Source organism: Misgurnus anguillicaudatus, chromosome 9 (genome assembly GCF_027580225.2).
Source record: "Misgurnus anguillicaudatus chromosome 9, ASM2758022v2, whole genome shotgun sequence".
NCBI classification, from domain to species: Eukaryota; Metazoa; Chordata; class Actinopteri; order Cypriniformes; family Cobitidae; genus Misgurnus; species Misgurnus anguillicaudatus.
The window spans coordinates 16,057,026-16,191,652 of record NC_073345.2 but is presented as its reverse complement, the minus strand read 5'-3'; the positions used below and the strand labels follow the sequence as shown (position 1 = coordinate 16,191,652).

Sequence of the window (134,627 nt, the reverse complement as noted above, 5' to 3'; positions counted from 1 at the left end):
ATTTTAGTGCATAATTTTTCAGCAGTGGTGCTGCATTGCATTTCCTTCTGATATCAGCTTTAAAGCAAAAGATGATCAGCTTTCTGACAAAGCAGGAATTGTTTGTTCTTTTATAGCTTTTTATTTTGTAGGAATCTTAAAATGAAAAAGCAACGCAGGTTTTGTGCATCTTTTGTAGTATCTAGTCTTATTATTTTTATTCTTGCAGAGCAGTTTTTAGGCGTAATCGGGTGCATGATGGTTGCAGAAAATAAAATCTGAACTCCTGCTTTGATGCTATCTAACCATTCCTCTTTCCATTGAAATTTATAAACATAAACATAGCCAGATAAAATGGCATTCAAATAAAGACATGACCGTATGATTGACTTAAATATGTAATGAAAAATGCTTTTAAAGAACTTTATTATTGTTCAACAATGTAATAGTAAAAGACTAGACTGAATTTAATGACAGTATCTTTTTAGTAATCATTTAGTAAGATCTACATTTTGTTGTTGTAAGGGTATTCTTGTATGTTAAACCAGAGATTTTGGTTTAATTTGAAGAAACTGGTTACAACCTGATCTTGTACTTTTTAAACTTATTGTGTTTGTCTTTTCTCATTCTGTCTACCTCAGGTTTGGACCTTATGGAATTCCTATAACAGTGTTCCCTAAGAGGGAGTACAAGGATAAACCAGAATCTATGCAGCTAAAGACTGAAGCATTCCAGTCAGAAACAGATAAAGGTGTCTCTCAAGGACCTACTGATGCCCCAATTAAGGATCCTGCGGATGCTTCTAATGTCCCTCTGAAGGACCCTGCCGAGGCTCCTGCTGCACCTCAGCCCTGTCCCAACCCTCAGCCCAACCCATGGACCTCAAAACCACCTCCCTTGTTTCAGGAGGGTGCTCCTTATCCACCCCCTTTGTTCATCAGGGACACTTACAACCAGTCATTACCTCAGCCACTACCCCGCAAAATCAAGCGGCCCAAGCGTAGGCTGTACAGAGAGGAGCCCACTTCTATAATGAATGCCATCAAGCTCCGACCCAGACAAGTTCTGTGTGATAAATGCAAAGGGGCTGTAGTGCAAGGGGACAAGCGTGAGACACGCAGAGGTCCTATCTCAGACTGCCGTAGTGACGATGCCAAAAGACGGCGAAATGACAACACGACGGCAGCTGCCGCTAAGCGGCCACGTAATGAGCTGCGTTCTGAGGACAAGGGCCGTGGTACTGAAGGGCCCAAGCGGCAGGCCTCAGCCATACGAGTGTCATCGTCCACCTCCTCTCTGGGCCACAGTCAGATTAAAGGGGCAGCTGCTGGTAACAAAGTGGTGAAGGGGGTGTCTGCTCCGACACCATCTTCGGCCAATGCCAAGAAAGTCCTTCAGAGCAAAAACGTTGACCACTCCAAAGCACGAGAGGTGCTTAAGATGGCCAAGGTTCAGAGAGGACAAAGAGAGACAGTCACAGGTAGCAGCGGGAATTCCAAGGCCATAACCAGGGCTGCTGCTCTCCAGGAAGCCCACCAGAAGGTCCACTTCACTCGGAGACTGCAGCAGATCAGTGGAGGAAGCCCAGGTTCCAACCCTTTGCCACCCAGGATGCGCATCAAGCCCCAAAGGTACCGTAATGAAGAGAACGATTCTTCTTCATGTAAGCCGCCTTGCTTGGAAAAAGTGCCGGGAGGGGGCCGTTTGGTGCTGCCTAAACCAGCCGCGCCTCGCTGCAACTCCACGCGCTCCTCCTCTTCCTCCTCCTCCTGCTCTGCAAGCCAAGCCGTCAATGCTGTAGAGCCCCAGAGGCCCGAAAGAGCGCTTGAGTCCCTAGTGAGCCCGGCCCAACCCGATCCCCAAATGCTCTCAGCCCCGGAATGCAGGGAACCCCAGGCTGAGCGAGAGGAACAGGAGGGGCGGGAGGAAAAGCGGGAGACGCGTGGGGGTAAGGCTGGCAACTTAGTGGTTTACATGAGCCTTAACCCCAGCCAGCCTGACTCCTCTAGTACCTCCATGTGCAGCGTCGATAGTGGTGATGACCTAAAGTCATCAAACTCTGAGTGTAGCTCTACCGAAACATTTGAGTTTCCCCCTCCCGGTGACTTGCGATCGGCCCCTGCCCCTGGCACGTCCTCCGCTTTTGCCTCTGCCTCTCCCTCTGCTCCTAAGGACAACAAAAAATGCAGTAAATCCCACAAAGCTACTGTTTTTTCCAAAAACGTTACAAAGTGCGTTGCTCTGGATGGTAGGACAATTTGTGTAGGGGACATTGTTTGGGCCAAAATCCTCGGCTTCCCTTGGTGGCCCGCACGCATCCTAGCCATCACAGTGAGTCGCAAAGATAATGGGCTCTTAGTCAGGCAGGAGGCCAGAGTGTCTTGGTTCGGGTCGCCTACCACTTCCTTCTTGGCAATTACTCAACTTGCCCCTTTTCTAGAAAGCTTCCAGTCTCGCTTTGACAAGAAGAGAAAGGGTCTGTATCGTAAAGCCATCACTGAGGCTGCCAAGGCTGCCAAGCAGCTCACACCCGAGGTTCGCGCCTTGCTAACTCAGTTTGAGACGTGAGGTTACGTATCTTGGTAAGATAGGAAAGCCAGGCACCCGAATTGGCCCCCGTAACCCTTCTGAAACCTTTCGAACTTTGCTCTACCCAGTCTCAGGGTCCAGAGTGAATCCCAGCCAACATCAGCCAGACAACCAGAACTAATTTATTGTCACTAAACAGGCAAATAAAGGGGATTGATCCGATTAACTGAAAATGAAACGGTTGATATTTCGATTTTCGTCCGTACATGTTCGTCTTTTGAGTTTGCCATGTCTTACAATTATTATACTGAAAACAGATGACGGAGAGATCGAGACAAAGATTTTATGAGCTTGTGAGTGCCCACAATATTTAGGCTTTGAACTTAGTTGTTCAGCTAAGTAGTATCAGTATCTGAAGTTGGGGAAAAATCAGTGTCTGCTGTTGCAAAATAAATGGCAAAACGGTTAGCAAGTAACCCTGCGTGGGATTGAGCTTACTAGCATTCATTTGAAGAATTCGATGTCTACATGTAGCTATTTATACTTGATATCAACTAAACAAGTCGACTGCTACCTTAAGACACAGAAAACACGGAAAGGAATTTCTTTTTGTCCAAATCCCAATCCTAGCACAGTAAATGCTTCCTTTCGGATGATCAAAGGCGGGTTATATGTTTACAGTGTCAGTTCGGTGTGTTTTATACAAGTTGGAGCCTCTCAGTCCAATCTTTTTAAGATGAACTACAGTCTTTTAATTTCATTTAGGACACTATTTTAAATATCCTTTTAACATGGAAGTTAGTGGAAATGTGAAAACTTGTCCCTATTGGATACAGAGTGTCTTGCTCAGGTAGTAAGAAGGACTTGGATCGGTGCTGATTTTTCTTAGATGTTCTGACACGACTAATCCAAGTCCAGCGATACGTGCAGATGGCTGTCGATCTGGGTGTGGCTTTTGGCCAGCCATGGCTTTGCGGGCAGTTGAGCTGCTGTTATTTGGGGAGGTGCCTGTAAGCCAAAGTCACCTCAAGTGCCACTGTGAGTAGAGCACAGCAACTCTGTAAATACAGAGAGTACAAACTCAGACGTGAAGAAACCCGCCAGCCTATTTGCGTGCCCGCCTCCCTCGCCCCTCACAGCTACAACATCTGCTCCCCGAGCTCATTTCTCCCTAATCTTCTTGCCCTGTTCACAGCTTCTTTTTTCTTTTCCTCCACTTGTTTTGCTCCCTCCTGCCGTTGTCATATGTTCATGTCTCAGACTATTTTTTATATACGTCTGATTTTCACAAAAGTGTTCCTGTTGTTCAGCCAACCCCCCTTTTTTGCATGGATTTGGGCGTGCATATGTGTTTAATGGAATATTAAGCTTTTTGATGCCACCATATGTTTATTCAATTTAGGCATATTTCATCAAGAAGCAAACTGTAAGTTTTGATGTAGCTGCAATGGAATACCAAAATCGTTCCATTAAAAGGAAAACACTTGACGGCCGCGGTGTCCTGCTAAAAAGCGGCAGCAGTTCTCACGTGTATGTTTGTTATAATTATGGGCCAATGGCTGGTTTGTTTGTTTAGTGATTATTCTGATTTCAGTATTCATTGTCACAGCTGAAATGTTTTGGATTATTGTGTTTTAAATTTATTTGTTGTGCTTGAACTTTATTTGCTGTCATTTCACTATTCGCATAATGCGGCCGAAGGTGTGGAGTACACGTTTATATGTAAAGTGTTAAAAACTATTTGTTTTCACTGCTTAAATGAAAGAAGAATAGACTGGATCTTGTTTTAATTGTGAGAACAAACAATTTTACTTGTGTGTGGATGAGCATTAACTCTTGTTTTTCTTGTCTGTAATCATGGTTATGTCTTTGCATTGCATATCCATTAGCACCTGTCGAAGGGACATACTGTATGATAGCTTGGTCTTTCCATATGTGAGCAGGTAGAGATCAATGGCTTGAGAAAAAACAAAACGATGCTTGGTAGACCACACTGACTGACTGACTGGCGGATGTTTGTCTAAAGAATAAACACAGTATTTATTTGGGTGGTTGGCTTTGTTTCGTTTCAGCATCTTATTTTTTACTTTGCTATTTCTATCTGTTTGCAGGTCAGAGAATGCTGTAAAACCATTGAAAAAACGAAACGGTTGAAAATATTGTGTACATGTTTTCTGATGTTTGAAGAGTATATAAATAAACTGTGAACTTCAAGAATTTGATCTAGTTGTCATTATTTTCATATTTTATCTTCAGCTTCTATTCATCACTACAAAGTTATCAAATGCAATGCCCACCATTGAACTGCATTTATGTGAGGTGTAGCCTCTAATGCACAACCCTGCTGTGGGAAGATGTTTTTTTTTGTGAGTTTAAATCCCACTGTCAAAAACCATATATTCATTCTCAAATTTTTACGAATTTCAAAATTTAACTAGTGATTTTTTTCATAATAAATACATTACAAGACAGATTTTCATACCTGCAAACAGATGAGAAAACATTATGGGAGCCTAGATCCAAAAATTTTTGACTATACAAAATGCAAGCCTGCACAGGGTTGTCATGAATATCGTGTACACATGACCATGTTTGCATAGTTTAAACCAGGGGTCTCCAACCTTTTTGTGAGCAAGGGCTACCACAATGGATAAAACAATCTGGAGGGCTACATTTATACACAAAACTTTTGTTTTACTTGATTTTGTTTTATTTGTTGATGTTTTATCATTGTTTAAAATGTTAACATACATAAAAGAAGCCAAGCAAATATAAAAAAACATGTAATAAATAAATATTACGAGGCTATTTATAGAATGTGCTTTGGTGGGCAACGTGGTGCCTGTGGGTACCATGTTGGAGACCACTGTTTTAGACAAATGTGACCCTGCCAGTAAATACCCAGCTAGTATTTTTTTTGTGATTTCCTGTATTCTAAATAAAACCATCCTACATATTGTAAAGAACATTCTGAAAATATAAACTTAATCTCTTTAATATTAAATTCATGTCAAAAATTTGAAAATAGTCAAATTAGTGTGTGAAATTAAACTTGATGCATTGATCTTATTAATCGAATGTAAGACTTTAGCCTGGATTTCATAAATGTGCATAACATCTCCACCATAAACAAAGGCAGCCAAAGTAGTTTAAAAATCTATTAGATTACATGAAATTAAGAAATATAAATTAACATTTTTTGCAATTACATGTTGGTGCATTGAATCTTGTTGAAACACATTACACGATTACAATTGGTGGTAAAGCACTGCAAGATTTTTTTTATTTCACCGGAGAAGCGAATTTAAACTTCTATCTAATATTTTTTATCAAATGAGAAACCAGTGGTTGATAAGACAAACTATAAGTGAAATGCTTGTATGGTAGTTTTACCCAGACTAAAAAAAATATTTTTGCACTTTATAAGTCATTTAACTATATTGACTAGTGATGAGTTGCTGTAACTTATAAAATAAAAGTTGACATAACTAATGCAAATTCAACTTGATTTGTTAAGTTACAGCAACTCATCACTTATCGAGTAAATCATTCAACTTAAAAACATAAGTGCAAAAATATGTGTTTTTTACAGTGATTATTTATTGATCGTGTTTTGGATAAAACATTTTGTATTTCCATACTGGTTAATAAATATAGTCCTGTTTGAGGAGAAATATTCTTATCATGTATCCTTTCTTTCCAGCGCTGCAACGCTGAAGGGCTGCTGATAAGTCTCTTGCCTGGAGCACTGCCATTGGTCAAGAGCCAGGAAGATGGGACGGGCCGTCCACAGTTGGAGACACGCGCGTAATGGAGAAATTATTTTTATTTAAGAAAAGAATTATATATATTTATAATGAATTGCAGACTGTACACTTTTATCCCAATCAATCATGCTGAGATGAATTTTTCAAAACCGATGTATCTTTAAGCGGGCATTCATGTTTAAATCATGCTTAAAAAGGACAAATACTGAAGAGCACAGGGACGTTCTGTTTTTTTATGGATCAGGAACACATTTCAGGGGTTTTAAGTGTTTGTTTTGAAATCAAAGAGAAATGATCATTTAAAATATGTTGAAATGCAATAAATATTGCATGTGCTATGCTTCACAGTACAAATACAGAGGACTTGTGCTTATGATGAAACCAGTGTTCCCAGTTTTGCCCATGCTTTTATTTATGTGTTGAGAAATCCTGAGCCTTAATGCAGGGGGGTGCACTTAATCCTCATTCTTGAAGTCTCATTACAGCGTGAAGTTTTCCACTCGGTTATGGTTGTGGTACACCATAGTTGAACACATGATACGCTCACTTCAAACCACTATTCAGATGGCTTTTATCTTATTTAATAAACACAATCGTAAGAACCTAATACATGTTTTCCATAAACTTTCCATCTGTCATACCATACATCGCTTTATCAGTTTCAAGGTTTGGCTCAAGGTTTTTTTGTGTTTGGCCAGCAGCCTCTTGGTACAGGCTGAATCTGAGGCTTGTAAAAGGGAATTGAACCCTCCTGATACATATGAAGATGGTGGTTAAATTTGTTTTATTATTGTATAACTCTTGAAATGAACATTAAACATCTGTTTTTGTCTTCTAACAAGATGTGTGCTTTATTTTTTAACAACGTATACATTCGGATAAGTGTGAGCATTTTGTCACCAAATATAAATAGATGTTAGACAAAAAAAGCAACAGCAAGTATATTAAAGAAGGTGTGGTTTAATGTGAATGGAAGTAGTACAGTTCCAGTAAATAATACAGGCATGACTGGGCTTTTTGGTTAAGATCGCCTCATTGATCAGTACTGGCGAACGGTCTGGTTTTCACTGACAGCAAACAACACTTTTAACATGCCAAAAACAACTTAATACACACTCTTAAGCGCATTAGGGATCTGTAACAAAGTTGCCTTAAGATTTTAAACTTCACCAGCTTGTGTTTATTTTAATTTAATTGAGCAAATCAAATGAAAACATCTAAAAAAAATCATCAATGACACGTGATTCTCCAAAAAGGCATCAGAATGACTTGGTGTAGCCAGAAAATGTGACTCAATAATCCTTAGGGTTAATAGTTTATTAGTTGTTACGACTGTAGACTCTAAATTGCTATCTGTTGTTGTTATTGGGATTCTGAACGAAATTAATTGAGTAGGATCCTGTGTTGGCATCCTGGTTGAGCTGGAAGTTGTTAGTGGAAAGACCAAAGGGTCGTAAAACCATGTTACCCAAGTCCTTCAGCTTACCTGTGAAAACAAAAACACATGAAGAGTTTCGTTGCAAAACGAGATAAATCCATTTTTTAACATTTTTGTCAAAACATGTTTATTATTATGTTATCATGTTATTATTTTGTTTTATGATGCTACTTAAAACAAACCAACTGAAGTTGCATTGAAAATAATTGGAATGCACAAACAAAAAAAGCGATTTCTGAACAATTAACAAAACGGTGGTTATCTCGTTTTGCAACGAAACTCATAAAACAAGCTCTGTTTACAGTCACTAAATTACAAAAAAATATTTGACAGTATAAGAGCTATGGGTAACACTTTACAATAAGATTCCTTAGTTAACATTAGTTAACATAAACTAATAATGAACTGCACTTATACAGCATTTTTTAATCTTTGTTCATATTAATTTCAACAACTAATAATACTTTATTAAAATCTTGTTAACGTTAGTTAATGCACTCTGAACTAACATGAACAAACAATCAAAAGCTTTATTACTATTAACTAACATTAACAAAGATAAATAAATACTGTAACAAATGTATTGCTCATGGTTTGTTCATGTTAGTTAATACATTAACTAAAGTTAACTAATGAACCTTATCGTAAAGTGTTACCAAGCTATGTGTCTGTTTGACTGCAGCTCTGAGGCTATGACTGCAGTAAGATCAATATGAAGTGTTTGAGAAGCCACACCCCAGCTGACCGCTCAATTGTGAGCTGCAGTAAATCACTTATCTACCCTTCTAGACAACAACAACAGTCTTTACATGTACATATAAATCTGATCTCTAGATAATGAATACAGTATGTGTGATATTTATTTTTATACCATGAAAGGACAGAAAGTGTTGTAAGAAAGAAATCCAAAATATGAAAAAAGACTGCACGACAAATGTAAGAACAAAGCTTTTCCCCCATTTTTTTAAAGACTTGATGTACTCATTGCTTTTTACTGGAACTTTAATACAGTTATGAGCATCTGTGTTTCTTTTATCCAGGCAACCTTCACTTTTTTCGCAACCTTCAGAATTTATTGTGCTTGAACTAATCACTCCGCTCAAGTAGCAGTGCTTCGCCTTCTGAGAATATAGTTCCCAATATGTATGATTCAACGCATAATCAGCCAAAGTCCACATATTTATGCGGGGACCGCATTTTTTCAAGAAAGTTGAAAAATGTTGCATTTACTTCACACAAGCGCAGCCATGTCCCCTGTTGCCATAGGAACGTTATGAAGTGATGTGATTATGTGACATGAACATCATTGAAAAGCTGCAAACAGTTTTTGCAAGTAGTTCCCGTAATTTCTGCAATTTCATTGCATAAATATCCCGCATATTCCATCGCATTTTTTAAGAAAACGTGGCGCAAGATCAAGGATTTTTGCCTGCAACAATCACAAAAAAAATTATTGGGAGCAGTATGCTAGCTGGAGCCATTTACTTCCAGTCTTTGTGCTAAGCTAGGCATTAAAGGCGGAGTCCATGATGTTTGAAAGCCAATGTTGATATTTGAAATCACCTAAACAAACACGCCCCTACCCCAATAGAATCTGGACCTTCTGTTGATAGACCCGCCCCACACATACGCAAACCGGCATTTGATTTGATTTGATTGGCTATAAGCGTGTTTTGGTAGTCGGCCCGTCTCCTTTTCCAACGCGTTTTTCAAACATCGTGGACTCCGCCTTTAAAGGACGCACGCAGATGAAAAAGGTATGTAAGGACTTATCTAACTCTGGGGAATACGGTGAATAAGCTAAAGTCCCAAAAAATCGGCGTGTTAAGGGCTCGTTATAGTTCTGCGTAGGTCCTACGGCGTAGTTTCCGTGTCGGTTTTCATTTATACTTTTGCGTCGTCGTCCGTGTCGACGGGCAAACACACGCGCATACCGCTGGTAGGCAGTATCCATGCGTGTAACCACAGTAGCAGCACGACCGTCAGAGAAGAAGAAGCTTGGCAGGTTAACCCACAAATGAAGAAGAAACAGCAACTTGTTGTGTATGATTTGGATGACCAGCAATGATGGAAGTAAATAAACAGCGACTTTTGTTGCAGTTTGAGTTAAATCACTCCTCAACTTGACCATTCTTTGTTTTCACCGTCACAAACGGAAATACCTATGACGCAGTTTTTTACCTGACGGGAGGAGTTCTGGTGGACCAATCACAGCGCTTGCGGTCCGCGTAGAACTGACGCGCTGTTAAAATTTTTGCACGTCAGGCTACGCACAGGCTACGGATAGCTACGGCATAGAACTTACCCACGACTATGAATCGGGCTTTAGGGTTAGTTGTGGGTGTAAAAGTGTATTTTTTCACTTAGATTTTCATTAATATTTACATAGCAATTAAATTAACTTTAAAACGCTTCTTACCTTTTTTTGTCTGTGTTTGAGAATATGGCATATAAAAAGGTTTTTAATGCATTCTATTAATAGACGTTAATAATTATGATTACAGCATGAAGTGTGCACACTGTGCCCAATTAAAAAAATTTGGTGCATGACGCCCCTGCCTTGAATACACAGTAAATCACTTTTGGTCAAATCTGCTAAATGCAAAATTGTAATGCAATATTTCTGCAGAGATAACAGATTATAATGAATCTTGTCCAGACTTTAATTCTGACCTTTAAAGTGAAAGTTAAAAAGAAAACCATTCTTACTCATCATCTCTTCTTTAAGCTTCTCGTTGCGCTCTTCGATTTGCCGCGGCAACCTCTGTCCAATATAGGAGAATAAGAAATTAACATTTAGTAATTCAGAAAGTACTCTCATGTACACACCTCAGTCCAAACCTATGTGATTTTCCATTGTCTTACAAAATGAAAGTGCACATTAATGCTCCATAAAACGCTGGTTCATGTGGCTTGCTATACTTCAATTCAGTATATGCTTTGCATGAGCAACAGACTGAATTTAAGTCATTATTTACAAAAAGTCTAAGGGGCGGTTTCCTGGACAGGGCTTATCCTAGTCCCCAACTAAAATGCATGTTTGAGCTACCTTAGTTTAAAAAAAAATCTTGCTCTGGCACATCTTAAAGGAATATTCCATTTTCTTAAAAGAAAAATCCAGATAATTTACTCACCACCATGTCATCCAATTCATCCAAAATGTTGATGTCTTTCTTTGTTCAGTCAAGAAGAAATTATGTTTTTTGAGGAAAACATTGCAGGATTTTTCTCATTTTAATGGACTTTAATGGACACCAACAATTAACACTTAACTCAACACGTAACAGTTTTTTTCAACTGTGTTTCAAAGGACTATAAACAATCCCAAACGAGGCATAGTATAGTATATATTTTATTGTCCCCTTTGGGAAATTCTTTTTCACATTTCCATAACAAGCGCTTTTTTGTCACATAAAGCATACATGTCCACAGCACATATAGCACAAATATACATTTAAAAACATAGACATATATAATTTTAAGGTTTATGTAGGGGGGGCGAGGGGGGGACATCCTTTCAGGCGGCATTTCACAGCATACAGATGAAGATGATTTATCTATGTGTCTTATTAATTGTTTGTATGGCTAATGGAATTAGGCTTCTGCTGAAACGTGCTTTATTGCACCTCATGCTTCTAAACCTCCTGCCAGAGGGTAGAAGTGAGAAATACCTGCTGAGTGGGTGGGTATTGTCCAGGGATATTGCATAAGCGATACGTGTGATGGCTTTGGTATTAAGTTCTTGTAAGTTTTGAGTTGGCAGACCTATTATTTTGGAAGCAATATTTGTTATTTGAGTGAGTTTTTTACGTTTTTTTACAGTCAGCATGTTGAAGAAACAGGTGGAACAGTATAACATGATTGGTTGAACAATGCTTGTATATAGTAGAAGTAATAGGCGGGGGGCAAAATGGAGTCCTCTTAGTTTGCGCACAGCTGATAGTCTTTGGTTTCCTTTTTTCTGTATTTCCGTTGTATGGTGCTCAAAGGTGAAGTTATTGTCAATGTAAGTCCAAGATATTTAAAGTGATCTACTGTCTCTACTGTTTCATTATTGATGGAAATAGGGTGCTGAAGTTGTGCCAGTCCGAAAGCCATTTCTTTTGTTTTACTGATGTTAAGTTTGAGAAAATTATTTCTGCACCATTGTGTGAAGTGAGAAACTGTGTTAAGATATTCTTGGGTTGAATGAATATCTGTAAGGAGTCCTATGATTGCAGTGTCATCAGCATATTTAAGGAATATGGTGTTAGATGAAGGGCTAGTGCAATCATTTGTGTAGAGTGTATAGAGAAAGGGGCTTAGGACACATCCCTGCGGGGCTCCTGTATTAGAAGTGAGTATAGTTGTGGTTGTTGTGCTTACCCTGACGGCCTGTTGTCTGTTGGTAAGGAAGTCGTGGATGAGATGGATCAGGCGAGAGGGGACGTTAAGATGAAGAAGTTTCTGGATTAGCAGGTGTCTCTGAATGGTGTTAAATGCTGAAGTGAAGTCTGCAAACAAAATCCTGGCAGTTGTGCCTGGAGAATCCAGGTGATGTAAGACTAAGTGTAGCAGGCATGCCACAGCATCCTCTGTGCCTCTTTTGGCCTTATATGCAAATTGGAAGGGATCCAAAAGTGGACGGACGTGTGGCAGGATGGTTTGAAGCAGCAGATACTCCAGGCATTTCATCAGGATAGGTGTGAGGGCAATGGGACGAAAGTCATTTAATTCTTTAGGGCGTGGTTTTTTGGGTACTGGAATTATTGTGGCTGTTTTCCAGAGGGTGGGGATTTTGCATTGTTGATAGACTTCACAGAAGAGATTGTGGATTATTTCAGAGAGTTCAGAGGCACAGGTCTTGAGCACCCTTGCTGGAATTCCATCAGGCCCTGAGGCCTTGCCTGGCTTGCATCTTCTAAGTTGCCGCCTAACATCCTCCTTTGAGAAGGGGGCAGTGTCGTTTGGGTCCAGCAGGGGGAGTGCATCCAGCTGACTGCGACACTTCTCTGAGTAGTCAACCGAGTCAAACCGGTTGAAAAAGATGTTTAGTTGATGTCCTTGTTCTGGTGAGATGGGGGTTCTGGGTCTGGGTGCATTTCCAGTCAGTGTTTTGGTCATCTGAAAAGCTTGTTTTGCGTTCATAGAACTGAATTTTTGTTCTAATTTATTTTTGTATTGCTGTTTGGCTTTAAAAACCTCATTTTTTACTGCTCTGTTTGCTGCATTAAGTGCTGCCATGTCCTTAAGCTTGAAGGCTCTGTGTTTTTCCTTCAGGCTTTTTCTTAGTTGATGTGTAATCCAGGGTTTAGAATTTGGGAATTTTTTTATTTTCTTAATTGATATGGTGGTCTGTATACAGAAGTTAATGTAATCAGAAATGACAGAGACCCTTTCATCTAATTCCCCATCAAAAACTTCCCAGTCAGTGCATGCCAGAGAGCCTTGGAGTTGCGCAATGGCGTCTTCCGTCCATTTGGGGACGCTGTATATCTCTGGCTCGTGCGTTTTGAGTTCCTGTTTGTATGCCGGAAGTAAACAAATCATATTGTGATCCGCGAGTCCGAGTGGTGGATAGGAGCGCGTACGGTATGCATCAATGATGTTACCATAGCATAGATCCAAAATATTATCCCTTCTGGTTGGTGTACTAACATACTGATGAAATGATGGCAAAACAGTGTCTAGTCTGCAGCTGTTATAATCCCCCATGATAAGCACTGGAGCCCCCGGATACTTAGCGAGCATCAAGTTAGCGTCTTCAGCTACCAGCTCGGATGCTATCTTGATGTTAACGTTTGGGGTAATGTAAACACAGCTAGCCACAACAGTTGGGAATTCACGGGGGAGATAGTAGGGACGTAATGATACAGTCACCATTTCCAGATTCGGTGTACATATCTTTTGATGGATTTTGATATTAGTACACCATCTGTCGTTGATGTAAAAACAGACCCCTCCCCCTCGCGTCTTCCCCGATTGAGCCGTTCTGTCCGACCTGATGATGGTGAAGCCGTCCAGGGCTACCTCGTTATCGGAGATCGCCCCGTCCAGCCAGGTTTCGGTCAGGGCGATAATGCAGATGTCTCTGAAGGCCCTTTCCAGACGGCATCGAGCATGTAGCATGTCCATTTTATTACGGAGGGACCGGACATTTGCTAGGATGATGGAGGGGAGCGGTGGTTTAAAGGGACGTCTTCTTATCCTGCTTCTAATTCCTCCTCGTTTGCCCCTTTTTCTTGGTCGGAGCTCTGGGAGTACAGCCGCCACGGGCTTGATGTTACTTTGTGGGGAGTCCCGTAATGCTAGCAGGTCTTCTCGGCTGTAGGTGAGTAAACTTCCATCTATCACCGGTCTCCCTGTAGTGCCATCGCAGGTCAGCAGTAAACTTGTAAACACCAGCAAAATCAAAAATGTAGAGGTTTTTGCCATAATTTAAGAAATTGGAGAAGCGAAACAGGACAAACAAAACTTTAGACAGAACTTAGACAAGCCGTGGAACTCAGACGAGACGTGACGAGACTTGTATGGAAAATGTGTTGTCGCAGCAGAGCATGCGCCATCCATCCATTCAGCAGCTCTTATCTAGGGTCTTATCTAGCGAAACGACTGTCACCTTTGACAAGAAAAACAAAAAATATGCTTTTTCAAACCACAACTCCTCATCCAGGTCCGGTCCAGCGCGACCTCACGCAAATGCGTGAGGTGACGTAGGGAGGTCACGTGTTACATATATAAAACGCACATTTGCAGACCATTGTAAACAATAAACTGACACAAAGACATTAATTAGTATCATTTTACATACAACAACGTCGGAACGGACCTCTTTCTCAACACTTGTAAACACTGGGGCAGAGTTTCGCGTTCGTCCTCTGTGACCTCTTGACGAAATGACGTATTGCGTGGGGTCACGCTGGCGCATCACGACCGGATCTAGACGAGAAGTTGTGCTTTAAAAGTGTATATTTGTTATTTTTATTGTCAAAAATGACAATCGTTTCGCCAGACAAGACCCTTATGCCTCATTTGGGATCATTTGTAGTCCTTTGAAACTCCGTTGTGTTGAGTTAAGTATTAATTGTTGGTGTCCATTAAAGTCCATTAAAATGAGAAAAATCCCGCAACGTCCTCCCCAAAAAACACAACCTCTTCTCGACTGAACAAAGAAAGACATCAACATCCTGGATGACATGGTGGTGAGTAAATTATCTGGATTTTTCTTTTAAGAAAATGGACTATTCCTTTAACATATATCAGTGCCAATGTTTTGTCACTAGATGCACACAAGAAAAGTTTTTTGTAAAGTTTGTAAAAACTACTTAAATGTTCAAATATAACTAAAGCCTCATCGTGGATTAATCTAAACCCTGTTCGGGAAACCGCCCCTAAACGTATATACGTGAGAGCTATGTATATCAGTGGCTATAATAGAAAGGCTTGAAATATAGCAAGGATGGACTAGTTTTTCGGCAGTAAATAAATCACTGGCAAATGTTTGTCTTACAGACCATAATGACATGGACATTCTGTAAACAATCTTAAAGGAATAGTCTAATCATTTTCAATATTAAAATATGTTATTACCTTAACTAAGAATTGTTGATACATCCCTCTATCATCTGTGTGCGTGCACGTAAGCACTGGAGCGCGCTGCGACGCTTCGATAGCATTTAGCTTAGCCCCATTCATTCAATGGTACCATTTAGAGATAAAGTTAGAAGTGACCAAACAAATCAACGTTTTTCCTATTTAAGACGAGTAGTTATACGAGCAAGTTTGGTGGTACAAAATAAAACGTAGCGCTTTTCTAAGCGGATTTAAAAGAGGAGCTATATTTTATGGCGTAATAGCACTTTTGGGAGTACTTCGACTCGGCGCAGTAACACCCTCCCTCTCCCATTATGAGAGTGAGAAGGGGAGCGGACTTTTCAGGCGAATCGAAGTACTCCCAAAATGTGTTTGGTCACTTCTAACTTTATCTCTAAATGGTACAATTGAATGAATGGGGCTAAGCTAAATGCTATCGAAGCATTGCAGCGTGCTCTGGCGCTTACGTGCACGCACACAGATGATAGAGGGATGTATCAACAATTCTTAGTTAAGGTAATAACATATTTTAATATTGAAAATGAGTAGACTATTCCTTTAAATGAAAGCAAGAAAGGCAGTCATATGGGTTTTGAGAAAGATGACATTTTGGGTAAACCTTATTATTACTAACCAATAACCTAACCGCCAGATTTATGGAACATAAATGATCCAGATTGGATTTCAACAAAGCCTAATAGGAATCCCATATAGTAGTAGACACTTACCATACATGCTTCTCTAGCTGCAGGTATCCCGGGGTCTTTCTCTAAGACAGTTTTGTAGTCTTCTAGGGCTTCATCAAGCTTCTCTGTCTTCTCATAGAGCTCTGCTCTCCGCAGAATGGCACGAACGTAATTTGGATTTAGTTCTATGGCTTTAGGAGACATGGCAGATTAGACACCGTCTCTGCCTTCATTTTATAACAAACATGACTGTTCAAATGTCAACCTGAATTTTCACAAGAAAAGCAAATGAAGATATACATGTGTGACACAGCACATAAAAATACATGGATATATGCTTTGTATAATCTCACCTTTAGAACAGTCACTGATTGCGTCTTCTTTTTTATCCTGTCAGATAAAAATGAAAACTATAAATAAAGCATGCTTGGATTATCACATACAGGGTACAATGAGCACACAAAGTAAGGGATGCATCAAGACGTGATTACATTAAACTGGTTCCAGGGCTAAAAATCCTATTTCATTTATTTTAAGATGAAAAGAATACAACTGTAAATTTATTAACCAACCACTGACCCATGGTAAGGCAAAATAAAAGAACAAGCAAAGTGGGAATTTTTACCTAATGTGCAAACTCAATATGACAAGAATGCACAGATGCAATGCAGTACAGTAACCAAACACTGTGTGCCCTCAAAGGACACATTTTTTAAACAAACCAGAAGCTGTAGTTTCTAGAAAAAATGATAGAAATATAGAAAAAAATCCAGATTAGTATAAAAACAACTAAACAATCATTAGAGAAAGTTGACCTGATGCAAGCGTGCAGCAGCTCGATTAGAGAAGAGTATGGATCTCTCTTTACTGTAGGAGACAGGACACAGTCGTAGAGCAGCTGTGTAGGACTCTTCAGCTTCTACGTGTTCTGTAAACAGATTGAAATGTCATCAAGCTCATCCATACACACCTCTTTAAAATATAAGAAACCTTCCTGCAACAGCATTTAAAATAAAGTTCACCCCACAATAAATATTTGCCCATATTTTAACACCCTCAAGCCATTATGGGTTTATAGGACTTTTTTCTTTTAGGCAAACACAGTCAGTTATTTCTATTATGCAAAATTCACGTTTGGACATAAATGTGTGTTGGCACTGTGTGAAATGGACCCACTTTTTAAATCCCCTTTAAACCAAAGGAGACTCATTAGATTTGCTGTTTTGATTCTCTTGTTAATGTGACATCACACTGGTAAAGCCCGCCCACGGCCACTTACTGACAGTCCTGTATTACCATAGATTCTGCATTCAGCAAGTTGTATGCTGTATTTTGAGCTAAAACTTAACACACACATACTGGGCACACCTGAGACATATATAAAATCTTGTAAAAATAGGCTTAATAGATGCCCTTTAGATAATATTCTGTCTCTTTTTAACTTAGTAATAGGATTGTAATTTGCGACATTTTAAAGCTTCTAAAAGCAGATCCACCCATCCAAAACTAATCCATTTGGTTATTAAAGCTCACATAACACACGCTGTTTCTGCATTACTGATGTTAATCTGGAGTACCTATAGAGTAGTATTACATCCTTTATATCTCTGAAGAGTCTTTAGTTTAATCAGATTTATAAAAGACAGATTAGCTTTACCGAATCTTTCCGATAACGTATGAAAAAATGAAGAAGGAGGAATTACTACCGCGAGAGGAGCGAGTGCGATTCATGCAACACTGTTTAACTTATGATTCACTACATGTTTGTGTCATTTATGTTATATGCACGCGCCTATTTCCAACATATACAGAAGTCTTACTTATCGCATGCAACTCAGGACCCGGTTGGGAAAATCCAGCGCATCAAACACACACACGCAAAACTATCCATTGTTTTCATAAGGCTGGCTTTCTTCTCCTTACATCCAAAAACACACTTCTTCTTTCGTGCTATTGTTGAGTTTTGAAATTAAACAAAGCTGTGTCGCGTGATGTGATGTTTGTAAGTTCTAGCGTCTCCAGCTGATTGACGTGTGGGCGGGGTTTTCCAGGACAAGTGCCCATATAAATAAGTGATACGTATAGAAACCCCTGAAACGTCAGCTGGACATGTAATCGAAAGAAACTTTCTGAAACTTGTACAAAACCCTTACGAAGTGCATTCGGCACAGAAATACTCTGTAACACGCCCAACTGCTTTTTTGACACTTTGCCTACGTTTAGCATGAGGAAACAACCCTAAAACTGTGTTAATAAGTCAGAATGCTTGAAATACCATTGAACCACCCCTTTAAGGCCCTGTTTACACTTACATGGTTATTTTGAAAAAGGCAAAGGGATGCGTTTTTGTACCATTGGGCTGAAATAAGTCATATACACCCACAAAAGGTATGGCTTGAGGATGAGCAAAATATGGGCTAATTTTCACTTTGAGGGGAACTATTCGAGTTATCGGTTCACCCAAAAATTGAAAAGGGCCCTCTTACCTCCACTTTTAAATTGGGCGTTTCCCTTCTCTTTCAGCTCTAAGCTCTCCTTTTTTCTGCTCTGTGATTGGAACGAACAAATCATAAATAAAACAATGGAACAATAAGAAGCATCATGCACAACGTTGATAATATGCTATAGGCAGACACAGAGTTTTTAATGGATGTGAAATCTAATACAAAGAGGACAATACTCGCCTCCTTTTCTTCCTCCGTCAGGTCTTTCTCAAGCTCACGCAGGTATTCTTCATCGTATTCTCTCACCTTGACCGTACTTGCTGCTTCTTTAAACTCTGAATCAGAGTCACTGTCTCTCGTCCCATCATCCTCTGCAAACCTCTCAAAATTCTCCTGGTCTTTGTTACTTTTCTCCTCAAGCCCCGGGTCTCTAGCCAATGAGTCAAGTGTCTTTTCAGCTGATCTGTGCTCAGGCTCCGGCGGTGTGGTATTCAAACATGACTTGTCATTGACATCCGTATTTCCCAGCGTCTCTGTTTCTGAATCGTCTTTTATGAGTTCGCTCTGCACATCAGCTTGTCTCACAGGTGATGTATCTTCTACATGTAATGTGTCATCACAATCATAAAAACAGTCTTCCTGGTCTGCAGTGGTTTCGCTGGTCTCTGACACCTTTAATGTGTTTGCCATGCTGGCTGTGAGTGTCTCAGTCTCCCTCTCCATCTGATGCTGTCCTGTCAGTTCAACCTGGGCGTGAAAGAGACTTAAATGACCACAGACTTTGACATCCAACACAGCAAAACTCAAATTTGTACATTCCGCTTCTCTTCAAATTCAGGCTGCAACATCAAATGAGCTTTTTTAAGTCTTAGTTTCATACATATTTATATATGTTTAGCTAAATGTATATCAATATTTCAGCAGATGAATGTGTCTTAACAGGTTTTGCTCACTCGCAACATAAGTGTACTACTTGGGCTAAATCCTAGTTAAGATAGTATCACAGTTTGTTTAGATAAAGAAGAGGAACAACAATATTCGCCAACGAAATATAAATATTAACGTTCATTAAATATTATACACTAATACATGATATTAGCACATATGACAGTGGTGGTTTCATATTGTTCGCTACGTGGGACTTTCGCTACTACGAAAGTGTTTAATAAAAGCTTTTAATTGTACCATAAATACTGGCACTTTTTACTAGACAATAACATTCAAACGGATAATTTTTAACAAAAACAATCACCCGGTACTTCTTTCTTACCTTCTAGAAATGAGCCATAACGTCTTTTCCGGTTTGTCTTGACGTTGGATGACGTTTAGACGCAGAGGATTCTGGGATATGTAGTGCGGGTTTCGTGTCGTTTCTGGAGGACTGGGTGGACATTAACGACGATCGACCAAAAAAATAAAATAAAATATATAGATTATTACTAGTGAATATTGATAAAAAAAACCTTGCTTTAATAAACGACTGTGGCGTTTTACACAGAAAAAATAATAAAAATGTACGAAGGTTACCATAGCTAGTAATTTTTTTAAATACTCTGAACAAATTTAATTTCTATATACTTTTTCAACTAATGTTTTTCACTTAATAATAATAATAATAATTTAGGTGTTACCAACTAAAGTATTTTTTAAGTTAATCAAACTTTTGCTTTCTTTTCGGTGTAGACTATATTTTAGCAGAATCTGCAGTTACCATTTCAATTTTTTTGTATTTTGTGATTTTTTTGTCTAAAGCAGGCCAGCAATACATGAATATTCCTGTGAAACTATCCAGAGTTTTGGCATTTTTCCTTCCCTACTTCCGAGTTCTCACTTGGAGAGTGTGATGTGTTGAGAAGCTGTGGGAATGACATAATAGACAGTTTTGGCTCATATTGCTTCCAGCTCTGTGATCGTGTCTGGCTTGCCTTTGGGCCACCTGGTGAATCTGGCAGTGAAAAAAATATAGAACTCAGAAAGTATAAATCTGACAGTATATAATTTTACATACGAGTTGTTTACTAAGAGACCTCTCTATGACTTCATGTTTTCCATTAAAAACACATGACTGACCATCAGTAAAAAAAATCAAAGGACAAACAAGGATCAAAATAGTAACAGAAGTCTGGTGCTCACACAGTTCAATGATACTGTACATGTGCATTTAAATATAGAGAAAGTGATTTCCAGAATAAAATAAGCAATGCAGAAGCATATCCTTATGTTAAAGGGATAGTTCACCCAAAAATGAAAATCCTGTCATCATTTACTCACTCTCATGTTGTTACAAACTCGTATAAATTTCTTTGTTCTGATGAACACGAAGAAGATATTTTGAAGAATTTTTGTAACCAAACTGTTTGTGGACCCCATTGACTTACACAAATGGTTTAAAACATTCTTCAAAATATCTTCTTTGTGTTCATCAGAACAAATAAATTTATACGAGTTTGTAACAACATGAGATGAATGAGTAAATGACAGAATTTTCATTTTTGGGTATATTAGCTATAAGCAGCTGTGGGTTAGGCATTAATCTATAAATACTTTTTAATAAATCTATTATGTGTAGATTAATGTATTATTCATTTAGTAGAAAATGTATTATGTGATGGTATTGTTTTGCCATCTGTTATTACATTATATTGTACTTACCAATAAAAACATACACATATCATTGAAAGTAGATGTGCAGCTTTTTAGATAAAAAGCTTATTTTACTTTCTGCACAAGAGTGTGTAATTATAAAGCATTGTTTTGAATTATTCTTTCCTCATTCAGTCTTAGTTTCGACTTTCTTTGAATAATTTTTTTTATTTGTATAGGCTGTAAGCATCACAGATACACCTCAGGTTAAATATTACAAACGACCCAAACATCTGTAGTTATACAAGCCGTTAAATCTATACGCATAATGCATCGCCTTTTTAATCTTTTATGTGGAATGGACATTTTCAAACACTGGCCAATGCATGGTGACATTTCATGATTAAAAAAAAACTTTGGCAAGAGACTCATTACAAATAAAATTTATTATTTTCATGATGCCCTGTTATGTCTTAAATAAAAGAAATGTATTTTTGTATTATAGCACACAACTTAACACAACCAATATGGTCCACAATAAAATTTACAGATGAAGGATAAAAATGTATTCAAGAAGGGCACACTTGGCAGATAAAAAATTCAATAACTATTAATGAAATTTCCTTGGGGAAATATTGTACTTTATGCAATACAATGAATAGTTGGATGGTAAATGTAGAACCAAAAAGCATATTTTATAATAAAGCACAAAGAGCGTGTACAGTACTCATACACCTTACTGGGAATAACAATTTTTGCTGGTTCATTTCTTCAAAGACAAAAAATTCTGTATTCATATACCTTTTCATGCCATCCTTTTCATGTAAGGTGTTTAGCAGTGTCCCAGAAAATAAATCTAAATCAGTTAAGACAACAGAAAAACATCCTTAACTATTGAATTGAAGACCACAAGATGCCATGGGTTCATCTTAAACTATGAATCAAGGTCTCTTAACCAGGCTAATAGGGATTATTATAAAACTAGCACAACCTGGAGATGATGGCAAAGGTAACATGAAGATCAAAAAGAGATATTAAGAGTGAGTTTCATGCTCACAGCTGTGTGCGGCTTGTCCAGATGCAAAACTGTTCTCCAACCTGAAAACATCTACACTTCCTAATCTACAAACTTACAACAGTATGTACATATAACTTTACAGGGGTGAAAAATGGTTCCTGTAGCTCAATTGGTAAAGCATTGCGTTATCAGTATGGATTTTTACATACTGAAAAAATGTAAACCTTGAAAGCACTGTAAGTCGTTTTGGATAAACGCGTCCACCAAATGTTTTAATGTAAATGTCCTATTTAATATTAAAAGCAACTATCAAATTCACAATGCAGACATGCATGACAAGATGCACAATGTGTTTCACATTTACAATAAGTCAATGCTTAAGTCATTTTAAGCATTTAAGTCACTATTGATACCAAGCTACATTGAAGTCTCTGGTGTGGCTCTAGATTTCGGCACCTGCTCCGCCCCTCCATTAGCATTTTGTCCATTAGCGTGCTGAGGTCCTTTGGAACGGGACCAATTAGGAAACAGCAAAGTCATTTCACTAGTTTTGCAGGGACTCTGGGTGGACCTCTTCATACTCAGGAAGGGACTCCCAGATAAAGAGGGAGGGGAGTTGCAGGACCCCCAGCCTGGAAGATGGGCCGATGGCTGACGAGAGCCCATGCCTCTACTTAAACTCGGGCTGGGCTGCATCAGTGCCAGGGTCTGCTGACTGCTAGTCATTGAAATGGAGCTGGTGTCTGTGAAGCCCTGGCTCGCACAGCCCATCTGGACGCGATAGTTGTACGCTTTCCACCCATGTTGTTTCCTCTGCCGACACTGACAGTGCAGGATCCGAATGAAGGCCTGTTTGAACTCACGGCTATAGCAGGGGTAAATGATTGGGTTTAGGCAGCTGTTGAAGTAACCCAGCCAGAAGATGACTCTAAAGAATGTCTCAGGAACACGTAAGCTTTCGTTGAAGGATCCTGAAAAACAGGGAAAATAAAAGTTCATCTTTATGTGAAATGCTGTATTTTTTACCAGCAGGTGGCAGACTTTATCAACAAAGTTTTTCTGGAAACAGCTACACAGAGATGAATTTCTAACTGTTCAGAGTTATTTTTTAGCCATACAAGAATACAAAAAACAGAATCTCTCATCACACCAAATCAGTCATCACATTTAACATCAGAATTGCTTCTGAATTCTTGTATGACTCAGTGGTGGAGTATTGGGTTAGCAGTGCAAAATGGGTTAAAACTGCAAGTCACTTTGCAAGTCACTCTGCAATATATAAAATCAAAACTGTAAACTAGAATAAATTATGTAAAATGACATCTGTAACACTAGCATATGTATATAATATAACTTGTAACGAATAATTGACGACAGGCCGGTGAATTATTAAAAAATAATGCACACCTAAGGTGGTAATGTGGCCACGGCCAGTCGCAAAGCGAAGTTACATCGGGGTGTGCATTATTTTTTTAAATTTTTCGTCAATTATTCTGCTTATATCACGATTACCACAGACATTGCTCTGGTGGTAATTTTAAGACATTTGACCGGTCAGGTGTGCGTTTATCGAAAAATAATGCATACCCATGACACACTCAACCAATCATATTAAAGCATTCAACAGCCCCGTGGTATACCATAATACAGTTTAAATGATATATGCTGTGTTTGGATTAAAATTTTTAATCTTTTCCATCTTCCCAAGGTTTTGCATCTATTTTTAAGCCTCTAATTCCAGTTAAGCCTGTCTCTGTCATAAAATGTCATAAATATTAAAATAATCCATAAAGAGCTTAATTTGAATATTTTGTTCCTTTTTCCTGTGCACTTTGAAAGATTTATTAAAACGGTGTATGCTCAAGTCCTCACATTTAAAAGAATTACATCTCAAGAAAACTTTTAAAGTCCTTTTACTATTCTACTCCAAGCAATTCTACTTAAAGCTGCTCTACTTAAATGAATACAATTAAATTAATAAAACTACTTTAATCAGTGACACCTAATTTTATTATTATTTACATTTTTTCACTTAACCTCCTAAATCCTGGTGTGTCCACATACGTGAACATCACATTTTTTGTTGTTCGCATCATAAAATTTAATTCTGTGTAACTGGAACCTGTTATACCCAAACAAATGGACAATTACACTGCTTCATGTTAAAAAAATGTTTATTATATTTATTAGTTTTTCCTAACCCCAAATAGCTGAAAGAAATCTGAAAAACAACAAACCAACGCTCGGGTCTTAGGAGGTTAAGGTGAGAAAAACTTAAAGGGATCCTCCACTTTTTTAAAAAATATGCTCATTTTCCAGCTAACATAAAGTTTAACATTATGCTGCCTTTACACCAGCCATGGTAGAGGCGGCAAGCGCAGGTGATTTACATGTTAAGTCGATGCAAAGATGCGATTAGGCATCCTGCAGCGCGGTAGGCGCAGCGCGAATTGACATTGCCGCGGGAAACGCAAGAGTTAAAATCTGAACTTTGTCGGATTTCCGCGCAGCATTAACAAATCAGGACCTTGCTGTAGTAGTGATGTGATTACTGGAAGCAAGCGGAGTCACAGAAGCCCCTCCCATGACGTGAATTTCTGCGTGAATGTCTGGAATGACTAGAATTCCACGCGCGGCTTTCACGCGCGAATGAAGCGAGTAAACTCATATGTTCAAGCGTCCAACAACGCGTGAATTACGCGATTTTGCCGCCTCTATCGCGGCAGGTGTAAACGCAGCATTAGATTTTTACCGTTTTGGAATCCATTCAGCTGATCTCCGGGTCTGGCACTAACACTTTTAGCATAGCTTAGCACAATCCATTGAATCTGATTAGACCATTAGCATCGCGCTCAAAAATAACCAAATACTTTCGATATTTTTCCTATTTTAAACTTGACTCTTAAGAAGTTACATTGTGTACTAAGACCAACGGAAAATAAAAGTTGTGATTTTCTAGGACGGTATGGCTAGGTATGGCTCTCATTCTGGAGTAATAATCAAGGACTTTACTGCCATAACATAGCTGCAGCAGGCGTAGTGATATTACGCAGTGCCCGAAAATAGTCCCCTTGGTAACTTTCAATAGCAGGGTACTATTTTCTAGGGAAGGTGGGAAATGAGCATATTTTTAAAAAAGTGGAGTGTCCCTTTAAGTAATGACCAATTGAAGTAATTTTAAGTTGAACCAATTTTACTGTTTACAGTGAATCTATTTGAAGCAATATGCCATAAAAGCAATGAATGTTCCAACTGTACCATTTATAATTCTCAACTCATTCTTAGGTTCATATTCCCTCGGGTTTTCAGAACATTAAAAAAGGTCACAAAGATCTATCATACTTTTCAAAGTCTGGCTTGTAGCTCATCTCAGCTTATGAGTTTACCAACTCAGTCTTCCCTGAGGAATAGATCATTTATCACTCACTTCATAAACTTTTTTGGCGCTTGTTTCTTCTACTCTATATCTTTTAAGTCTCGTAACTTAAGTGATATTTAACTTAAAAGTCGTACATGTTCATTGTCTTAGTTTTGCATGTATATGGTAGTTGAATGATGTTCTTTACTTGAAGGAATAGAATGGATTACTGATGCGGGAGATGATTTAAGTGTGTGTCAGTTGACAGCCGAATGAGTCTTGGGTTCATTAACACACTTCAAGAAAAGCCACGGGTGTGAGGTCTCAAATCAGCTTTTCTCCCTGCCAGTAAGTCAATTGATTCATTCATTAAATTAAGACTGTTCCTTCCATTTCTACATCAAATGTCTCTCAGCCATTTCTCAGCCAGGGAACGGCTATAATTTAAGACAACCTTCCCTCTTCAGGAACAACTGAATCAACAAATCATGTCTTCTGCAGGCACATTCAATGTCTGGAGGAAACGTATTTGTTTCCTTAAATTAATGCCTTCAATTCTGTTTTTGACATATGACATTTTGAGAACCCGTATCTGAAATTACCTTGCAATATCTTGTTGAACATGAGTGCTTTATGTTGTTTAGTTATTTAGATTACTGGTAAATAAATAACCAGTGAAGTGCACAGTAAGAACACACTGTTTGATGGATACACACTTGCATGGCCTGGTAGCACAGTGGTCATTGATTTTTCAATGATCGGTATCACAAACTCTATTTGGCCAAGCATGTTGCCTTACAGAAAAGTAGTGATCAATGTTACAGTGCAAAGGTAATAAATTGTTGTTTGCATGCCTTGTGAACCACAGCATGGATTAGATATTAACTGACTGTCCACAACCAACACGTATTTGATGTTGATGGTGTTCCTGTAGATCCAGAGCATTGCATCAGCAGAGTAAAAGGTTGTGTTTGATTTGTAAAAACATGCATATTGATAAAAACGTATAGCTTAAATGCACGGTTAGTCACTTTGATTAATACCACCTGCCAAATTAATGTAATGTAAATCTGAGTTTCTGAGAAAAACTCAATCTTACTTAAATAAGAAGTAATGCTGAGTTTAAACTCAGTGTACTTATCCTAAACTAATGAAGAGTCATCATTAACATGACTCATGACTCAACACATGAATTCATTGTTAATTATTACATTAACTTACATCATGTCATGTTGTACTTAATGATGACTCTTTATTAGTTTATGCTTTAACTCTGAATCTTGTTTAGGTACTGTAAAAAGAAGTATATGTCTTAGTTTATTATGGACCCTTATTATTAAGTGTAACCGAAAAATTTAACATTTGCCTGGGAACACTGACCATAATGACCAAAACGTTGATGGATTGTAAACAACAATGGCTTAATAATTTCTTTCAGATGTTCCCTTCAAAATTCAAAGAAAGCTAAATTAAATTACCCTGGCATAAGAAAACAGGCTATTTGGAGGAGGGAAATGAACTCCTCAAAAGTCAAACACATGGGATATATTTTTCTTCCAAATATCACTAATTTGCAGGAAAAACATATCTGGCCATGTCATAATGTGACCTTTAAGAAGGCTATTCAAAGCATGAAATGAATATAGGATTAAGTTTTTTGACCAGATTGGGGGTATTTGTGCTGGGAATTGTACCTCATCTATATTCCCACACCTCATCAGAAATCTCAGTGTTCAGATACAAAGTGAGCCTGGGAATGGGAGAACATTGAAGACTTTGGCATCTCCAGTGCATTCCACCAGAAGACCTCAGTATGTTACAGGGATCTGATTCAAATCACCATCTTTATAGTGACACATCCATTACTGAAGGAAATGTCCACACAATGTCCAAATCTCACATGTACATTATAAAAATCCCAGCATGTTGAAGTAACAATGATAACCGTCCAAAGTCAAAGCTATTAGATTCAAGTATAATACAAAATAAAAATTGAAAGGGAACATATGAAGAGCTCAGATGCAAAGTGCTTGACTGACATGTTTTCTTGTAAATGTGCATTTTTGATCAAACTCTTAATGGATTCTGCCAACAACAAACTGATATTTCTGAATGCGCTGAAGCTGGGATTAAGCAAATTTAACGTGAAAGTATTTGATCAGCGTATAATATGTGCCGAGAGCATTCTGTAAATATCATTATAACAGAGGTGGTTTTTAGAGGCTTTTGCATCTGAGCTCATCATATACTCTTTCTTGCTCATCTGTGTGTGTGTATATACACATATATACAGTACTGTGCAAAAGTTTTAGGTCACCATGCTCCCATTAGATTTGTTGTTTTTGCAATCATATATAATTATTTCTCAGTCTCTTTATTAGAATACAACCAGAAAATACAGGAAATGTGTATAAAGTATTAAAAACTGTATAAAAGTATAAACTGAAGTGTTAAGTATTTAGGGTAAACTCCACTTACATTTGAGCAATAGAAGGAGACTGCAGGATCTCTTAAACCTAAATGAAATTAAATCCTAATTTCTAATTCTAATCGAATGATTTCAGGACTTTAGTCTCCTCAAAAAAGCTCAAGATGTGTTTAGTGCCAAGAGAGGTCACACTAAATACTGACTGATGCATGAAGAAAATTGTTTTGTTTCTAATTTTGTGTACATATTTCCTGTATTTTCTGTTTGTATCTTAAAAAAGAGTAAAAAATAAATATGGATGGACATTAAAACTTTGCTAAATCGACAAAGCTGGTGATGGTCGCCTAAGACCTTTGCACAGTACTGCACATATATATATATATATAAAAGGCAGCTATATATATATATATAATTGAACCAACTTCTGCTTCTGTCTGCTTTTTTAATACTACGAATAAAAAATGCAAAAACACTTCAATTATTATACCAAAATGAAGATGCTGTTTCTCAGATATCAACGCAGCCAAATGTTAAACTGTAAGTAAATCATTAAAGATTGTAGTTTCTTCACCAAGCTGAATTCCAGAACAAGTATGTGAATTAGACGTTTGAGCTGGAAACAAATAGTTTTTTCTGGCAACGGGTCACATTCTAAAGAGTCAGGGTCAGGATCTTGACATTCAATAAAACTGCTATGGTTATTTTGGATTATGGTCATAATAGTAACAACAGCCTTGCAAGTTTTCGTAGTAACTGATAAATAAAAAAAAAACTAAAATACCATATTATCATGGTATTAAAAGGCATTATATTCCTGTGGTATTGCAGCACATAACAGAGCAAACTCCACCCGTATCTCCAGTTTTGATTTAATAAATGTGCATCATGCATTGACTGCCTATAACAGTATGCCTTGGGACTAATTTTTGCCACTATTATAATAAAAATAATATGTGAATTCAGGTTAATGGGCCCAATCTGCATGAATTAAACCTATAGCATTAGGGTAGTGCATGAAGCCAATATCTAAAAAAAACTTCTGATCAACCTCCAACCGCCCCTTAAAGTGTTCTGTTACTACTCTGCTAAAGATCCACTGATGTCAGGATCAAACGTTGATCCGATGTCAGGATCCAACGCTGATCTGACGCCAAAATACACCGTGGATCCGACGTCAAGATCCAAGGTTGATCCAACATCAGGATCCAACGTTGATCCAACATCAGGATCCAACCTTAACCCGACTTCAAAATCAATGTCGATCTGAATTCAAAATCCAACACAAGTGGATACAGCAATCTGACAACATAAATGTTTTTTCCAGTATCAGTCTGTGGATATTTATTATGAAATATTAGCTTACATCCTAAAGGGTTTCTGCAGGTCTTAAATAGTCTTAATCAGGGCCGTGCACGGGGGGTGGCCCGGTGGCTAGAGCTACTGTCTTTCTGCCTTCATCAGCTGAGGTGCCCTTCTTATCAACCGCCAACCCTCGCTTAAAGGAATAGTCCATTTTCTTAAAAGAAAAATCCAGATAATTTCCTCACCACCATGTCATTCAAAATGTTGATGTCTTTCTTTGTTCAGTCGAGAAGAAATTATGTTTTTTGAGGAAAACATTCCAGGATTTTTCTCATTTTAATGGACTTTAATAGAGCCCAACACTTAATACTTAACTCAACACTTAACACTCTGGGTTTTTTCAACGGACTATAAACGATCCCAAGCGAGGCATAAGGGTCTTATCTAGCGAAACGATTGTCATTTTTGACATGAAAAATAAAAAATATGCACTTTTAAACCACAACATTTTTCGTCTAGGTCTGGTCCAGCGCGACCTACCTAAATGCGTAGTGACGTAGAGAGGTCACGTGTTACATATATAAAACGCACATTTGCGGACCATTTTAAACCATTAAAGGAACAGTATGTAAGAAATTTATATAAATGAATCATAAAATGGCCCTGATATGTCACTAGACATTAAGAAATCATTTTCATTTCAAATACTTGTATCACTGACAACAGTGGTCTGGCCAGGATATTCTCATTTAAAAAGTGGAGTTGCAGCCCTCAACTGATGTTTATGTTGTCATTTTGTGTATTGACCACCAGTTGTGTAATTGCAGTACCAGTTTTAGCCACAAGTTTTGTGATTGCAATACCAGTTTTGGCCACAATCCTACATACTGTTCCTTTAAGTGACACAAAGACATTAATTAGTATCATTCCACATACAACAACATCGAAACGGTCCTCTTTCAACCATAGACTGTAAAAAAGATGGACGACGCCTGTTCGCTCTCTTCCATTGGTGAAAAGTGAAGCCGCCAGTTGCCCGATATGGCGCTGACATCTTGGGTCTTGAGTCTGCGCAATAGCGATTTCGGGACCAGTCATGCGCAGTAGTGAGCAGGAAGGGAAGGCGCGAAGTCAAAACCCCGCCCTCGCTCTCGTAGAATGCGCATATCACTCGATATCACAGCTGTCAATCATGACGTGACACCACCGTTTTTATATCATTAAATAACTAACTAAACACAAACCTTTTTTAAAAACAAACATTTGAATTTACATCAGCGTGATAAAAACTACAGTAAATGACATGAACCAGCTTCTGAAAAAAGATAATTGAAGTGTAATTAATTTTTTTAGTAGGTCTCAAGTCCCATTGAATAACATGGGGAGGCGGGCTTTATGACCTATACTGGGACCGGTCACTGGGGGGCGATCGAGACGTTTTGGCTTCACTTTTCAGGGCTTGTGCGGCACGCTTGCTTTCAACACACCTTATGCCTCGTTTGGGATTGTTTATAGTCCTTTGAAACTCCGTTGAAAAAAATTGTTAAGTGTTGAGTTAAGTATCAAGTGTTGGGCTCTACCAAAGTCCATCAAAATGAGAAAAATCCTGCAATGTTTTCCTCAAAAAACATAATTTCTTCTCAACTGAATAAAGAAAGACATCAACATTTTGGATGACATGGTTGTGAGTAAATTATCTGGATTTTTCTTTTAAGAAAATGGACTATTCCTTTAAAGTGTTTTGTTACAACTATGATAAAGATCCACTAATTCCGATAATCCACGTCGTCTTTTCCCAGCCGCTCCAGTGCATCTCTCACAATCTGTGTCTGATCTTTGGAGAGTGGGACAGTTTTTTGCATTCACAGATTTATTATAACCTCAGTTGTTGATCAGCTGAATTAGTATTTTGGTAGTTTGTTTTTGTATTTCGGTCGGTAATGATTTGCTCCCTGTCTTTTAAAATTCCTAACAACTTAGCAAGCAAACAGGTACAGCTGTAAGATGTCTGCTAAAGAGCTGTTTTACATCCATTCTAAATCAAAGACTTCTTCAATATATGACATCTTTTAGGAAACGTCTCAGAGACGTATTGCAGATGAGCAAACAATCAAAAAACAACATCTTGCAGATGTAAATACAGACATCAAATAGACATCTCCGAGATGTATGTATGCTATCAGTAACAACAAAATACTCACATTCTTAGAATTACAATGCTTGTCTGATCAAATTAAAATACCCAATCATAAATAGCACGAAATTTGGCACACTTAAAAAATATAAAAAACAATGCCTTTACAAAAAAGGAGACTAAGTGGAAAGGGAGGCTGCTAAAGGCAGTTCAACATTGTAAACATGAATTCAAAGCTCCTGCAAGCCAGCAGGTAAATCATATAAAATATTTAGCAGTTTGTCACACTTTAATTCTTGTTATTAAGTATATTATAATCACTTGTCTAAGTTGTTACTAGTAATCTATAATATAATCATATTTTATTAAAACCATATTAATAGTACCACCCTCTTTTAGTGCCCCCTTTTTTTGTTTGGGCCACTGGCCCTCAAAATGTGCATGGCCCTGTAATTATTACCACACCATTGTGAAAAATGTAAACACTGGAAATAACAGTTGTTTTTTGGTTAGTGTTATGGTTTTAAATTACATTATTTTTGTTTCTGATATTTTGTTATACCCAATATAGTTAATATATATGAAATCAATGAGTTGGATGCATAAATACATTAACAGTAAAACATTAACACCAAAGCAAAGCTTATGCTGAAAATGCTGGGTTCTTTCAAACTATGGCTGGGAAAAATATAAACATATTCAAGGTATTTTTAACACAAATATTGGGGTTATCATTATTAAAATATTTATAAGCACGGCCAAGGGTCCAAGTCTCACTATTAACTAACTATTAACAATGACTTTTGTCTCAGTACACTTATAATGTTTCATAGTTGTTAAGTTTAGGGATGGGGTGGAATTAAGGGATGTACAATAAGGTCATGCAGAATAAGATAACAGTATTAACAAACAGCTTATCCACTGTAAAAAAAAAGTTTTTGCACTTACTTGTTTAATCAACTATGAAGTCATTTCAACTATCTTGGCAAGTGATGAGTTGCTGTAACTTATTAAATCTTATTAATTCAACTTATTAAAGTTAAATTTGCTTTAGTTATGCCAACTTTATTTTATAAGTTAGGCTACAGCAACTCATCACTGGTCAATACAGTTGACAATAAATGACTTGCAAATCCAAGTTGATTAAACTTAAAAATTTAAAAGCAAAATGATTTTTTACAGTGATATGCATGCTAATAAGCAACAAGTTAATAGTGAAAACTGAAACCTGAACTAAGGTTTACCCATATAAATAAATATATAAAAATAAATGTTGTGTTTACTCTAAATATGTCAAAATGACACATTTCATTGTTATATAAATATATATGTGTTCATTTGAAAATAAAATGTTTGATTTTGTTGACATAAAGGTGAGTGTATGTTATGAGTAAAATAAAAAAGTCAAACTTTGAGGGACAAAACAGTACGTACCAATTGGTAGTGCGAGGAAAAATGGTAACCAGCAGAGGATGAACATCCCCACCACAACACCAAGTGTTTTAGCAGCTTTCTTCTCTCGGGAAAATTTAAGTAATTTAAGAGTAAGTGAGCTTCTTATATGGCCTTTACCAGCTGCGCTGCAGTCATCCTGCGTCTGCGAGCCTTTATAGTGAATCCGGAGCGTCAGCTCATTGGAGTCCATGCGCTCCTTCATCACTCCTGCCTCCAGATTTTTAGTAGTTCTTTTGGCAACTATATACACCCGGCAGTACATTGCTAAAATAACCGCTAAAGGGATATAGAAGGAGCCCAGCGAGGAGAACAGGGCATAAAACGGCTCCACTGTGATGAGGCAAACTGTTTCGTCCTCCGAGGGCGGATCTTTCCATCCGAGCAATGGTCCGATAGAAATGACAATGGCAAGAACCCAAACCCCCAGCATTGCCAGGAGCGCCCTTTTCTCCGTCACGATACTTGGGTACTGCAAAGGGTAGCGCACCCCAATATATCGGTCTATGGAGATTACGCACAGGCTCATTATGGATGCGGTGCAGCAGAGGACATCCAGTGCAGCCCAGATATCACAGAAAATCCTTCCAAACACCCAGTAGTTGAGAATTTCCTTTGTGGCGGATACTGGTAGCACGGTGGTGCCCAGCAACAGGTCTGCCATGGCTAAATTAATGATAAAGTAGTTGGTTGGAATCCGCAAGTGCCTGTTGCATACAACGGACAGGATCACGACAATATTTCCCACGATGGCAAACACAATAAAAGCGCCAAGAACCATGCCCAGTGGAACCGCACGACTGAGGTTGAACGAACTCGATTCGGTGCCGTTTCTTGCCGAGGTCCAGTTGGAGACGTTGGACGCCTCTTGCGATCGCAGTTCCGGAGGAAGTTCGGAAGAATCATTGCTTAAGAAGTTCACGGCATGATCTGTATCAGAACTCATGTCGCCTCTGCAGTACCTCCATACCAAAACAAGATCAGTCTCTACCTTTAAATGCGTAAATTGTTATATATGTGCTAAGGAACGCATGGAGGTGAACGATGTTCTGTTGCGTAACGAGCGCGCAATAGAAAAAGTCCAGAAGTGGATACGGCGCATAAAGTACGGTTTAAAACATGTGCTGTCCGGAGTTGCTCGGCTTGGTTCGGTGAGTTCTCCGCAGTGATGTTTCAGACTCATCCGGCGCACTGCTTCTAGCCACTCCTGCAATCACAGATGCGCTCTCCGACCAAGCCCCCTCCCCTATGCACAACTTTACGCGCTGGCTACAGACAGCCACGGCAAGAGCAAAAGCACAACGCTGAGGATTTTCACGGCCTGTTACCCTGTACATCCATTTTGCCATCGTGAAAGGGCGCATGCATTATGACGAAGTAGGGGACACTGGTGACCTAGAGTGTGTTGTCAGGTAATCCAATATACAGTCACTAGAGGAGAGCATGCCAATGACTGTGTCAACAGCTCTATTCTTAGACGCATTTGGGATTCAAAATATGGAAAACTTGCTAGCAATATCAAGGATGTATTGCTGGTATAGGTGCAAATTTAGGTCTCATGGGGAATCTGTTTCAATTCTAGGAAAAGCAGTTATACAATTCCAAACATGTTGCACGTGCCACATACATATATTGTTAGCACTTCTGATCCACATTTGTCTGGCCTGTTGCACACTGTTGAACTGCAGAAAACTCAAAGTCACTCACACTGGCAAGGTCTCCACACTGTCCGATCTTTAAATACTGCCAGGAGTGTCCAGATATTTTCACAAATCATTTGTAATTTTATAAACAAGCCACTAAGTCAATCTGTTAGCAAATGCAGCCAGACAGCAATATGCTTTGACAGTGATGAAGTACTTTGCTGCTTCCGCCAAAAAAGCGTGAAAATGAAAGAGATAACTAAAACAGATGGATGAAACACCTGAACGTCCAATAATTTGTGCAATAATTAAGGTAAATTACAGCTAGTGAGAGCAGTGAAAAAGAAAATATCCTTCTGTGTAGGTATACATTGATTATGCCGGAATAAATAATTGGCTCATTTTCATTCAATAAAGTGCAGGGCATGGAGTTAAGAAAGGTTTACAGAGGCATGGAAGTTAAGTTGTTAAGTTGATTTGTTCTTTACTTTTGTGGAACACAAAAGGAGATATTTTTAAGATCGATCACACTGTTCCTTTATTCTTAAAAAAGAATGTGAGTGAGGGTTGTGAGTCACAAACATGCTGCCTAACATCTGTCTTTATGTTCTACACAGGAAACAATTCATACCAAAATTGTGTACGTACGTTGTGTATGTTTTGCTTTCGCTCTTGTGACGTTGGGTTTAGGGTTGGTGTATCATTATTGTTATTTTTTTCTATTGATTGTACGTTTTTGTACGATACTTTGTATGAAATTTGTGTGATTAGATTTGTTTTTCGTATCTTGCAGTGCGTGTGCTCACTACTCACTGGGATGGGTTAAATGCAGAGGTCATATTTTGAGTATGCGTTGCATACTTATCAAGCATGATAAGAAGGTCTGGGAAGCACCCTGCTTTGAATGACCAAGCACCGCCCAACAGGCCATACACAGTATGATTGACACGTTAAGCAACCAATCATGTTTTGCTTTGTGCTGCATCATGTTTAGGGGCATGGAAATGTCTCCACAATAACAGACCAATGTGTAATTAGTAAATCATTCAATCACGAACGTCTCCAAAGTTAATAACAACAATGGCAAACTCTTGGACGCCTTTTAAAGACTTAACGTTAACTGTGAACTTCACATGCTTTAAAAAAAATTGCTTTTATTTGATTTTGATGAAGCAGTGTCATCAATGTCAACATGACAGCTTTCACCAATCACAGCGATGAATCAGAATTTTGCTGGATCCAGTCGGTAAGACAGCGATAACATCTTTTTTTAGATATGAAGGCTTTGAGTGTTGTTCTTTGCTCGGGCTTTAACGAAAAGGAAAAGTTTAAATCCCTTAAAGGTGCAGTGTGTAATTTTTAGAAGGATCTCTTGACAGAAATGCAAAATAATATACAAAACTATATTATCAGGGGTGTATAAAGATCTTTTTATAATGAACCGTTATGTTTTTATTACCTTAGAATGAGACGTTTTTATCTACATACACAGAGGGTTCCCTTACGTGGAAGACGCCATTTTGTGACGCCATGTTTCTACAGAAGCCCTTAACGGACAACCTTTTTTTACTAAGTTGTCTCCGACAATGACATGTTTTTCTGGTGGCGGCTACCATTGCTTCTCCATGCGTTTCAAAAGCAAGGGGTGAGCAGAGGACTGAGCCGTTGGTTGCAATTCGCAACCTCACCACTAAATGTTGCTAAAATTTACACACTGCACCTTTAAAACAGACACGATAGCTTAGGCTTGAATGGCCTCTTTGCCAGAATACTTTCAGAGCAAATCTAAATATAAGGTTTTCCCAGGCTATCACATATGGGCACTGCTGATAAAATACAACATTTTGAAAAATACTATTTTACAGGCTAATGAAAAATGGCAAAAAAAAAGTTTGTTTGGATGTGTTGGCGTGTGGCAGAACCAAAGGTGCGACTGATGCATTTTAGCCAATGCTGAGCTCAAGAGAAACAGCAGCCAAATCGCTGTGTGACCAGCGTAATAAATACACATGCTCAAACCCCCTGATTTACCATACATAAACTTGAAAACGGTCCAACACTCAGCTCATATGCGCTTCAAGTGAATTAAGGTGATTGCACTTTTTATTTTATGTTGCTGCATCTTCCCTTGATAAATGGAAGGAAATTATGTGATGTGAAAGGTGAGGGAAATGCTGAGCTGTTCGCCGCAGAACACTGAGCCGTGTCATCTTCCAGTACAGCTGCAGACAAATGCCACACTCTTAACAATTCTGAAAGGTTCTTTTCAGGTTGTATTTCTGTTGCACAAAAGGTTCTTCATCATGGAAAAAGATTCTATAGACTATAAATGGGTGGAATCTTGGGAAAGTAATGGCTCTTATACGAGGCTTTGACTGAAAAGTTCTTTGGGGATCTATCTATGGCTTCGCTGTGAAAAATCTTTTTATAACACCTTTATATTTAAACGGTCCTGAATACGGAACACCTAAGTTTACATTAATATTGTTGATGTAAATTTTAATCTATCACACCAAACTATATATCGTTGGAAAGGTCTAAGCGTCTAGAATAGACATTTCAACAGTGTTTTTATAAAATAAATTATGTAGGGAGACTAATTCATTCATTTATTAAGAGAGTGATATCCTGCTAAATGTCACTTTCCCGCCAACGGGATGCCTAGCCTACGTGAGTTCTTATCTAATCATGACAAACTGTATATTGTTTGAAAGCTCTAAGAGTGTAGATTTCACTCAAAAGCGTGGGGCGACACCTAAGGGGTTAAAAGTGTATGTGCATGACGCCCCATTCAGACAGCCGGCGACCAGCAGTAGCAGAGCGACGCGATCTCATTCATTTCAATGGAAAACTGGCGACTTCTGGCGGCACAAGCGAAAGTGACTGTTGGCGACCGTATGGGCGTGTTCACCGACGCGAGAAAGTTTATGCAAATGTTGGGAGCGACTACCAATGAGAACGAAGCAGTGGAGTTCACGTGATCCTTCTCTCGTCAGTTACTGCCGTGGATGGTACTCATTTGTTTATGACAAGCAGATTTAGAAACACCTCATTGAAAGAGACGGGTGACACACAGCGATAACATCGCTGGCTGTCTGAATGCGGCTTGAGTTTCATGAGCAATAACAGTAGGTAGCCTATTTGTATGAATTATTTATGCATTACAACTGCAGCATCTTCGTTTACATATTTTCATTCCAAGAAAGAGGAGCATTTAATATCACCTGAATGTTAATTGTTGAAAACAGGATCTCGACAGGTATTATGTATTCACACACAGGAGGGAACAAGGAAATTAAATTGGTAGGAATCATGTGATGCCTACAAGTTTGTTAATCTCCTAGATAAACCTAAAACCTTTCTCTGTAAATATGCTTATTAAAATGATATTCTTGTCTTAAAGGAACAGTATGTAGGATTGTGGCCAAAACTGGTATTGCAATCACAAAACTTGTGGCTAAAACTGATACTGCAATCACACAACTGGTGGCCAATACACAACATGACAACATAAACATCAGTTGACGGCTGCAACTCCACTTTTTAAATGACAATATCCTGGCCAGACCACTGTTGTCAGTGATATAAGTATTTGAAATGAAAATGATTTCTTAATGTCTAGTGACATATCAGGGCCATTTTATGATTAATTGATATAAATTTCCTACATACTGTTCCTTTAAGTCCTTACCTCTCTCCCAAATTTGCACCAAATTCCTGAAAGAACATTCTTAAATTTAGACAGCTAAATTTTTATTTTTAATTTCTTTTAAATTTAAACCCCACGGACTAACTAAATTTCAACATTTACTCTTCCCACTCTCAAACAAAGCATACACTTGAATGATATAACTTCCTGTTTAAGGCTGTTTACACCATTTATGTGGCATTAGCTAAAAATTCAACAAGCGCAAGATTAATTGTCTTGGTAAAATTTTGAGTAGGTTTCTGTTTAACTTCAAAAATAGCATATGTGGATTTTAGTTTAAGGGATAAGAACCTCATTAAATGTTTTCTTTGCTTGCCCTTATCTGTGCAGTTTAAATCCTATAAGCTTGTTTTTATGTCTTAGCATCTCAAGGATGCCCAAAGCAAACATATTCCTTGTCACACCCCTTACAAGTTTATTTAAGACTAAGTGCTGAAATAATCAGGATGAAGTCACAAGCTATTTCCTAATCCAAATGAGAATGAGACAGCTAAGACATAGGGTTTAATTCGAAAGACATTATTCACCCAACTCAATCTTGTATGAAGGTCAGAAAAGAGAGCCTGAAATAAATTCACAGGGACATTACAGGATCTAAACGTTTCCGAGAGGCTCCTGTTATGGAAGTAAAAGAAAAATTGGTAGTAATTCATTTGTCTGGACCGCGGCCAGGGGTGCGACCCATTCAGCTGCAGGGCTCGGCTGTGAGGAGAGAGAAGCTAATGAAAAGATGTTTCAGTGTGCTGGAGCGAGATATGTGTCCAATATAAAGTGTACATTTTATTACTTGCCGTATAAGGTCTTGTAAAAGTTACATTATTTTCTCGACAATGTGGCTTTAAACTGTTTTTCCTGTCCTTTGAGGAACAAAGCATACAAAAATGAAGACAAGTGTTGTTATGCTATGGTACATTTTACAAATAAAAACTATATTACTACTAAATAATAACTATCATTAACATTAAAATGTATAATAACAATTTACAATAAGGTTGTACTTATTAGTAAATGCATTAACTTACAACGAGCAGTATGAAGATGTTCAGCATTTATCTTTGTTGGTTAAATATTTTAAATCAATATTTAATGTTTATTACCTTACTTATGAGGTAAATAGCCATGTAATAGCCGGTAATTAACAGGCAGACAGTTGTAATCGCAAAATAAACCTCTTCAGCTTTTGATAAATGAATGCTATTATTAACAAATGCTGTAGAAGTATTGTTGGTTTAATGCATTGACTAATGTTAACAAATACAACCTTACTGTAAATTGTTAACAAATTCATTTTTAACATTGCTTTAAAAACTGTGATGGACACAAAGTAAGGAGGTAGACAGTTACATAACACAGTCACTAAAAATGTATGTACTTACATACAGTATGTGGGAAAGTTTTAATTTTACTGCTATCGTTTGAAAATACTCCCTTTACGGGTGTATAAATACATACGGATACAGATGCATGTTAAGATTCCCCAGAGAACCATTAATGTACAAAACCATCTAAATGTGCATGCCTCATATGGCATTTTAGTGCTAGATATTGTCTTGCTACGTCTATTCCCATGTTCTTTAAAAACATTTTTAAATTGAGCTGAACCGAGACGTATGCATTTTATCTGAAACGTCATCTCGATACAAAATTTCTTCGCTTAAAGCAGTCAAATATTTGTCTGTGTTAATCTGGTATGAATATGCAAATTACCATTGGCACATATAGAACATTTAAATGCAATCTTGATTTTAAGCCACTGGCTTTGAAATATTCTGTAAATGATGGGGAAATATCACACAGTCTCGCAGGAAGAGTGACGCCAAGAGTAAATCATGAGACATCATCACTCTATGAGATTTATATGCGCTTTACAGTCTGTTGGTGTTAATATATCGGATATTATCATGATAACATCTTTTACCTGGGATTTTGTGAAGGTAGAGCACAAATAACCAGACATTGGTATGTTTTGCGTGTTGGAGGAAATGGCTTTTTGAATTCTGTTGCGGAGATACAATCAAATGGGGATCAAATCACTGCATCCTTGCTTGCACAACAGACATTGTCCAAAAGTAATGCATAAAGATAAGCAAGTTATCATACATTTTATTATTGGGTTTCTTGGAAAACTGTTTCCACGTAAGTGTACACAATTTTATAGCTATTATAATATTTTTTCTGCATTCCAAACCCCTTTGCTTTTTTTCTCTTAATGCTTTGGGAATTGTACTTCATAATTCTTTCCTCAAGATTTGAATGTGGGGCAGAATGTAATAGTGAAACCGCAAGAAATAATAAAAGGGTTATATTGCCTTTCAAAAGAGGAGAAATCCAAAAACCAAATGTCTTACACACAAATGCAAATTTTTTTTACACAACCTAAAACATATTTTAGAGTAAGATAGAAGTAAAGTTCTTCATGACTTCATGGTCATTCTATTTGAGTTTAAGCATTGTGTACTACAGTTAATGACAAGTCATTTATTTAAACAAAAATGGTCAAAATATGCCCAAGCTGTCATGGGGCAGTACCCTTTGAAAAGGTCCTAAAATGTGCCATTAGCAGTGTTGCGTCTGAATGAGTTTATTCCAGTGCGACCCCCTTGAAGCACCCGGCTAGCCTTTCAAGGTATGTGCAAGCAAATACAAAAATTAAAAGACAGTCAATGCTAATGTAAACCCTAAGGATGTAAAGTTGGATATGAAGATGAAATCTGACGCATTTAGCTTCAGTGTTAAAACTGATAAAATAATTGCTGTCTGTGGTTCAATGTGGGCTATAATGGCAATAATTTAAAAAAATAATATTGGAAAAAAGAACTATAAATTAGTTCATTTTTGGAACTGAACTAGTTAATTTTAAAATTTGTGAACTGAACTAGTTTATGTAGAAAGTGAACTTTCCCAACACTGGCCATTAGGTACCTTTAAGATACTAAAATGTATCTTTGAGGTACTAATATAAACTGCATTTTGACCATTTTTTCACCTTTGTTTAGTAACTTTAGGTTACACATTTAATTACAGCAATTGTTCAAATCAATAAAAATATCAATTTATAGCAAAGTTAATAAAAAAACAGCAAAGTTCCATTCAAAATCCACTTGCCTAAAAAATCAGAGAGGGCAAAGTAACATGATGCTTCAGGTGGCAATGTGCATCCACTACAACAGTGGCGACCGGTGACTTCTTTTTCGAGGGCACACGATGCGAAGCTCGTCACAACATGTTTAGCCCGTCATGTGTGTGGCTCATCATTTCAAAATATGTGTTTGCCACCTTATGTTAACTTATGTGCATCACGTGTCTTGTCAAAATAAATGCCTGCTCCACACACTTTAAAGGATTTATGATAAAAGAGAAGCTCGCGTTTGCCAGATATTCGATTAATCTGTAATCAGAATTTACGGTTAAGTTAGTGTCTTGCATGTATTTTGTGAGCGTGGGCGTCTCTTTTATCATGGACCCTTTTGCACGTGTGCAGCGGGCATGTATTTTGACAAGACGCATGGTGCACATGGTTCACTTGACATGATGCACATGACACTCCGAACACATATTTTGAGTTTGCACCCCTCGGAAGAGAAGTCACTGGCCGCCACTGTACTACAGTATATTATTCATGGTTATTTGTTATTATGTTTTAAAACAAACCTCTCATTTGTGCCTTTTCAGGCAGAACAGTACTGAGGTTATTGCACAAATTTTAATATTTTGTTTAATAAATTTCTTTATTTAGCTGTCATTTAATCACAACAGTTAGAGGAAAAACACTAACAATTTAACAAAAAGGAGCCAACAATTAGCAGTTTAGCAATACGGAATTTAAAATGTAAACTAGAGTAATCCAAAACTAAGTTCACAGATGTATTCAGTATTATTCACAGATGTGTAAAGGCTCATTTTTGGTTGAAAGCCCAGGAAGTGTTATAACACACAGGGCGATTTGTAACATTATCTTTTGAATTAATATGAAACAGGAAACAAACATATAATGTACACAAATGAGGGGAGGTTTTTAACCCATGGATGGGTAAATATTGGACGCACACTGTTGGATTATAAATAAACCCACAGTATGCTGTGGTGTTGTTTCCCAACCATGGGTTGAAAGAACCCAAGATATAATTTATAACCCAACAGTGTATCTGTTCAGGGTTACAGGCAACATCACTTTTTGAAGTCACTTAAAGTGACAGTAGGAGTTTATAAAACATTTATAAAATGAGGCTTAGGAATTAATTGAAAACAAATTTCCCCCAACTTCTGGAGGTGGTCTGAGCACGGTTCGCTTTTAGGTTCTTTTGTGGTTCAATTTCTTTTTGATATGTGAAATCAATGAGGTCCCGGTCCTTTTCGCATGTGGTTTTGACATTCAATCAACAGAAAAGAAAGCTAGGGTCTGAGTTCTTATGAACAGACAGCTGGGGTCTGAGTTCTTATGAAGTTGTGATGTGAACAAGAAAGGGTCTGAGATCACTTTAGTTCTGAAGAGGACTAAAAAAGAACTAGGTCCTCTTTTGAGTCCACTATATTGTGAACACCAAAAGGACTGAGGTCACAATCGGCTAGTCCCTTTTCTGGTTCACTTTAAGTGAACTGGGTTTGGTTCTTTTAAAATGAATTATATGTGAAAACACCCTTAAGCACGCAACCCTTAACAGAGCTGACAAATATCGCGTTATTTCATCACTGTTTTGCGCGTGTAGGTCCAGAAAGCTGTTTTCAACCATGATAAGTAATTCCTAAAGTGGTCATTTTTTTCTAATAACACATTGTGTTTCTGATTTTATTTGTTATAATACGGACCAATCTACAGGTTATTTAGTGCACTAACACATCCTGAAGTTTGACTTCTCAGAGTTTTTCAAAATAAAAGTAAATCTGGTTTAAATGTCAGGAGTTCCTGTCAGGACGAAAGTAACACTTTTGACCCACTGCTAATTTGCATTATGTTGAAAATGTATATTTTAATTTGATTTAATTTAATTTGATAGTGTTCAAACTGTTAAAAAATTATTTTACAAACAATTCAAGTTTGTGTCGGGTTGCTTTTGAAACATTTGATGAAACTTTAAATGAAAGATAATCAACAAAATATGTTTGCAGTTACATATTAACAAGGTCATAGGCATGTATATTTACTAAAAACAAGTGTAACACAAAAATCGATCTTGTTCTGTTGACAAACCTGTGTGTTACTTTCGTCCCAGCTGACAGGGTCAATGCGCTACTTATGTTCAAAGTGAAATTATACATTATTACATTTGATCAAAATTGATAGACCACACTTGTGAGTTATTGACCACAGCAAAAATATATCTCTGTCTAAAACATTATCGCCCCTGCTCTCCCCTACTTTAATTTGCAGCAGACAGTGAAAAAAGATGTGCTATTAAAAGCCCCATATAACACTAAATGTGAGTATACATAACATCAATGCAAATAAAATCAGTTGGAATGGTCATTAACTTAGTGCAGTCTATTGATTCGGTGTCATGCATCATTGTCCACTGATGTGTCTTTGAAAGGTCTGTGTTCAGTAAACAAATGGGAAATGTCACAGAAAGACCTTGACTAATTCTGCATTAAATAGTTACACGGCAGATGCTGACTATCAGAAATCTTTGACATGCTTTGTGGTCTCTGATACTGCTGTCAGGCTGTACCATATGCCTTTTCTTGTTTAACAATGAGGAAACTCATTTGGGTTATAACGTGGGATTGATTTCCTGCAGATAAAATCAGTTAAGCTTTCTATGTTGTCCAAAACACTCAATTTCTTTATAAATAACCATCTTGCCTAGAAATAATAAACTGCTGTTTACTTACTGTTATCATCTGATTTAACCTTTATTCCTAGTTCTGCATAGTAGTGGGATCCTTCCTCCAAAACACGGTCAATCCTTGCCTTTTCCTCAGTTTATTTTTGTTTACTATTATGTAATTTTGTCTCTGAATTTATTGTTTGTCTTGAAACGAGTCTTGAAACAAGTTTTACTATAAAATGCTGCTGTTTTATGCTGATCTCTGTGTACTTATAATTTAAATAATCTGTGTTTTGTTTAAAGAAAAAAAGAAAAAACCACCATTTTGTAATATTTAACTATGTCCTTGCCTTTACTTAGATGAATTAATACATACCTATCTTTTTTCAATGCGTGCACTTCTCAATCTTTTTTACAGCTCTTCTTGAATGTGTTAGCATTTAATCTAGCCACATTCATTCCCATGGATCCAAACAAAAGTTTTATTTTGTGCTACCATACTTACTCGTGTAACAATCTTTAAATAGGGAAAACATGGAAGTGTTTGGTGGCTTCTAAATTCATCCATGATATAGGTATGTATTAATTTGTCTAGGTTGGGGTAAGAACATAGTAAAATATTGAAAAACTGTGGTGTTTTCCTTTAAGTTGCATTATAAACTTTAGTAATAAAATGCTTGTCTTTAATAGATAAGGTCATTTTAATAAATGCGTTTTGTAATGAAGCATGTAAACCAAAGAGACCAAAGAAGAATCTCAGTGGTTCCATGTTTAAATGCATTTTTTTACATCTCAGCTTCTGTGAGGTGAAAAAACTCCAGCATTTCCCAGATGTCATTTTGCGGGTGATTTAGTCTTCCCAGCTTGCTGAGTAATCTTTCTTTTGTCGCTATAGACTGCAATGACTGTGCTGTCAGTGTGAGCTCGAGGGTCAATGTGCAACTTTCGTAAACTAAAGTGTGACTTTAACAGAGAAACAGCAATTTATCAAAATCAGCTCAGCTCACACCGGGTTGCAAGAAAACTGTTAAGAGCGCAATCATTAAAAATGATAAATAATCTCTCCCAGAAATAAATGGTTTGGCAAAAAGACATGGAAAGGTATTAAAGAGATGGATTCTAACGTTAGGTTTTCATGCTGGAATCAAAAACTAGTCCTGTAGTTTTTTATGCCCACAATAAAGACAAACTAAGGCTAAGAAATTGTAAGGCTCAACTGTAGGAAGAGAGTTGGTTTACAATCAGTGCTCACACATCATATTTAATGCTCACAACAATACATTTTTTACTTTTAAATAAGTGCACTCTTTGTGAAAACACGGTATTATACGACTTAAAACTAGGGAGAACTCATATTCTTGTTTATTGCAGTGTAAATCCACAGAAGGAAAAATGACATTTACAAGAATTTCAGATATTTGTGTTGGTGTCTGATCCATTTTGAATTCACACTGTGTCACACATTAAATTGAGAAAAATGGGAATCAGTAATGGGAAACAATATAAGATGTATGTTATAGGTGAAAAGCTTTTACACATGGTTACCAGTACAAATATATAATCACGTTTGTTTATGTCTACGTAGCAAATTCACCAGTAATCACTGGTTTTAAATGCACACTAATGATATATATATAAGAGTGGTAACTGGTGATCTTGCTGTGTATGGTAGATGCCTACATTTAACCAGAATTCATGTCTATTTTGTTTATATAAAATAAATAATTGATTAATGTGTATATATGATCCAAAGAGAATTTCTGTGGAAGATATTTTGTGTTTTAATTTTTTTATTGTATTTGTTTAAAAAAAAATGCATTAGTCCAGATGGCACAACTATATGGTTTCAGTTCGATTGCTTCAATGTTCATTATAAATGTGTGACATTTAAAGGTGCTGTGTGTAAATATTAGGAGGATCTATTGACAGAAATGCTATATAATATATATATATGTTTTCAGTGGTGTATTAAGACCTTACATAATGAACAATTATGTTTTTATTGCCTTATAATGAGCCATTTTTATCTACATACATCGTGGGTCGCCTTACATCGAACTCTATTTTGCGTCGTCATGTCTCTACCAAAGCCCTTAAAGGAAAACACCACTGTTTTTCAATATTTTTGTATTTTCTTACCTCAACTTAAACAAATTAATATATATCTATCTTTTCTCAGTGCGTGCACTTAATCTTTGTACAGTGTGTTGTGAATGTGTTAGCATTTAGCCTAGCCTCATTCATTCCTTAGGATCCAAACAGGGATGAATTTAGTGGTGTTTTCCTTTAACGGACAAAATGCTGTACAGAGCGCGTTTCATCACTGCAACATGTTTGTCCTGTGGCAGCTACCGTAGCTTCTCTGTGTTACGAAAAGAGGGGTGAGTGGTGTACTGAGCCGTAGGTTGCAGTTCACAATCTCACTGCTAGATGCTGCTAAAAATCTACACACTGTACCTTTAAGAGATTCTTTTGTGTTTTTCACTTATTCTTTAAGTGAAAAAAGTTTTAAAAGTCTCCCTTTAGTCAATAATATTGTCAATAAACTCATTTTTGAGCATCATAACAGTAATTTCTTCATGCAACTCTACACCCTTGCATCATTTAGTATACGCAGATCTATGAATATGCAAATTAAACATACAGCTCGGAACATAGATTTGAATATGCAAATTAGTCCCCACCTCCAATCGTTCACACCACCTCAGACCATAGAAATATATTTAAATAGATGCTACAGTAGGAATGAGAGTACTAATGTCTCTAATTTTATGGAGAAAATACTTAGCAATGGTGTTAAATGATGCATTTGCCCATGGCTTGTCTTATATAATAACATATTAAAAACTCACACAGACATATAAACAACAATAAAAACCTAATTTTCCCATAATGGGACTTTAATATTGTTAAAATTGTTACATTTGTATCTCTGCTAAGTGTGTGAAATATACAACTCTACTATTTTATTTACTTCTTCATTTTCTTTGTAACGACATCATCTTCCTGTAATTATATTATCTTTCTTCACTATCTGTGTACAAACTCAGTCCTACTTATAAGTGTCAGATTGCATGATGTCAAACAGAAACCACAAACCAAAAAATTGATAATACGTCTAATTTTTATACAGTATTGCTTGTCATGACTGTCTATGTCTCTGCCCGTCTCAGGCACGGCTGACAGCTGGTAGCTGAATGGATTCAGAAGTGACTTTGCAACAGGGGCCAAGAACAAACAGAGACATGTAAGGGTTAATCTCCTAAGGACATTAGACTGGTCACCTTTTTCCTACCTCACGACCTGCAGGTTTTTAAATCCTATGAATCCCCTTACCACTGTGTTGAATTGTGGTAACGGTGTTATGGCGGACATCAGAAAATCAATAGTGCCTTCCAGGCAAGTAAACAAAGCCAGACTGAACCATCATCACTATCATTGGATAATTTAGGTGTTTGGTGCGATTTAAAATAATATGCTTAATTCATCATAGTTTTATGCTTAGATAGTCTGCACCGTCTTATGCATGTTGTATATGTGTATGCGAGTATCATGTTGTTTTCTAAGCTGCTCCTTTAGCACACTGTTGCATTTTAAAATGTGAATTGATTATGTATTTAATTAAATGCAAACCTAAAGATAATTGAAATATCGAACGAACAAAGTGGCCTGAAAAGGATTAACAATGCTTATCAATGGCTGCATTGAAAATGAATGTAAAAGGACTCAGTGAATGAATGAATCATGAGGATTGTTGAATATTCATGATGCATAAAAATGACCCTTTAATTAATCTTTTCGACTGAACAGTAAAGCCTGAAGTCTTATAAGCTTTCAAAGCTCTGAATGAGCACACAAAATGACTGCATGGCTTGTGAATGTGCTGGATTTGTGAACATTAAAAACATGTTTTGCAGCTTATCCTTGATAAATTTTAGATAATGCTGGACAACTAATGGATAGTTTTGTTGTTGTTCCTTTGATGAAAAAAAATTCTGGAGAAAATAAATAGATACTGGACATGTGCACACTGTAAAAAATGCAGCATAAAGTTGGTTATGCAACCTATTATTTTAAGTTTGACTTATAAAAACTTGAAATTGTTTAACTTAAAGATGGACTCAGCATTTTTCTTAAGAAATGAATAGTCATTAACCCTTGTGCATCCACATGACATAAAATCACATTAAAGTCAAGTGCTTGTATGAGAATCAGGCCCTCAGGAGCATCTTCCCATCACAGCATCTCCCCTCTCAGATGCAGCATACTGTAAGCAGCTATGCTAATTCCCATCAGATAAACTACAGAATGGCTGAAAGCCAGGTGGAACCTCGATTGAAAACACAATTTCAAATCTCTTTGTTTATATTCTCAATGAACTTTTCAGCTATGTCATGTCCACAATATATTTTCCGTTACTGTTGCTAAGGATAAGAGAGCAGCAAGCTTACCCCTTATTTCTTTTTTCTACAATCTTTTTTTACATTTAGACAGTACCTTAATGGTAAGTCCTACTTTGTGAAACAAGATGATTTATTACATCTAAAATAAATGTAAGTGTCTGGTCTGGTGAATTACATTTGAGCAATGTGAAAAATCTGTAAATATGGTAACATAATAGTCACAGTAATTATACTACTTCAGTAAGGTAACCTGTTTTATTCGCACATTAAATTTTTTTTTTTTGTTTAAAAAAATGTTTGCACTTACATTTTTAAATATTATCAACTACAAGTAATTTCATCTGTCATTTTTTATCTTGACTATGAGTTGCTGCAACTTAATAAATAAAGTTTGACTTTAGCTAATTCAACTTTATTTTATAATTTACAGCAACACATCACTAGTCAAGATATAAACAAAAAGTTGGTTATACTTAAAAATTAAAATGCAAAAAAAAAAGATTTTTACACTGCACTAGGATCGACTACACTGTAAAAAATATTATTTACTAAAAAATACAGTGCATCATTTTGCCACTTTTTTTAAGTAAGTTTTACTTGAAATTTTAAGCAATTGCATAAATAATAAAAAATGGATGCAAAATAGTGCACTTCATTTTTAAATCCAGCATTCATTTTTTTTAGTGTATAATGAATTGTGGGGCTCACAACTTCGTCAGTTATTTCTTGTTTACAGAAGTGCTGTGTGTCCTAATTTTAATATTTAACCACCACACATGGACATAACATTTTTTGTTGTTTGCTGCATAATACTGTGTAACTGGAACCTGTTGTATGTGGACAATTACACGGCTTCATGTTCAAAGAAAAATATTTGTTTATTTTATTTATTGGTTCTTTCTAACCCCAAAGCTTGAAGAAATCTAAAAAAAAAAGACAAATCAAAAGCTCGGGACTGAGGAGCACTGTAAAAAAAATTCCATAGAAAATTGCAGCTGTTACCGTAGATTGAAATTTATGTTATTTACTGGCAACATTTTGTTCAAAGTTAAATGAAACTTAAACATTTACAAGTTTTTGTCTTTACAGAATAAAACAGCATCAAGCAAAACATTCTGGGAAACAAAATCTGAAGCAAAAAACAGAAAAAGGTTGATGATGATTTCTGGTTCCCAGAATGCTTTGCATGAGGCTGTTATTGTATAGTTTATTCTGTAAAGATAAAGACTTGTTTATATTTAACATTTATTTAACTTTGAACAAACTCTTGCCAGTAAATAACATAATTTTAAATCTACTGTAATTTACCGGCAACCCAGCTGCAATAACATTGTATTTCTACGAATTTTTTTACAGTGAGGTTAATGTAAAATGTACTTAATCTTTATCATTCATTAACATTGCAATTCAAAATGTAAAATATACATACATTTTGACTTTCCATTTAAAATTAGTGTTTGTCATTTAAATCCTTTTCACAAAGAGATTCAAAACTTCTGCTGTCATCTCAGAAGGAAGGTTGGCATTTTAGATAAAAGCATATTCATTTCCCTGTTGTCTTAAAAATACTGTAATGTTCTTGTTATTTTTAGTTGTTCTTTTTGTCCAGCTTTCCTTAAAATCACATAGGGAAACCACACTCAAATCCCACTGAGTTGTCTACAAGAACTTACTGAGCATGATTTGACATCTTGAGTTCAACTCAGCTCAACAGATGGAGCTGTTATGTAACTGAATATCCGCATCGTATTCTGTTCAACCCTCTATTTTGGCCACTTCCCAGAATCCTTTGCAGCCATGTATTTACACTTTGCAGCTATTTTAATTAGAAAGCACTCATACATATATTGACATATACGACAGAAATCTCAGCTTGAATCCTAATAGGTTTCAAAGTCTCCTGCGTAAATATTACCTTGTATCTGATCTTCTCTGTATGAGTAACACTGAATAAATGTCAGCATAGGAGATGTTCTGAATTTGATGTTAATGACATTGGCTCTTTAGATTCAAGTGTGCACTTGATCAAATAAAAGTTTTGCAGAGAGGGAGGTCATGATCCCTCTGTGTTATAGTAACTCACAACACATGGGGGACTGAATCAGCACTCGAGGATGCCAGCTTGGCCCACGATGTTCTTTTCTCTTCCCACTCCGCCTGATTTACTTTCATAAGAGGTGTAAAATCCCAATCACTGAAGATTCGTTTTATAAACAGCAGGGTTTGCCACCCGCACATTTTTCTGGATTTGCTTGCTGGCTCAATCTCTCTCTCAGTATTTACACATGAACAGACTTTTACATAATCAACAGAAGTGTGGAAATCTCAATTTATTTAATAATTTACTTATTTCAATCTAATTAGCAATTGACTCTGTTTATTTATTATATTTTGTAATAATAAATAATAAAAAGCCTGGAACTGGCAATAACTAAAATTGTCTTTTCACGTAACTTTTATTTAAGAAAGTGTTTTTCCTACTATGGAAGTTAATAGTGATTCTCCTGCTTGATCACAAATATCTTTATTTGTTTTTAGCAGAACACAGAAATGTATACAGGCTTGTAACATGAGGATTAGTAAATTATGGCAGAATTTTGAACTATTTATTTAAAGCGGACATATCATGAAAATCAGACTTTTTCCATATTTAAGTGCATTAATTGGGTGCCCAGCGCTTCTATCAGCCTAAAAAATGTGAAAAAATAAACATCCCAATAACTTAGTTTTGGTAAACCATTCTCTGCAAGCATGTTAAAAAAATAGGTAATTGAAATTTGGCTCCCCTTGTGATGTCAGAAGGGAATGATTCCACCCCTTACTCTGCACTATATCCAACCACGACACACCTACAAAGTGGGAATTTTAACAGGTTATAATAAATTATCTGTATAATATTTTGAGCTGGAACTTCACGTACTCTGGGGACACCAAAGATTTATTTGAGATCTTAAAAATGTTACACAACTTCATTAGCGATATCGAGCTTGTGTTGTAACATGTGGCACAACTAGCTGAAAGAGATAAGTATTGAGCTTAACAGCCACTCTGACCAAACATGGGATTTGTTTGGTGCATTTATGCTCCAGCACAGAGGGATTTAAATGCCAAATTCTGAAAAGTTGTGGTGAAACAGGAATTGTCCTAGTAAAAATAAATGGATGAATGTTGGATGAGAGCCATAAAAAACATCTATAAGTTGCAACTTTTTATAGTAAATATCTGCAAATTTGAAACCCGTAAATAAGTAGTTGTTTCTGGTTCTTTAAATAAATATTATTATAACAGGGATCCTCTGTAAAATCAGCAGAAAGAAATAACATCCTTATTACTAACAATGATTTGAAGCATTTATTTGTGGATAGTGGATCACCACTGAGTTTAATTATATATTTATGATATCACCTAGTAGAGGATTTCTCAAGCAGATATGTGTTTTTCCACATTTCTGTGTTCAAGTTTATTTGGGTGGGGCTTAAACTTTGGTTCGATAACACACTGTAGCCACTGAGCATGGCCCCGCCCCTAACACAATCGTGATGCAAGAATCCATTCAGGTTGTAGGTGGCTGTGTCCAAATACCCACACTTTTGATCTTGGCCACTCGAGAGCACATGCATGCGACAGGAAGTATGTGCGCAAGACTGTCCCATGTCTTAAAACTGGCAAAGTGCAGTGCCCTTAAACCACACTAAACCCACACTATCTCGAAAACCACTTCGAAGGAGTATTCAAGGCTAAGTGTATCCCATTATGCAACATGTTTTGGATATAAATTGTGAGACTTTTGGACAAACCTCGCAAGATGTTGCGAAAAACTTTTAATTGTAAGTTAATAAATCAATTGGACATTTTATTGGCGGCAAACATAGTTATGAATTTTGTAAAACATCTGAAACAACATTTTATCATGTTTTTTTTCACATTAGAAACAACATTAAATAAAGCCCCATTCACAAAATTATGTTTTTTTGCACCTGTTTTTTACAGAATTCAGCTTCCACAAGTTTCAGATAAGTATTTAAGTTTAGCAAATGCTTATTTCAGGGTGTTTATGTGTTCATTTTATTTAAAAAAACAAACAAATACATTTTAGTGCAAATTGCTGCCAACTGGATTGATATTTTGTACGTGTCTCATCGGGTAAATATATTTCTACATGCACGCTTGGGATCTTCACACCCACTAGAACACTTGGGCAAAATACAAGAAATATGTCATGTAAGTAGTCAAGTGCAAAGACCGCAATTGTGGGTATTTGGACGCAGGCGGTATTGGAAAGCTGAGCAAGACGGCTTTCCCGTGATTAGGCGTGGTTTCAGCGCTGACAACGGATCGAGGGGCAACCTTCCGATCTCTCTGATGAAGCCAATACGGAAGTGACATAAACTGCAATTCATCGACTGACCGCTTAAGGCTGGCTCCAAAAGGGAGTCAAATCCCATGTTAAAAATGGCCAACTTTACAGTAGAAAATAATATGTTTACAGCCTGGTACAAAAAGTGTTTTGGGTATATATAGCTAATTTTGCCCTTCATGACAACTGTGAGGGGGGTGAATTTTTTTGTAAATCATCCTTTTAAATTATATTAAGGCCTTAAACTTCTGCATAATTAAGGGCGTGGCCGCTCGAGTAACGGTTAAACAGCCACTGCTGTCACTAGACCCGAGCTAGGCGGGCATGGTTTCAGCAACCAGCCACCTCAGCTTCACCCATGTCCCGCCTCTTTACCGATTTTCGGTTTTCCGTGAGTGATTCGCGGTGACGCGCTGCCAAGATGGCGACGGCAGGCAACGCCTACTTTAAGCTTCAAAAACAATCTTCACAAACCAATGGGTGACGTCATGAACACTACGTCCATTTTTTTACAGTCTATGCAGTGGAAACGCCCCAGCGTTTGACAGCTGAAAATGCCTGTTTTTCCATGATCTCATGAATTTCTGTGGCATTCTCACGGATCTCTGCATATTTCCGTGGCCCTGCCACGGACTTTCTTTTCTGTGGCATTCTCACGGATTGGTTACTCAACAGTTTTGTCCTATTTTCTTTCCATTGTCGCTTCGGTTTAGGGTAAGATTTACATAAAATGACATCCCTACCCAAACCCAACTCTAACCCCAACGGCAGGCGACAATTGTTTAAAGTTTAGAAAATATTAAAAAAATACATCAGAAAAATTGTATAAACCAATACTTAAAGTGACAAACTAACGCAAACACCAAATCTAACCCTAAACTGAAGTGACAATGGTTTGAAAATAGGAAAAAGCAGTTGAGTAACCAATCCGTGAGAATGCCACGGAAAAGAAATCTATGGTGTGACACTTTTTAAAATCTAAACAAAAAAGTTTACCATTAAATATACAAAAATATACTTTTAACCATTCAAGAATGTTGAAGGGACACTCCACCTTTTTTGAAAATATGGTAATTTTCCAGCTCTCATAGAGTTAAGCATTTGATTTTTACCTTGTTGGATTCCATTAAGCCGATCTTCAGGTCTGGCGGTACCACTTTTGGCATAGCTTAGCATAATCTTTTGAATCTGATTAGACCATTAGCATTACACTCAAAAATAACCAATGATAAGCGCAATGATATTATGCAGCGCCTGAAAGGAGTCCCTTTGGTAACTTTCAATAGCAGGGGACTATTTTGAGCACTGTGTAACATCATTGCGCCTCCTGCAGCCATGTTACGGCAGCAAAGTCCTTGATTATTACACCAGAATGAGAGTCCTAGCCATATCGGCTGGTTTTCCGTCATTTCCGTCGGTCTTAGTACATGATGTAACTACAGAAGAAGTTTTAAATAGGAAAAATATCAAAACTCTTTGTTTATTTTTTCACCCGATGCTAATCAGATTCAATGGATTATGCTAAGCTATAGAGATCAGCTGAATGGACTCCAAAATGGTAAAAATCAAATGTTTAACTCTAGGGGAGATGGAAAATTAGCATATGAGTTAGATTGTCCTTTTAAGTGTTAATGAGATAATGAAATAATCATTTATTATTGATTTTCATTTATTTATGAGTAACAATTTTATTTTACCTTATACCACGGATCTGTTGAATGCTGTATTCTGATTGGCTGAGAAATGGTCCGTGGGTATGCATTAATGATAACCACACACCTAACTTGTCAAATGTCTTAAAAATCGGCACCAGAGCAATGTTTGTGGTAACCGTGGTATAAGAGGAATAATTGACTCCGGTCCTTTGAATTATTTGAAAATAATGCACAGTTTTGTGGTGGAACATTGCACCTTGGGTGTGCATTATTTTCTTATAATTCAATGGCCTGTCATCAATTATTCCTTATGTATATTTGGTACACATGCACTTACTATAGTAATAACAGTTAATTATGCATGCATAAGACACAACTAACATTAAACCAGTGGTGCTAAAATTGGGGGGGGGGTGAAAATGATGTCAGAAATGGGAGAATGTTTGTTTGATTCACAGCGTGTACATAAGGCTCCTTTAGGTTTTATGTTGACAAAGTAAAGACAGATAATACAGTTTAACACAAAGCTCATACAACCAGAACCCACTGGAACCATAAAGCATGAAAGACATGAATCTATAAGAGTGTAAATGAAATGTCACCTTCATTCATGTGATGAAATGAGTCACATGTTTGACTCTGCTTTATGACTCATGATGAACGACTTCATGTGAGTCAGGCACAGACTGACCGGGCATACAAAGCCTGTACAAAAACAACTAGGCTATCAGCAACAAATCACTACATGAGCTGTAAAATACCTATAAATATCCCAGAGCCTGTAGCTGGAGCCCAGTGTGTAAACACAGTGCTCCAAGACTTCATTACATCAGTTATGTGACTTCTTCAATCATTATTGGTTTCCATCATACCGTACAAAAACCCAACTGCATAGAGGTTGTTTTCTAATTCAAAACAGTACACATCCTGTATATTGTTACATTACATTTCCTGTTGGATATTTGCTGATGGCCTTTAGATTTCAGGCTTGGGATCTTGGCCAGGGGGTCATGATGGCGCTCAGCTATTTCCATTCATGCAAGAACACTTCAGGCTTAAAACAGTACGTATGCGTAGTATTAGTTAATTCAATCAGAATGTAAAAACTGACAACACAGAAAATAGTTTTCTTTCGCACAAATCACACAAAAATGTTACATGTCAAGTGATAAGAAAACATTTATTGATTATAAAGGGCAAGTGTTTTACCCAGTTTATACATCCAGATACAGGGAGTTTAGAAAAGTGATGTTAATATGGTAAAGTCACTGTGCTGAATGGTAATACCATGGTATTTTTGGAACTTTTTATTGCCGTCAAATATAGGCCACCAAGGGAGACCCAGAGAGACCTTTGGTTCACCTCTTACGTCTCTTACAGCTACAGCGGAGCCAGGGAATGAAATGAATGCAGCTTTACTACTATTCTTGTGGGGTGGGGGGAGTGGTTAAGTCTTTGGCACACTGTCATATCTTCAGTAACGGCTGGCAGAAACAAACTCTCCCCTACGCATTCATGCTGAGCTGATAAGAGAGGTGGCTGGGAGCCTTGAGTACTCAGATTGTATGAGGTAAATAAAACTGAGAAGTGTCCTTAGCAGACCTTAATCCATCTCCAACTGATTGAAGTATTTTAAGGCCTATATCACAGGTCAAAACACAGCTCCAACATATCCTCCAACACATGCGACACTGGATGACTTGTCCCTTAACACCCTGATCAGTAAGAGATGCCAAAGAAACGCATTTCTGATTGGCAATTGCTGTAGTTCAGTTGATAGAGCATTGTGTTTGCAACACAAAAAAGATGATGGGTTTGAAATATTTCAAATATATACTTGAATGCACTGTTGTTTTAGATAAAAGCATCTGTCAATTGCGTGAGAATTTAGAGAATTGGGAAATGGTTATTAAGGGACCGTGTAAAAAGTTCACACATTACATTTAAATTAATTCTCTCTTTTGTTTGGTCATAATGGTCAAATGGCACTTCATAACAACACACAAAACACAATAAAGTTGTTTTGTGTCAGCTACAGGGTACTTAAATTGATTCAGTTAAATTTAATTTATCTATTTGTCATAAACTGAACTGAATAAAGTGATACCCCAGCCAAATATCAAAGCTTCAGCTTGTGTGAGTCCAAGATTGCGTTGTTACCGGTTATTATAGCTTATAAAGTTTAAAATTGATATTTTTTCTTACAAAATTGCATTGATTACCTGCAAAAGACCCCTGGGGGCCATGTGGATTACTTCTGTGAAGGATGAATGCACTTTTTTTTGTTCAAAGTTTCCTGTTTTCTACGATTATAAAGCTTGGAAGAGCAAGGAAATTGACTAAAATATATCCAATTGTGTTTATCTGAAAGATGATGGACATATGTATCTCGGATTGCTTAAGGGTGAGTAAATCATGGGGTAATTTTTATATTTGGCTGGAATATCGCTTTAAGCACCCTATAGCCTAAATGTAACTATATAGACCCTTTTACAGCTCACGTGATCAAATAGCTTGCGTGCGCATTTAGGCAACAGAAGTGGTGTTATTCCCCATTGGTTCTAACGTGTTAGCAACTCAGAAAGTTTATTAAAATGGTTTCCCAGCATCAAAATGTCTGGTTGTTGCGTTTGGTTGCACTAATATAATATACTTATATATATGTATCTGGCAACTTTATTTTTGGCCATCTTTTAACGTCTTCTATCCACTTCTCTATAGTACACGGATCTATTAGCTGTGTTGAAAAAATTGATAAAGTCAACTTTTTTAAATAACTTTCTCTGTCTGTGTTGCTTCATTGTTGATTCTTACCGTACTTCCGTTGCCACAATGCGTGCGCATACGCTGCCACGTCATCATTGTGTACAAACAGTAAAAGGGTCTATACAGTACTGTGCAAAAATCTTAGCCCACCATGCCATAATTAGATTTGTTGTATTTGCAATGTTATAGTGATCATATATAATTATTTCTCAGTCTCTTTAATAGAATACATCTAGAAAATACAGGAAATGTGTATATAGTATTAAAAACTGTATAAAATGTAAACTGATTTGTCAAGTTTTTAGGGTAAACTCCCCTTCCACTTGAGCAATAGCAGGAAATTGCAGGATCTCTTAAACCTAAATAAAATTACATTCTAATTTTAAAGAAATTCGTTTTTTTTTACTTCATTCTGCTCAAAAATGCCTTAAGATGTGTTTAGTGCCAAGAGAGGTCACACTAAACACAGATGATGGCTAAAGAAGACATTTAGTCCTGAAAATTGTATTTTTTATTTGGTTTTATACATATTTCCTGTATGTTATTTTCTGTTTGTATCTGAATAAAATAGATTGAAAAATAAATATGGATAGACATTAAAACTTCTAAAACAACAAGGTTCTGGTGGTGGTGGCCTCAGACTTTTGCACAGCACTGTTGTTTTTTGGAGGAGGACGCACCAATCAAACCTAAACTTATACTTGTTGTATTCATACCTTATTTTGTAATATCACTTAAATACATACAATAAATGGACATCCAGTTATAGGTTATATATTTAAATGTATAACAGAATATATCTTTCTTCCAAAAAAGCTGTTTTATGGCAAGATTTATGATTTCACAATAACTGTCAATGCAGTTTGTCTCCAGCAACTATGAGTCTGTTATCAGCAATGCTCCAGGTTGTCATGTCTCCAAGTTCCACATGATGTGGCCAGTCGTCCACAGAGAGAAATTATGCAGCATTTGGAGCAAGTGATAACTGGCTCTTTTTTACGTAAATGCCAGTCACACTTTCTAGCATTTTAATGTTGCAATCCAAAAAGCTAAATTAAATGCCAGAGAACAAAAAATTGAAAAAATGAAATTTATCCTCGTGCACATACCTGACCTACAGTAAACAATACACTTTTTATTCATTGTCCATCATTGCTTTAATGTTATATTAGATGTGTTCTAAAAAACATAATGCATTTATTGCAATAATTTGTGCCTTTAATTCAGTTTAAAAAAATAAAGCTTTATTCAGCGCACAAACAACACGTAAAAGTTATTAGGGGCGGATCACACAGAACGCATTTTTTTTATTGTTTTTTATGGGCAGTGAACGTTATGTGCGCTGTTTATGCGTGCCGAGCATCTCTGATTTTTGCTGTCTGCCGGGCTGCATGTATTGTAGGAGCGCCTGGAGTTTAAAAAAAAGTTTGTGCACCTCTCATCATTGATCAAGGTCAGAGCAAGTGTCCTCTTTTTAAAGTTTTTGCTAATATAACAGTTAACAGCAAACCAAAGGTTCAAGAGCGCTCACTTTTCAGTATTTGATTGACAGGACAGCTGCCCAGCAATATAAAATAACGCAGTGCACTGCTCTTTTCTAAAGTAAATCAAATAAAGGCTGTACCTCGTTGAAAGGCATTATGGTTATAGTTCATAGATTTGGCCTTTAAAGGGTTTGAACTTACAACCTTTCTGTTACCATTTAAGGCCTTTGCTACATCATCCCTCAAGGCTATGTCTAGTAAATTGTATTAAATGGTCATGTTAAGCAATCAGTAATCTGAACAGTGACACCCAGGCAGATGACTTGCAAGTCTGAACAATGTGAATATGATTTTAAATAAACCAGCAAATATGTAAGATGGATTCATAAGAGGTCAACGTTTATCCTGTAAGTTTTTCAAGAAGTGAAACCGGTGGGTGGAGAGTTCACAATGTGTCGCAGTATTGTGTCAAAGAGGTATTTGTGTCCATATAAGTGTCTCTATAACCGGTCGTTTGTGATACAAATCAATGGATAAACTAACTCTTTATGGCAAGGTGTTGATCCTCTGGCAAAACACAGTGAGAGCTAAATCCCCAGAACAGCGTCATTAATTCAGGCGCATGGCAGCTTTTACGAATACACAATGTTCAGGGGACAAAAACAGCCTGGTAAATTGGGTGTAATGTTTCATTTAGGATTCTGGTTGATCGAGGGTACGAGACACAATTACACAAGAGGTCTACTTAGTTTAAAGCAATTACAGAAAAATTAAGAGAATAATCATTAAATCATCTCAAGGTGTTAATGTCTATATAGAAACCTCAAGCAAACTTAATGTCAAGCAACATCTGTATGATACTCATCAATATCCATGCACATTTCACATCAGTCTCTGCATCTGAAAAAATGAAAATATTACAACTATATACAGCAGCATTCATATGTTCATTCTTTTTGATAATAAAGTCAAAGATTTTCAAGGAAATGAAACATAAATTTCGCTCAGAGCAAATATGATGAAAATTTAAAACTTGATCACAAGGCAGGAGCTGGGTGACATTGCCACTTCCAGTTATCTGATTGGCTGGTTGCTATACAGGAGTTGTGGTGCACGGCTTATCAGTCCACTGTGCTTACAAGATACCATGCTGTTACAATAAGCACTAAGCAAAGACTTAAAAGCTAATAAACTAGATATCAATGAGCAAACTTGTCTTAGTTATGCATCTGAAATAATTTACCGTATGCAATGTAAAGAAAGGTGATTCATGAATGCACTATAAGTTGCTTTGGAAATGTAAATGCAATGTAGGAATTTTTTGTGTATTAGTTAAGGCTATAATTATACTTATACACTGTGTACACAACCCCAAATTTTGTTAAAAAAATATACAATTTGATAAATATACCACTTTTAAGCAAATAAAATTGATATTTAAATCATGATTTCTTATTTACATGATGAAAAAATCATTTAATTACCATAAGCCACTATTCAGCTATTGATTCATTTAAGTATGCATAAGTTAAATTGACATAAAGACTGAAGCAGAGCTAAAGTGCTCTAAAGTTAAAATGCGGTCCAGCATGATTCTGCTTTGTAATCAGTTTTCACTAAGAAAGACAGAGAAACTGTCCCACTATATTCAGATTACCGATATATGGTATTATACACTCACCTAAAGGATTATTAGGAACACCTGTTCAATTTCTCATTAATGCAATAGTTTAATGGTGTGGGGGATGTTTTCTTGGCACACTTTAAGCCCTTTAGTGCCAATTAGGCATCGTTTAAATGCCACGGCCTACCTGAGCATTGTTTCTGACCATGTCCATCCCTTTATGACCACCATGTACTCATCCTCTGATGGCTACTTCCAGAAGGATAATGCACCATGTCACAAAGCTCAAATCATTTCAAATTGGTTTCTTGAACATGACAATGAGTTCACTCTACTACAATGGCCCGCACAGTCACCAGATCTCAACCCAATAGAGCATCCTTTTATATTAACAATCGGAGCTGCCTATAAAGTTACATTTGGTCCCAAGCTGTCACTGTAGCAATTATCTTTAAAAAAGTCCTAATATGTGTATCAAGGTATAGATCATAGGCGGAGTTTGGGAGGTGCTTTTCAGCAAAATCCTCTAAGTGCACGGAATATATTAGGATATTGACAGAAATATTGAGCTATTTATTAAAACTCTTTATAAGTGGAGTTTTTTTGCATCTAGATTGTCAAATACCAATGACATTTGCAAAATTGAAGCATTTAAGTTATTGACTAAAAACCTTTTCATTCCCATTAAAGTGAAATTACTGAACCTAGACATAAGAGCCTGAGAAAAAATGCTTATTTACTGGAACAAAAATATTAGAGACAATTAAAGAGTTTTGCATCTGAGCTTTTCATGTTTAGATTTGACCCAACCATTGATTAAAACAACCCAGTTTCATTTAAAACCCAATAGGTTGGTTCTTCCCTTTCGACCCAACGATGGGTTGAAAATAACCCAGCATTTTTTAGAGTGATATAATGCATTTTTTGGTACCAGTACTGTGTGTACCTCTGAGCAACTAATATGAACTCTTAAGAGTCAAATGTGTAATTTTTAAATGAATACCACCTAGTGACTAGGAATAATTTTTTCCAGACAACGTGTGTTTAACATTAAGAGGTGCAACACATGTCTAATTAAAAACAAGCTGGGCTTAATAAAGCTTAGATTAAAGCCTTATTAGTTTAATAAGCCCTAAAATGCTTCCACCCGGACACATTAAATTGATTGAAAGTGAATTAACAATATAGATAAAGGCAAATAAATTCAGGATTGTTATCCTGAAAAGACCTGTAATGAGGAAGAAAATATTATAGGTGCCTATGGTACTTCAGTGTGAGATGCTGCTTTTGAATGAGCTACAGGATAATAGCAAAAGCATTGAATGCAAAAGATGTAAGAGTGTACAGGTGCAGCTTATTCATAAATAAGCCATTATTAAGATATAAAAGATATTGCAAGAATAATGAGTTATATATCAGAGAGAAAGAGAGAGAGAGAAAAAGAGAGAGAGATGTAACACAGTTCAGTACCAGTGCACGAAACACAAATGCGGTTATATTACATTTAACTTGCATTGGCAGCCTTAAATAAACCAAAATGTTCTCTTGGAAAAGTTCAATTATCCCACAGGTTTGTCTCATTCTGGATGGTGGTCAACCTGCAGTTAAAACTGATAAGAAGTGATCTTAAATTGAATAACACATCAGTGTCCACCTGCATTTAAGCTTTTCACAGACATATTGACTAGGTTGTTTTCTCAGAGGAAAGCATTTACAAGGTGCATAAAGTACTCAGTGTCTACAAGGTTAGAAATAAACCTGCATTTATTGAATTACACAATTACAAAACGCTCTCTAGAGAGACTGCGTGTGTATACTTTCCTTTTAGGTGTTCAGACTAGGCCGAGAAAGATCTTGTTTAATTTTGATATAAAACTCATGTGGTTGCCAGAAATTTACTGTAACAACAACAGTGATGACAAGGATAGCATTTTATAGGCCGGTGAGTTCTGTTTTCGAGGGCGCACGATGCGAAGTTCATCACAAAATTTATGTAGCCCGTCATGTGTGTGGTTCGTAATTTCAAAATATGTGTTTGGCGCGCTGAGTAACTATACGCATCACGTGTCTTGTCAAAATAAGTGTCTGCTGCAGACGCATCTAAAGGGTTTATGATAAAAGAGATGCTCACGTTTGCCAGATACTCGCATAATCTCATGCATAATCAGAGTTTACTGTTAAAGGAGTGTCTTGCGTGTATTTTGTGAATGTGACACATTTGATCATAAACGGTTTTGACGCGTGTGCAGCAGGCACTTATTTTGACAAAACACATGATGCACATGGTTTACATGATGCAACAAACACATATTTTGAAAACACAAGCAACACACATGACACTCCGAACACTTATTTTCAATTTGCGCCCCTCGGAAGAGCAGTCACGAGCCGCCACTGGTAAATATATTAGCGAGAAATATAGATTTTTAGCCTTTATTAATCTTTGTTAATGTTAATTGATACCAATACAATTGTGTTCGTTCAGTGTGCATTAACTTCTGTTAAAATAACAACTTTCAATTTTAAAAATATATAAGTAATTGCTAATATTAACATAAATTGAGAGATTAATAATTTCTGTAGATGTATTGCTCATTGTTAGTTTATGTTATGTATTACCTAATATAACAAATACAACCTTATAATAAAGTGTTTTCCCTGTTTTTTTACTGTAGCATTGTTAGATTTTCAGTAAAATCCACTATATACTATTTTCAGAGATGTTCATTATCTTAAAATGTGATTAATGACTGTAATTTATTTTAATAAATTATAATTATAACTTATCTCATTATCATTTATTGTTTACTGGAGCAGTAGAAGTGCTGGCATAAACAGCAATTAAAGAGCGAGTGCTTAAATTACCATATGCTGGGTTGATTCAAAACAATTTAAAACACCATAAAAGAGAATGAAAGTCCTTATGAACTAACCTTTGCAGACATCTGTAATAAACATCTTTATAAATATCACTTTATATCATCATTAAATGTCATCATAATTTATTACATAATGACTGTTCTTTAGATTATTGTGACCTCCAGCCAGCAAATGGACAATCTGGCAGTTTCATTGGAGACAACTGTCTCCCCAGTAAAATAACAAGAGTAAGGTGGTGTTGTAGTATTGCTTTGAAAGGAACACTCTCTTTAAAGGGAACATATCATGAAAATCAGACTTTTTTCATGTTTAAGTGCTATAATTGGGTCCCCAGTGATTTTTTTTCAATCGAGAAAATGTGAATAAAATCAACCCAGTAACTAAGTTTTGGTAAACCATTTTCTGCAAGCATGTGAAAAAATAAGTTATTAAAATATGTCTCCCCTTGTGATGTCAGAAGGGGATAATACCACCCGCTTAATCTGGACTATCCAACAACGACACTGCCATTTAGTGCAGAGATCAGCTCATTTGCACTTTAAAGGACACACCAAAAAAAAATTCTCACATCTACAAAGTGGCAATTTAACATGTTATAATAAATTATCTATATGGTATTTTGAGCTAGAACTTCACATACATACTCATACGCATATAGGATATGAAAGATTTATGCTATTTGACATCTTAAAAACTCAACCCTAACCAACAGAATGGTCATTTGATTTTCTGATCAATAGAATAGATTGACAGTGTTTCTGTATGTGATGTATTTTGAATAAGTATGCCAGAGAGTTGAAAAGAATGTGTTACCCTGCCTAAAATAACAAAAGAGCTTTTCCAATATTAGGATGTGGGCTGGTAGAGCACTGAGCTAGCAACACCAAAGTAATGGGTTCAAATCCCAGGGAACGGTCATACAGCAGATAAAATACAAAAGTCACTTTAGGTAAAAGCATCTGCATAAATTGCTTAATTGCATAAATGGAAGTACATGGGGGCACACATAATTTGGACCCCAGATAAAAGAAATGTACCTCTACCTATTCAAGCTTAATAAAGATATTCAGTCTTCAGTCCTTAAACCTGGAAAAAATTAGCATTTTTAAGCCCATTTTTCTATGGTTTGGAGTCTCTAATGGACTTTTAGAATAGTGAGTTTTAAATTATGGGTAAAATAAGGTCTGCTGTTAACATTAAGACTACCGGTCTGTTGTTAACATTGTCCAGGTCTGCACTCACTGTACTTCTACTCACTATAATGTTGTCTGATCCCCTATCTATTGTACAGCATGACTTGAGAAGTCCACAGATCAATAAATCTAGGTCAATGTTTGCACTTAAATGTTTAGGTTTTATCAATTTGAAAACACTTTGGTGACACCAGAAGAAGAAAATTGAGTGCAACTGAGATCAAACAGATGTTGGTGAAGTGTCAGCTCCATCAGGACGTTACTTTCCAGCCAAAACCGAGCCAGCAGTCTTAATGACATATTCCTGTCTAGACTTTAAATGGCCTCTGAAGATCTGTGGTGTCAGCAGTGGTCAATGTGCAAACAAAACTTCTCTATTTAAAGGAAGGAAGTTGAAAAAAAGTTTTTGTGGATATGTGTAGCATTTCTACTACATAAAAAGTACTGGCCAAAAGTCGTTTTAGAGGTTTTAATGTCCATCCAGATTTATTTTTCAATCTATTCTATAAAATACAAACAGAAAATACAGGAAATATGTACAAAAAAAAAAAATTTTGTACATATTTCCTGTATTTTCTTTTCTCACGCTCAAGATGAATTTAGAACCAAGAAGACATTTAGTTTTTGGTACTAAACTCATTTTGAGCATTATTGAGCAGAATTATGTAAAATGACTAATTTCTTTAAAATTAGAAATTAGGATTTAATTTTATTTTATTTAGGTTTAAGAGATCTTTAAGTTTCCTGCTATTGCACAAGTGGAACTTACATTTTGATACAGTTTTTAATACTACATACACATTTCATGTATTTTCTGGATGCATTCTATTAAAAAAAATTAGGAAATAATTATATATGATCACTATAACATTGCAAAATCAACAAATCTAATTGTAGCATGGTGGCCTAAGACTTTTGCACAGTACTGTATATCTTTAACACCCAAGAGGAACATTTTGGAGCGAGTATTGACTTCACAAGCTGCTCTATTAAAAACTGTTGCTCTTAGTTGTCTAATAACCAGATTTTACAAACTCAGCATCATTTTGTAAACTTTACATCGATAAAGAATTATTTGATTAATTATAAAATCATCCTCGTAATAACGTAATCATCCACAAACATGTTAAATAGGAGCAGAAGTTGACATTCTTTTAAATGATACATTATATTAAAACATTTGTTTTATCACAACATTTTATTTTGAATAGGCATCAAATTTACAATTTTTAGGGGAAAAAAATAAAATTACTTGATGTCTCTGAAAAGCAGACCAAGAGCATGTGGAAGTTATTTCTATTGGTGAACGGCCTCCATGGAAAAGGGAAGTTGTATTTTTGGACTGTGTACCCTTTTGGGTATGAATAAGTGTCTTTGAGGGCAAGACATCACAGAAAATGGTTGTTTTTCTATTCATTATCTCAAGCATTCTTGGTGGAGGTAAGTAAAAATGCAAGCATATATTTAAAGCTATGATCTATTTTTTAATTATTTTATATGCTATTGTTCAATGTCTTGTGATGTATACACCAAGACCACTGAAGAAACTATAATGCTTCAATTCTTACCTTTCTTTTCTTTAACATTCACTCAACAACTTAATTGGTTTAATATGTAGCCTGAATGTATCATATGAGCAATATAAAGATTATGGGGTGGTTTCCCAGACAGGACTAAAATGCATGTTTGAGCTGCCTTCATTTAAAAACATCTTGCTTGACATATCTTTACATACATCATTGCCATTGTTAAGTCTCAAAATGCACACCAGTAGCGTTTTTTGTAAGGTATGTTTGTAAAAATGTCCTAAAATAACTAAGGCCTAGTCCTGGATTAATCTAAACCCTGTCTGGAAAACAGCCCATATGTGTTTTGCATGATAGGGTATGGGTGTATATGTAAAATGCCTGGGGAAAATGACAGTAAAGCAAGCTTGGTGAATCTAAATTCTGTTTTTTTTTGTAGACTGCAGTGAATCCTCAAAATTGGTGGTTGGACAGGTTGGGGATGACGTTACTCTTCCATGTATATATGATATTGACACACACGGTATAGTGGACATTTGTTGGGGGAGACATCAGTCATTGTTCACCTGTGAAAGCACTCTCATCTCCACTGAAGGTTCAAAAGTAACTTACAGAGAGTCACGTAGATTCGGCTTGACCAGTGGACTCAATCGAGGTGATGTTTCTCTCACTATTAAGGGCGCCTGGTTAGAAGACACTGGGCTGTATGTGTGCCGTATCCAGATCCCTGGACTTTTTAATGATGTTAGTCACAACGTTTATCTACACATCACAAACAGTACGTAACCACACTATTATATTGTCTTATTAATGTGTCATGCTCAGAGGTTTTGATGTATTTTTGTGCTTCCTTAAGGACCGGATGTCTTAGGAAGAGGAGTCACAAAATTGTTTCCTACAATAGCAAAGCAAGAAAAACAAGGTTTAAAAATCTTTCTTTCTCAAACTTTACAGCAGTGGTTCTCATGTTGGGAAACTGTAAGGGTCATGGACAGCAAAAAAAAAAAACCTATGCTGAATATAAATAAGTGCAGCCAAGCATGTGGTGTAATATCACTACATTTTAGTCTGTTTTGGGTCACCAAAATGTTAAATCTGGGCCATGAAGCAAAACCAGCTGAGAACCACAGCACTAAACTGTCAGAAAAAAATTGTCCCTTTTGCTGTCACAAGGGCAATATTGGTACCTCATATTGGCACCAAATGTATATATCTGTACTTAAATGGTATATATTAGGACCTTTTTAAAGGTGCTGCCCCAGTGACAGCTTGAGCCGATTTTTTGACCATTTTTTCTGACAGAGTAAAAGAGTTTACAAATAAAATCTTTCTTAGCCTTCACTGACATTCATTAACTTCAATAATGAATTACATAAATAATCAATAATTCATTGTTATTAATGAACAATGCAATCAATTTAATTTATTTATAACTATTAATTAATAATTTATCTTTAATCAATAATTCCTTCAATTATTTAATAAATGAGAGTCCACTATTCTTATAGGCCAAAATGTATATCGCAATGCATTGAACATAAGCGTTTGTGTTTGAATAAGAAGCATTAGAGAAACTTTTACAATAACAGTCACATTTTTACACTCTTAGAATGGATGTGTTAAAAACAACACAATCAGTGTTAGTTTTGGACAACGCATTTAGTGTGTTGTGCAAAAATTGAATATACATATCTCTGTATTATTATTGGAATAACACATTTTGTGTTACTTTTGACAATGTTTTAAAACGACACATAATTTGTTAAATAGCATTACTCAAAAAATGTGTAAAAAATTAACACATGCTTTCTTAGAGTGTATATATGAACTGAAATAACTTAAATGTTTATGTTTTACACAGTCTACTATGCATCAGACCAAACCACATTCGTTACTGAAAAATATATCAGAACAGAAACAACAACTGCAGGTAAGAGTACAATCTAACTTACACAAAGTATTTTTGTAATATAATAAACTATTGGCTGTGATGCAAACTCATTTCTTTATTTCAGAGGATACTGAGGTCTACGTAGGCAAAGCCATTGCAGTGGGCCACAAAGAGGTATTGAAATATTTGTATATACAACCCCAAATACAAAAATGTTGGGACACTAGAAATTGTGAGTAAAAAAGGAATGGAATAATTTACAAATCTCATAAACTTTTATTCAGATGTTGAAAGTGAGAAATTTTGAAATGTCATGCCAAATAATGGCTCATTTGGGATTTCATGAGAGCTAAACATTCCAAAAAGTTGGGATAGGTAGCAATAAGAGGCCGGAAAATGTAAATGTACATATAAGGAACAGCTGAAGGAACGTGACAATGCCAGACCACGTACTACATCAATTACAACATTATGGCTGCATAGAAGAAGGATCTGAGTACTGAAATAGCCAGCCTGCAGTCCAGATCTTTCACCCATAGAAAACATTTGACGCATCATAAAGAGGAAGATGTTACAAAAAAGACTTAAGACAGTTGAGCAACTAGAAGCCTGTATTAGACAAGAATGGGACAACATTTCTATTCCTAAACATTGGTCCTCCTCCAGCTGTTCCTTTACATTTAACTTTTGTCCCAATCTGTCCCAACTTTTTTGGTATGTGTAGCTCTCATGAAATCCAAAATGAGCCAATATTTGGCATGACATTTCAAAATGTCTCACTTTCATCATTTGATATGTTATCTATATTCTATTGTGCATAAAATATGTTTATGAGATTTGTAAATTATTCCATAACTTTTACAGATTTGGGGTTGCACAAAGACAGCAGCACATTTGCATTTGCTTAAATTATGTGTATGTATATATGTGTTGTGTAAGTGTATTGGTGTTATATATTTTGTTGCCGAATTAAATTTGTATTTTGTAAATGAAAAAATGTTTTACACAAACATGTTCTCTCTCTCTCTTTCTAGGAAACAATAGAAACATTTGTCATAAATACTATAAGACTGGGGGCTATTGTCTTCATTCCTGGTTTAATCATTGCATTTCTGATTAGTAAGTAGATTAGCATTGTAATGCATCTAATAATTGAAACTCTAGAGAAATGCTTGCTACGCACTTGATGCACAAATTGGTGAATGAAACTCATTAAGATTTACTCATTAATCAGTTTAATAAATGTCAGATCCTACAATCATTATAAAAATATGAACTGCATCTTGCGTTTAAGTAAGTGAAGAATTTTGGACCATTAAGTCATTTGCATTGTGACAATTAATATTTTTTGTTACATTTAATAATATATTTGGTCAAACTTTACAGTTAACTCTTTACAATGAGGTTGTATTTGTTAACATTTACAATGTAAAAAATTTCTGTAGGTATTACTGGGTATTACTGGCAACTAGCTGCCAGTAACTTACTGTAGATTTTACATGTATGTTATTTACTGGCAACTGTTTGTTTAAAGTTAAATGAACATGAAACATTTTCAGTCTTTATCTTCTACAGTAAGTAACTGGCAACCAGCTGTATAATTACAGCAATTTTTTACTGTGTAGTTAATGCATTAACATGAACTAGCAATGAACAATACTTCTACACCATTTATTAATCTTAAGTTCATGTTAAATTCAGCATTTACTAATATATTTATAAAATCAAGCATTGTAATTACTGCACCATGAACCAGCAGTAATAACTGTATGCACAATAAAGGCGGGGTGCAAGATTTTAGAGAAATGGTTTAGAAAAGGAAGTCGGCCGAGTACCAAAACACACTTTCTAGCCAATCAGCAGTAAGGGGCGTGTCTACTAACCGACATTGTTGCCTGGGTTGCGTATGTGTGGGGCAGGTCTATCACAAAAGGTCCAGATTCATTTGGGGTAGGGGCGTGTTTGTTAGGTGATTTCAAATGTCAACATTGGCATTCAGAGATCATGCACCCCGCCTTTAACTAACTTTCTCAAGAATAGATGCTGAAAAACTATTTAGTTTTTAATTTAGTTCATGTTAGTTAATGCATTACTGTTTACTAATACAACATTATTGTAAAAGGTTGTATTAGGTAACATTAGTTTATCCATTAGCTAACATGAACTAACAATGAACAAAACTTATACAACATTTTAGTTCATGTTCAATTCAGCATTTATTGAAACATTTTTAAAATCAAAAGTTGTGTTGGTTACAAAGCACAATGAACATAAAACAATTATGTTGACATTAACTAACATTAACAAAGATTAATAAATGCTGATAAATTATATTGCTCATTTTAGCAAATGCATTAAGTAATGTTAACAAGTACATTCTTATTGTTGAACTTTGTCTTTGAACATTATCTTAAAATGTTTTTGAGATTTATCTAAGTCCTTCTGCATCAGTAGATGCTTTGAAATGTTATTTCCTGCAACAACAAAAAAACTTGTTTCATGTGGCTGGGTGGAAAGTTTTGTAGATCCTCATGCTGTATGCAGAATTAAATTTGGCTCTTAGATTGAGTCCTTAAGTATAAGTGGAAGTGAAAGAGGTGACGCATGGGCTCTTTTGCTTACTGTGCATTAACACATTTATCTATTGCTTTGCCTTTAGGACTGTGGCGCTATAGAAAACAGCAGCAGCAGCAGGGGAATTAAAACTCTTGCCCCTCAAACCAACAGCAACACAGCATGAAGTGTGGAGTGTTGAGGTCAGGATTGACGTCACGGTGACTGTGTGAAACACTTGCACGATGATGTATGAACATTTTTATGGTTTGTTCTCAGCGACTATAATTTATAAAATGGTTAATGCACATAATCCAATGAATCTGAGATTACTTATTCAAAGCAACATTGTTTATGACTTTAAAAGCGGAACAGTGCTTGTACGTCTTCCTGGATGAAGTAATTTATGTGGAAATGCGTACACAAAAAGAAATTAAATCCTATGTCACGAAGTCATTGATTTCTCAGAAATCAATGACGTATGTCTGTGTTCTCAATAAAGTTTTGTGCATTTATTTGGTAAGAGGAATGCTTTATTCACTCAGCAATATGATACAATAGTGGCCTCTAGTGTTTAATCCACCTGTGTGAGATATTTTTAAACGTAAAATGATGTACCAATAAATAATAAAATCATAAACTTATGCGTAATATTTTATAGCAGAATTGTAGCCTAAAGTGTAGGGGAGAGAGGGGCACAGTGTAACGTTTTTTGGCTTTGGCTCTATCATTTAAAAAATATTTAAATTAGATTAATCTTTTTTTACACAATCAACAGACATCTCTGCTACAAATCAACACTTAAAGTTTGTTTGTGGGACCTACAGTTGTTATACAATTACACTGAAAGTGACAGGAGTGTAAACGTTTCCTGCGAACATAACCCCATAGGTTTTTTTGTTATTTTGTTTAAACACAAATAATTAAATACAGTTCTGACTATATACTAAAGGTGGATATTGTTTTTATACCTGCCAATAATAGACAAATATCCACACATTCATCCATCCATCCATCTATGATCCTTCATCTAACCATCCTTATATTAATGCATATAAATTAAGACAAAATAAATCATTATTGTCAGTTATTTTTACTGATATTGCATTAACAGTTGTCATTTTGATGAATAGTATTTACATTGTTTTCATTTCATTATTATTTTATACTGCCCTCCAAAGGCTAAGTGCAGTATCTACGCAAACACTGAAACTGAGAAAAATGGCTTTAAAGTTTTTTACACCAGCCAGTCAAACATGTTACTGCAATTTTGGCACACACATTTCTCTGAAATGGGACAAAATTTAACCAGGAGACTTTGTCACAAGACACAACAGATCTCACAAAGCCCATTTTAACCCTTAACTCAATTTTGACCAAATGCGTAGTTACTGCACTTTCGCTTTGTAGGGCAGTATACCTGAGGCTTAATTGTTACATTGCGTGACAACTAACCCCGCTGTGTAAAAATGTTTTCAATCCTATTTCCAGCTGCTGACATGTATCAAAATGATGTTAAGTTTTAGGTGACAAGACAGTGATTTAAATCATATAAAGTTGGATTTGGTGACTTATACACCCAACTCAAAAATTGAAAAAAAAAACATAAGATGAAGAAATTTACTTTTATGCCTCCAAAACACTCTTTGTTCAATATCTTAATAAAAACACATACAAACTTTTCACAAATTCAACGAAAATCATCTTCTGACAGCAAATACAAATACATGAAAATTTACTTTTATGTAGAAAGTAAAATACTAAAATAAAATAAGTATTTTTACTTTCTACATAAAAGTACATTTTCATGTATTTGTATTTTATCAGTGTTTTTCTTTGGTAAACATACATTCCAAAGCATATTATCATAATTTTTACTCCACTACATTTCATAATTTCAAGTTTTTGGTTAATATTTAAGTACATTAAACATCTAGTATTTTTTTTTTACTTTAACTGAAGTAAAAAGTACTTTTGTACTTTTACTCAAGAAAGTAAAAGTACACAATTTTTATGTAATTAGGTATTAAATCAATTTTAATATGCAATATAAAAGGAATACACAGCATGCTTTAGAATGTAGTGAACATTTTTTAGTAAAATAAAGTAATTTTTTCCCAAGACAAACACTCTGATAAAGCACAGATGCTTGGAAAATTGTCCGCCTCTGTAAAAAGACCAAAAGCACAGATTGCACAGTTTTGGTATAAACATGTAAAGTAGCCATGTTACAATTAACCCCGCTTACCCTAATTCATTACAGTATGTGACCCCGTCTATTAAAACCAAGCTCATTTTTGTGATTTAGTCTACAAAGGATGTGTTTATCTTTTTGCGTTAAGCTTTTAACACATTACGTGTAATTTTAACACATTATGTGTCATTTTGTACTGATTTTGTGTTAAAATATAACATAAGTTGTGTTAAAAGTAACACAAAATGTGTTGTTTCTATAATAACACAGAGATGTGTGGATTCCAGGACAACGCATTTAGGGCCCTATTTTAACGATCTAAGCGCATTGTCTAAAGCGCACAGCGCAACGTCTAAATGGACGTGTCCGAATCCACTTTTGCTAATTTAACGACGGGAAAAAGGTTTGTGCGCCAAGCGCATGGTCGAAAAGGGTTGGCCCTATTTTTTATATGTAATGGGTGTGTTTTGGGCGTAACGTGGAATAAACCAATGAGAGTCTCAGCTCTCATCACCTTTAAAAGCCAATTGCTGGCGCTATGTCTAATCCCTATTTAGATGACGGACTTTAAACTGAAAAAACTAAGCGGAGGAAGAAGACTCCCAGTTTAAGATTAATGTTAAATACATGATGCTATATCAAAGATACAGCATCATGGGGGTACATTTCTAGATATAAAAAGTCCCACCTGAATCTTTTACACATCTCCTTAAATAACCAGAGAACAAAGCATATAGGAATTTGGTACTGAAACTCAGGGCTGTCCTTAATTTGCACTTTAACATTGAATTCTGTTGTTATAAGAGTGATACCATTGTAACTGCAATGAGATATTTCAATGAAAAACAAATAAGATCAGTTTCAGATTCTTTGTGCATGTAGAATGTGGCATTTCCTACCCAGTCTCCTGAAGATGCGTATAAATAGCACGAAGTGTAAAACTCGTGCAATCCATACGCCAAATTCACCAATAAATAAAACGACAAAAAAAGATGCACCGTTTAAGTGAATGGGAAGGACTGGCGTATGCACGCCAAAGTGGAATTTGGCGTATGTATTGCACGAGTTTTACACTTCATGCTATTTATACGCATCTTCAGGAGACTGGGCTCGGCATTTCAGATACAGTTTGCTTTGAGAGAATGAGAGTACAGATATATGATGCCCTAAGGTGTGATCTTTGAAAGCCAAATGATGTCTGTAGGAAATCCACTGTGGTCTCAGTAGGAAGTCCACTGTGAATCGTAGATAGTGGTTTTCCCGGGAACTCACTTTGCCTCCATGCAGTGTTCTTTAGGGAGGGGCTTTCTTTATTCGGGAAATTATCCTTACAGCACCGTTTGTTTTTAAAGTTTATGTTCACAGTTTGAACAAATCTCTCTTTTGGTTACTCGAAGTTGACCACAGAGTTTATGAGAACAGAAGAAGTGAAACTCTAAGAAAAAAGAAGTGTTATTGCACATGTAAGATAAGTGGAGAGTCAGTCATGTGCATGTCAACTTCCGTGTTAAAGACTCAAATGTAAGAGAAAAAATACGTCTGCCTTTAGCATTGAGACCGAAACCATTTCATCATGACAGATCTTCACAGCTGCTTCTTTGCATCCTTGCTTATCTTTCATCTGTCAAGTAAGTCTTACAAGCATTTACATTACAATCTAGTTACAAACTATAATGTAATACAAACCTTTGTGTTAAAGGAAGAAAACAGAAATGTTACTTTAACTTAAAAAAATTAATTATTTCAACTTTGATCACAAGTCAAAACTTAAAAAAATAGGTTGAATTGGCTTACATAATTAAGTTGATTAAACTTCATGCTGTATTTTTTTTACAACATAATATCATAGAACAGAACTATATGTACTAAGTGCATAAGATGCATATTTAATTTGTTAATTAACATTTTTACACAAAAATGTTTTTGCTTACAAACATTTAATTCAGGCCAAGGTTAAAACTGTTTCTTTTTTTTCAATTAGTAAATGTGACATCTTAGTACAGTACTTTGAAGGTGATAATGCGACTTTGGCATGCAAGTACAACAGTAAATATCATGGAAAATGTGAAATATGCTGGATGAAAGGAAATATTCCCATTACGGGATGCGGTGATGAAATTATTGGAAGTGACGGTGATAAAGTGGTGAGGAGAAAGTCGGACAGATATCAGATGACAGGAGACATTGAGCATGGAGATGTGTCGCTAACAATCATTAACATACGGAAAAAAGACTCTGGCAAGTATGGATGTCGCATACATGTTCCTGGATTGTTTAATGATGAGAAGAATTACGTCAACTTGATTGTTAAAGACGGTAAGTAGGCTATATAAAGACAAAAATACAATATTTTCATATTTCTATCAAAAAAATTACATTAAATAATATTGGGTTTTTCATCATTCACTCATTACAGATGACATAGTTTTTAAATTACATTGTTAATATTTTTTGCAATACTACTAAAATAAAGTGTATATACTGATATTACAATATAATACAATATAATATATTTTGCATTAAAATAAACTTTCTTTCAAGCACCTATACAAACAACACAGAAAACTGCCTCCACGCCCAGCAGCACGTCTGAACGTGAAACCACAGAGAGTATATACAGTATGCATACATATGTATACATTTAAGTAGGATTTTAGATTGTCTTTGTGAATCTGTTTTGGCTGAATGACGAAAGCGACTCACTATTTTAAAATATACTATTTTTAGCTGAAAATGAGTATTGAAATAACATTATCTGCCATCATTCAGTCATCACAGATGATATACTATCCACAGATCAGCAAATTTCTGATTTTTCATTGCTCATGTAACACTGTGAGCATTAAAAAAACGCATTTCTACATCCTGTTTCAAGCACCTGTGCCGACCACACAAGAAACTGTGGCGGTAACCACTATTCCAGGCCAAATAACCACTGAAACACACAGCACTTACCTGACAACAGGTATTATTCCTTTAATCTGGTTAAAAACTTATAATGACTGACAGGTTTAACTTCCATTGATAACTATTTCAATACTCATTTTCTCTAATTTATCTTTTTGTAATAACCAACTGGTACAGATTTTGGAGACTTGTTATGCATGTTTACAGATATTAAAGTCATTAAAGGTTTTTAAAGATATTTTGACCCCTCTGTTAAATTCAGGCTTAAGTTTTAAAATATTATTATGTTATTAGGATCTTTTAAGTTTGTTTTACTATCTTTAACATGATATTTTCACACCTGTAGTGTGTAAAAAAACAGTAAATCACAAAAAAAGGACTTTAACTTGGGTTTCACAGACTGGGTCACATTTACATAGATTTTTAGTCAGTGTAACGTAATAAAACATTTTTATTATATGAAACAGACACAACACAAGAGAGTACTTCAGTCTTAAGCTCTTCAGGTTTTCCAGAGAGCACCACTACTGGACTGTGGCCCTTTAACACAACATATGGTATGACAAAGCAGATGACATGTTTTTCTAGCTTCGTATTGTTTCATGAATTAATTTTCATTTTGTTGATGTACACTCACCTAAAGGATTATTAGGAACACCTGTTCAATTTCTCATTAATGCAATGGTGTAATGGTGTGGGGGATGTTTTCTTGGCACACTTAGTGCCAATTAGGCATCATTTAAATGCCACGGCCTACCTGAGCATTGTTTCTAACCATGTCCATCCCTTTATGACCACCATGTACCCATCCTCTGATGGCTACTTCCAGCAGGATAATGCAGCATGTCACAAAGCTCGAATCATTTCAAATTGGTTTCTTGAACACGACAATGAGTTCACTGTACTAAACTGACCCCCACAGTCACCAGATCTCAACCCAATAGAGCATCTTTGGGATGTGGTGGAACGGGAGCTTCGTGCCCTGGATGTGCATCCCACAAATTTCCATCAACTGCAAGATGCTATCCTATAAATATAGGCCAACATTTCTAAAGAATGCTTTCAGCACCTTGTTGAATTAATGCTACGTAGAATTAAGGTAGTTTTGAAGGCGAAACACAGTATTAGTATGGTGTTCCTAATAATCCTTTAGGTGAGTGTATAATGTACATTTATGCCCATGCACGTTTTGATTTATCATAATGTTTGTTTTTTGATGATAAAATAGACAACTATATTGATGAGTCATCCTCTATGGATAAAAAAGAGAGTGTGAGTATCTTACTACAACATGCTATATAGTTCATTTTAGTTTGATTCCCCTAAATTTTTAATATTTAAATCCTGTTTTTATTTTAAAGGTGAACACAACAGCAATTATTGTGCCTGTTCTCCTGTTACTGTTGGCTTTAATAGGCATTGCCCTCGTTCTATTATGGAAGTGCAGGGTGTATTTGGTAAATTCACAAATTTTAAAGTCTTAAAATGTATCAGCAATATTGCCCTTCGCTTTAAAAACAAAACAATTTGTCTTCATTTGTGTTTACGTTTCAGGGAAGCAAAAGAGCAAACGCAGAGACATAGCACAATTGTAAGTGAATGTCGAAAGTGCCATTTCAGTTTAAAAGGTCAACACATGAAATGATGAAACAATCTGCATCGTGTTTGGATTTAAGAAAACAAGATATTTCAATATAGATATTGAAACTTAATCATTGCCACATAGGAGGTCAACACATTTCAGTAAACATCAGCAAAAAATAGTGTCACTACCTGTTCTTTCACATGTTCTTTTTGAAGTATGGTTTTGCTGGTCATTACTAAGGTGTTTCTCATGATTTGGTTTGGTTTCTCCCACAGAGCCCAGAACTCAGATAACTCCGTCATCTACAGTAACTCGGGCAGCACTGTGGGCCTGTACAACAGAGAGATGGCGGTGGACAATGTCTATCAGATAGAGTCTACTTATGAACAGTGGCATTAAAACGTGTGATATTTGTTGTTGATCGGTGGCCTCCACTGTACTTCATTGTTTTCTGTTTATATTGTACAATTGCAATTATGTGACAACTTTATCTAGTTTGGAGAAATGACTTGACTAACTTGGCTAACTTTTCTAGAGCTTTAGTCTTGCAAAAACTGATCTATAAGCCACATGTAGTGGCTAACATACTCAACACTATATTGTTATTAAAACATATTTGAAGTGAACAAAAGTTTAATTGAATGGTTTACCGTGTGTTTGGGTACTAGCTTTGCTCTGTTGCGTCACCACACCCTTTGCTTAACCACAAAGGTCTGGAAACTAGATAGGAGCTAGATCATATCATGGCAGTTAAAATCATCAAGATTAGTCTACTTTGTACAAATTCATTGTGATACTTTCCAGTACAAACAGAAGTTTCTGTTATGCGTAATTTTTGTAAATTGGTTCAACGTGTCATCAGGTCAAGTTAAGGAAACTTCCTTTCACCATAAGTGACACATAAACAGACGCTTGTTGTAAATGATGCACCTTTTTAAAACTAAATGAATATTGCCTTTTTTGTATGAAAGCAAGGATAAAGAAGAAGATGCTTGAGAATATTGTCAACAAAGATCCAAAATGGTGTTTAAATCAATCCAGAAGGATTACTGTGTATTAAATTAATCCAGTTGGTGCACAGAACAAGAGTTACTGGAAAAAACATAGATGACTTATTTAAGGTCAAGGCTGTTTATAACAGCTAATTTCTTCTTATTTAACATCTTTATAGATTTTATGGTGATATTAAAGAAGGAGTATTTTATTAAAGTCTAAATAGTATTGTAGGATAATTAATTTAGTTTTTCTAATTCACTTCACCTGCAAGTCATTGGACTTTGGTGGAACCCGGACCAACAGCTTATTTAAGTATTTAGATGCTTTATCAAAATTGTGACTTTCAGTGTTTTTGGATGTCGCGTCACTGAGCTGCCATATTTTCATATTTGAATACACTCTCTAAAGTGTAAATGATACACTCACCTAAAGGATTATTAGGAACACTATACTAATACTGTGTTTGACCCCCTTTCACCTTCAGAGCTGCCTTAATTCTATGTGGCATTGATTCAACAAGGTGCTGATACATTCTTTAGAAATGTTGGCCCATATTGATAGGATAGCATCTTGCAGTTGATGGAGATTTGTGGGTTGCACATCCAGGGCACGAAGCTCCCATTCCACCACATCCCAAAGATGCTCTATTGGGTTGAGATCTGGTGACTGTGGGGGCCATTTTAGTACAGTGAACTCACTGTCATGTTCAAGAAACCAATTTGAAATGATTCGAGCTTTGTGACATGGTGCATCCTGTTGGAGGTACCATCAGAGGATGGGTACATGGTGGTCATAAAGGGATGGACATGGTCAGAAACAATGCTCAGATAGGCCGTGGCATTTAAACGATGCCCAATTGGCACTAAAGGGCCTAAAGTGTGCCAAGAAAACATCCCCCACGCATTACACCACCACCACCAGCCTGCACAGTGGTAACAAGGCATGATGGATCCATGTTCTCATTCTGTTTACGCCAAATTCTGACTCTACCATCTGAATGTCTCAACAGAAATCGAGACTCATCAGACCAGGCAACATTTTTCCAGTCTTCAACTGTCCAATTTTGGTGAGCTTGTGCAAGTTGTAGCTCTTTTTCCTATTTGTAGTGAAGATGAGTGGTACCCTGTGGGGTCTTCTGCTGTTGTAGCCCATCCGCCTCAAGGTTGTGTGTGTTGTGGTTTCACAAATGCTTTGCTGCATACCTCGGTTGTAACGAGTGGTTATTTCAGTGAAAGTTGCTCTTCTATCAGCTTGAATCAGTCGGCCCATTCTCCTCTGACCTCTAGCATCAACAAGGCATTTTTGCCCACAGGACTGCCGCATACTGGATGCTTTTCCCTTTTCACACCATTCTTTGTAAACCCTAGAAATGGTTGTGCATAAAACTCCTAGTAACTGAGCAGATTGTGAAATACTCAGACTGGCCCGTCTGGCACCAATAACCATACCACGCTCAAAATTGCTTAAATCACCTTTCTTTCCCATTCTGACATTCAGTTTGGATTTCAGAATATTGTCTTGACCAGGACCACACCCCTAAATGCATTGAAGCAACTGCCATGTGATTGGTTGATTAGATAATTGCATTAATGAGAAATTGAACAGGTGTTCCTAATAATCCTTTAGGTGAGTGTACATCTGGAAAAAGTGGGCACACCAAAGTTTAAAAAATATGAAAAATGTTCAGACTTTTGAATGCTGTGTGACATTTCGAGCATTACCAGATTGCAGTTCAGAAAGAGGTGATAGGTAAATAAATGCGTGACGTAAATGACACGTGTCTTACACATGCACAGTACAAGGATTTAAGGATTTTCAGACGTTTTAGTATAACGCTAGTGCTCATTTTTAAACAAAAAGTGTATATGTATCCTCAACCAGCTCCTTAAGTCTGATTGAAATAGCCTGCTCATGTAATCATCCAGCTGTGACTGCATGCACACTTTGTTGTTTACCAATAGACAACGCACGTGCCACTATGAACATAGTATGCGGTCAGTGGGCCAACTGAGTCATTGACTGGAACACGGCAAAGATATACAGATAAAATTCCATGACACAATGGCCTTATTCTTTGCTGCACGGCTCCACCTACAGACAAAGGCTGGCAGAGGAGTCAGCCACCCTGTCCTTCCTGGAGATATCACAGGCCGAGAGCTGGAGAACACAAGCGTTCATTCACATACCCTCCTCTACATGTCCCTTGTGCCGCCCAGTACAGGGCAGTGTTGCCTGAACGCCACACTGGCTGGTCGGTATGGCTACTCCTCCCAGATTATCCACAATGCACTGGATCCTCCTCATCATCATCTCAGGCAAGAGACTTATAAACAATATCATATAATGCATTATGTGAAATTACACTTAATACCTGACCGTGTCTGTGAAATACAACTCTTTTAATTCAGTCAATTATTTTACTTTAATTTTAATCTTTGATATGACATTCCTCAGTCAATATTAAAGCATCTTTTCACTGTATAGTTCTCAAAAATTTTGCTATTTTTGTCTCATATAGCTGACAGCTCCACCACAACAGCATTTCAAGTGACGGAGGGTAGCACTGTGATTTTGCCTTGCCATTACTCTATAAAACTTCACGGTTTGAGTCACGTATGCTGGGGACGCGAATGTGGAACCTTCTGGTGCAACGACATCCTTGTACAAACAGATGAAAATGGTGTGATTTCTAAAGTTTCAGACAGGTACCGGCTCATTGGAGACGTGTTGTCAGGACAAATGGACCTGGGGATCCAAAGAATACAGCAGACTGACAGGGGACCGTACTGCTGCAGAGTGGACATCGAAGGTTATTTCAATGACAAAAAGGTGTCTTATACTCTGAAGGTCATGAAAGGCAAGTGATAAAGATGGGGACAAGTCTTTAAACAGGGTTCCACTTTTTGAAAATACAAGTTATATGTGACCCTGGACCACAAAATCAGTCATAAGGGTCAATTTCTTGAAATTGAGATTAATAGTTTGTTTAAAAGTTAATAAACAAGCTTTCCATTGAAGCCACTGGTTTGTTTGTTTGGATAGGACAATATTTGAATATTTGGAATCTAACGGTGCAAAAAAATAAAATAAAATATTGAGAAAATCACCTTTACAGTTGTGCAAATGAAGTTTTTAGCAACTGCATAAACTCACAAAAAGTTTCGATATATTTACGGTGGGAAATTTACAAAATATCTTCATGTAACATGATCTTTACATAGAGTCCTGATGATTATTGGCATAAATTACAATGTATTGTTGGCTATTGCTACAAATATACCCATGCGACTTAAAGGAATAGTCTACTCATTTTCAATATTAAAATGTGTTATTACCTTAACTAAGAATTGTTGATACATCCCTCTATCATCTGTGTGCGTGCGCGTGGGCGCTGGAGCGCGCTGCGACGCTTCGATGGCGTTTGGCTTGGCCCCATTCATTCGGTGGTGCCATTTTGGGATGGAGTTGGAGGTGACCAAGCACATCAACGTTTTTCCTATTTAAGACGAGTAGTTATACGAGCAAGTTTGGTGGTACAAAATAAAACGTAGCGCTTTTCTAAGCGGATTTAAGAGAGTAACTATATTTTATGGCGTAATAGCACTTTTGGGAGTACAAACTTGCTCGTATAACTACTCGTCTTAAATAGGAAAAACGTTGATGTGTTTGGTCACTTCTAACTTTATCTCTAAATGGTACCATTGAATGAATGGGGCTAAGCTAAATGCTATCAAAGCGTCGCAGCGCGCTCCAGCGCTTACGTGCACGCACACAGATGATAGAGGGATGTATCAACAATTCTTAGTTAAGGTAATAACATATTTTAATATTGAAAATGAGTAGACTATTCCTTTAAGACTGGTTTTGCGGTCCAGGGTCACATATAAAGATTGGTAAAATTAATATAAATATGTAGCTTTCTAGAATATATCTAGCTGCCCAACTAGAAATGCTTTTCATTTCTGTGTTTGTTAAGCCAGAACAACTGTTCTGACAACAACTTCAACCATGCCCACCACAGAGCCAATGGAGACACAGACCTGTGAGTATTTCAAAGTAACACATTTAACGCCTAATGCTTTAATTTGTTTTTTGCAAGTTGCAAGAAATTGCTTTTTTTTGTTTTGTTTTTTTGCTGAGACCCCTGATGCCAGTCAGTAAAACCGCAGCATGTGACGAATCACCACTAATTACCCCATCATTGCAGTTTTTTTCTGGTGGTTTACATTCAAGAATATCATGAGACCACACAGCACCACTCTGAAATGTCACAGACCCCTGTGACGAGTTACATGCTAACCAACATGAGCAACAAAACTGATTTCCTGTGTTTCGTTCTGAATTTCACAGTGTCACCAGTGTCGGATCAGCCGAGAGAGGCAGACTCACCACTTTCTGACATTTCCTGGCCAAATGTCACCCAAGAACATTCAGGGGTAATGGTGAGTTATTGCTGCGCAAACACTATTCAAGTCAAGTCAATTGTATTTATATAGCGCTTTCACAATTATTTAATTCTTACAAAGCAGCTTTACATTAATAAAACAGAAAAAAATCTGTGGACAACAAAAGCTACAGAGATTAAACCGTAATAGTGAGCGGAGTAATAATGTAACCTATAGAAGTAAGTTCTAAGTTTAGCCAATGTCAGCTGACTCCCTAGGTGTTGAAAAAACTCCTAGGAGAAAAAAAACCTTGAGAGAGAGCCAGGCATAGCTGATTCTATAGAGTATATACTATATATTAGATACTATATTATAAAGATTTTATGGGAATTTAATTAAAACATGAGTAAATAAAGTTCTAAAAATTTTAAAGCAGAGTTTATTTCCATATTTCAAATGTATTGAAAACATTACACATTCAATTACAAATCAAAGCATTAATTTACAAGTCTGTCTTGTTCTTTTAAAGGGAAGCAAAGAAAATGAATATTAAGTTGTTAAAAAATAGCAGTGTCAACATTTTTTGGAAATTGCTTAAGATTTAACTTCACTTTAAACTACTAAATTACTGATATGTAGTTGCCTAACCATTGTTGCTGATAACTGCTGCACACTGGTGTCAAATCAAGTCAACTAACTTCTGGCACCCGGAAACAGCACAGGATCCACAGTTCCTGTTAAAGGGGAGTGCACAATGTTTGAAAAACGCTTTGGAAAAGGGAGTCGGGCCGACTACCAAAACACACTTGTAGCCAATCAGCAGTAAGGGGCGTGTCTACTAACCAACATCCTTGCAGGGGTTGCGTATGCGTGCGGCGGATCTATTAAAGGTGTAGTGTGTAAATTTTAGCAGCAGCAGTAAGGTTGCGAATTGCATCCAACGGCTCAGTCCACTGCTCACCTCTCGCTTTTGAAACACATAGAGAAGCTACGGTAGCTGCCACCAGACAAACATGTCATCGTTGGAGACAAATTGGCAAAAAAATTGTCCGTTAAGGGCTTCTGTAGCAAAATGGCAGCACAAAATGGCAACTTCCATGTAAGGGGACCCTCTTTGTATGTAAATAAAAATGTCTCGTTCTAAGGTAATAAACACATAACAGTTCATTATGAAAGGTCTTTATACACCCCTGATAATATAGTTTTGTATATTATTTTGCATTTCTGTCAAGAGATCCTTCTAAAAATTACACACTGCACCTTTAAAAGAAGGTCCAGATTCTATTGGGGTAGGGGCGTGTTTGTTTAGGTGATTTCAAATGTCAACATTGGCTTTCAAAAATTGTGCACTCCGACTTTAATTTGTTTTGCACATAGATTTTGCATCAGAAAATGCATTTTTAATGTCACCCCACAAGATTTCAATGGGGTAGAGAATAGTGCTGCCTCACGATTAGTCACGACTAATCGTTTGCAGAATAAAAGTTTTTGATTACATAATATATGTGTGTGTACTGTGTATAGTAATTAGTATATATCAATACACACACATGCATGTATAATTTTAAGAAAATATATATTTATATTATAAATATTTATATTTATATATAATATAAACATGTATATACACATGCAAATGTTTCTTAATTATATACATGCGTGTGTGTATTTATGCATAATAATTATTATACACAGTACACCCACATATATTATGTAAACAAAAAACTTTTATTTTGCAAATGGCTAGTCGCGACTATCGCGAGGCAGCACTAGTAGAGAACAGGGGATTGAGCTGGTCACTCCATAACCTCAATCTTTTTTTCTAGAACCAAGATTTTGCACTCTTGCATGTGTGTTTGGGGTTGTTGTCTTGTTGAAACACCCATTTTAGGGGCATTTCCTCTTTGTATTCTGATGTATTCAAACTGATCCATATTGTGTACAATAAATAGGCCCAACATGATAGTATGAAAAACTTAATAAAGGACAAAAAGGAGATGTTTTTTCACAGAATGAACTCATTTTCCAATTTAACTTCACACTGCTAATATTTTGACATATTATATTTGAATAATGTGAATGCTTCGTTTTGTTCTGGACAAGCTAGCTATTGCGACATACGTATATTTACCAGAAGAATAATGTGAATGCTTTGTTCCGAATAAGCAAACTATTGCAATAAGTATATTTACAAGATGAGTTATGTGAATGCTTTGTTGAAGATAAATGTCTTTAGTTTAGACTTAAATTGATCGACTGTGTCAGATTCTCGAAAACTGTTGGGTAATCATACCAGAGATTAGGGGCTAAGTAAAGGATCTACCACCTTTAGACACTTTTGATATTCTAGGAATACTTAAGTGACCAGAGTTTTGTGACCACAGTGTACGTGATAAGATTGTGTTCTGATAGTAATTCTGCTAGGCCATTTAAGGCTTTAAAGGTGGTTAGCAATATTTTAAAATATATGTGATATAACCAGTGTAAAGATGCCAAAATTGGGTTTATGTTATCGTACTTCTTGATCGAGTAAACACTCTTGCAGTGGCATTTTGAACCAGCTGAAGCTTGTTTACCTAATTTGTGACAGCTAGATAATCTTATCTGTATCTGATGCAGACGGCATATGGCGTAATTTTGAGATATGTCTAAGATGGAAGAATGATGTGCATAGTAAAAAGCATATTGCAAGAACAATGAATCCAGTTGTACTCTCTCTTTACAATATGATTAGCTTTACCAATTTAGGAATATCATAGTTACTTAAATAATAATAAAAGGTTTTTTTTATAATGTTAAAAGGCATCTTGAGTCACTCTATCTTGTGTCATTGTATCATTTTCAGCATGAACTTTATATTTTTTATTACATCTCATGAACTTTTGCATACTATAAAGGGCAGAGTGGAGCTAATACTTAAGTCTATGACCAAAAGGTGAATTTACATTTGCAGAGCTCACATGCAAAAGCTGATAAACGCCACCTCCGTCAAAAATGAGATAATGATATTAACCGAATGCTCTCGGCATGTATTATATGTTCATAAGATGAATTAAATAAATGACGATGTACAAAAGGACGGTGGATTCCCTGGGAGTACTTACAACCCGTTTCTGGCAGTCACATGGACCACAGTTTTTAGTTGCAAATGTAGTGATTTTACAATTGTTTACTATGTCTTGTTTAAAGAAGTGCTTTTTTTTATTTAGTTACATTTGTGAAAATAAGGTATTATAACTACTGCCTAATAACCGTTTCATTGACATTAAAGTGAAACTGAAGCTATAAGAGCCTTATAAAAAAATGCTCATTTACAAGAAAACATGACAGACGCACTTGAACTCGTCTGAACCCTTTATTTATTCTTATAAGGAACCGAGAGTTTAATTACAGAGTGTACAGTAACTATTTCAAAAGGCTGTTATGACACTATTTTTTTAAAGTGACTTTTCTGAAATTTGTGGTTTTAAGATTGAGGAGCCTATGTCCAGGATCGCACTACAGATCAACATTCCTGTGCTGTCTCTGTCTCTCAGTCTGTTGCTGCTCCTCTTAGGAGCCCTGGCCCTTTTGACCTTCAAACGTAAGTATAGACCTCTGGTGAAAAGAGTCAATCTAAAATTGCTAAACACTAACAATTATCTTTGGGAGAGACCCTGCTTGAATCGTTGGTGGGAAAATGTTTTGCTGAGTTTATAACTCCTTGGAGAGCAAAATCTGCTACCATTGGTGGTAAATTAACATACCGTATATTGACAGATTACAAATGATGTGTATTCTGAACTGAAATAATTTAGCATTAATATTCTGCTTTAGGTGGATTTTATGGGAAGGCACTGGATAGTGGATGGTATGTGCTTGTGACATTTTCACAATGAGAATACCATAAAGCTCTTTTTGATCTAATGTAATCACAATTAATGCTGTTTTGAACCTTAGCTTCTCAAAGGAGCCACGGCACATTATTTATGAAATACGGACAAGACGGCCAGTGGAGGAGAACATCTACATTCTGGAATAAAAGCAAATCCAAACTGATTCTGTTAAGTTTTAATCTCAAGAGATAGTTCACAAACACACAAAAAAGTGAATAGGAACTAAATCAAAAAAGTAGTAAATATGACTACTTTTGAGCTTTGTGTCAGTTGTGTATATAGAGTGGCATTATGGGGGATTAGATTGATATTTCATTTCTGGGTATTCCAATTATTTGGTAAATTATGTATCCTACACATTCTTTGGCGTTTGTTTGTTTGTTTGTTTGTTTCCTTTACATTGCTATAAATGTATTATATAATAAAATAAATCTTGAATGTTTACTATTGATATAGTTTATTTGTTTGTTAAAAACTGTGTAAATAAACTGTGTCAATGTTCTTTCAGGCTCAAACGTGTGGTCTTTCCCTACTGAAAATTCCAGCTAAGACCAGTATAAGCTGATATCCGGTTTTAGCTTGTTTAAGGTGGCACTAGCAGGTTTATGTTGGTCCTCCCAGTCTGACAAAGCTGGTCATGCTGGTGGGACAGCTGGTCTTCCAGCCTGACCAGCTAAGTCCAGCTAGACCAGCTTAAAAAGGGACCAAAACACAGCTAGACCAGCTTGCTACACCAGCAAAACCAGCTTGCTTCACCAGCAAAACAAGCTAAAACCAAGCTGGGAGACCAGCTCACCAGCTTATGCTGGTCTTAGTTGGATTTTTCAGTAGGGTTCTTACATTTTAAAACCATAGCATAAAACGCAAGCCATACATTGGGCCCTATTTTAACTTCTCCCCCAGCGTTTTTTTTTTTTTTAAGTTGCCAGCGCCAGCATTTTTCATGATTTTCACAAAATGCAGAACATGTTCTTCTTTAAATATATAAACAAACAATTTGTCAAATGAAAGAATAGACTGATCTGCTTTCATACAAAAAAACGTATCCTACCTTCATTCTTTTTATCACCTCTCAAATATGTGTAGGTTTCTTCAAAAATACCCAATTTTGAGCAAAAAGCTGAGATAATGCCATTTTTGTGAAGGACTTTTGATAGAGATCAGATGCAGAGCGATCTTTAAAAAAATACACGGAGTTCTTTCACGTGAGGCGCTATAGCCTACTTCCGGGTTGTTTAAGTTGCGGAAGTGCGCCACCTGGTGGATAATAGCGGTATTGCCGAAAGCCTGAAATTCTCGTTATTGGCAGGGAAGCGTTTTCTCTTAATTGACGAGTTATCTCGTCAATGGCGGCGAAAGTTAAGATCTAAGCGCAATGTCTAAAAAAGTGTGTCCAAATCCACTTTTGCTAATTTAACGATGCGAAAAATGGTTTGTCAGAGTCTAAAAGGGTTGTTCCCATTCTCCTAATGAGTAATGGGTTTGTTTTGGGAGTAACGAATAAACCAATGAGAGTCTCAGCTCTCATCCCTTTCAAAAGCCTGTTGTGCTGGCGCCATGCTGATACCCTATTTAGATGGCGGAATTTGTAAACTGAAAAACTAAACAGCGGAAGAAGACCACCAGTTTAAGATTGATGTTAAAATAATTGCGTTGTTTTCATTTTAATTGAAACTAAGTTGATACGAGATGGCACAATTTTTCCTGTTTCTTGACGTTATTATTGATGTTAGGCCAACGTTGGTTTATGATGTCAATCCAACATTACAGCTTGACATCAGTCCAAAGTTGGTTACCCGATTTTCATTTCCAATGGAAACGGAAAGTTCGCCCGACAATAGACCTTGATGTAAGGCCGATGTTGCTTGATGACATCAACCTGACATTACAGCTTGACATCAGTCTAAAGTTGGTTTTTGATGTCAGCCTGATTTTCATTTCCAACCGAAACAGAACGTCCGCCCGACTTTAAAGCTTGACGTAAGGCCGATGTTGGTTTTATGACATCAGGTAAAGTTGGGTTTTGAGGTCAGCCCTCAATATCTATTGTGATACTGCCGTGATATGAGTAGGCTATAAAATCCAAAGAATATGCAATGTAAATCTTTGTGTCTTCATATCTGTAATGCAACAGCTATAAATACAGTATATAGAAAGGCCAGGCCTGTCTGAGTAATGTAAAAAACATCAAATGAGAATGATCAACAGGCTGAAGGCAGTATATGATATTTTACTGTGAATAGACGTGAAGTCCCTTAATATTAAGTCTGACCATCTTTAAAGTGCAAGAGTTAATCTCACTGTAGTGGGCTATTTTAAGACATGCTAAATGTAGTTACGAGAATAAGTGGCTACTAATGCTCACAACTAAAGATCAGATGTTAATGTATGTTTGTTGTTTTTTTAAATAATGCATATACAAACAAGGTCAAATCATCTTGTATCTAACAAACCGCAATGGTCCCCTAATTCAAATTTTAATGCAACTATACAACAAGGTTTTGCAGTGCATTATTTTCCAGCAGAGTCCCTGTGGCTGCATTTTAGTCATTATTAGGTTAATGTATATATAATAGTGCTAAGTACAACAGTTGTAATGATGATATGTCTTTTTTAATAACACTGTATTTTATGCCATTGTTGGGGATGGACACTGCACGGTGTTGGTGGGCCTCCATGAACAGGGTTGGAAAACGCTGCTGTATGCTTTTCTGATGGAGCCAATGTGGTGCTCTGCTGCCTCCTACTGGAGATCATAACACTGCTTAGGAATGATGACAATACAGCACTAACACTCACACGTCAACTAAATGTTACTCGGATGATAAATCACTACGTGAAAAGTACTTTAAAAAAAATAACACAAATATTATAATAAAGTGATTACAAAAGCTTTTTGAAACCGAGAAAAATTAAGAAAGATTAGTCAATTATAGGCCGTTGCTTATTCAAAGTAAATAAAAAATCCTGGACAATTATATCATTTTCAGGGCATGATTTCATTTTGTTTTTTATTTTGTCTTTGTTCTGGACCTGTGTTATTCCTCTAAAGCCAATGTCAGTTGTGTTATCTCAAAAAAATCGAATACAATATGATGACAGGATATTATGTATCCTACATATCACTGCATTTTGATGTACGTTATAAATTATTTAAATAGAAATTATTTTGTATACATAGGAGTCCCAACTTCAACAACACTCACCTTGCCAAGCAACATCTGAATCTAAAATGGTCACTTTAGCTTTAAAGGGACACTCCACTTTTTTTTGAAAATAGACTTATTTTCCAGCTCCCCTAGAGTTAAACAATTGAGTTTTACCATTTTGGAATCCATACAGGCAATCTCAGAGTCTGGCGGTACCACTTTTAGCATAGCCCAGCACAATTCACCGAATCTGACTAGACCATTAGCAACGCGCTCAAACACGACCAAAGAGTTTCAATATTTTTCCTATTTATAACTTAACTCTTCTGTAGTTGTGATATTACGCAGTACCCAAAAATAGTTCCCTTTGTAACTTTTAATAGCAGGGGACTATTTTCGGGCACTGTGTAATATCATTGCGCCTGCTGCAGCCATGTTACGGCAGCAAAGTCCTTGATTATTACGCCAAAATGAGAGTATAGTTCCTAGCCACATCGGCATAGAAAATCACAACTTTTAATTTTCCGTCGGTTTTAGTACACGATGTAACTACAGAAGAGTTATAAAATATTGAAACTCCTTGCCTATTTCTAGCTCGATGCTAATGGTCCAATCAGATCCAATGGACCGTGCCAAACTATGCTAAAAGTGGTATCAGCTGAAAGGATTCCAAAATGATAAAACTCAACTGCTTAAGCTGAAAAACAAGCCTATACAAAAAAGCGGAGTGTCCCTTTAAATGCACACACCTCATCACCTTATTTCTGATCAGATTTAGATGTTAAATCTGGTTCACGTGTTGATTTTCCAGCCTCTTTTTAAATATACAAGGAATATAAGCATCTGTGTACTAGTGAAATAAGAAATCATTTTAACCTGCAATTGTATAAAACAAAACACAGCAAAGGAAAAAGTAAATCGTAGGCAAAAACATTCCCTCAATTCGTATTTTAAATAATAAAAATTGCCAGTCCAACAGAATGGAAGTACTCAGACATTTTTTCATCACACTACATACATTTTAAGCTTTCATCTCAGTCTTTCTAGCATTTAAACAACGTTCATTTCCACTACCTGTAAAATAATTTCAAATAAACTTTATTTTTACATAAACTGAGTCTGAATTTTCATCACACATACAATAAAAAAAATCTCTAAATGACAGAAATAGCCTGTCTCCGACCTTCAAGCTACCATCTTTACACAACTTATTTGAACAAATACTCGCTGTACAATACAGTAAAACAATGTGCCTTCAGAATACAGTGGTTGCGTTCATTTTGCTTCTTTCTAAATGTCCCAAATACAGTGCATTAATAAATGTATACACATTTCAATTTCAGAGGAATGCATTGTACAGATTAAAAAATAAAGAGAGAGAGACTGCAGAAATAAAAACAGAACAACAGCTACAGTACACAATTCATTTCCTTGAGGAATCTTTTGATTAAGAGGAAGAAAAAAAACAGGCATCTTAAGGCTTATGTTTAAATCAGATGGACCTTCGTCAGGAAGTATAAAGGTCTGCAGAGTAAAATACTGCTGTGTTATACTGCCCTTTTTATATTTTAACCGAAACAAAACACTGATATTTATAACCATCATCCGTGAAAGTCTTTTCTTACTATCAAAACGATTCGAGAGGAAAGACGCAAAAAGAAAGAAGCAGGAACGTGGAGACCAGTTCGCCTCCAGCTCCAGCATGTCAGTTTAAGGATGAATTTAAGAGTTCGTCCGATACACAGAAAACTCCATGCTGGTTTCTCCAGTACATCTGCATCCGTCAGAATGTCTCAGCAACTGATTCTGGAATGTACAATGTCGATGGTCAGCGTCCGTGACTGCCTGCATATGATAGTAGTCGGCATTAATGGGCTTTTACGCCTGCGGGCCCCGTTTAGGGCCGGCTGGGTTCCTGAGAGGCCTGCCAGTGTAAAGTAGCAGGTGGTGGATAGAGGGTTGAATATGCTGGCGGTGTAGGTGAGGGGGAATACCAAACCTTCAGTTCTCCTCAATGAGGGTGATATCCAGTTCAGTACAATCCCTTTCAAACACGCTCGTTTGCCCCCCCTCACGCTCCTCGTGGTCTTCCTCCTCCCTCTCCTCCTCCTCATCGCTTTCGCTCAACGGCCCAATACTCGTCCTTCCCAGACCTTCAGCTGGTGAACACGAGCCTCGGAAATCTCCAAAGAAAGGCTCGAGGCCCATACAGACGTCCCCACCGCAGGCCAGTCTGCCACGTTCCATATAACTGAGAGGGTCTGTGCTTCGAGTCTATAAAGAAAAATAAAGCTGGGTTACAACGTTTTTAAGACAAAAATAAGGATTAACTACTGATTAAAAAATTACGCAAAGCCTTACCTGCGTCATTTTGGCAAAATCTAGCACAGGCCGTGCGCATGGTCTGTCCGGGTCCCTGCGACGCTTCAGGCCAGGTTTAAGGAGAAGCAGGTCACAGGGCTGAGAATGACACCGTGGAAGTTGAGGAGGAAGAGCACGGCGAACTGAAGATGGAGTACTGCAGGCGGACGAGGGTGAGGCGGGAACCACCGGAGGGTGGGATGCGATTTGCGGTGGCACCGGAGGCGGCGGCAGGAACTGTGCGGCGGCCTCGCGGATGAGCACGGGGGAGAGAGAAAAACGACGCTGAGGGGGTGGCGGCGGATGAAGCGGTGAAGGAGAGGAGGAGCACGAGGACGGAGAGGGGAAGAAGCAGCAACAGGCTCCGCCTCCGGCGGCGTCACTCGGATCCCAAGGGAAATTCCACGGCAATGGAGAATCCGGGGAGAGGGCCAGGCTGAAAAAGGTGGGACTGGAAGAAGAGTGCAGCGAGGAATTTAGAGAGGAGCTGGGGGCACGTAACGGACATGGCCCCCCCGCGCCCCCTCCACTGTGGCATCGGCGATTCACTGGCGTCCAGACCTTGGAGGCGCTCGGCCGCCAGGTGTACCGGCAGCGTGAAAGGTCCTCTGGTACCGACAGCGATCGACAGTGGCGTTTCGGGGGTGGCGGGGGGGGAGGGGGTGGCCCGGGAAAAGACAGGTCCGTCACAGAGGTGCTAGGGGCGAGCGGACGGTTCAAGGCATCCCCCTCCGGAAGGTGGCTTTCTGGAGGTCCCAGTGGCACTGGGCCGGGGGGGAAGCTGGAGCTGAGCGCCCCCTGCTGGCTGGGCTTTGAAGGAGAGCAGAGCTGCCAGTAACTGCTTTCTAAAAGACAAACAGAGAGATATGACTGTGTTCAGTTTAGAAAGGAATGAACGTGCAACTATAAAAACAATAAAAGTAAAGTTTTGGACAGTGCACACTTTAATCGAATTAAAATGCTGTGGCATGACATGCTCAAAATGTTGCAAACCGAAATACTTTAGGCAGGGGAGAGTGGTGTAAACTGCTTCAGTGTTCGAAACACTCTTAAATAACTACAGGAAGGCTACAAACGCTGAGTCTTACTTAAATGTGCAATATTTTAAATGTGACAAGGCTTGTTTTTAAATAATTGCGAGCAGTATACATAACAGATTGCATACATGTCAAGTTGTGTTCTTTAAATACTCACCAGGCATCAATCCATCTGTGGGCCTGCTGAGTTCTGGGCTCTTACAATGAAGTTGAGACTGCAAAACAGATGAAATGCAGATGAAATGCATTAGCAGTCAAATAGATTTATTGACCGAGTCTGCACATCCCAAATCATCGTGTAGGTTAAAGTTCCAAAACACAAGTTTTACCAGTTTGCTGTCCAGTGGTCGTTGTTGATGTTGGGACAACGCTGTTGTTTAACATTTAACGAAACCATGGCATGGCAAATTGAAGGAGGAAGGAAAGGTGGGGAAAGTGGCTGATGTGCACTAGATAAAAATGAAGCACAGTTGCGTTCACCAACATCCAGCGCACGCTTGCCAAGTTTCACTCAGGAACCATGATGACGTCCTTTACCTGTGAGCACATCCGAAACGTAATTAATACCAGCAAAAATAAACAGGATGAAATCATACATTTCCATGAAGTCTATTTGTGCTCGGTGGGGTATTTGGTTTTGTTTAGCTTTTCCGTTTATAACTAAACTCAGCATTTATTACTGACGTAAAAAAAATGTGAAATGGAAATGGAATCTTTCATTTTATCTTTAAGATCCAAGGAAATTTGATTTGGCTTTTTTTAAACTAGACACTAAAATAAAGGTACACATGACAACAGTTTTTTTTTTTAGAAAGTCTCATGTGACACCCTCTATTGAGACTGACTTCATTATTGCTAAAAGTGCATATAATATACTTACATTTATATATTGCAAATTTAAAATATTGCATATCATATATTATGCAGAGCTAGACATGGGCCGTTATAAGATTCTGGCAGTATGATAACCTTTAGAAAAAATACCACGGTTTCATGGTGTTGCGGTATTGCCATTGCAACTAAAATGTGGTTTTTTTTCAAATGCTAGGTAAAAATAAAGCCTTTGAATAATAATATGCTTTCCAAAACTATATAAAATTTTGTAATGTATATTAAAAGTAAACATCAAATGAATCACATGACTTAATGATTTAATGAATTTTGTATAAACACATCTCATACCTTGGAAACATTTTAGTGGTTTTGAAACCCTGACTGTTTAAAACCTCGGTATATCTTGAAACCGGTAACCGGCCCATGCCTATGCAGAGCACAATATAGTATTTTAGAATGTCTGATTGGCTTCTGTTCGGACGCTTTTCGTTGCACTCTTTCGCTTTTATCTTTTGATTTAACTACTGGCAGTTCAGCATAGTGCTCAAACTACAAATTGACATGTTAGATCACACAATACTCTTACATAGACTGGAAAACTGGGTAGGGCTCTCTGGGATGGTCCTGAATGGTTTAAGTCATACCTAAAAGGGAGAGGTTACTATGTAAACATAGGTAACCATAAATCTCTGTGGACATCCATGACATGTGGAGTCCCACAGGGCTCTATTCTTGCACCACTTCGGTTTCATTTGTTTATGCTCCCACTTGGTCAAATAATGATTGCTTACCACAGCTATGCAGATGACACCCAGATACACTTAGCCCTGTCACCCAATGACTACAGACCCATTGACTCTCTATGAAAGTGCACTGATAAAATTAACAGTTGGGTGCAACTGACTTCTTCCAGTTAAACGAATAAAAGAGTTTTTGTAATTGTATTTGGAAATAAAGATGAAATTCTCAAGGTTAACACATACCTTGACTCTGAAGGTAATAAAATAAAGTCAGAAATCTGGGTGTAATCTTAGAGACTGACCTTAATTTCAGTAGTCATGTGAAAGCAAAAAGCAAATCAGCTTACTACCATCTCAGAAATGTAGATGTTTTGTCTCAAGACAGGACTTGTTCATGCTTTCATCACCAGCAGGGTGGATTATTGCAATGGACTCCTTACTGGGATCCCCAAAAAGACCATTATAGCGCTTTTCCATTGCATAGTACCCCACTGTTTAGTGTAGTTTGGGTCGGGTCAGTTACCTCACTTTGGCGTGGTTAGCTTTTCCATCGAGTTTGGTAACACTGAGGAGTGGGAGGGATTATAGGCGCGTCGTTATATTTGCGCTGCCTACTGCTGTGACATCATACAAGTGAGAGCGTCGTTGAACATTCCCGTACATTCATTTATATCTCAGTCCGCCACAAAATTCAAGTTGACCACCACAAATAGATGTTTGCACATCGCGTTTATCACTACCTCTGTCTCATGACAGTTTCTGTACAAACACATGTGGCGTCAGTTGACGCGCTCCGCTAAGCTTCATTTAAGTTGCATTTATGCATATATGCGGACGTGCGAATGTGCCGCCACAAACTGCAAGTCTGGAAAAAAACTGTTATGGTGTTCCTGATTCTCAACCGTGGATGTTTTTCATCACTAAAAGAGTTTGGGAACTTACAGCAAAACACAGATGACAATAGGTTTACTCAAGACAGCGCAAGCTAGCATGAAGGTAAAGCTAATCTTTTACATTATAGCAATGACGCTGGTAATGACGATTCTCTCAGACCAATCAGTGATCTACAGTGTTTTCGCGTCACGTTTTGGTATCAGCTTGGAACCTCAACCGAGGTGGTACTAAAAAGGATTGGGTACTACGTACTGCACCCAGTGGAAAAGCCCTCAAAAGTAAGCTGACCCGACCTGACCCAAACAAAAACGTGGGATACTATGCAATGGAAAAGCACCATTAGACAGCTGCAGCTCATACAGAACGCTGCTGCCAGAATTCTGACCAAAACATATGAGCACATCACTCCAATCCTCAGGTACTTACACTGGCTTCCAGTTACATTAAGAATAGATCTTAACGTATTATTACGCGTTTATAAATCACTTCATGGCTTAGGACCAGAATACATGACAGATTTGCTAATTGAATATAAACCTAAAAGATTACTCAGATCATTAGAATCAGGTCATTTAGAAAGACCAAGGGTTCAGTCAAAACAAGGTGCATCAGCATTTAACTATTATGCCACCTGTAGCTGGAATCAGCTTCCAGAAGAGATCAGATGTGCTTCAACAGTAAACACTTTTAAATCTAGATTAAAAACTGTTTTACTCTGCATTTATTGAATGAGCACTGTGCTGCTTCACACTGACTGCACTTTTTAATTCCAGTCACTTTTACTCCCGTTTAATCCTTTTTAACACATTTTAAGCCGTTTTTATTAAAGCTACACTATGTAGTTTTTCGACCTTTAAATAATGTCTCTAAAATTATTTCAGTGATAGAACAACTCTTAACTGGACGAATTCTACTGCTGCTGCAACCTGAGCAGCCTCCTAGCTGCTACAAGCAAAATCTGAAAGTCGCATGGTCGGGTAGAGCGCACGGCCCCGCCTCTCCCCCAGCCTGCAGAAGAGTGTCTGATGCCAGGCACTGTTGCGCTTTTCAACCACATGGGGGAGGCAGAAGTCAATCTTACATGAAAAATACATAGTGTTGCTTTAAAATCACATTTATTTTCTTTTAATTGTATTTTAAATTCGCATACATCTTTGTTTTTATTGTAATTTTAAATGTCTATTGTTGGTTTCTACAGATTTTTTCCTCATCTCTATAAAGCACTTTGAATTACCTCTGTGTATGAAATGTGCTATACAAATAAACTTGCCTTGCCTTATGTTAGCTCAAGACAGTATGGGTCATGTATTAAAACATGTAGGTTACATAAAATGTTTATAATAAAAATAAAAGCAGGCTTATAATCATCTCTATAAAGCAGACATGGGAAGTGTCTTTATTAACTATGAATTGCCTGCAGTATACAATATATAAAATTCCCTTTGATTAATAAGCCCTTAATGCACATTGCTGACATTGCACTATTAAAATGCAACAACCCCATAATTTCAGCTGACTGAACTGCATGTATTTGAAGTGCCATCAAAACAACACCAGAAACATTATGCTTCAAAATACTCAACTGATACATAGATACAAAAAAAGTTGTCCTGCACATACCTTTTTATTTCTTTTAAATGATAACTTACTAAAGTCAACAATTTGGGTGATGTGATATGTGAAATATAACCATTAGACAGCTACCCAATCAAATCAATTTCCACTTTAATATATCAATATAGGAATAAAACATGTAGTCACAATGTACTTGGTATGTATTCGAAGAGTTATGTTAAGCATCATTCTTGACTGGTGCAGGCATGTACCCTGCTGTTTACCCAAGTTCTGTGTTTTTGTTCGTCTGGAACAGTTAAATTTTTCACATTTGAAGAATTATTTGATTAAAGGTTTAATTAGAGAAAGTGAGGAGTTTTGGGTGAGAGGCTATGTATCCTTGCCTTTCAAGCCTCTGCTAAGACTGTAAGCGAATTGGCTCAGTATGTTAGTGGTCACCCATTACCACACACATGAATAGGGACGACTCAGTGATAGGTGATTGAGAAAGCTGCACAGTCAAGAAACAAGCTGTTTCACTGGCCTGAAGCCACTGTGGGAACTCCTACAAATCTCCCCTGCTTGTGCTTACATACACGCCAAGCATTACAAACACACCCTTCCTGCCTGTGCTTACATACTAAGCATTACATACACATTCTCTAATGCCTGTGCTTAGTAAGCATAATAAACACAACCTTCCCTGCCTGTGCTTGCTTGCTTGCTAAACATAAACACAATCTCCACTACTTGTGCTTACACACTAAGAATTACAAACACGTTCTGCTCTGTTTGTGCTTACAAACTAAGCATTACAAACACAGTTACTACTGCCTGTGCTCAAATACACACACACACAAAGCGTTACACACACAATCTCCACAGCCTGTGCTCACACATGCATACAACACAATCTCTTAACATTTCAAACAAATTCTCATTTGCCTGCACTTACACACTGAGCATTACAAACACAATCTCCACTACCTGTGCTTACGCGCGCGCACACTAAGCATTGCAAACACTTGTTTTATTTGCCTGTGCAGTGCTTGCTTGCTAACCATTACAAACACAATCTCTACAGCCTGTGTTTACTTACACAACAGACATTACAAACACAAGTGCCTTCGCTTACACGCTAAACACAATCGCCAACGCACGTGTTTGCGGTCACATCCCTTAACGTGTTAGACTGTGTACACTAATAAGTGTGCAGTGCACATAGCAGACATTACCAAACGTACACGTCTTTGAATGTAATAAAGCCGACTGCACATATGTCGACTAGAGCTACAAAACGTCGCTAGTAGTGACGTAGCATGGGTGGTCACGAGTAAATTCGGGTTCGGTTCCGCCGTTGCCTTGGTAACGCAATGAGCGGTAGAGGCTGATGGAGGCGGCGGAGGGGGAGGGGAGTATAAGCCTGCCTGTCATCTCCATTATAAGCACATTAAGCGTAACATGTAGCATAATATCATTCGTCTTCAAATGGTTTACATAGATAATAACAACACATTTCACGATCGCATCGACACAAAAATAAAATAAAAAGCCTTGAAGGTCGGAGTAGGCCACCGGGTTACACAGAAGCGTGTGTGTAAGATTTACACGGGGCATTAGCCAAGTTCGGCCATTCTGAGTATGCACACACATTAAGTGTATATTGATTTTTACAAGTCAAAGGCATGCAAATGAACTGCGACTATAAATAAGTGTCGGTCAACATTAGCGAGCAGTAAGCGGTTTGATATCGTTTCTATCTAACATTACAGCTCATTCTGCGTACCGACCGCTTTCTTTTTGCATCATTTCACTTCCTAGTTGTGATATGACTCAACAAATCGTACTCGTATTCAATATTAACAATTTCATAAAACGCGAATTATTTTCCATGATGAATAAAAATAACAGTCTACACGACAAGCCAATCAGGAACAGCCGACCGGGCTACAGCTAACGTCGAGCAGTAAACAGGCCCACTACAGAAATAAAGGTTTATAATGGCTGTTGGTTACATCTAGAATTACCTATTAACCAGTGTGCAAACCTGAATTACCACATATCAGTGTGAGCTGTTGATTTGTATAGACATATTAAGGAAATGCAATTCTGACTTGACCCATGAACCGATTTCTATGTTAAGCTACAATGAGGCGGACTGCATGGAAACTATAAATTACATGAATAACACCACGTTTAAATGAGGATGCTATTATGATTTTCGACGATACCGGCTTACCTTCTTTTAAATGAGAGCAGTCGACAAAACCCCAGGCCGTAAATGTTGCCCGAGACCGAGAGATTCAGGCGACTCGATACAACGAGCTAAAGCAGGTCGGCTTGCTGTCTAATAAACTGCCGTCGCTTTGGCCTGGCAATATATCTGTATTCAGCTCCGGACTGTTCTGCTTAACAAAAACATAACGTTTAAATAAAACATCGGATCGTACGCTAACACCTATATAAACGATTTAAAGGACCGTGTAGAAATTGAAGACTGGTCTGCAATTGCACGCTTGGTCGATACAGACTGCCTTCTCAACGTCGCCCACTAGGGAAATAAGTGCGCCCCTTCTATGGAGGCATTTGTAAATAACATTCAGGGCTGTCTCGGGTTTTTATAATCGTCTTTAAGCAAATGTGTGCAGAGACACACAATGTTTAGTGGTTAAGAGCCATTATGATAAGATGCTGAAATTGACGGTATTAAAAATGGAGGTGTCAAATACCGTGAGTGCACTCGACTCTCTGTGGACTGAGCCGATCCCGAGATAATACGACGCACTCGGAATCATGGGAATTGTAGTGCAGTTTAAAACGGGGGTTTCCACGGGTTTTGTTTGAACTTTACTCGCGATATAAACTCATCACGAGCTTACAGATTTATGAACAGGGTTATTAAACGATTGATTTCACGAGTTGAAGGGCAACAAAATGTTGTGGGAGTTTATCAGTTACAGAAGCACTTTTGAAAAACAAAAATGCAAAAACAAACTATAAGAGACACTATAAAAATAAACAAAAACAATATTGATATTAATACAAATAAAGTACAGAAGGCGGCACAATAAACCTTTAATTCGTTGTAAGGTGTAAAGATCTATTCTGTGAAAGAAAGTATAACTTTAAAATCTTTGACTAAGGAAGGTTTGTGAGACTTTAGCCTGGATTTCTCAGACAGGGTCACAATTTCAAGGATCTGCATATTTCAACGGTGTTGGGTGTATTAGAAGTAACCCGCATTACGTAATAATATTACTTTTCTGAAGTAACGAGTAAAGTAACGCATTACTTTATAAATGTACACATTAATATTTGAGTTACTTTTTTTAAAGTAATGCTGGTTACTTTTCAGTTTAATTCAATTTAAAAAAAAAATAATGTACTGAATTAAACTGAACACATTAATGTAGAATTACGCACTCTGTGCGCCTGAGCAAGAACAGTTTGAGTCAGAAACAGAGATGGCAGGCCAGAGCTTGACATTTTTGTGATCATAAAAAACACCCACAAGGCCTGAAAGAGATCAAGTCTCAGCCAAGTATGAAAAAGTAACGCAAAAGTAACTTAAAATTAAAGTAAGCATTACTTTCCATGAAAAGTAACTTAATTAGGGATTAACTTAATATTGTAATGCATTACTTTTAAAAGTAACTTTCCCCAACACTATATTTCAAAAATACCATTTTTGGCTTAGCTAAAGCCAGGGCTAGGCCTTTGTTAAATTAAGCATCTTTTATAAACATCCCCTAGCAAAGGATGATATTGGTGTGCATCTTGAGACAAATCAATGGCATTGGTATATTTTAAGATCTGTCAAGTTCTTTTCAGTTGAGCTCAAACATGTGTTTTAGTCTAGAACTATCCTTAAGCCTTGTCTGTGAAACTGGGGGTATACATTTTCAGCACACCTCACCTATTCCAGAGGCCAAACCTTTAAGTTTTACTTTGTCGTACAAAAATCTTAAGAATCCTACACTTATATACTGAAAGCATTGAGAGACAATCATGTAATGACTTATATTTTCGTTCATTTTTTAAATAACAAATTTAACATAAGCATAATGTGCTCAATCCTTCAAGAATTATCAGAAGGTAAGCAAATACAGCAGTCATACAGACCTCTCCTCTTTAAATTGGTTTCCTGAATCTTTAATTGTTTGCCAGTGCACTAGTTAAACTTTAGTACTAGTACTGTGTGTTAAGCACTGTGAAAGCCTTCAACAGCATTAACATGCAAACCCTTTCCATTGGGCAGGGTCATGCAAATTCAGACTAGACATTAAGCATTTATATTGTAGCCAACTACCACACTAAAAAAAAACAGATTCATGTATAGCCAGTCCACATCTTTATTAACTTGCTTTCCATTATTAGAGATCAACATACACACATAAAAATAAAAAGTCTAAACGTCGTCTGTTTTTAGAAAAACAGTGATGTGAAGAAAACGGGAAACAGGAGAAAGGAAAGTGTCAAGAACCCAACAAATCATGACTTGAACACGTGTCTTTTAAAAAGGTAAGAGGGTGAAGAATTGAAAACTGAAGAGTGAAAAACAAAGTAACGATTACAATTACGTGCAAGTGCACAATAACACTTATCTGAAGAGGATACACTGATGCCAAACTACATAAAATTAAATAACTTACAAAACTAGATGACCATAGTGATCAAAGTGTAATATTTCTCAGAACATCTAACACTGCTGGACAAAAAAAACGATTGCACATGATTTGTGGATACCATTCAAATAATTTGACAGTACACTACGTAAATCTCCAGAAAGGCTCTTCATGCAGCAAAGGTGCTTGGTTCCAGTTTTGGTTAGTCTCAAGGAGAAATCGCAACCATCCTAGAACATTCTCCTGTGCTGATAGGTGACTGTTGAAGGTATAGCCCAATCCAGGCTGAGAGGTTTGGCTCTGGTGGCATGGGACATCAACCTGGATGAATTTCAATAAGCAATGAAATCAACTACAGTGCCATAAGAACACAGACACAATATTTAGGTTTACTGACTTGAGAAGAGCTGAACGACAGCCAGGGACTGTCGCTTGATAACTCCATAGGTTGAGAAATTATGGAAGTGCTGGAGTCTAGTGCCGTTTCCCACTTCACTCCCTCCTTATCTCCACCTTCACCCAACTCCGTATTCATTTTGTCAAGCAGGGTCTGCCTGTGAGAGGGATTTTACGAGTTTAGCATTAACATGTAATCAATAGAGAATGAGATAAAGCATAGTTGGCGTGCTGTCCGAGGGGAGGGCTCGGAGTTCAGAATTTTAGCCCAAATGCAGAGGACTCCTCCCTCTTTAACTGGGATAGATGTACTAGCTGAGAGTGAGGCGATGGGGTGGAGGAGGGATGCTGCAAAAACTGTCATGGGACAGAGGAGAAGTAAGGCCAATATAGACACCTCTTTACTCTGATTGGTTGGATTACATGACCGTGCTCCTCACTTAAACATCATTAAAATATTACACTAAAGGGATGGTTTACCCAAAAATGAAAATGTCAAATGTCACTTTGTTACAAATCACAAAGGAAGATTTTTGAGCAATTTTTGTAACCAAACTGATCAAAAGCACCATTCACTTCCATAATAGGAAAAATGAAAACTATGGAAGTAAATGGGGCTTTTGGTCAGTTTGCGCTCTAAAAATGGCTGAGTTATTTTTGACCCATAATGGGTAAATATTGGACAGAACACATGCTGGGTTAAAAATGTACCCAACTGCTGGGTTATTTTATCCCAACTACTGGGTTATTATACCCCATGGATGCATAACAACCCAACATTGGGTCATTTTTAACCCAGCACGTGTTCTGTCCAATATTTACCCAGTATGGGTCAAAAATAACCTAGCCATTTTTAGAGTGTGGTTACAAATACAGTATATTTCACAATATCATTCTTTGTGTTCATCAGAACAAATAAATGTATACAGGTTAATGTAAATGACAGAATTTTTGAGTGAACAATCCCTTTAAAGTCTCTTTACAACATCAAATTTCATTGTTGAACGCTTACAGTTGATCAACTGGGTCTTGGCCCTCCATGTCTTTCTGGGAGGCAGATGGTGGGTCCCATGCATGGAGTGCTCTGCGCCAGAGCCTGACTTGCATATCCCAAGATCTGCGGCTATATTTGCGGTATTTATTGGGAGTGGAAGGATGAACCCCAGGAACCCGTAGACGCCTAAACCATTAGGGACAGAAAGCGTCACAAAGCTGCCTTTTATTGCAATCAGATAAACAGAAATAAAACTGGTCCAACAGTCAAAGAAAAGAATGTAATGACGATTCTCACTTTGGGACCTGCTGCACATAGCTCTGGTAACCACAGGTGTTTTTTCCATACTGAATCTGCTTTTGTCTGCGCTTCAAAACTGCATCATTAGTCTCAAATTGTGATGCGTCAGCATTGTGAGAACACCACTGAAGCCCTGATGGTGACCTACAAAACAAGTTTTATTGTTTATGTTGCTTCAACAAGCCAATGATTCAAAAACACATTGAAAAAAAAACGTAATGCCACAATATCAGACCTTTTGATCCCATCTAGGTCCTCTGTTCCAACAGCAACATTAGCTGTAGATATTTTCAAGATGCACCTCTCAAGAATTGAGGACCTGAAGAGCCAATACAGCCAAATCACTTAAAACAAACTCATGGCTTACCCCAAACTATTGTAATGATTAATAATGAATAAAAAAAGACCTGCGAGACTTCTGAACAGAGGTCTTTTCTCCATTCTGTGAAGTTGACTGTGGCGTTTTAGAGCAGCTAGGAGTTCAAACGATCAAACTATTAGACAGTTTTTACTTTCTTACATATTGTGACTTGATGGGAGAGATTATTACCTTACAAGACTATCATACACTGAACTGCACCCTGGAAGAAGCCATGGCTCTGGGCTACATGGGTGAGAATGTGTTTTAGTCTTTGAATCTGTTGACCACAGGTGAAGAGGTAGACCTCTACTACAACAACAACAAGACAGATCACTTGTAGCATCACAAAAAATTTAAGCAAATGCACATTTAAAGATTTAATAAAGTCTTGGAAATTTAGAAATATATACAGACCGCGTCTCTAATGGGCTTTGAAGTAGGCTTTCTATCCGTGCTGTCATGCTGATTTTGGCTACAGCCACACAACGAGCTGCGAGTGACAACTCTTTTTATCAGCCACAGGTGAGACAGGGGGCGTGGCTAATGAGAGGTAATGCAACCAATCAGGTGTGTATGATCGTGTATGACAATATTATTTTACACGCTTACATTGTACAGACAGAGACATAAAATACTAATTGAATCACGTTACTATTATTATCATTATTATTATTATTATACACTATTTACATAGTACAGGGCTACATATAAGAATATAATAAATTAATTCCAACTACATTTTTGTTGTTATACATGGACGTGAAATGAAATAAATCCTAACGCAGTAGGTGGCGGTATATATTTACAATCTCTGAAAACAACCTTCAAAAAAGACAAAGTTGCGCATTTATTAACCTCAAATAAACAGTAAAAATTAAATCCAGTAAATTCTATTGTGAACTGTGGTGTTTTATTGTGGGCAACTTTATTTAATGTCAGAGACAGATCATTTCTAATGTATTATCCACGACATTCTTTACGACCGCCAGAATCACTTTACGGCATCGCGGCAGCAAAATGGCGACCGGCAGTGGGGTAAGTTATATCTTTGGAGATAACAAGGTTTATTTCTTAGTTTAAGGTGTGATTATATTCAGACTGCGTTGTATTAACATTTGGTGAACAGTGAATGTTCTTTATACAATGTTGTTTAAATGAGAATATACTTAGATATGTATATTATTACTAGATGTATTATCAGAACTAGCTTAGGCTCTTACGCTATCTTGTTGTTTTGTTACGTCCAAGAACATAAACATGTTGATATTAAAGTTATTAATAGATTTGTGATTTAGTTTCGGTTTCAGACATGTGTGCCACACTATATACACATGATCATGTTGTTTATTCATAGCCTTTGTTTTATTCGTTTTGTGCATATACAATTTCAGCAGCTTTCAGAAATATCATTGTGAATCTTGTTGCTTTACATCATATTTATCTTCTTTATTTAGTCCAAGAATGATTTTCGTCGCAAATGGGACAAAGATGAATATGAACAACTGGCCCAGAAGCGACTCACGGAAGAGAGAGACAAAAAAGATGGTAAGCAAATGCTTGTCTTTTGTTTTGTTTGTTTTTTTGTAACTTATTTCATTAAGGTTGTAAAGAAAAAAGTTAAAAAGGCAAACTTGCAATGAATACAATACAATACATAGTCCAAAAATTATTTTTTAATGGGTATATACCTGCAGAGTTGTTGATATATTCCTCTGTCCTGTTCTCCAGGCAAGCCTGTTCCCCCCGTCAAACGGGAGCTTCTCCGCCACAGAGATTATAAAGTGGATCTGGAGTCAAAACTGGGGAAAACTATTGTCATCACAAAGACAACACCACAGGCTGAGATGGGAGGGTGGGTATCATACTTGACTCTACTGTTCCTCAAAAAAGTTGAAGGATCTTGGGGTCAAGCAGCCTCTGTGTGCATGCGTATGTTTGGGTCTGCTTGTGTGGGTCCCCACAATGAAAGTAAAGCACATTCAATATGTATTACTAATGATACGAAATTATATTTATTTGAAAATGTAAAAATGCAGAAAGTTTTATTTGAGGTTTAGGTTTAGGGATATTAAAGGTATAGCAGAAGATTTTCCCAAATTTTTTAAAAGAACCGCCCCTCCGCTTTAAAAAAAAAAATGCACATGCGCAGCACACTACCTGCTGCATATGTCGAAATTTCAGTCAAAACCGTTCTATTTCATCATAAACAATCTGAAAACAGGGCTTTAAGTGTAAAATACCGAGCTTGTCCTTTAAATGTTTTATCAACTGGCTAGTTATCCTCCAGACAGTGACGGACCATGTCTTTCTCTCATTTTGGCCATGTGGCGCACGTGCCCACTCGCGGTGTGAAGCGCATCCACGCTATTCTCTGAGATGCACCTGACGGCCTTTTGTGCAGCGAATTTTTTTTGGACAACCTAGTTAAGGTGGTAGGGTTTCCCAGCTTAGGTGGGCCGCCCGAAGTGAAAAGTGCTGCGGGAAACCCTGGTCTTGTTTCTTTCTTCAGAGTCCTTTCTCTTCTTGTCATACAATTCGTAGACACTTTTTCTCTTGCGACCCTCAGACACTTTGAAAAAACATGGTGAGAACACGAGCTTCAATGAATGGTTGAAACCGTAGCCCACCACACATATCCGAAAGTGCGCATGTGCAGAAAGCGAACCTAGGGACGAGCACGTACGACGTCAACATGTCATCAGAATGATTAACAACTGGGATGACCAATAGTCTAGATGATCCACCCGAAAAAAGAAAATCTTTCGCTACACCTTTAAATATATACAGTTTGTACTGTATAAAAGTCATTGTGTAAAAGTCAGGCTTTCTGCAGGGTCTTAAAAAGTCTAACATTTCTACATTTTCCTATGTCCATGTAATGCTTAATTGAAATGCTCCGCAGCATTTAGAGCGCATGTACACCGAGGCTTTTCCCCCGGTGGCCGGCATATGTTTTCAGTTGTTTCCAGTGAAAGCGCTGCACTTTTTAAAATGTCCCCACAATGTATGAAAGCAACTCTTCTAACTCGAGTTTAAGCATACATTTATGTTGTATTTAAAAGTCTGTTAAAGTTTTTTTTAATAATAAGATCACTTACGTTTCATTTTGTACTGTATGGTGTTTTAACCACCAAGGATGTCTGCCTGCTTATATTTCAGGACTTTCTGCTATTTTAGTTATAATAATGTTTTCAGTCTTACTAATTTTACATTTTTATTTTAACATAGGTACTACTGCAATGTCTGTGATTGTGTAGTGAAAGATTCCATAAACTTCTTGGATCATATCAATGGCAAAAAACGTAAGTAACATAAGTGCATATTTCGAAAAGAAAACACACTTCTACCCCTAAAACACTTTCCTAGGGTGTTTTCACACTTGGTCCTTTTCAGGGGTCTGTACAGTTTACTTAAAAACGTGCAGCGTGAACACAAACCGCTCCAGGCTCACTTATAGACCCTTTTACTGTTTATACATAATGGTGACTTGGCAACGTATGCACACGCATTTTGGCAAGGGAAGTATGGCAAGAATCAGCAGTGAAGCAACACAGACACAGAAAGTTATTTTAAAAAGTTGACTTTATCAACTTTTTCAACACCGCTATCAGATCCGTGTACTATAGTGGAGTGGATGGAAGACAATAGCAGATGGCCAGATACATATATAAGTATATTAGTATATTATATTAGTGCAACCAAATGCAACAACCAGACATTTTTATGCTGGGAAACCGTTTTGATAAACTTTCTGAGTTGCTAACACGTTAGAACCACTGGGGAACAACACCACTTTCGTTGCCAAGATGCACGCGCAGGCTATTTGATCACGTGGGCTGTAAAAGGGTCTATATATATATTTGAACTTCGACCACTGTGTAAAGCTGTAAAAGCTACTTGACACAATGACGCTATATAGCATTAACATAATTTGAAACCATTGAAGCAAGTGCTGCTCGAGTGATGTAGTTGGATGCTTTTTGCTTTATTTGTAGTTAAACCATAATAAACAAAAATGTACTATGGTCTCACCATAATAACCATAGTTTCACCATGGCATTTGTAGTAAAACGAACAGTATCAATGTGCTTAAAACATAGTTACTCCACCTTTACTATAATATAAAACCATAGTCAATGTTTCTAGGGGTTGGTCTCAAAATTAAGTGTGAACACATAAAGAGGTCTGAGACCCTATTAGTGCTTAAAGTAGCTTAGAGTCCTTTTTCAAGGGCAGAGACAGTGTGAACATAAAGAGACAGCGTTTACTTCTTGGTCTGATTTAGGATGTCTGAGTTTGGTTCTCTTGAAGAGGACTCAATTGTGAAAACACCCTTAGGCTACTTTGTTACTTTTGCAACTAAATGCTTTATGAAAATGAGATTGATAGGTAGCTGGGATGTCAGAGTCCCTGTTTCTATGAATGAATAAATGCGTATGTCTTGCTACACTAGCCCCCTCTACAACAAATGTAGTATGGCTATAAGGCGCTTTTTGCTTAAGTACAACTTTACCCAAGTTTTGTTTTACTCTTAGGTTGCTTGAGACAGTTGCAAACTTCAAACAGTATTGCAGGTCTTTATCCATTTCATTTGTATGAAGGGCTAAAATAAATCATTTACCCCCTTTCGCATTTTACAGATCAGAGAAACCTTGGAATGTCCATGCGAGTGGAGCGCTCTTCTTTAGATCAGGTTAAAAAACGTTTTGAAGTAAATAAGAAGAGGATGGAAGAGAAGCAGAAGGAGTATGATTTCGAGGAACGAATGAAAGAGTTGCGTGAGGAGGTGAGTATTAATTTAAATATGTACTGATAGATAACAGCGGGTCTCTACCATTAATAGTTTCGTACATGTTTTGTATATACATGCCCATTTGAACCTCTCAGAAAAACGTTCCACCTAATTCGCAAGACATGTGTACGCAAGTGAATTTATTCTTACACTCATTCTTATGTTAGGGAATTGTGTTGCTGCTTGCACAAGGTTAGTAGTTTGTCTAATACACAACTAAACCAGCTCCAATAAGGGCTTTCCACAATGCAGCACTTGTCCAGAGAAAATTTTTGAGAAGTTTGTTACCATAGCAAGAGAGCTAAAACAAAGTCCATTAAGATATTCATTATCAGTTAAGTTCTGTTTGCTTTGCGTTTTCGATTTGAGAGGTTATGATGTAGATTAAGGAAGCCGAATGTGCTGTCTGTCCACCGGTGTAAGGAATTGGTTAAAATAAGTATATCGGATTTGATAACAAATGCTTTTACTATATTACTTCACCAAACACGCTCAACTGCATCTAAAATAAATTAGACAGGCGGCCTAGATCATGTGATCGACGCTTGGACTTCTCATTACATTTACATTTAGCCATTAAAGGGATACTTCGCCCAAAAATAAAAATTAGCTCATGATTTACTCACCTTTAAGCCATCTCACATACATATGTCAATCATATTTTTTAGACGAACACATTTTCTGTTATTTTAGAAAAAGTCCTAGCTCTTTCATGCTTTATAATGATCAGTGGCGGCCGGTGACTTCTTTTTCGATGGTACACGATGCGAAGCTCGTCACAACATGTATGTAGCCCGTCATATGTGTGGCTCGTCATTTTAAAATAATGTAAACTTATGTGCATCACGTGTGACGTCGACTACGAGCCTGCTGCAGACGTGTCTAAAGGGTTTATGATAAAAGAGATCCTGTGTTGCATATTTGTATATTGAATGTTCTTATATACATTACTATATATAAATAATTTTTTCTACACGCATGCCCAGGTGAAAAAGTAGTACACTTCCATAGTGTACTTAAAGTGCTTTATTTTCGCACACTAATTTTGTACTTAATATACTAAAAATTAATCTTTAGTACTTCTTAAGATGTTCTTAAGATTATCTAAGTGTACTTAACTGTGCTATTTTGAGACACCATGAATATGAACTAAAATGCACTTTTAACATACTATCTCTGTATTAAAAAATTTATTTAGTTAACACTTATATTAAACTTCAACTTTCATACAAAGATGGGTTCAAGTTTACTACAAGTGGTACCCAAACACACTCTCTAAATACATTTTTAGCACATTTTAGTTGATATTTATGGTGTCTCAAAATAGCACAGTGAAGTACGCTCAGATGATTTTAATATTATCTTAAGAAGTACTAAAGATTATTTTTTAGTATATTAAGTACAAAATTAGTGCACGAAAATAAAGCACTTTAAAGCAACACTAAAGAACTCTGGCTCTTTGCTCCCCTACAGGTTGGAAGCGTAATTGTTCATTACCACTGTCGTAAATACTGCAGCATAGCTGGCTCTGATTGGATTGTAGGTCTGCCGTAAAGCAAGTTTTTGTAGTTTTCACTCGAACTACAGGACCGCTACCCGACGGTTGGAAACTTCTTTAGTGCGGTTTTGGCCGATAGAGGGCTGCAAAGCGAATGTGAAAGTGCCGTTCACCCTGTTTTGTGTGGATGAACCACTGAAACTTTTTTGGAAACGTTATTTTAAGGTAAAAAAAACTCTTTGGTGTTGCTTTAAGTACACTATGGAAGTGTACTACTTTTTCACCTGGGTGACCATCCTTCATGATTTGCTTCCTCATTTTAAGATCTCTATTTAAGATTGTTATAAAAAAGTCTGATTTTAGTTTTTGTTCCATTTGTTAAGGAGGAGAAAGCAAAAGCATACAGAAAAGAAAAGCAAAGGGAAAAGAAAAGAAAGGCAGAAGAAGACCTGAATTTTGAAGATGATGACGAAATGGCTGCCGTGATGGGTTTCTCAGGGTTTGGTTCCTCTAAAAAAGGTCATTGATGAGGTTCTCTTGTAGGTATTTGCTCACTAAGGCCTTTCATTATTCCTTGACAGGACCACATAGCTTTTTGAAAAATGTCTGATTCAGCACATGTGGTGAAGCCTCTAGTTGGTCAACCAATTTTCATAAAATATCAGCGCAGTAACGCTGATCAGAGTCTAAAGTCAACTCATTGATTTAGGTAAAGTTTTTGTTGTTGTAAATAGGGTTGCATTATTTATGCTTTTCTGAGTTCTGTCTGAAGTAACCCTCCTACTACAACCGCATACTGCGACAGGAAAGGTTAAAGCAATATGACCTTTTTAGAAGACAAGACTTCATACCTTTATCCCCCAATGTCTTTTGTGATCTGGAGAAGAATGAAAGAGCAGAACTGTTCATGTTTCATGTTTTTGTTTCTTTTAATATTAGGATTGAAAATTGTACTTTGTGATTATTTTACATTAAAACATTGTGTAACAACTTTTTCAAAATATTTCTGTTTTACTGAGAGTACTATACGAAGTACAAACATTGCACTTGTTAAAAACAACACATTCAGTGTTATTTCAGGGACAACACACTAAATGCATTGTTCCAAACTAGACACATGTCTGTGTTATTATTGGAACAACACATTTCGTGTTACTTTCAACACTAAATTGGGTTTCCAATTTTATTCATTTTCACACTAAATGACACGTGTTAAAAAACATAACACAAATATTAAAAACTTCCTTAAAACATTAACATGTGTAATGTGAAAAAAAAATGAACACTTCCTATTTTTGAGTGTAAATATTACAAAACTACAAAGATGAGAGATTCAAAATAGAGAGTTGTCTTTCAAAGTGGACAGTTTATTTATCTTTTTTACAGTTTTTTTATTGTTGTATATATATGACATGTCTACAGCACAGAAACAAACTACGGTTCCTTTTAAATTAATACTTAATTTGATTATGTAATTTACCTAAAGGTTTACCACTATCTGCCGTATATGTCAGCATAAAAGTGGAACATGTTTTATGTTCTTTTAAGAAATTTTGGCACATTTGTAATTTGACAGTGTGAAAGTAATGTGCAGGAAAAGCATATTAAGGTTGGTACCAAAACCACTAACTAACAAAACCTATGAAAACCAGAGAAAATCCTTACAAAACACTTTCACCAAGATTATTTGCCAAAGCTTGCACGAAAGAATAGAGTTGCTGGTGTTTATGTCCTGTGTCACCACCTGATGGCGCTGTTGGGTTGCAAAAATGTATACTGGCAACCACACAGGCATCTGGTATGGTGCATATAGGACATTGACAGTATCATGTTTATTTCATCCAAAAACTGAGCAATAGTTGCTATTTTGTAATGTTCAAAGACAAATATATATTCATTGAGCCCAGATATAATAACACTTAAGGGGTGGTTTCCCGGACAGGGATTATCTTAAACAAGGACTAGACCTTAGTTTAATTAGGAAATATAACTAGTTTTTACAAACATGCCTTACCAAAAACTTTATTTGTGTGCATTTTGAGACAAAACAAAGGGCACTGATGTATTTTAAGATATGTCAGTGCAAGTTGTTTTCGGTTTGGACAGCTCTTACATTTGTTTTAGTCTAATCCCTGTCCAGGAAACCGTCCCTAATACATGACAATGATATGTTTAGGAAATTTAATGCTCATTAAAGTGAAAAATAAAAGGGAAAACTGCAGCACCAATGGCTTCAGGAAAATTACATGTGTGCAAAAAGCTCTGGCAATAAATACTTTATGAAAGTTTTATGTTTTAAATCAAATGCTTTTAAGGGATGGTTTCCCGGACAAAGTTTAGTTAAGCCAGGACTAGGCCTTAGTTATATAAAGACATATAGGGGCGGTTCCCCGGACAGGGATTAGACTAGTCCTAGACTGAAATGAATGTTTGAGCTGTCAAAGCTGAAAATAACTTGCGCTGACATATTTTAAAATACATCAGTACTCTTTGTTTTCCCTCAAAATGCACACAAGTAATGTTATTAGTAAGGCATGTTTGTTAAAACTAGTTATATTTCCTAGTTAAACTAAGACCAAGTCCTGACTTGGAGGATTAGTCAATTTTCTTGGGAAGGTCCAGATCGTTTGCTCACCACCATGTCATCCAAAATGTTGATGTCTTTCTTTGAATAAGAAGGAGAGGAAGGTGTGTTTTTTGAGGAAAGCATTCCAGGATTTTTCTCATTTTGATGGAGTTTGATGGACTCCAACACTTGGCAGTTTTGATGCAGTTTGGAATTGCAGTTTCAAAGGACAATCCCAAAACGGGGCATGGGAGTCTTGTCTGGCGAGGCGATTGTCATTTTTGGCATGAAAAATTAAAAATATGCACTTTTAAACCACAACTTCTCGTCTTCCTCCGGTCCTGTGATGCGCCAGCGCGACTTCACGTAATACGTCATCATGTCAAGAGGTCACGAAACTACGCCCCAGTGTTTATAAGTGTGGAGAAAGAGGACCGTTCTGACGTTTTTGTATGTCGAATGATACTAATTAATGTCTTTGTCAGTTTATTGTTTAAAATGGTCCTCAAATGTGCGTTTTATAAATGTAACACGTGACCTTTCCACCGAATTACGCAATTACGTCAGGTCGCGCTGGCTCGTCACACAGCCGGAGTCGGAGGAGAGGTTGTGGTTTAAAAGTGCATATTTTTTATTTTTCTTGTCAAGAATGACGGTCGTTTCTCTGGATGGGACCCTTATGCCTCGTTTAGAGTCCTTTGAAACTGCAATTTTGGACTTCATTGGGGCTGTTAAGTGTTGGGGTCCATTAAAGTCCATTTGGGTTAGAGGAATCCTGGAATGTTTTCCTCAAAAAACATAGTTTCTTCTCGACTGAACAAAGAAAGACATCAACATTTTGGATGACATGGTTTTGAGTAAATTATCTGGATTTTTTAAAGAAAATTGACTATTCCTTTAAATTAATCCCTGTCCGGGAAACCACCCCATAAGTGGTTTTTACAAACATACCTTACAAAAAGCATTACTGGTGTGCATCTTGAGACAAAACAATGGCACTGATATATTTTAAGATATCTATCTAAGATGTCAATCTAAGCTATTTTCAGCTAACACAGCTCAAACTTGCATTTTACGTCTGACACTAGACTTAAACCCTGTTTGGGAAACTCCCCACCTGCACCAAAATTTGACCTAGTAACCAGTTTGAACCAACTGAAAAGGCAAAAGATGTGTGATATGTTTTACCTATTGATTAAATCAAGGAAACAAGTATTCATACTTCTGATGTGTGACCTTAATGACATGTATAACGCTAAGTAGGGTGATATACTACATAGAATAAGATATAAGACGACACTACTTTGAATCAAGACTTTTAACTGACTTTGCCTCCAAACACCGATTTGAATACACCCACTTTACCATCTTCTCCTAAACAGTCAGGAAGTGGAAATAATTGCGTGACCACCCACACAGAGAGCAAATGATGCAGGGGTACTGAATTTGTCTTTCTGTATCACAGCAACTTTATGATCACATATCTGATTGCACTGTATGTGAATCAAATGCATTGTACAGCGAATCGAAGTGGATTGTATGTGATGATAAACACGTCTACTTATTTTCCATAAACTAACATCCACACATAAATAAGGAGCCAGTTAAATGCTTAAAACTCAAAGTTTCCAGTTGTGGGTGTTAAATGCTAACTTCAAATGAATCAGCCGTTCAGGTTTGGGACTACTGGGTCACACAAGCTGACGTTTGATTTGTTTTGTTGTGAAATTGCAAAATATGCTAAACAATATAGCTAGTGTTTGTAACAACAAGGGATGCACATGATAGCACGAAGTGATGTATTTTGCCGTATTTTCTGTAATACATGCTGAATAAATGTATACCTTGTAATGCCATATAAGTCGCTTTTGTCTGCTAAATGCGTAAATGTAAAAGCATTTTTAAAATAATATTTTTAAATACATTCTATATCCAAATAAATATTGAATCTTTATCCAAAACAAACTCCAGTAAACCTTCACAAAAGATAAATATTTTCATATTATCATTTTTTTAAATAAAAAAGCTAAATAAATAACAAGTAGATTACCCTATAGATGAATCATAGCTAAAGCGTATCAAAACCTACACTGAGCTAACGTTACAATGTATACAATGTTAATTACACATTTATTATTTATAATAAGGTATTGATGCAGAGTCAGTTTAGCCACTAGTCAGAAACAAACAGAGACCAGAAGTTAAATTCCGTCCAGATGCGTACTTGTGACAACGCACGTGCATCTAATGTTACCGTCTATACCTATAAAGGTACAAAACAAAACCCTAGGGTAGCGCGGCAGAAAAGGTGCCGTTTGAAACCTTTTTCTGACAGTTTAATGCTAAGTTGTTTCGACCCATTATTTGGATACATAAACAATGAGTTAATTTAACCAAGCGACTGGGTTTGACCATTTTTGACTCAATGCTGGGTTAAAAATAACCCAGCATTTTTTTTTGTGCATTTGAGTTTTAAGTTCAGGTTTTGAGAACTTACGGACTTTTGGTGTCCATGTAATTGTTTGTGTGTTGCAACTTGCAAGCAATAAAGTTTTTCAAAGGTCTAACTATAAACGATAATGTTATTGCGTTTATTAATCTTAATGCAATTATATACAATTAATGCAAATTGCTTCTTTTAAGTGAAGGAAAATAACCAGGTTGATGTACACTATCCTGCTTATTAAAGGAAACAATGTTTTGCTATGTTCTTGCCTCAACTTTGATGAATTAATGCATACCTGTCTTTTTTCAGTGCGTGCACTTTTAAAGGTGCAGTGTGTACATTTTAGTGGCATCTAGTGGTGAGGTTGTGAATTGCAACCAATGGCTCAGTTAACTGCTCACCCATCGCTTTTAAAACGCATAGAGAAGCTACGGTAGCCGCCACCAGACAAACACATCATTTTCGGAGACAGCTTCGTAAAAAAGTTTGTCCGTTTAGGGCTTCTGTAGAAACATGGCGGCACAAAATGACGACTTCCATGTAAGGGGACCCTCGGTATGTAGAGAAAACGTCTTATTCTAAGGTAATAAAAACCCAACTGTGAAAGGTCTGTATACACCCCTGATAATATAGTTTTGTATATTATTTTGCATTTCTGTCAAGAGATCCTTCTAAAAATAACACACTGCACCTTTAATCTTTGTATAGCGTTTCGTGAATGTTTTAGCATTTGGCCCCATTCATTCCTATGGCTCCAAACAAAAGTTTTATATTGTGCCACCATACTTACTCATGTAACAGTCTTTAAATAGGGAAAACATGGAAGTGTTTGGTGGCTTCTAAATTTATCCCTGTTTGGATCCTAGGGAATGAATGGGGCTGGGCTGGGTGCTGACACATTCGCGACACACTGTACAATGATTAGAGGTGCATGCATTGGAGGAAGATGGATATGTATTCATTTGTCTGGGTTCAGGTAAGAACATAGTAAAATATTGAAAAACAATGATGTTTTCCTTTAAGCGGTTACTTGCCATATAAGTAAATTATTAAAATTGTAAAAAATATTTAATTAGGTCATTTGTACCAAATTCAAGGAAAAAAGCCGGGTGACACATTAAACATCAGTAAATAGCACTGGTCAAGATGACTCACAGTAGGATGTGCAGTCTGTTATTAGTGTGAATCCTTGTTAATGTCCTAACAGACCAATCAGAATTAAGTATGTTAATTAACATTAACATTAAAATACAGTTGATAGTTCATTTGTTCAGTTGGACATCATTTTATCATTTTACACCATGACAACTTTAGCCACTAAATGTCACAATCCATATTCACAACCAAATTTCAGTCATCTTATCTTGTGTACTGACATGTTTAAGCAGATAATGTGCATAGTACAAAAACACAACCCCCTTACGACACGACAAACCGCATGACACATGTGACTAGCAAGATTCAGATAATAAAGCCAAATAAATGACTACAGAGTTTGTATTGTGTGCCTATGAATTGACCAACATTTATTAAAAAAAAACATGTAGTAGATAGCATCATGACTGAATATTTGCATATTTACATTAAGATTTGTGTCTGTCATCGGCCCGAAAAGGTGATGATGAGTTATATGATTAAATAATAACTTTTTTTCATATGGGGGCTGTACTTCCCCTGTTTGTCACCATAAGTGTTAACAGGAAGTCTATGGGGAAGTGGATGTCATTCTTTCTTTTCATGCTCTGGTAAATCCGGGGTGTTGGTTTTTAGTTTAAGAAATTTTTTGCTATTATTTTTAATTTTTTTATTTTCTTTTTACATTTAAAACAAGGTTATTTTGTCAGCAATTATTAGTTTTTGTTGATTTACCTCTATTTTTTTCGTTTCTCTATTTTTTGTCCTTCTTGCTTTTGATTTGTCATTTAAACACTAATTTGATTTTATATTTCATATTTTTGAACCGTAACATCGTTTTTTGGTCGTGCACGTGTCTGTCTGTCTCCTCATGGTGTTGGTGGACATGATGTCTGACACCGTGTGAACTTGTTATGAGAGAAGCTACAGTTCTTCAATGAGGAAATCTGGAACTTTATACTCATCATTAAAACCATTATATTTGAAGCAATGAGTGGTGACAGCATTCCATCCAAATCAGAAGTCCTGAGCTGGGATTCACATCGGTTAGCAGACTTTCTGAAGAAAGTAAGTTGATTTTGCTTTCGATCAGATAATGAAACGAGAAATGTAAGCTGTACTATTGCAATATTTTGACCTACACTTTTATCAGTTTACCTACACGAGAGCTCTTATTTCAAGCATCTTTATAAAGCCAAAAATAAAATGCATTTTTTCTTATGCAGTTATTAAATACTCCTGGATTTGTCATGATTACTAATATGACATTATTATGTATTTGTATGTTTTAGTCTCTGTATCCAACTAACATTATATTTTTATTGTCTAGAGAGGTCTAACTGGATGTGATAAGGTTGTAACTCGATATAACATAAATGGACAACGGTTCTTGGTATGTACCTCTGGAAAAGTTTTGTCAGCCTTACTAACTCCACAGTTCGTGGACTTAAATCTATGCAACCAGCCAAAAATCAAAATGCGTTTTTTATTTAAATGGTTTTTCTCGTCTAAATTCTCGATTATAGCACATAACAATGCTTCCCCTTGATGGCTGAATCATTGTGGTATCAACATTTCCCTTGATTCAAGAATTTAGGAAGTGCTTTTTATTGGAAACTAAAACTACCAAGAAATATTTAACTAGAACTTTAGTCTGACGTTACGAATACCCAAATTAAGCCTACACTGTCAGAAAGGTGTCCCAAGGTCTATATGAACTTTTAAAAAGGTCTATATGAACTTTTTGGTGCTAATATATACATCTTATTTAGTAATATGCACTCTTTGGTACCAAGACACACGTCTGATGTACTAATATACACTCTTTGGTACCAATATATACATCTGAGGTAGTAATATGCACTTTTTGGTACCAATATGCACCTCTGATGTCTGATATGCACTCTTTGGTACCAATATGCACCTCCGAGGTACTAATATGCACTTTTTGGTACCAATAGGCACCTCTGAGGTATTAATATGCACTCTTTGGTACCAATAGGCACCACTGAGGTACTAATATGCACTTTTTGGTACCAATAGGCACCTCTGAGGTACTAATATGCACTCTTTGGTACCAATAGGCACCTCCGAGGTACTAATATGCACTCTTTGGCACCGATATGCACCTCCGAGGTACTAATATGCACTCATTGGTACCGATATGCACCTCTGAGGTACTAATATGCACTCTTTGGTACCAATAGGCATCTCTGAGGTACTAATATGCACTCTTTGGTACCAATAGGCACCTCCGAGGTACTAATATGCACTCTTTGGCACCGATATGCACCTCTGAGGTACTAATATGCACTCTTTGGTACCAATATGCACCTCTGAGGTACTAATATGCACTCTTTGGTACCAATATGCTCCTCCGAGGTACTAATATGCACTCATTGGTACCGATATGCACCTCTGAGGTACTAATATGCACTCTTTGGTACCAATAGGCATCTCTGAGGTACTAATATGCACTCTTTGGTACCAATATGCACCTCTGAGGTAGTAATATGCACTTTTTGGTACCAATATGCACCTCCGAGGTACTAATATGCACTCTTTGGTACCAGTATGCACCTCGGAGGTACTAATATGCACTCTTTGGTACCAGTATGCACCTCGGAGGTACTAATATGCACTCTTTGGTACCAATATGCACATCTGAGGTACTAATATGCACTCTTTGGTACCAGTATGCACCTCCGAGGTACTAATATGCACTTTTTGCTACCAATAGGCACCTCTGAGGTACTAATATGCACCTCGGAGGTACTAATATGCACTCTTTGGTACCAATATGCACATCTGAGGTACTAATATGCACTCTTTGGTACCAGTATGCACCTCTGAGGTACTAATATGCACTTTTTGCTACCAATAGGCACCTCTGAGGTACTAATATGCACTCTTTGGTACCAATAGGCACCTTTGAGGTACTAATATGCACTCTTTGGTACCAATATGCACCTCTGAGGTACTTATATGCACCTCTGAGGTACTAATATGCACTCTTTGGTACTAATATGCACATCCGAGGTACTAATATGCACTCTTGGTACCAATATATACCTCTGAGGTACTAATATGTAAGCATTGGTACCAATATATACCTCTGAGGTACACATATGCACTCTTTGGTACCAATACTCACCTCTGAGGCAGTAATATGAACTTTTTGCCACAATACGTACCTCTGAGGTACTAATATGAACTCTTCAGGTGCAAAGGTGTACTTTTTAAAGGGTACCAACCCAAATAGGGACCATCTTTTGACAATTTTTTTGACAATGATATTAACCTTTAACCAATTAAAACATATATACACACTTGTATATTGGTTTTCAGTGATGATATTTATGTAATGACACACGTCTGAGTAAATTGTGAATTTTTTTTGTAGAGTATGTCAGAAAATGACCATCAAAAGTTTCCTAAGCTTCATGCACCGTAAGTACTGCTTTTTTGCATATTTTTGTATACGTCTTTTCATTTTGTCCTGATCTGTAAAGGGTTAATGTCTAAAGCAGGTCAAATTAATAGCTTTAAACCATAGATATGTATAAAGGCTAGATGGCTCGTCCGCGCTGCTGGCCAATTGAGTGCAACGTCCGCATTTTGGCGGCCATCTTGCGGCGGGGCGCTCGCTCGCTCGTAGCATTGAGTTTTAATGATGCAGGTACTTTTGGATGACCATAACTTGCTTAGTTTTTTACCGATTTTCAAACGGTTTGGTTTGTTATAAACGTCAAAGATGTACCTATGACACTGCATACCTATACTAAAAATAAAAAATAAATTCATGAAACATGTTAAAGCATCCAGAATTATAGCCACGTTAATAACGTTTGTAAAAACCCAAACCGTTTGAAAATCGGTAGAAAATTGAGCAAGTTATGGTCATTTAAAAGTACCTGCACCATTAAACTCAATGCTACGAGTGAGCGAGCGCCCTGTCCTAAGATGGCCGCCAGGTGATGCCGTTAGGGACTCCGCCTTGAGCCATCTAGCCTTTATACATATCTATGCTTTAAACAGCTTTATCACATAAAACATTTACATGATGTATTTAGCCATCACTTTAATCCAGAGCAACTTACAAAGTAACAAAAAAAAAGTGATTCATACTAAGCAAGCATTAAGTTTTCAACTTGATTTTATAAGTTATGTCAACTTTTCAGAAATAGTATGTTGAATTGACTTGCAAAACCAAGTTGTTTTAACTTAATTCTGCATTTCTTTACAGTAAAGTTTTAACAAATAGTGATACCTGCCCATTTTTTTAGGATATCTATCAATTTGTGTGGAATAATGTAGCATTTGCACAGTATTCAACGACAAATGCTAACACTTTTTAAAATGTAAATACTTCAAGCGCTGAAAACAGGTGGAAACTTGCAGAAACACCACAGATGACATAGTAACATTAGGAGGAAACAGTGCACAGGAAAGATAAACCAAGACAAGCAGATGTGGCAGGAACCTTTGCGTTGATGATGTAGATGCTGTTTTGTAGTGCATGATGCATGTATGGTGTGAAATGGTTGACAGCCCCTCACACCCAAACAACAACTAAGTTACAGAGGACTGTTTTGATCCCCCCCAAAAAAAAAATTAGACGAGAAATGTGTCAGTTTATTGTAATGTCATTGCTGCTTGTTTTACCGAGCAAGGTTAGGCACACAGAAATAAAGAGATAGAAAATGATGGTTCTGTTACCACATCCTGCCTGAGCTGAACCCTCAGGTCGTACATACAGTAATAATTTCACAAAAACTGCTAAGATCTTACCTTAAGAAGATACACCTAGAAATTAACATGCCACTAACGTTGATCGAGTTATAACGTTTAAAATGTTTGTGTTTCTAGGCTTGTCTCCAAAATTTGTCAGGAAATTAACAAAGAGAAGAAGAGATTCTTTCCACCAATGCCAACAATAAAGTGAGTACATGCCATTATCTATTTTTGTTTCATGATGTATACACTGTTTGGCCTAATGGATGCACCACACGTGTGTGCTTGTTGTTTTGTGTTGTTTCACACTTGTGCTTGTAGCATTTAATGTCAGAGTCAAAAGTATTAATAGAGAGCTGTCACGAAACAGTTTTAATTCTTTTGCAAAAGCGTTTAATTAGATGTTAGGACATGATTGTGGTAAATTGCTCTCGTTCAGAGCATCAGTGAGGTCAGCCGCTGACGTTCAGCTCATAGTCATGATATTTCAACTCATTTCAAAAGTCTAGGCCTCAGGCCCACAAGCTAATATGTGATCTCATGTTGATCTAAACCTGTATGAGTTTCTTTCTTCTGTTGAACACAAGACGTTTTGAAATATGAACACAGTACCCATTGACTTCCATAGTAGAAAAAACAAATACTATGGAAGTCTTTGGGTGCTGTCAACAGTGTGCTAACAGCTTTTTAGAACAACATGAGGGTGAATAAATCTAAAACAATTCATCTTGATTAATATTAAAGGTGGCGTGCATGATCTCTGAAAGCCAGTTTGACATTTAAATCACCTAAACAAACACGCCCCTACCCCAATAGAATCTGGACCTTCTTTTGATAGACCTGCCCCACACATACACAACCCAGGCAATAGAGACAGAGCGCAGCGCATCATAACCTGAGGGCCACGCCCACCGGGGGGGAAACAATCCATTCACTTTGTATTGCGAGAGGCTGCCTCCTTGTCATTTCTGGCTTATAACAAAAACAGAATAATGCCTTAAAGCTGCTGTGTGACAATATGTACAGCTAACAAGCCAAAAACCCCAGAAATAAGTTTTTATAAGCTGTCAACCTCAAAAAACGAGCGTTTAAAGACACAAAAGTGGAAACAGGCATCTTTTCATAGTACCACTTTTTTCTCCTTAAAGTCTGAGCTTTGCTGCTCGACAGCTTGTGAAAACTGATTTCTGGGTTTTTTGGCGTGTTGGATGTGCACGTTGTCACGCAGCAGCTTTTAGGCATCGTTCTGTTTTTCAGTTTTATCTGTAAATAAGTTTTTATAAGCTGTCAACCCCAAAAAACGAGCATTTAAAGACACAAAAGTGGAAACAGGCAACTTTTTATAATACTACTATTAGTAGAACTGCGCCCACTAGGGGGAAACGTAGTCGCCGATTCATTTTTTCTCCTTAAAGGCTGAGTTTTACGGCTCGACAGCTTATAAAAACTTGTTTCTGTGTTTTTTTTGCTTGTTAGCTGTACATCTTGTCACACAGCAGCTTTTAGGCATTATTCTGTTTTTTGTTATAAGCCAGAAATGACAAGGAGGCGGCCTCTCACAATACAAAGTCAATGGAGACGGTTGGATTGTTTTCCCCCCGGTGGGTGTGGTTTTCAAATTAGCATAACTTTGCCCAGTCCCTAATGTGTTTGTTTAGTAGACACGCCCCTTACTGCTGATTTGCTACAAGTGTGTTTTGGTAGTCGGCCCGACTCCCTTTTCCAAAGTGTTTTTCAAAAATCATGCACCCCGCCTTTAAGGGCCCAGTCATATGTGTTAGCATATGCTTTTGGTCATATGTGACCCTGGACCACAAAACCAGTCATAAGGAGATTTATGCATCATTTGAAAGCTGAATAAATAAGCTTTCCATGAATACATGGTTTGTTATGAAATGAATATTTGGCCAAGATACAAATTTCAAAATCTGGAATCAAAGTGTGCAAAAAAGAGATTTGAGATAATCACCTTTAAAGTTGTCCAAATGAAGTCCTTAGCTAAACGTATTAGGCTACTGATGATAAATACATTTCGATACTAGTCAAAGTGGATCAAAAAAGTTGCCTAAAGATAATTTTGGAAATTGATTTTAAGACAACTTGTTGACCCCAGGGGTGCACGGTATATCGCTGCTATGCTTGCTATGCTTCTCGATGATTTACGGTGAAATGCCGCTACATCCAAAAGCCAGGGGGCGCTCTCGTGCAGAAACTCAATATGCGCTGTAGACGAAGAACCAGACACACGCAGCTCCAAGAAATGGCTTCACACTGAAAAAAATGATTCATTGAATTTAATCAATTTTTTTAAGGTAAGTGGTTGCAATCAATTTATTTAAGCTACATTTAAACAAAAGTTTTATATTTTATTTTACGTTACTAATCTTTTTTGTTTAAATGTAGCTTGGATGGATTGATTGCAACCACTTGCCTTGAAGGAATTGATTGAATTCAATGAATCATTTTTTTCAGTGCAGGATATATTTATATTGCTGTTCTTCAAACCTTTTCAGGTATTTTCATGATAATAAAGAATATGTATAATGATAATATTTGACGAGTGTTGCTTTTTCAAATGCATGTTATAAACGACTAAAACTAACAGAGATTTCAGATCGATAAGGACGTACTGATCAAAAGCTGTAGTACATGAAATAGCTGTGAATAATATCGGCTGTGAGATTCAGAAGAGTTATCGGTCACGTATTATTAGTGCATATCGGCATTTATCTGTGCACCCCAGTTGACACGTATATTTATGGGAGAAAAATTATCTTCATTCAATGATTTTTGGCATAAAAATTTATCATTTGGACCGATACAATGTATTGTTGGCTACTGCTTCTATAAATATACCCGTGTAACTTATGGTACAGGGTCATATATCTACAGTCATACTACTTAACTATTTATGATTTAAATTTAATTATTGATTTTGTAATAGGACACAACCGGTTCCCAGCTTTCCGCAACAACCAGGTACAGATTATGTAAAGATCAATATTTAACATTACATATTTTCAAAGATATCGTTTGTAAGTTGTTCTTGCTATTTTCAGTTGAGAACACACAACATGACAATCAAGCATGGGATTCTGAGGAGTTTGTGAGTCATCTCTATTAATAGTTTTGTTATATTTTCTTCACAAGAAGCTCCTTACAGGTTTTCCGATGGTTGCTCAATAGTTTGTTCTTTTTTTGTGTGAAGGAGAGTGAGGACGATTATGAGAATCCTAATTCAAATAGTGAAGATGAGGCTAGCGGTGGAGATTATGAGACCCCTGAAGATGCAACAGACAGTGACAGCTACGAGCCCCCTCCAAGTGAACCTCCCGATAACAGCCCACATATACTTCCTGCTAAATCCATGGAGAACAGCGATTATATTGGTACACACATCAGTCACTATTCTGTCCTTTATTGTATGTCGTAACATCCAGTGTAGCCTTTATTTTGGTCTATGTGTGACCCCCTTCTGTGAAATTCAGGCTAAAGTGGCATCAAAGTTTAATTTCAACCTTTAATAAGATCTTACTCAGTAGTCACTATTAAATATATCAAGGTTATATTTTCACTGAATGTTATGTAGGATGATATTATATAGAACGCATAACAAAATAAATTTGGCTAGGTGTTCACAGACTGAGTCATGAAAAGGGTATTTTGTTACCTATTTGAGGACACTTGTTATATCCTTATTTAACTATGTAGAACATCTCCTGTGACAATACATTGACATTTTGCATGTCTTGTCAATATTTCCATACCTTTATTTATCAGATAATAACCATAGTCGTGCGAAGGGCAGGCCGCCTGTGCCTCCGCAGCGCCCTGGACCCGGTCTACCTCTTCCTCCTGTGGAGCGACCAATTGTGAGTTCTTCATATTTTGAAACAGTATGTGTCCCTTTTCATCTCTTAAAGTCCTTTTTGAGTTTTCTGTAAAATAAACAACTGTATTCTATAGGTTGGACAACATCCAAGAGAAGAGCGGACACCGAAAAGACCCCCTGGTAAAAAATTGACTTGTTTGTCCAGGTTTATAGGCAAGGTCTATTTGTTTTATCAAGGTCTATTTTAACTACTGTGTTATGCTCTTTTAGCACCTGCTGTGGACCGCAGAACCAAGCCTGGAGCACAGGACAGAGCCCATCCTCCTCCTGTACCAGGTGTGTTGTTTAGTTCTCAATGCTTTTTTGCTGATATTATCTTATATGATTTACATGACGCCTTTGAATCAGTCTAATTCTCTCTGAATATGCTTGTTTATAGGTGGCAGTAGTTCACTGGACAGAGTAAGTTTCTTTCTTCTAAAAACAGAAGTTGCTGCTATGTGATTTAGCAATTTCCTGTTTGCACTTTTCACCACATTTTCTCAGCATTTACCAAAAAGCATAGCGGCACTTAAGAAAAAAGTGATTTGGTCAGTTTTTGTGGGATAGATCTGTAAAAAGAAAATACTTTGTCATCTACACTGTAAAAAATGCAGCATTAATTTAATTTAACTTAACTTAATTTGTTTAAAGAGTTAAAGTAACATAAAAATATATGTTGATTTGACAAAAATGCTGCATTTTTTGCATCTTCATTTCTAAACTGTGCCTTTTTGCATTGTAAAGCATTGTGTTTTATGAAAAACTAAAAAAATAATTTACCTCTCACTTAAAAAATATTAAAGAGCAAAAGGTGTTTTACATCAGGCTGTCACTGTAAAAATAAAGTAAGTTACCTGGTTGCCTTAAAATTATGAGTTAATTCAACTTAAAATAGTACTTGATGCAACAACTTGTTTTGTTTTAAGTCATATTTTTAAGTTGAATGATCTCGAAATTTTAAGGCAACCAGGTTTTTAAGTTAAAGAAAAAAAACACCACTAAAAAAAATATTTTACTTTGTTCTTACCTCAACTTGGACGGATTAATACATACCTGGCTTTTTTCAATGCGTGCACTTTTGATTTTTTTTACAGCGCATCATAAATGTGTTAGCATTTAGCCTAGCCCCATTCATTCCTATGGCTCCAAACAGGGATGAATTTAGAAACCACCAAACACTTCCATGTTTTTCTTATTTGAAGACTGTTACATGAGTAAGTATGGTGGCACAAAACAAAACTTTAGTTTGGAGCCATAGGAATGAATGGGGCTGGGCTAAATGCTAACACATTCACGAAGCGCTGTACAAAGACCAAAAGTGCACGCATCGAAAAAAGACAGGTATGTATTAATTTATCTAAGTTGTGGTAAGAACATAGTAAAATATTGAAAAACGGTGGTATTTTCCTTTAAACCAAAAATATTTTTTCCAATGCATAAACATTCACAAAACTTTGTGATCTTATAGTGGGAAAATTATTTGGTGTTATTTCTCTAATACAATTTATCTTTCCACAGGGTACCCAGCCACTAAGAAAGTAGGTGATAACTTACTATTTTGTATTTTATTATTATCACAAAATAAATATATGTAACGTATAAAACTCATATATGAAATCTGTCAAATGTAACTCTTTGGACATTTTAATGACTATAGTAGGATTTGTCTAATTGTAAAATGAACACAGATGTTTTTTATCATGTGCCAGCATTGCTGCTTCTCACAGACCTGCAGTAGAGATTCCAGCAGATCCAATGAGAATTCCCAAACCGTCACTCCCTCCATCTGGAGTACGTAGGAGCGCCTCATCCGTCACACCAGGCTATACTCAAAACAGGTGTGATTATTACATTCGCACACTATCACGTGGGATTTATCAAGCATGAAACACTAATGCTTTGTGTAGAATGACATGCTTTGATTATCTGTTCACTATAACATCACTTCACCTTATCTTTTTTTCCCCTAGCAAACAACTTGATCACAGAAACGAGGTAATTACATTTCACGACTACAGTTTTTATCACATTTTTAAGTGAAAAGTTTAACAAGTTTAAGTTTAACAAAGTCATTTCATTTAATGACTTTCACTGGTTACCCGACACATAATTTTACTGTTTTTTGTTTGTTTGTTTCTCTTCAACAGTTTCAAGATGACAGTATGTAATTCACAATTTCCCCCACTTTTTTTATTAAAAAATGTAATATGGTTGTAAAGGATTGGTTATAACATATGTATACCCTTTGATTTCTACAGCTGCCAGGCAAACCTCCAACACATTTCCAATGCACGCCCGAAATCCATCACCAAGACCGCCAGGAACACACGGACAGCCTTTTCAAAGAGACAGGCATGTATTCATATCAAGTCTTATAAATAGATGCATTGTTATTTAGTCTGTTAAACAATAGCAGTGCTGTAAATAATAAAAAAATCTGTTACAACTACTAGAGCATAGTGCAACAACATCAAGGTCATGATAACCACAGGTTTGATTACCAGGCAATACAAAAACTGATTACATGTATATAGTAAATATCTAAATAAGTGAATAATCTCCTTGGATAAAAGTTTTTGGCAGATTCATAAATGTAAATAATTAGAAAGGTACAAACATTGTCACAGGGACGGTACCTTTTAAAATGGTCCTAATAATATGTACCATTTTGGTACCTGTAGGGGGACGAATGCGTATCTTTGAGGTAGCATTATGCACCTTTTAAAATAACACATCTTGTGTCTAGTTAAGGACACCACAACTCTGGGTTATTTTTGGAACTTCGTGTGTTGTCCCTTTTATTTATTTGAACTCAAAATCAATGTGTTAAAAAAACACATAGGGCCCTATTTTAACGATCTTAAACGCAAGTGCGAAGCGCAAGTGACTTTGTGGGCGGATCTTGGGCGCTGTTATATTTTCCCGGGGGGAGAAATAAGTCTTGCGCCAGGAGCAAATCAATAAGGGGTTAGTCTGAAGTAGGTTCATTATTCATAGGTGTGGTTTGGGCGTAACGTCAAATAAACCAATCAGAATGCTATCCAACGTTCCCTTTAAACGCAAGGGCGCAAGTTCCATGGCAGGTTGCTATTATTATGATGGATTTACCAGGCACACGCCAGGAGCGGTTCACAGCCGAGGAGACCGACGTTCTTGTAAGAGCAGTCAAAGACAGAGAAGTTGTTTTGTATGGGGATGGGAGAAACCCGCCCAAATCAGCTTCGGTTAAACAGTCGTGAGAGGAAATAGCCACAATTGTCTCATCAGCTGGCATTCCCAGGCCGTTGCGCCGCACGCGCTACAATGATGTCAGGAGATGTGGGAATCCCAAGCTTGCCAGCATAAATCGGGCACGCCGTGTTAACGGGAGGTGGATCTGCCTCTACACATGACCTTACGCCAGCAGAGGACATCGCTGTGTCCACCCTCACCGCTGAAAGGGTTTGGGGGCTTTGAAATCGGACCCAAGAAACGCAAGCAAGGTCCAACCCCAAAGTACACTTACAAATCAAGTTCATATACGTTAAGGTTTCTTATGAAAACATTTTAATTATTATTTACATAAAATAAACGTAATACAGCCACACAACAAACTTATGAAAATATCTTAATCGTTATTTGCATGAGAATTTTTTAATGCAGCCACACAATAAATAAAAACACACCACAATGCTCACCACTATGATTTCCCTTATCTCATGTGTTAATATTTTTATTGTAATAATTTATGATTTGCAAAAATAACTGTTGCATCTGTGTAGATTAGATAAGCAAAGTGTGTGCGTGTTGTGCACGCTATACATTATGATCAAGCATGCGCCCTTAAAATAGCACACGCGCAACGCGCCACTGACTTTAGACTAGTTTTTTTTGGTCAGTGGCGCAAATGTTTTTTGAAACTGCAAAATAGCATCAGGGATGTTTTGCGCCGGAACACGCCTCCTTTTTTGCGCTGAACCGCCCAGGGAGCGCAAGTTCATTCCCTAGTTTGCCGACGTGCGTCTGGGGAGGGAAAAGCCCGCTGTGAGCCGGTGCAAAATACGAATGATACATGCGTCACTGACAAAGTCAATTGCGCTGGGTGCAAGATAGGGCCCCTTATGTGTTAAATAGGATAACACAAAACAATGTGTTAAAATGAATACATCATTCTTAGAGTGTGTAGTTACTCTGTAATAAAGTTTATATTTCATGCAATGCAAAATTCTGATGTTTTAAATAATTTCAAGGATCTTACAATATTTAGTTTCTTTTTAAACAGTGTTAGTCCAAGTCGATCGCTACCAGTAAAACTACAAGAGGGTGAGAATCAAAGCATTAAGTTTCCAAATTCAATATTTTTTGTTATGTTTATATAAAATAATTAAACAAATATTTTATTTTGTTCAATGAAAGCAATGAGTGCTCATCTGAATAGTACAAGAGCAGCACCAGCACCACCGCCTCAGGCTGACATGGGGGGCAAACAGGTATGTTAAAATCCTTGCACTAAAGCAATTACGCCAATCAACCAGAAGATGGCGATATTGTAATGCATTTCCAGTAAGGTGCTACTAAAATCACACAGGAGCTGGTGACTAGTGTGAATGAGATTTTATCAATTTCATATTTGGAGTAATTTAAATACTTTCCATGGCTAATTCTTTAATAATTTAATTTCATTGCTAACTTTAATGCATTTTCAATTTTCCAGGATATGGATCCATCTTGGTATGTGGGACAAATCAGCCGGGGTGAGGCGGAGAGATGTCTGAGAAGAGTTAACAAGGTGAGATCAAATAAACCAGATATTTGTATATTTGGCAAATAAAAGAATGCATTCTTATTTATAACAGAGATTAAAAAATTGACATTTTGATCTCTGATTGCATGCAAATCTCTCATATCAATGTTATGATATTTGCCCTCTGGTAGGATGGGACCTTCCTGGTGCGAGACAGCTCAAATCGCACCTCTAACCAGCCATACACACTCGTGGTACTTTACCAGGATAAAGTTTACAACATTCAGATCCGCAGAACCCACGATGGCTTAATGCTTGGCACCGGTCTAAAATCCTCAGAGGTACAGCACGAGCTTGTGTTTTTATAATGAACTTTTCATATTACAAGAAAGACCAAATTTAGTAATGCTCTTTATTGTTTCTGGCAGACTTTTGAGAGGGTGATTGACATTATCAATCAGCACAGACACATGCCACTCCTTCTCATTGATGCCAAGAACCGAGTATCAGGTCAACAGAACCAATGTGCTCTGATGTACCCAGCCGGATATTAAATCTTTACCCAGGGATCATTTTTACAGGATGGAAAAACATGATTGCAGCAAGATCTCTTGATGGATATTTGATTCATTGTTTTTTTTTCTGAGTCAAACTGATTGGGATAACAATTACACAATTTCATGGAATTTCAATGAAAACTATTTCATATGTTTGATACACACTGAAAAATGCTAGGTCGTTTCAACTCATGGTTGGGTCAAACATGGACAATTTCTAGGTTAATTTAATACAAACCCAGCATTTTAAGTGTGTTTATTAATACTGTTTCACTATTATATGTTTTCATTATATCTCATTAACCTCAGGGTATTTTCCTCTTTTTTTGTTTTAACTGATCTATAATTTTCTATATAAGTGACTTTTTGTTGCGTTGGTGCCACGTGATCATTAAATCTGTATGTATATTGACAATGCAATAAAGATTATATTATGTACATTTAATAATGACCAATGTAATTCTGCAGTAATTCTACAAAATATAAACTGTCAGCACTGGCATGCGCATGCTGATGTGTTCAATGAATCTTCCTCACGTGCTCGTGCAACCATATAAAGACTCACTCTCTAAGGGGAAAACACAGCTCAACGTTTCCCCTTAATGCATTCACGACAATCAAACTGTCATTGCGCTTACAAAACAGCAATGTACAAAAGAGGATTCAGTTACATGACTGGTTTGATTTGCCATGGGGCGTCAAATTATAATCCGGATTACATGATGGTCTGTTCGTTCCTAGAAGACGAGTCGTTGTTTCTTATACAGGTGGATATTTGATCGCATGAAACAAATGACAGAAAATTAATAGATGACTCAACTACCCCGAGGTCATAACTTATGAAGTTATGATAGATTTCTACAGTAGAATTCACCGGCACAGTTTCCTTTTTTGTTTTTACTATTATGCATGACAAAACAACAAATATGAAGAGGGTTGCATAACACAAAAATAAAGTAAAGCACATTATGCAATCTTATATAACAGTTTTGTTTTAAGACAGTTTCCTATTGCCCAATTATCTGATGCAACAAATATTACGACAAAGTAAAAAATAACGTTACTTTTTACGGCAGAAAAAACAACGGCTAGCTATTGTCATTTTTAACATCTTTTATTTTTTTATCACTTTTATTTTTAACTTCTTTTTCCTCTTTATTTTCTAAATTTCAAAATAATAATTGCGTGTGTAAATCTGTTCACATCAAGGACAAATACCTTACTATATAAAGTTTTAAAAGTCCTAAAATTTTGAGAAAATTATAATGACAAAGATACAGTAAAACAATTTCGTTAACTGTTGATGAGAAATGAAACACTGTCAGCCAATCAAAATCCATTCTGATTATAAAGCTCGCGCGTTCAAAATGCAAGCGTGAAGCGCGCGCGCTATACATAACATAGCGTTGTCGTCCGTTAGTGTGTATGCTAATAACTAGACGCTCATTGTAGTTATCTTTTCAGTTATCGTTTAGTCATCACCACTTTATCAGCATGTTCCTTACGAAAAATATCCGTGCAACCACAGTAAAGTTTACCACAAATTTACTATTGTCTCACTATATAGCAGTTTGTAGTAAAACTACAAATGGTAATAAATCCGCCCATAAAATTATTAAATCAATTACTATCAACTATAACAAAATAATGGTTAGTTATGAGTCTGAGAACTACATCAAACAGTAGCTGCATGTCACTCACTGAGCCTTCAGGTGAGACAGCAGGTGAATCTCCCGGCGCGTGCAGGAATGGGTGGTGCTCGTGCGATCTGTTTTACAATGTAAATTGCGATAGAGACACAGGAATGGCTTGAATTGAATTCCCATTATCCTCTGTGAAATGGCATATCACCCCTGACTGTTTTAAGTGATTTTACAATGCAAACAAATGAATCACTCCAACAACACATGACCTGTGTCTTTATCAGGCTACATTTCGTTTACGAGGTCTCACGTTAGAAACGTTTTACATTGAGGCTCTTTATTTTTTAAGACATTTAGCTTATTAAAATAATTTTATTTTTTATTTTAATTTGCTATTAAAATATTTAGAATAAAAAAACAAACACTTTACAATAAGGTTGCATTTGTTAATAGCCTATTATTAGTTAATGCATTAGCTAACAATGAACTAACTAACAGTATTCTAACGAACAAACACTTTTACAACATTTATGTTAATTTCGGCATTTACGAATACATTTATAAAATCAAACGTTGTAACTGTTAACATTAATTATAATGCATGAATAATTAACTAGGATTAATGCATGTTGAAAAACAATATTGTTTATTGTTTGTTCATGTTAGTTAATGCAGTAAGTTAATTTATTAATGTTTACTAATACAAACTTATTGTAAAATGTTAAAAATTACTTGATTAAGGGTGAATTCAGATAAAAGTGGCACAATGTGTATAATTCACTCTAATGGTTTGATATTGGTTATTTTAAAATTAATTTATCAGTTCGTTTTTTTATGATTTTATGTAATGTGTGCATTCTCTTCATGAATTTAATCAAATTAATCTATTTTAGTCACTCATAAAACTTAAGCTATCCCTGATATATTTATATCCCCCCGAGGGGCTATTCCACCCCCAAACAAATGAGGGCTGAGGTGTGACAGTAGCAGCCAATCGGAGCACAGAGGGTGCTGAAAAACTTGTATAAATAGTTCAGGTGAGACAGGTGTCAGGTTGTGATGCACCTGACATATCTACCTGTGTCAGACATAGACACAGCACAACCGAAGAGCACCGCTGGAGCAACAGAGCACAGAACCAAAAAACAGAGACCATGACGTCTTTTGTACCCCAAGCCCTTTCACCCCAGTTTCACAACATGGGGCAGGAGTCCCAGGAGTACAGTCTGTACAGTGACAGCTTCTACAGCGCTCAACAATTACCCAGTCCACAGCCAACTCTGCCGTCTGCTTATGATTTCGGAGACTATGCCAGCCCCGCCTCAAACCCGTACCTGTGGTTTAACGGAGCTGGGCTCAGTTCAGCTCCTTGTCTTGGTGGAGGAGCTCAGCACTACAATATGACAAGGCCTTATTTGGCCACAGGAGGACTTGGAGGGACCGAGAGTGGCTTCAGCTGGTTTTCAATGCCTTCCCAGGAAGACCTGATGAAGCTAGTCAGGCCTCCCTATTCGTACTCAGCACTTATTGCAATGGCAATACATGGAGCCCCGAACCGTCGTCTCACTCTTAACCAAATCTACCAGTATGTGGCAGACAATTTCCCCTTTTACAACAAGAGCAAAGCTAGCTGGCAGAACTCAATCCGGCATAACCTCTCGCTCAACGACTGCTTCATGAAGGTGGCCAGAGATGACAGTGATCCAGGTGAGAACATGTGCCAGATTTATCCATTTTTTCCAGGTGTTAAAAGTTTAAAGTACATAAAAATAATGCTATTCTTTTATTCTTGCAGGGAAAGGTAACTACTGGACCCTCGACCCAAACTGTGAAAAAATGTTCGATAACGGCAACTTCCGTCGCAAGAGAAAGCGAAAGTCCGACTCTCTGGCTGAAGAGGAAGGAAAGAGCTTTTCAGGAACAGACTCGGCACTGAACAGCCCCAAAGACGATACACCCGAAAGAGGAAACTCTCCAGTCTCCACAAGCTCAACTCCATGTCTCAATGGCTTCCTAACTCAGATGAGCGACGTGGTTTCGGGACCCAGTAATGTTGGGAGAGAGGCTCTACTCCCGTCTTCTCTGCCTTTGCCTGTGGACGGAAGCCACGGAGGTTCTCCAACAGGGGTCTACGGCTCGTACTCGCCGACCGCTACCGTGCCACAATGGGACACCCACATGCCTCTTCAACCCAACATCTCCTCCTCACCCACGCAGTACACAGATAGCTATAGTAACTCGATTCTCAACCAGTTTACCAACCAGGCCTATCCCGTGCTGGGCTCCACTGACTTGCTGTATCCACGGGAGGGAACAGAGGTGTAGCACAGAAAAGCTCTGGTGGACACAAGGCATTGTGCTGTTGGGCACGACCTGTGGGTGCAGGCACTTGGGAGAGCCACATTCCCACAGCCGTATCTGAGTCAGCAGATCAGAGTAGATATGGAGGAGGTTACCCTCTTATATACAGGCTCGCGCGCTGACTCTTGACTTTCTTGGTGCAGCTGAAAAACAACATCTCCTTGTCTCATTTTGTTGTGTGTTGTTTGCAAAACATGTCCATTTTGACTAAAGTGTCTGTTTTCGATGCAACATATAGAAATGCACTGATTTGTAATAAGTATGAATTTGTATTTTTTTTGTCAATTTGTTTAATATTTTGTATTTGTGCTTTATATGTTTTGTGACTGTAATATATAATGTATTTGGCAAAATAAACCTGCATATTTACAATTTTTAAAATCTTTCTTGCTTTCGTCGTCACGCTGTCAGAAAAAAATGGTAAAATAAAATTATCTCAAGCTGTCACTGGGGCAGTATCCTTTCAAAAGGTCATAATATGAACCATTTAGGTATACTATATATACGGTGTACTTTTTTAAAGAGTATACAGCACCTGTGACAACTAGGGACCACAGTGCATTATGGTAAATTAACAAATAAATAAATAAAATCAGTAGCTATTACACTGCATATTGAATTTTTCTTTTATAAAAATGTATTTACACTTTATTTTAAACTATAAAACACTTGAGTTAAATAGTAAGTAAAATGAAACTATAATTTAGTAATCATTTTAATTTTAAAGTCCTCGATTTCACAATGACATCAACAGCAGAGATGCAAATGTAGCCCAACACTTTCACCCACATTTCAGCCTTATCGTATAGCGGTTATCAAGATGTGATGTCAACGCATGTAGCTTAGTTAAGCTGAAACTGCCTGGTATCTGTCAATACAGTCAGTGATCCATTCAATACAAGAAGTGAGGTGGGGAGGGAAAACTCCAAAGGAACCGTTAAACAACACGCCTTAAAGACAAAAAAGCGTGCGG

The 134,627-nt window shown here is 36.9% G+C and overlaps 11 protein-coding genes across 16 annotated transcripts in view; 7 read left to right on the top strand and 4 right to left on the bottom strand.

Annotated features, from left to right (window-relative positions):
• pwwp2a (PWWP domain containing 2A) overlaps window positions 1–4,725 on the top strand; it is a 9,482-nt gene extending 4,757 nt beyond the window's left edge. The window contains exon 2 of the mRNA XM_055179443.2: window positions 621–4,725. Coding sequence (XP_055035418.2) covers window positions 621–2,547 — 1,927 coding nt within the window. The 3' untranslated portion in view covers window positions 2,548–4,725. The remainder of the gene's footprint in view (window positions 1–620) is intronic.
• Window positions 4,726–7,215: 2,490 nt separating this feature from the next.
• ttc1 (tetratricopeptide repeat domain 1) lies at window positions 7,216–19,823 on the bottom strand. The gene is made up of 8 exons (XM_055179456.2): window positions 19,686–19,823; window positions 18,656–19,162; window positions 18,458–18,518; window positions 16,787–16,899; window positions 16,325–16,361; window positions 16,014–16,162; window positions 10,423–10,477; window positions 7,216–7,761 (listed from the first exon to the last, which is right to left on the bottom strand). The coding sequence occupies exons 2-8, from the start codon at window positions 19,136–19,138 to the stop codon at window positions 7,625–7,627; spliced, it is 1,035 nt and encodes a 344-aa protein (XP_055035431.2). The 5' UTR covers window positions 19,139–19,162; window positions 19,686–19,823; the 3' UTR covers window positions 7,216–7,624.
• Window positions 19,824–21,429: 1,606 nt separating this feature from the next.
• adra1ba (adrenoceptor alpha 1Ba) lies at window positions 21,430–34,088 on the bottom strand. Its single transcript, XM_055179451.2, has 2 exons — window positions 32,673–34,088; window positions 21,430–22,987 (listed from the first exon to the last, which is right to left on the bottom strand). The coding sequence occupies exons 1-2, from the start codon at window positions 33,634–33,636 to the stop codon at window positions 22,434–22,436; spliced, it is 1,518 nt and encodes a 505-aa protein (XP_055035426.2). The 5' UTR covers window positions 33,637–34,088; the 3' UTR covers window positions 21,430–22,433.
• Window positions 34,089–65,467: 31,379 nt separating this feature from the next.
• Window positions 65,468–70,735, top strand: havcr2 (hepatitis A virus cellular receptor 2). The gene is made up of 7 exons (XM_073871700.1): window positions 65,468–65,609; window positions 66,135–66,473; window positions 66,552–66,617; window positions 67,557–67,625; window positions 67,711–67,760; window positions 68,621–68,705; window positions 70,246–70,735. The coding sequence occupies exons 1-7, from the start codon at window positions 65,567–65,569 to the stop codon at window positions 70,287–70,289; spliced, it is 696 nt and encodes a 231-aa protein (XP_073727801.1). The 5' UTR covers window positions 65,468–65,566; the 3' UTR covers window positions 70,290–70,735.
• Window positions 70,736–73,725: 2,990 nt separating this feature from the next.
• On the top strand, window positions 73,726–77,462 carry havcr1 (hepatitis A virus cellular receptor 1). The gene is made up of 8 exons (XM_073871178.1): window positions 73,726–73,961; window positions 74,311–74,649; window positions 74,875–74,952; window positions 75,209–75,298; window positions 75,708–75,797; window positions 76,469–76,512; window positions 76,602–76,831; window positions 77,101–77,462. The coding sequence occupies exons 1-7, from the start codon at window positions 73,907–73,909 to the stop codon at window positions 76,722–76,724; spliced, it is 819 nt and encodes a 272-aa protein (XP_073727279.1). The 5' UTR covers window positions 73,726–73,906; the 3' UTR covers window positions 76,725–76,831; window positions 77,101–77,462.
• Window positions 77,463–79,391: 1,929 nt separating this feature from the next.
• Window positions 79,392–86,583, top strand: timd4 (T cell immunoglobulin and mucin domain containing 4). Of its 2 annotated transcripts, none has more exons than XM_055180737.2 (7): window positions 79,392–80,136; window positions 80,340–80,678; window positions 81,843–81,863; window positions 82,172–82,263; window positions 85,678–85,789; window positions 86,023–86,056; window positions 86,146–86,583. In XM_055180737.2, the coding sequence occupies exons 1-7, from the start codon at window positions 80,079–80,081 to the stop codon at window positions 86,225–86,227; spliced, it is 738 nt and encodes a 245-aa protein (XP_055036712.1). In that variant the 5' UTR covers window positions 79,392–80,078; the 3' UTR covers window positions 86,228–86,583. The 2 variants fall into 2 exon arrangements, with proteins under 2 accessions (XP_055036712.1, XP_055036711.1); XM_055180736.2 differs by having other exon boundaries at window positions 79,485–80,136; window positions 81,798–81,863.
• A 3,729-nt stretch (window positions 86,584–90,312) lies between these two features.
• fam53c (family with sequence similarity 53 member C) lies at window positions 90,313–99,506 on the bottom strand. Of its 3 annotated transcripts, none has more exons than XM_055180365.2 (5): window positions 99,380–99,506; window positions 92,958–93,165; window positions 92,786–92,843; window positions 91,592–92,436; window positions 90,313–91,504 (listed from the first exon to the last, which is right to left on the bottom strand). In XM_055180365.2, the coding sequence occupies exons 3-5, from the start codon at window positions 92,790–92,792 to the stop codon at window positions 91,232–91,234; spliced, it is 1,125 nt and encodes a 374-aa protein (XP_055036340.1). In that variant the 5' UTR covers window positions 92,793–92,843; window positions 92,958–93,165; window positions 99,380–99,506; the 3' UTR covers window positions 90,313–91,231. The 3 variants fall into 3 exon arrangements, with proteins under 3 accessions (XP_055036340.1, XP_055036341.1, XP_055036339.1); XM_055180366.2 differs by lacking the exon at window positions 99,380–99,506 and adding an exon at window positions 98,890–99,357 and having other exon boundaries at window positions 92,786–92,808; XM_055180364.2 differs by lacking the exon at window positions 99,380–99,506 and adding an exon at window positions 98,890–99,354.
• A 1,478-nt stretch (window positions 99,507–100,984) lies between these two features.
• On the bottom strand, window positions 100,985–103,899 carry slbp2 (stem-loop binding protein 2). Of its 2 annotated transcripts, none has more exons than XM_055180718.2 (8): window positions 103,741–103,899; window positions 103,516–103,635; window positions 103,373–103,438; window positions 103,201–103,284; window positions 102,963–103,109; window positions 102,684–102,851; window positions 101,673–101,829; window positions 100,985–101,596 (listed from the first exon to the last, which is right to left on the bottom strand). In XM_055180718.2, the coding sequence occupies exons 1-8, from the start codon at window positions 103,785–103,787 to the stop codon at window positions 101,420–101,422; spliced, it is 966 nt and encodes a 321-aa protein (XP_055036693.1). In that variant the 5' UTR covers window positions 103,788–103,899; the 3' UTR covers window positions 100,985–101,419. The 2 variants fall into 2 exon arrangements, with proteins under 2 accessions (XP_055036693.1, XP_055036694.1); XM_055180719.2 differs by having other exon boundaries at window positions 103,516–103,632; window positions 103,741–103,895.
• A 333-nt stretch (window positions 103,900–104,232) lies between these two features.
• On the top strand, window positions 104,233–110,606 carry zmat2 (zinc finger, matrin-type 2). The gene is made up of 6 exons (XM_055180720.2): window positions 104,233–104,361; window positions 104,781–104,871; window positions 105,055–105,178; window positions 106,555–106,628; window positions 107,967–108,112; window positions 110,000–110,606. The coding sequence occupies exons 1-6, from the start codon at window positions 104,344–104,346 to the stop codon at window positions 110,141–110,143; spliced, it is 597 nt and encodes a 198-aa protein (XP_055036695.2). The 5' UTR covers window positions 104,233–104,343; the 3' UTR covers window positions 110,144–110,606.
• Window positions 110,607–115,633: 5,027 nt separating this feature from the next.
• lcp2a (lymphocyte cytosolic protein 2a) lies at window positions 115,634–130,098 on the top strand. Of its 2 annotated transcripts, none has more exons than XM_055180579.2 (21): window positions 115,634–116,830; window positions 117,093–117,155; window positions 119,166–119,212; window positions 120,632–120,703; window positions 123,441–123,475; window positions 123,556–123,602; window positions 123,705–123,885; window positions 124,277–124,392; window positions 124,463–124,508; window positions 124,599–124,664; window positions 124,768–124,790; window positions 125,889–125,908; window positions 126,080–126,208; window positions 126,341–126,365; window positions 126,518–126,530; window positions 126,629–126,722; window positions 128,632–128,672; window positions 128,766–128,839; window positions 129,064–129,138; window positions 129,285–129,434; window positions 129,522–130,098. In XM_055180579.2, exons 1-21 carry the CDS (start codon window positions 116,753–116,755, stop codon window positions 129,645–129,647), a joined length of 1,521 nt encoding a protein of 506 aa, XP_055036554.2. In that variant the 5' UTR covers window positions 115,634–116,752; the 3' UTR covers window positions 129,648–130,098. The 2 variants fall into 2 exon arrangements, with proteins under 2 accessions (XP_055036554.2, XP_055036555.2); XM_055180580.2 differs by having other exon boundaries at window positions 115,640–116,830; window positions 124,277–124,368.
• A 2,084-nt stretch (window positions 130,099–132,182) lies between these two features.
• foxi3a (forkhead box I3a) lies at window positions 132,183–134,058 on the top strand. The gene is made up of 2 exons (XM_055180578.2): window positions 132,183–133,000; window positions 133,089–134,058. The coding sequence occupies exons 1-2, from the start codon at window positions 132,448–132,450 to the stop codon at window positions 133,616–133,618; spliced, it is 1,083 nt and encodes a 360-aa protein (XP_055036553.2). The 5' UTR covers window positions 132,183–132,447; the 3' UTR covers window positions 133,619–134,058.
• The last annotated feature ends 569 nt before the right edge of the window (window positions 134,059–134,627 follow it).

What these genes read in the sequence shown, in the direction of transcription:
- timd4 (XM_055180736.2), top strand. Translation starts at nt 80,079, where the DNA reads ATGGCTACTCCTCCCAGATTATCCACAATGCACTGGATCCTCCTCATC. An exon ending in CCTCCTCATCATCATCTCAG is followed by an intron (nt 80,137 to 80,339) that starts GCAAGAGACTTA and finishes TGTCTCATATAG; the next exon opens with CTGACAGCTCCACCACAACA. An exon ending in GGCCCTTTTGACCTTCAAAC is followed by an intron (nt 85,790 to 86,022) that starts GTAAGTATAGAC and finishes ATTCTGCTTTAG; the next exon opens with GTGGATTTTATGGGAAGGCA.
- havcr2 (XM_073871700.1), top strand. Translation starts at nt 65,567, where the DNA reads ATGGTTGTTTTTCTATTCATTATCTCAAGCATTCTTGGTGGAG. An exon ending in CTCAAGCATTCTTGGTGGAG is followed by an intron (nt 65,610 to 66,134) that starts GTAAGTAAAAAT and finishes TTTTTTTTGTAG; the next exon opens with ACTGCAGTGAATCCTCAAAA. An exon ending in AACAGAAACAACAACTGCAG is followed by an intron (nt 67,626 to 67,710) that starts GTAAGAGTACAA and finishes TCTTTATTTCAG; the next exon opens with AGGATACTGAGGTCTACGTA.
- havcr1 (XM_073871178.1), top strand. Translation starts at nt 73,907, where the DNA reads ATGACAGATCTTCACAGCTGCTTCTTTGCATCCTTGCTTATCTTTCAT. An exon ending in GCTTATCTTTCATCTGTCAA is followed by an intron (nt 73,962 to 74,310) that starts GTAAGTCTTACA and finishes CTTTTTTTTCAA; the next exon opens with TTAGTAAATGTGACATCTTA. An exon ending in CAGCACTTACCTGACAACAG is followed by an intron (nt 75,299 to 75,707) that starts GTATTATTCCTT and finishes TATATGAAACAG; the next exon opens with ACACAACACAAGAGAGTACT.
- fam53c (XM_055180366.2), bottom strand. Translation starts at nt 93,025, where the DNA reads ATGGTTTCGTTAAATGTTAAACAACAGCGTTGTCCCAACATCAACAAC. An exon ending in GACCACTGGACAGCAAACTG is followed by an intron (nt 92,809 to 92,957) that starts GTAAAACTTGTG and finishes AGAACTCAGCAG; the next exon opens with GCCCACAGATGGATTGATGC. An exon ending in ATTTTGCCAAAATGACGCAG is followed by an intron (nt 91,505 to 91,591) that starts GTAAGGCTTTGC and finishes TTTTCTTTATAG; the next exon opens with ACTCGAAGCACAGACCCTCT.
- zmat2 (XM_055180720.2), top strand. An exon ending in AGAGAGAGACAAAAAAGATG is followed by an intron (nt 104,872 to 105,054) that starts GTAAGCAAATGC and finishes CCTGTTCTCCAG; the next exon opens with GCAAGCCTGTTCCCCCCGTC. An exon ending in CCACAGGCTGAGATGGGAGG is followed by an intron (nt 105,179 to 106,554) that starts GTGGGTATCATA and finishes ATTTTAACATAG; the next exon opens with GTACTACTGCAATGTCTGTG.
- foxi3a (XM_055180578.2), top strand. Translation starts at nt 132,448, where the DNA reads ATGACGTCTTTTGTACCCCAAGCCCTTTCACCCCAGTTTCACAACATG. An exon ending in CAGAGATGACAGTGATCCAG is followed by an intron (nt 133,001 to 133,088) that starts GTGAGAACATGT and finishes TTATTCTTGCAG; the next exon opens with GGAAAGGTAACTACTGGACC.
- ttc1 (XM_055179456.2), bottom strand. Translation starts at nt 19,138, where the DNA reads ATGGAGAGGGAGACTGAGACACTCACAGCCAGCATGGCAAACACATTA. An exon ending in CGCCCAATTTAAAAGTGGAG is followed by an intron (nt 16,900 to 18,457) that starts GTAAGAGGGCCC and finishes ATCTGTTTACAG; the next exon opens with AACACGTAGAAGCTGAAGAG. An exon ending in GCTTAAAGAAGAGATGATGA is followed by an intron (nt 7,762 to 10,422) that starts GTAAGAATGGTT and finishes TTGTTTTCACAG; the next exon opens with GTAAGCTGAAGGACTTGGGT.
- adra1ba (XM_055179451.2), bottom strand. Translation starts at nt 33,636, where the DNA reads ATGAGTTCTGATACAGATCATGCCGTGAACTTCTTAAGCAATGATTCT. An exon ending in TTTCCTCGCACTACCAATTG is followed by an intron (nt 22,988 to 32,672) that starts GTACGTACTGTT and finishes CCTGTTTTTCAG; the next exon opens with GATCCTTCAACGAAAGCTTA.
- lcp2a (XM_055180579.2), top strand. Translation starts at nt 116,753, where the DNA reads ATGAGTGGTGACAGCATTCCATCCAAATCAGAAGTCCTGAGCTGGGAT. An exon ending in CCACCAATGCCAACAATAAA is followed by an intron (nt 120,704 to 123,440) that starts GTGAGTACATGC and finishes ATTTTGTAATAG; the next exon opens with GACACAACCGGTTCCCAGCT. An exon ending in CATGGGATTCTGAGGAGTTT is followed by an intron (nt 123,603 to 123,704) that starts GTGAGTCATCTC and finishes TTTTGTGTGAAG; the next exon opens with GAGAGTGAGGACGATTATGA.
- slbp2 (XM_055180718.2), bottom strand. Translation starts at nt 103,787, where the DNA reads ATGACAGCACGGATAGAAAGCCTACTTCAAAGCCCATTAGAGACGCG. An exon ending in TCTGTTCAGAAGTCTCGCAG is followed by an intron (nt 103,285 to 103,372) that starts GTCTTTTTTTAT and finishes TTGGCTCTTCAG; the next exon opens with GTCCTCAATTCTTGAGAGGT. An exon ending in TGTCGTTCAGCTCTTCTCAA is followed by an intron (nt 101,597 to 101,672) that starts GTCAGTAAACCT and finishes AAATTCATCCAG; the next exon opens with GTTGATGTCCCATGCCACCA.